The 135056-nt window shown below is 45.3% G+C and overlaps 1 protein-coding gene across 1 annotated transcript; it reads left to right on the forward strand.

Annotated features, from left to right (window-relative positions):
* Positions 1–5228: 5228 nt before the first annotated feature.
* pde6a (phosphodiesterase 6A, cGMP-specific, rod, alpha) lies at positions 5229–99439 on the forward strand. The gene is made up of 22 exons (XM_070877272.1): positions 5229–5696; positions 14326–14478; positions 18578–18667; positions 19962–20102; positions 20213–20287; positions 20372–20436; positions 27270–27336; positions 27500–27547; positions 27703–27852; positions 27933–28076; positions 28192–28257; positions 28972–29118; positions 31247–31354; positions 47098–47207; positions 47311–47398; positions 76504–76604; positions 76749–76856; positions 77321–77384; positions 82537–82611; positions 82859–82942; positions 97577–97733; positions 99381–99439. The coding sequence occupies exons 1-22, from the start codon at positions 5229–5231 to the stop codon at positions 99437–99439; spliced, it is 2568 nt and encodes an 855-aa protein (XP_070733373.1).
* Positions 99440–135056: the final 35617 nt, after the last annotated feature.

Genomic DNA, 135056 nt, shown 5'->3' on the forward strand with positions numbered 1-135056 from the left:
TTTCTGACATAACTTCCTCATCCTCAATCTGTATTACAAATTCAACCATATTGTGATCACTCATTCCGAGAGGATCTTTTACGAGGAGATCGTTTATTTTTCCTGTCTCGTTACACAGGACCAGATCCAAAATGGCTTGCTCCCTTGTAGGCAAATACACCACATCCACTGGTTCCCCCTTATCCACCCTCCACCTTAAAGAACTCCAGCAAATTTGTCAAACATGATTTCCCTTTCATAAAACCATGCTGGCTCTGCTTGATTGAATTATGCTTTTCTAAATGTCCTGCTACTGCTTCCTTAATAATGGACTCCAGCATTTTCCCAACCACAGATTTTAGGCTAACTGGTGCATAGTTTCCTGCTATCTGTCTGCCTCCTTTTTGAAATAGGGGCATTACATTTGCGGTTTTCCAATCCACTGGGACCATCCCAGAATCCAGGGAATTTTGGTAGATTACAACCAATGTATCCACTACCTCTGCAGTCATTTGTTTTAAGACCCTAGAATGCAGGCCATTACATCCAGGGGGCTTGTCCGCCTTTGGTCCAGTTATTCTGGTTGTTTATTTTCTCAGCTAAGAATTGGGTAGCCGGCAGTGGAAAGTCTCTCTATCAGTCTCCCCCATCCATTTTCAGCATTGAAAAAAAGTCTTGATCGGTGGATTCATGACCAACACGTACAGTGTTGATGCAATGCCAGTGAATGCTACTAGTAGGAGTAAGAGTGAGAAAGAGATTGAAACGAGTTTAACTAATCATCAGACAAAGATAGAGAACTAGTCCTAGTCATGGCCATGGTGCCCAGTTCTGTGCAATCATTGAGGCAGTGGATAACAATCAAGGCAAATATGCTGATGGATCTTTTTGTTGGAATGAATACTTTGGCCTAGAAATTCAGGAGCGCCCCGTTTGGGGCCGGTAACACTCGCGAGACATTGCGCGAGGTGCAGAAGTCTCACCTCTCGCGATAAATTGGAGTTACCGTCCCTGAAAGGAAGTGGAATCAAGCACTCCACTTCCTTTCTGGCGTGGTAGTGGGGCACACGGCTCAGGAGCGCTACACACTGGGCTGCATAGTGCTGCCCCGTAGGAGGAGCTCTTCTCTTAATTAAAGGGAAGGGCCCAAGCTGCATACCCTGCAGAATAAAAATGTTCCTTTCTGGACTACCGGGGAGAGGGGATGCCGCGCAATCAGCCCAGCACTCAAGCAGAGCGCCGGGCTGAGTGATTGCGGCATGGACCCCGAGTCCAAAGCGGCGGACAAGAAAAGTGGACATTTTTTTTTTAGGTACAGCCAGTCACCTCCCCATTAAAATTAGCCCCGCTAGCAGCCGGCTGCCTAGTACGCGTCCCCTGAAGCAGTCGTTGTTATCGCCCGGTACAGCTTCAAGGGGCGATACCCTCTGTCAGGTGGGACAGAGAGTCATTGAGGGAAGGGATGGGTGGGACTGGTTTGCCGCATGCTCTTTCCGCTGCCTGCACTTGATTTCTGCATGCACTCGGCGATGAGACTCGAGGTGCTCAGTGCCCTCCCAGATGCACTTCCTCCACTTAGGGCGGTCTTTGGCCACGGACTCCCAGGTGTCAGTGGGGATGTTGCACTTTGCTGATGGCTACATAGGTGCAGTATATTGTGTCCTGGCCAAAATGGAAACCATCCACTGCTGTAAATCCCAGAGCTCTTTCATTCTGGCTGTTGCCATCCATTGGAAATTTAATGTACTGGTTTGTTTTGGCAAGGAGGGCATTGGTGACCTGTTTGATGAGCTGTTTACTGCAGAATGATAGATGTGAATTATGTCCCTTGTAGCAGCCTGGGAGGACCCAGTGATGAAAATGTGGTGATGACTTTGACAACCACTGGCAAAGCATACCTCCTGGTTCATCAGGCAGCAGATCCTGCTGCAACAGGATGCAAAGATCAGCAACTTATGCCTCATGAAGCACAGCCTCTTCATGCACTGCTCCTCAGAGATATCGAAAAAAACTGATGCTTGGCTTATAGGGCTAGACTTTCCCTAAAGCCCCTCAACGCCCAATTTCCCACTGAGAAGAACCGCTAACGTTCGGTGAGTAAAGCTGGCGAGAATTTCCATTTTTATGTTTAAAGTAATTAAAAATAATCGCCCGGCGAAAAAATGGGCGTTGCACACTCATTGACGGCGGTTTTCTCGGTGGTTAAGTGGAAAGTTAGTAACATGGGCGGTCGTTATCGGAATGGAAAATAAGTACTAAAATTTAGTCTGAGGCTGCGGTTGGGCCTAGGGAGGGGGGAAAACTTAAAAATAAATTTCAATTAAAAAAAAATTTAAATGCACATAGCATTCTCAGGACCTAACCTCCATTTTAAAATTTAAAAAAAATAAATGAAGAACCTTTAACTTACCTTTCTTTGCAGGGTATTCACCTCCCGCCCAGTTTAAGCAGCTTTTACAGGGCGATTCTCTCGGCGATCTGGACGTCAGCGATTGAGGCCAAACTTTAGTTGTTTTCAGCATTGCAACATGGGTGATTTGGTCCCGGTGGGAGTCTTCAGATGTGGGTGATACCATGAAGAAACTTAAGTGGAAACTTTCGCTGGGTGGAAAACAGCTGTACCACCAAGAAAATCGCCAACAATGAAGCGAAGCTGAAAGTCTAGCCCATAGACCCTTTGGGCTGGGCAAGAAAGAAAGAAAGATTTACATTTATATAGTGCCTTTCACGACCACCGGACATCCCAAAGTGCTTTACAGCCAATTTAGTACTTTTTGAAGTGTAGTCACTGTTATAATGTAGGAAACGCAGCAGCCAATTTGCGCACAGCAAACCCCTCAAACAGTAATGTGATAATGACCAGATTAATCTGTTTTTAGTGATGTTGATTGAGGGATAAATATTGGCCAGGACATTGGGGATAACTCGCCTGCTCTTCTTCAAAATAGTCCCATGGGATCTTTTACTTCCACCTGAGAGAGCCGATGGGGCTTCGGTTTAACGTCGCATGTGAAAGATGGCACCTCTGACAGTGCAGCACTCCCTCTGAACTGCACTGGAGTGTCAGCCTAGATTTATTTGCTCATGTTCCTGGTGCTCAAGGACTTCTGTAAGCTGCACCATTTGCCAACCCACCGCCCCCCGCCCCATCCTCATCTGGTGTCTTCTAACTTGTCTGGATTGTTGAGGCTGCTGTTGATACTTCTGCTCCTCTTCAAAAGGAAAGAAGGAAAACAACACCATGATAATCAGTGAGAGGTAGAGTTTCTGCTAGTTTACACCAGTAATATTAGCGCAATCCAGGTGGAAATGGCCAAACCAGTGCATAAGATCAGGGAATTTTAAACGTTAGTGAGTTACTCCCAAAACTATTTACATTCGTGTTTTCTGCAATCTTTTATGCTGGTTTAAAATTCCATTTGCCACGCCCACAAAACTGGCCACAGCCAAGGTGAACATTTTGAAATTCCGTCAATTGACTGGTTCGGGAAAGCTGTTGAAATTGCACTCATTCTTTTTAGGCACACTGCCACTAGTAGCCACAATTTAAAAGTTTTCATGTCAAAAAATATTTAATGTACTAAGAATCTGACTATTAAACTTTTAAATTGTACAGTATAGTTTCTTAATGTAATTTTCAGTGATTTTAATCAGGTTACGCACAGGTGGGGGCCCAGATACTCTTTTTAAAAATGCTTATCTTTGGTGATAAACCCATTTTCAACTGTATTAGTAAAACTGCACCAAGTTACCACTTTTCCCAATTGTGCCCAAAGTAGAAACGCTACCGTTGAGCATTTAATCAGGATAAGTAAGGGGGGAAAAATCAGAAGGAAGCAAATTGGAAGATTGGAAGTGCAATGGATATCTACTATTCACAATAGCATCCAGATCCTAATGACTTTAATGCCTGCAGGTGAATGCCCCTTTAAATCCCGCTTCCAGTCATGTCAGTTTGTGAAGCCAATCCTGCTTGGTTTTTACTCAGCGGGTTTTCCACTGGGCGGGCCTTCTGACCCTTTAAGCGGGGTAGAAATTTAAATCCTGTAGCAGCATACGATTTCCTGCCATTAATAGGCAAGCATCCAAATGTGGAACTCACCTATCGTATTAAAATGAGGCAGAATGCCGACTTGCAGGGCCAGTGCACCATTAGGCTATTTTGGGACTTTGTGCTGCTGACATGGACCCTCGATGGCTGAGTGCACAAATTTGAGCATGTGCGTTGCATAATTTTATGATCATTACATTTTAAATAGTTGGGAAATCATACAGCGTGATCCTGAATTTCTACTATGCCCACCAAATGGACAAGAGTCACCATTAGCCACATTGTAAATGAACCCCTTAAGTGTTTAGCATGTGTGATGCTCATTTATGCCCGATGAAATAATCCACTCGGTGGTGCTTGAAATTGTAGCTTTAATAGCTTACATTGTTGTGTTGTGAATTAGTGCTAGTGATGTGAATTATTTCAAAATACATTTATAAATTATTATGCAAGCACACAATAGTTTAGATTTTTACACTGTTGCCATTATAGGAGTAACCTTGTCCCTATAAGGCTTATCTACAAACTTAATCCTCAGATAAAGATGTCTTCATCCCATTATAAGTATTTAAATCAACAAGGGATGACAGGAGGATTTTCAATCCAAACCCAATCTAAATACCTGCTATTCTTTGTTTGGTAGATAATGATTCAGGTTTTAATTCAAGTAAAGGAAAGCAGAATTTGAAAATCAATCCCTACCCTGGATAATGTAACATGTTCTGTAGGAATGTAAATTGCTGAGCTTGTTCCAATTTAAACAGTGTTCATTGATAGGTCTACATGAGATTACACCTTATTAATTGAGTGAGCTTTACTCTGAGATTTAACAAGTTTACATACAATTGTTGTCAATTCAGTAGTATAACTAAATAGAAATTGGGGGTTAGCACTTAATATTCGATCTATTCATCTCTTAAATTGGAATTCAGCGCTGTATATTTTGATTAGCAACAGGCTTAATCAATGTCATGTGATCATAAATCGTAATCCTACTTTCACCTTCAACATCACTGAGCAAATGCAATTGAAAGCTGTTTAGTGGCACAGGTAGCCTTAGATCTGAGCAGGTGTTATTAAATCTACGGTTTCCATGAAACATCATTATTCCATAAACTCTGGAATGGTCTTATATTATTAGTTTATTTTAGAAAATTTATTCCATTATTGTTGTGGAAAAGGAAACGTATATTCTAAAATGACTTTGACAAACGAAGATGTGGAAAAGTTCCTGGACAGTAATCCTGCCATTGCCAAGGAATACTATGACACAAGACTACGACCTGTACAAATTGCCAGCTTGCTGGGAGCTCAACAATCAAATCTAGACTTTAGCACTTTCCGAGACGTGAACTGTGTGGAGGAAAGTGAGATCATTTTTGAACTGATTCGAGACATGCAGGATAGTAATATGGAAAAGACATTGTTTAATATACTCAGGAGGATTACATTTCTCATTCACGCAGATCGCATGAGTTTGTTCCTGTTAAGATCCAGGAATGGTACTCCTGAACTTGCCACCAGGCTGTTCAATATTCAGAAAGATTCTATTTTTGAGGACTGCTTCGTTGCGCCAGAATGTGAAATCGTTTTTCCTCTTGACATTGGGATCGTTGGTTATGTGGCTCAATCTAAGAAAACAATAAATATCCATGGTAAAACGAAGGTACTGGAAGTATTTTTTAGTTTCAATAATGCCCTAGCCTAATGAAGAGTATTTAAAATAATGACTATATATATATATTATATATAATATATAATATATAATATATATATCTTTGCATTACAGTTTAAAATGTTGATAGAGAGAGACCCTGTTGCCAAATGAGGGCAGGTGAATTTACCGTATATTTATTTTTCAAGATGTTTATTCCCCTCAGAGCCACTGTATGTCAGTTAAGCAATGAAGCAACATGTATAGAAGGCATACAGAGGAAGTGGGAGAGAAAGAGATGATAGAAAACAGAAGATAAAAAGAGATTTGTAGAAGGAAAGAGAGGATAACAGAGAGAGAAAGGATAAGACATAAAGTTAGAGCAGAGCCATACAAAAATTATGACCAGGAAAAGCCTGTGAAGGCAAATGGAGAATGAGTAAATGAGTGAGACAGATTGGAAATCGACAAGAAAAGAAAAGAAAGTGAGAGAATTTTCTGATTATAAAATGTAAAATATTATTTTTGATTAAATATGGATTGTGAAAGAAACAAAGACATTTGCAGGAAAGAGAGACACTAAAAGTGTCAGTGAACTAGGAGATCAACTAGTACTGATTAAAATGTAAGTTAACAGTTTATTTTTTTCAGATAAAGGTAAATGCGTTTGCTTTGTAGTTAAGAAACAATGAAATTGAAAGGGAAATGTTTTTTTAAATTGAAATCTTTGTTACAGTACATTTATCACAAATGAATAGGTAGTACTCTATATCAATAGATATTCTTAATGCTTGAATACAAATGTTATCTATAATGGAGCTTCTGCTGGGACCAAACAAAAAGTCTGTTATACAAAAGCTTTTTTTATAGCATAATTTGTAATAATGAAGTGTCAATATGTATATGTATATTAAGATCTCATTAAACTATCAGCATATTTTGTAGGATAAAAAGTACAAAGTCACGTCTTTTAGATTATGAGGAGCACTGAATAAATATAAATCTGAATAGAGCTATATAAAGGCCTATTAGCAATAGATAACGCATTAATTACATGAACACTGTATTAAAGACTCAAATACGGAAAATGCAGAATATTCTTAAATACGTACCAACAAAAAGCTTACTTCTTTCTGAACTTAATTCTATAGAGAAACTACTTCATGCATTATATATTCCCATATTCTATACCTGTAGTTATGTAAATAAATTTAAAATATCTGTAATGATTTCTAGTTTAGCACATTTACAAAGGACAACAATTTTTACTTGTAACTACAGATGATCCAAAACAAATACCAAACTGGTTTCCATGCAGGTACTGTATGTAACAATAATAAACCTGTTCCAGTAACAATGAGGACATACAGAGCTGCGATTGACCAGTGGAACTGTACCTGTGAGCTAGATATTTTAGCTTAGTATAATTATACATTTTAGTGTAGGTTCAACTCCACATGTAAAAGGAATATACAGGATAATGCATCACAAAGAGTGCTATTAAGAAAGCAGAATGAAAATATGTTCTTTACATGACTTCACACAATTGATAAAGTGAAACCTGACATATATCTTGAAAAGAGTTTGTTGCACTTAATGCCAGAGAAGCATAAGCACAGAGATGATGCAGCTGGTAAGCTCATTTCTCTAATTATAGCTGCAGATTATGTATAACTGATGCAGTACATTTGGTTGAGCAATGTAATTAGAAGAGATACTATAGAAGATTACTGAAATGTGAACAAAGTTTGTTACTTGAGACACATTTGGAAATGTTGTAGCCCAATCTTGTGATCAAGTTTTAGGCTTTTGAGTTATGATTGATTAGATGTTTTATGCTCCCTTTATCATGTTATATTTCAGAATTTAGATACAGCTAGTAGATAAAATATTAAAATAATGTCATATTTGTATTACTGTAATTTAAAATGTATTTTACTAGTACTGTAAGGAGCTATATTTTAACAAAAGGGCAAGTTTGAATCTCACTGACAGCGATTTCCATTTTCACTACTGGTCTGTAACAATTTTTTGTTAGAAAGGAAAAATGATGATGCAAGTAGAGATCTTAAAAATGTCAGCAGTCCTGAAAGATTAAACCAGTTAATTAGTAACAGTAATAATTAACATATTAGTTATGGAACAAAAAGTGTTGGAAAAACCCAGCAGGTCAGTCAGAAATTTTAAAGAAATAAGGCAAATTATTGTGGACTAGTGTTTGGGGGAGAGTTATTTATTAATGAGGACATATTTGCATATTGCACAAGGTTACATTGTTTTGATAATTGTTACGTGAAGAATTAAGTATTAATATGAAATCACCATACAAACTAATCTTGTCACATTTATAACTGCACGGATTACCATGTAGGTCATGTCCTGCAGGATGATTTAATGGAACTTCTTTGTCAGCACTTTCATTGGTTGTACGTTATATTGTTTTAATAACATTTTGCATTTTATAATCAGAAAATTAAGCTACATTTGTCCAGAGGGTACTTTTCAATTTATTCATTTTAAAATAAACTTTCGAACTAAAAGAACAATGCAGTTGAAACCCATTGCACTTTTATGGCTTCAAATCTAATGCTGTACATACATCCCATAAATATACATTTTTTTTCATAGTGTATTATTATTATTGATATCCAACTTGTTTCAATGAGAGATCAGTATCTCATCATTGAATCATAAAATTTTACAACACAGAACAACTCATTTTGTCCAACAAGTCTGTGCCAGTATTTCTCTCCACAAGAACCACCTCATCTAATGACACTGCTGCTTGCTCCCTATACCCTTTAATAGTTATATTTTCTGAAATATCAGGAGATAGTCATTATATTTTGGGATAGTTAGGAATATTTATTAATATTTTCTGTTATAAGTAGGGATATTTACTGATTTTTTTCTGGTATAGTGGAGGATATACACTTATGTTTTCTTATACTTGAGGATCATCAATAATATTTTCTGATATAGTTGGAAGTATTTACAATCATTTTCTTGTATATTCACTTATCATATTTTTTGTTTCAGTTAGGGATATTTGTTACCATATTTTCCAGTTTAGTTCTGTTTGTGTATGTGGATATTTACAACTGTTTATTCCAATGCAATTGTGTATGTGTGTGGGGGAGGCATGGGAGATCATTTCTGCATTATTTGGGGTGTGTTTGCTGTATTTCTAGGGTACAGTTGTGTTTTAGGATGAGGTTTACAGCATTTTGTAGGATGTAGATATGTTTGGGCTGATATTTACTGTATTTATGGGGTAGAAATTTGATGGTAAAATTTACCATATTTCTGGGGTTTAGAAGGTGGGGGGGAGTCTGTGACAGCAGTGGCCCAAACTCCGGATTGCAATTTTGATCATACTTTTATGTCAAGAAATGAGGACATAAATCCCTGAATAAAAGTATATGTGGTGCTACTTGATGCCCAGAGACATTGCATAAAACAGATGTGACAGGATACTTTAGTATCTAACAACATGCCATTGATAATGTTGTATGTCTGATCCTATTGTTAAGCATTGTTACTCTATTGTAGCAGATGAGAGCATCCAATGGAATACCTGCCAAATGATTTAGAATTGCTTAATATTTTGTGCAACCATTTTATAACATAACCAGAACCTGTGATGAGAAACAGTGGAGCAAGGAAAATATTTTGAGATTATCCTGTCATGTCATAACCCACACTTAACATCATTACCAATGGGTTATGTAATTGGATTACATTCCGTAATATTTTCCACAGTCTAATTATTTTCTTCAGTGGGGAGGTACTTTCACAGCAATATAATTAATGAAAAATCTTTTTACTTGCTTGGAAATGACATTCTAGCATTTTGACCCTCCACCTCAAGCAGGCCTGACACTTTAGGGATAATTTTAATTCTCCTTGCCTGGCAGAAACCCGGTAGAGCGTGAATTTAAACTCTAAGCAATGGACTTATTGCTCTTTTCCCACCCTGCAGCCATTTTAATGCCACTGATACTTGGGCATTTGAGGTGCCGGCCTGATTCAGGTGGCACCCTCATGAATAAATGTGTATATGGGGGCTCTATAATTTCAATAGGACCATCAATTCAATTTTAAATGCCTGCTGAGTGGGTGTTCATCACAGATGTTTTGCTCAGTAAATTTTGGGGGACACCAAGCAAAGGCCCTATCAGGTAAGGTTAGCACTCCTGGCCCCACAAAGAAAGTTTTGACCACTGCCATCCCGCGCTCCCACCGCCCATGTCATAACCATCCTGAACATCTCCCCCTCTCCCCCACCACATGACTTATCAGACTCCCGTCCCGTGGTCTCTGTGCATTTCCATCTTCGCAAGCTCAAAGTTGGGATGCTGTCTCTAGATGCCCACTTTGGTCGGGCAGCCAGCATGTAGAATTTTAAGAGGTCCAGCCGTAAAAATGGACTGGGCCTCGCACTAAATCTCCTGGGCAGAAGGCCCAATGTGCCCTGTCCGCTTTCCGCCCTGGAGTTCAAATTCCTCCTTTTGCAATTAGTGGAAGCTCAGGTACACACTCAGGTGACTTCAACAGTTTAGTCCATTCACTCAAAGGAAATTTAATGCCCATTCAAAGCTTTTCAGGTATTAAGTAGTTCAGTATACCTGTGTAATTCTATGTACGCAGCAACCCAACTCGGGAGCAGCAAAGCAGCAATATAGATGGCTAAAGGCGAAGGTCCAACAAAAAACCTGGGACCTAAAGAACATGTGGTGGATGGAGAAAGCACAGGAGATACAGCAGCTGGCTGACAGCCATGATGTGCGAGGAATCTTCACCGCAGTCAAGGCCACATATGGACCAAACTCCAAAGGCTCCACCCCACTGCTGGCCAAGAACAGGGAAACACTCATCAAGGACACCGAGGCAGTCAGGGCTCGCTGGAAGGAACACTTCAAAGATCTCCTCAACTGAGACTCTGCCTTTGACTCGAGTGTTCTCGACTCCATCCTGCAGCATGCTACCCGCCACCACCTCAGTGAGACCCCAACACTGCATGAGGTAGAAAAGGCCATAAGACAGCTAAAAGACAACCAAGCTACGGGAGCAGATGGATCCCTGCTGAGGCACTGAAGTATGATGGAGAGGCACTACTGGCACGAATACACGACCTCATCTCTCTCATCTAGAGGCAGGAGAGCATGCCGGGAGATCTTAGAGATGCAGTGATCGTGACCATCTTTAACAAAGGGGACAAGTCCGACTGCGGCAACTATAGAGGAATCTGCCTGTTATCAATCACTGGGAAAGTCGTCGCTAGAGTCTTCCTCAACTGTCTTCTCCCCATGGCCGAGAAGCTTCTCCCGGAATCACAGTGCGGATTTCGTCTCCTCTGGGGCACAACCGACATGATCTTTGCAGCACAACAGCTGCAGGAAAAATGCAGGGAACAGCACCAGCCCTTATACATGGCCTTCTTTGACCTTACAAAAGCCTTCAACACTTTCAACCGCGAGGCTCTATGGAGCGTCCTCCTTTGTTTCGGATGCCCCAAAAGTACGTCACCATACTCCGCGTGCTCCACGACGACATGCAAGCCATGATCCTTACCAACGGATCCATCACCAACCCAATTCATGTCCGGACTGGGGTCAAGCAGGGTTGCGTCATCACCCCAACCCTCTTCTCAATCTTTCTCGCTGCCATGCTCCACCTCACAGTTGATAAGCTCCCCGCTGGAGTGGAGCTAAACTACAGAACCAGTGGGAAGCTGTTCAACCTTCGCCATCTCCAGGCCAGGTCCAAGACCACCCCAACCTCTGTCGTCGAGCTACAGTACGCGGATGAAGCCTGCGTCTGTGCACACACAGAGGCTGAACTCCAGGACATGGTCGACGTATTTACCGAGGCATACGAAAGCATGGGCCTTACGCTAAACATTAGTAAGACAAAGGTCCTCCACCAACCTGTCCTCGCCGCACAGCACTGCCCCCCCAAACATCAAGATCCACGGTGTGGACCACTTCCCCTATCTCGGGAGCCTCCTATCAACAAGAGCAGGCATTGATGATGAGATCCCACACTGCCTCCAGTGCACCAGTGCAGCCTTCGGCCGCCTGAGGAAAAGAATGTTTGAAGATCAGTTCCTCAAAACTGTCACCAAGCTCATGGTCTACAAGGCAGTAGTAATACCTGCCCTCCTGTATGGCTCAGAGATGTGGACCATGTACAGTAGACACCTCAAGTCGCTGGAGAAATACCTACAGCGATGTCTCCGCAGGATCCTGCAATTCCCCTGAGGAGGACAGATGCACAAACATTAGCGTTCTCGTCCAGGCCAACATCCCCAGCATTGAAGCACTGACCACACTTGATCAGCTCCGCTGGGCAGGCCACATAGTCGCATGCCAGTCACGAGACTCCCAAAGCAAGCACTCTACTCTGAACTTGTCCACGGCAAACAAGCCAAAGGCGGGCAGAGGAAACGTTACAAGGACACCCTCAAAGCCTCCCTGATAAAGTGCGACATCCTCACTGACACCTGGGAGTCCTTGGCCATAGACCGCCCTAAGTGGAGGAAGTGCATTCGGGAGCGTGCTGAGCTCCTTGAGTAACGTCACCAAGAGCATGCAGAAATCAAGCGCATACAGCATGAGGAGCGTGCGGCAAACCAGGCTCCCTGCCCACCTTTTCCCTCAATGACTATCTGTCCGACCTGTGACAGAGACTGTGGTTCTCGTATTGGACTGTACAGCCACCTAAGAACTCATGTTAAGAGTGGAAGCAAGTCTTCCTCGATTCTGAGGGACTGCCTATGATGATGGTACCTGTGTAATTTTATGTACGCAGTGTTACTGAGCTATTTAATGATAGGTTTGAATTAGCTTCAATAAAGAAAAGGATGCCAATGCCCATTGGTAACAGCTGATGAAATAATTAATTCTCCCAACCGGAGGGATTTATTAAAGACTTATTAGTAGTTCAATAATGCTTATAATACAGCCCTGAAGTCATTTGTGGCCCACTTCCATTCACCTGTGTCCTTCGCCAGACTTGCTATTCTGTTTATCTCTGGCATCCATTCATAGCCTGCCATGGAAAATTGCCCAAACTTCAATTCAATTCAAAATTCAATTCCAACTTTTCAGTAAAAGAACACAAGGGATTTAGGAGGCAGGACTGTCCCAGTTTTCACACAAGTGAAAGAGCCTTATTAATTGAGAATTATTGGTGCTATAAACCTAAAAATGACTTGACTATTTTTAGAGGATGAGCACTTTGCATGTCCGTCGTTCCACTCTTTTAATGCAGGCTTTACTCCATTTATTTTAAATGCTAAAGTAGTGGACAGAGGATTGTCGTGCAAATATATTAAGCATTTGCCTGGTAACATTGCCAAAAGTAATTTCTGGGCATTTATCTTGTCGAAAAAAGCTTACCTTCCACTGGCAACTTTCCTTGATGGCTTTACTGAAGTCAATAGCTCACTATGTAGGGAAACACAGGCACAGACCACATTACTGCAATTTGCAGCATTCTTGAGCATGGCCCTCAACCAAGACACTGGTTGGAGTGATAGCTTTTGAGAAAAGTTAATGAATAGCATTGCTATTGAGCATCTGGCCCTGATAATATGAGACATTTCAGAATTTGTATCCATTATGGAAACATTTGACTAATGGTTGCACTATATTTTATATAATCATGCCAAATGTTCTAGTGGCTTAATATTGAACAATATTTGAGCCACTTGTCAATTATGCTTTGCTTAGAAAAGCAGAAACATGACTTGCAAAATAAAAGACCAATGAAGTGTTTGTAATTTAGAGATTCATTGCACTTAATTTTATAGTTTTTCAAATTAAGTAAATATGGATCTTCACTCAAAGTGCTGCAAATAATTACGTACGTGGGAAATATTGGGTAGTTTAAAAAAAAATGTTTTTATTATTTGTTCTTGGTTGTGGGCAAGGTCAATGTATTGCCCATCCCTAGTTGCCCTGAGACGATAGTAGTGAGCCTTTGCCTTGAACTGCTGAAGTCCTTGCAGTAATGGTGCTTTCACAATGACGTTAGGCACGGAATTTCAGGATCCTGGCCAAACAACAATGCAGAAATGCCGATGCATGTTCAAGCTTGGAGGGTGTTCCCACAACATTGTTGAACTTATTTTTCTTAGTGGTAGAGGTATTTTAATACATTGAAGTGGGCAGTTCTCTTTAAAGTTTAGGACCTGATATAGGATTAAAAAAAATTAATTTCACAGGATGTGGGCATCTCTGGCAAGGCCGGCATTTATTGCACATCCTTAATTGCCCTTGAGAAGGTGGTGGTAAGCCGCCGCCTTGAACCACTGCAGTCCGTGTGTTGAAGGTATTCCCACAGTGCTGTTAGGGAGGGAGTTCCAGGGTTTTGACTCGGCAATGATGAAGGAGCGGCGATATATTTCCATATCAGGGAGGAATGTGACTTGGTGGGGAACTTGGAGTTGGTGGTGTATTTTCTGGAGGTTTCAGTAATAGATTTTGTGATGTGTTTTGATAGTTTCCAAATTGCTGTAACTTTCATATTTGGTTATTCAGCTTATCACAATTGGATTAACTATTATCAACAGAATGGGTTATGATCCTTGAAATATTTTACATAGTTATACTGACTAACTGCTTTCTGTTTTTAGGATGGCTATTTCAGTGATTTTGTGGACACTCTTACAGAGTATGAAACAAAAAGTGTTCTGGGAACTCCAATAATGAATGGAAAAGATGTAGTAGCTGTTGTAATGGCTCTAAACAAAGTAAACGAACCAAGTTTTACCGCAAAAGATGAAGAAGTAAGAACTTTACTGCTTTTTGTACACATATAATGGATATTGTGAAAATTAAGGTCTTGAAATTCAACATAATTTCCAGCACTTCTTTAGGCACTGCAATGACTATTTTCTTTTTTGTGAACTAAAAATTGAGTGAATGAAAATTCTGCTGGCTTTCTGCCCCATAATGGCTGTGGCCCAGTTTCCATTGCTGTCTGGGGCTTTTCCACGATGCACATACTAATGTTGTTGGAGAGTCATTTAAATATCGTAAGATTCCAAGTTAGTGACCCCCCTTAACCACAGCACAGTGTGAAGGATTGCTTGTACAGTGTGAAGGATTGCTTGTACAGCTGGGTGAACATTGTTTTGGTGCCCATGGTACCTAAGGAGGAAAAAGGAAAATAGCCAGTCTGTTACTGTGCTCGCCCTCTTCAGGTCACTGAACTTCTTCCCGCACTGGTCTGCAGTCCTGGGGGCGAAAGGCATGACACTCAATGGCCCTGCTACCTCCCTCCACGTGGCACCAAAGAGGTTTCCTCCCCTAAGAACCAACAGTTTTTCTCCGCTTTGCTGCATTTAGGGACATAGGAATATAGGAACAGGAGTAGTAACAGGAGTAGACCATTCAGCCCATCTAGCCTGTTCTGCACATTCAATTAGATCATAACTGATTTGCACCTCAACTCCATTTGCCCAACTTTGTCCCATTTCCCTTGATATTCTTACCCAACAAAAATCTATTGATCTCAGTGTTGAATATTTCAATTGATCCAGTATCCACAGCCGTTTACTATGCTGTACACAGCTTTGCGTTTTCACTCCTAAATGGCATAGCTCTAATTTTAAGATTACACCCATTTGTTCTCAATTTTCCCATCAGAGGTAATAGTTGCTCTGTATCTAGTCTATCAAAACCAGTTATCATTTTACTGATAGCTAACCCCTCAACTTTCTAAACTCAAGGGAATATAAGCCAAGTTTATGCAACCTGTTCTCATAATTGAACCTTTTGAACCTGCCCTATTATTCTGGTAAATCTGAATTTCATCCAGGAATATCTGAAGATCAGGCTCATGAAAAATGTTGGTTCTTCTACCTCTTTTCAATACCCTGCTCTCTTCTTTAGGTGCCTCTGCCAGATCCTCCAATGCAAGATGGTCTTTAAAACTGGCACAAAAACTCAGATGAGACATCCATTACAGCTAGCTGACAATCAGCTTACTATGCCAAACATTTTACAACTTACCTGCTACTCCCCCAGCCTACTGCTGCAATCTTCAGTGATTCTTGATAAAGGATATACTCCAAATGTTTAACTCCCATCCCACACATTACTTTCATGTTACATGGGTGTTGCGCTATTGAAATGCCAATAAATATGAGAATAATCTGATCCTACATTTTACTTCAGAGTTAGTGCTAATTAACATTGGAGGATGGAACATTTGACTTAGCAGCATAGGTCCCAAGTTTCCACATGATTTGCTCCTGATTTTTAGGAGCAACTGGTGTAGAACGGAGTATCTTAGAAATCGGAATTCTCCACATTTAGTTTGCTCCAGTTCTAGTCAGTTAGAACAGTTTCACTTTGGAACAGAATTTTTTTTTCAAAAGGGGGCGTGTCCGGCCACTTACGCCTGATTTCAAAGTTTCGTGAGTGAAAACTTACTCCAAACTAACTTAGAATGGAGTAAGTGAAGATTTTTATACGCTCGAAAAAACCTTGTCTACACTTTAGAAAATCAGGCGTAGGTTACAAATCAGGCATAGGGAATGGTGGCGGGGGGGGAGGGGGGGGTGTTTAAAGGGAAGTTTACAAACATTAAACACTTCAGTTTTACAAATAAAGAGTCATAATCAATAATAAATGATAAATACATCAATAAATCAACCAATAAATCAATTAAAAAAAATTAATAAGAAATATATATTTTTTTTAAATCAATAAATAAAACATTTCTACTTACCGACTGCAGCACCGGGAGCCCTCCAACAACGTGCTGGGATGCCCCCCTCAGTGTGTCTCTGTCAGTGTCGCTATCTATCTGTGTGTCTCTCATTCTCTGTCTGTCAGTGTCTGTGTTTCTGACAGCGAAGGGAGGGGGAGGAGGGGGGTAGAGGGAGAGAGGGAGGGAGCAGAGGGAGAGAGGGAGGGAGCAGAGGGAGAGAGGGAGGGAGCAGAGGGAGGGAGCAGAGGGAGGGAGCAGAGGGAGGGAGGGAGGGAGCAGAGGGAGGGAGCAGAGGGAGAGAGGGAGGGAGCGGAGGGAGCAGGGGGAGGGATGGGGAAGAAGGGGGAGGGATGGGGGAGAAGAGGGAGGGATGGGGGAGAAGGGGGAGGGATGGGGGAGAAGGGGGAGGGATGGTGGGAGAAGGGGGAGAAGGGGGAGGAATGGGGGAGAAGGGGGGAGAAGGGGGAGAAAGGAGATTGGGGGGTGGGGAGAAGGAGATTGGGGGGGAGAAGGAGATTGGGGGGGGAGAAGGAGATTGGGAGGGGGAGAAGGAGATTGGGGGGGAGAAGGAGATTGGGGGGGGAGAAGGAGATTGGGGGGAGAGAAGGAGATTTGGGGGGAGAAGGAGATTGGGGGGGTAGAAGGAGATTGGGGGGGTAGAAGGAGATTGGGGGGAGAAGGAGATTGGGGGGGGAAGGAGAATTGGGGGGTGGAAGGAGAATTGGGGGGGTGGGGGGAGGGGAAGGAGATTGTGGGGGGGTGGGGGGGAAGGAGAAGGGGGAGGGAGGCTGAATGGGCCGGGCCCGAGACTTCGGGCAGGGCTCGTCCCTAGCACCAGATTTACAGGTAGGTGGCGTTGGGTCGGGTCGGGGGGGTGGTGGGAGGGAGGTCGGTTCGGTTCGGGTTGGGGGGAGGGAGGGAGAGGGAGATCAGGTCGGGGGGAGGGAGGTCAGGTCGGATCCAGTCCGGAGGCGGGGGTGGAGCGGGTGTCGGGTCCGGTCCGGGGGCTGGGGGGGGGGGGGGGGGGGGTTGGGGAGGAGCGGGTGTCGGGTCCGGTCTGGGGAGCGGGGGGCGGTGGGGAGCGGGTATCGGGTCCGGTCCGGGGGTGGGGGGCGGTGATGAGCGAATGTCGGGTCCGGTCCGGGGGCGGGGGGCGGGAAGCGGGAGGAAGCAGGAGCTGGCCGTGGGAGGAGTCTTATTCACGCAGTCCCAGTGAGGCCATTCGGCCAGGGCTAGGGGCTGCGTGCTTCGGGCCCCTCCCACACAGTTTCGGGCACCTGTAGCGCGCATGTGCAGAGGTCCCGGCACTGTTTTCGGCGCAGGGACCTGGCTCCGCCCCCTACAGCTCCTGCTGCGCTGCGCCGAGGGCCAAAGGACCTGCAGGGAGGTGGAGAATACGGAGGGTTTTTTTAGGCGCACTTTGTGGCGCGAAAAACGGGCGTCCAGGTCGGGACTGCGCCGTTCTAGGCGCGGCTCGAAACCTGGGCCCATTATGTCAGGGCAAATGGAACTGTGGAGTTTTGGGGCCTAAGTTTCTGAGTTTTAGGGCTAGAAATTCATTTTTTGGCAAAAACGGTATTTTTTTCACCAAAATTACCACTTTCGCTCTGCTACTGCTATGAGGCCTAAAATTCAAGCATCATTTTGCGCAGCGGTAAAAATCGGCGTTGCACGAGGATTCGTGGCACAAACCGCGAATTATCTGTAACTTTACTCCGAGGCCGACACAACTGTGAGAGAGGCCTTGGGAGGGGGGGGAAAGCACCCCACAAAAATTGAAAAAAAAACAAAAAATAAAAACATCACAAAACATTCACAAGACACTTAACTATCGAATTGCTGAAAAATAATTCTAAAATAAAAACTTTAACTTACTTTTTTTGCAGGTCTTCATACTTAACACAGCTTTTTACCTGCCAGTATTTTTCGCGCTAAATACGGGTGCGCACTGAGCCAAATTTTTGGTGAAAGCGATATTTCGAGTCTTGCGCGGCGGCGGTCCATTCCCCAGTGGTACTTAAAAACCGCCACCGCAAGATGTTTCTGAATTTCCCGCAGACCATTTCTTTGCGAAAAATGGCGAAACATCACCAAAAAAACGGTCGCAAAGTCAGCGAATTTTTAACCCATTGTCTATTATATTGAAAATGATTTGTTTTTAATTACAGATTTTGTTGAAGTATCTTAATTTTCTCAATTTAACACTCAAGATCTACTATCTGAATTATCTCCATAGCTGTGAAACCCGGAAAGGGCAGGTAAAGTTAAACAAGGCTTTCATTTAAACAAAGGATTGGAAATCGCTATGGAAATTTCCTATCGAATGCAGGATTTAACATATTTTATGGTTGAGAGTAAAGATCTAGTACAAGTTTGGACTATTATAGGGCTGTTTTCTATCAATATCTTTTGACAATAATTAAATTAATTCCAAAATAATGACTTAACGCATATATAAACAAGTTGGGTGAAGATTTTTTATTGTTTGCAATGAAATTGTAAATATGTTGTCAGGGATTTCTGCATGTCCACTCGCCAGTCCATGATTTTTCCAACATCCATTTTAATCTAGTGGACAATTTGAGGCTGGCAAGCAGAAGCAGAAATCTCCAGCCACTGTCTGTACACATATCTACAATAGTGTTACACTTAGCAATCAGAGGAAACCATCCCCCAAGTGTCTAATGCCATATTATAGTAAGGATTGTCAATCAGCACCATTGCCTGACTGTTTCTTGCCAGAAGAAAGCTGTTCCCTGTGTTACAATTAGCATATGTCTTACAAGTAGAATCTGATGAACTTTCAGTCTTGAATATCACAGAAAATATGTTAACATTTGTTGGGGTAAAAAGAAGACTTCTCTTCCTCAAGGTGGACTCCCTGATATAAGGAATCGACACCTGCCCGTTTTGTATAGTGACCACGGAATCATGCAGGCGAAACCTTGGTTAACCGGTTTTATTCGAACATTGCTTGGGAAATGTTCCGATGAACACTACAAAGTACAAGAGTTCTATAAGCGTAGTTATACAATTTTTTGATTTGTGCGACCCTCCTACAAAACCACCGATTGGCCTACTACTCAGACTGGCTCGGAGTGGTTCCCCTCACCTGTCACCCTTCTGGAATGTGTTCAACTTTGCCTCAGTTTCTCATGACATGTTGATTGACCTTGCTCCCCAGGGTATGCTAACTTTCTAGGCCGTTGATTCTCCACTGCCCTTGTTATTCAGTACTGAGTGTATGTTTTCATCTTCTATCAGTCTGTGCTAAGGGTCAATGCAGTGTTGGCTACTTATGATGGTTCATTAACCATCAGGCATTGCTGCCTCCCTCTTCTTAACCCAATGTAAATGAGTGCATAAGCGTGCTTTATATACATAAGTGAGTTTTACATAATCGGTCAATATTACAATCCATATCGTAAGAGAGGGGAACTCCCGATTCCTCAGAACCTCCTAATTCCCTTATGCTTCTTACTCAAGTGTACTTTTTACCCCCTTACAACATTTCTGTATATACACTAAAATCAATATTCATTTATTCTATAGATTCTTTTATGGTCTGCAAGCAAAGTATTTGAAGAACTTACTGATATTGAGCGACAGTTTCACAAAGCCCTTTACACTGTGCGAGGATATTTGAACTGCGATAGATACTCGGTTGCACTCCTAGACATGACAAAAGAAAAGGTTTTGTATTTTCTACATGAATGTACTGCAGATATCAAGTAATTGACATGACTATGTAATATGTACATATAACTTCCTTTTTATTTTGTTTTTATTCATTTTAACTGCAGGAATTTTTTGATCTCTGGCCAGTACAAATGGGTGAAGTACCACCATATGATGGTCCAAAAACCGCAGATGGAAGGGTATGCTTTACTATTCGATTCATTCAAATTTTACTGTTGTCATTTCCACATTTTCATTCTTATATGTTTTGTTTTTATCTATAGGAAATAAACTTCTACAAAATAATTGATTACATCCTTCATGGAAAAGAGGAAATTAAAGTCATCCCGTAAGTCTGTGTTTAAAAAAAGGTTGAGAAGTGATGCATTTCTTTGAGTCAATGCAATTTACTTCGCAGGCCCACATGTGGAATCGCAGAAAAAGAAAGGGAAGAAATGGAATGGAAAAAAAGGGGTTTGGTTGCATAGATATTTAGAATGGAATCTTGTTTAGGAATTTCCTCCAATTTGTGGGATACGAGTGCCCCACCTAGTACATAAGCTGCATTCTTTAAGTATGAAACAGGGATAAAGAACAAGCCCACTTGTCAACATATGGATTGTGTAATGTATGCACCTGTGAGGATGCTCACAGGTTTGTGAAGCTGTCGATTTGTGAGTGGCTTAGTCAGTCATGTGATGTTCACAAGACTCAATAAAACCTCAGCCAGTTGAGTATAGAGGATCCACGACGAGGCATGCAGTTGTGAACCTAGTGGATGAACTGGTAATGTGTAGTGTGATTGTTAAATCTTTGTTAATAAACCAACTAGTTCTTAATAGCAAAGAACCCATGAAGCAAAAACATTACAGGCGACTAGATGTTTTGGGAGTTCAATGAATGGTTTAATTGGTGTATTTATAGGGCAGGAATTCAAACAAATTATACGGACCCAGAATATGCGGTCAGCGGTGCAGCAAAGGCGCTGGTCCTGAAGTAAGCTTCCCACAAAGGTCTCACAATCTCTGTGTTGAGAAGTTCGGGTTTTCTGAAATTTAGTTCAACAACAACAACAACTTTTATTTATATCACCATATCACCTTTAATGTAGTAAAATGTCCCAAGTCGCTTCGTGGGAGTGTTATGAGACAAAGAATTTGAAGCAAGGCCACAGAAGCAGATGACGAAAACCTCTTAAAGGAAAGAGAGGTAGAGATTGGTTTAGGGAGGAAATTCCAGAGCTCAGGGCTGAAGACACGGCCATCAATGGTTGAGCGATTAAAATCAAGAGTGCAGAATTAGAGGAGCACAGCTATCTCGTGGGGGGAGGGGGTGGGGAGGGGGGCGGTGGGTGAGGGGCTGTGGAGCTGAAGGAGAGACCATAAAGGGATTTAAAATCGAGGCATTGCTTAACTGGAAGCCAATGTAGGTCAGTGAGCACAGGGGCGATGGATGAGCGGTACTTGGTACGAGTTAGGACACGGGCAGCCGAGTTTTGCATGACCTCAAGTTTATGTAGGACAGAAGGTGGGAGGCCAGCCAGAAGTGCATTAGAATAGTCAAGTTTAGAGTTAACAAGGGCATGGAGGAGGGTGAGCTGAGGCAGGGGTGGAGACAGGAGATGTTAGAGGTGGAAATAGGCGGTCCTAGCTATGGCGTGGATATGTGGTTGATAGCTCATTTCCGGGTCAAATATGACACCAAGTGTGAAATATTCCAGGGGGTCAGTGGGCACGATCAGTGGCGGGTCTGGTGGGAAAGTGCTTTTTTTTGACAGCGGGTCGGGACCCGGCTGTCAACTGCCCCATGTGCCTTTACCAAATGTCGGGTCTGCCAGCGCTGAGTAGACCTGACACGCGGCGGCGGAGTAGGCAATTAAAATCATTAGTGGTTTGTTTATAACCACTGAACAATGCTTTTTTCCAGCTTTTTAAAATTGACAGGTCGCCCACCGGTTTCCCGCTGTGCCTAGACCTCACCTATGAAGTTGAGGAGGGAGGTCACTTGCCAATATCTCAGCAGATGTGCTGACAGCTTCAAATATCAGGTCAAATCACCCAGCTGATTCAAATATCTTTATTTAGCCTCTAGCTTCTCTAAACTGTATTTCCACTACAGATTCACCGTGATGCAAGTCTTTACACAAATCTCCATCCAGTCTGACCTCATTGACGGATCACTTCTGTCATCTCTACTTCACCTGCCATCTATTCCATCAGCATCGGTGCTATTGTGTTCCTAACATAGATGAGACTGTACACAGGGAGGTTAAAGTAACAGTGACCTCAGTCTTTATTAAGACACTCCAGAGTGAGGAACAGGCCATGGGGGCCGGCTTATATACAGTGCTCCCAAGGGATGTTGGGATCCCTTGGGACTTCAGGGGATGCGCTCCCTGGTGACGGAACATGGGAGTGCATGCTTTACAGATACACAGCATCACACCCCCGCTAAAGTCAAAGTGAAAACTATTTACAAGGTGAGGCGGTCGGGAGACTTTCTTTCTCTGGTGGACCGCCTCGGTACAAATGTCTGTTCTGGTGTTTTGGCTGTGCCCTCGCTTGTCTGGCATGTTGTTGGCCCTGCAGGGCTGCTGGAACAATCGGGCTGGCCCACTCGCTGTATTCCACGGGGGAGATGATGCCCTCGCATTGCAGCCTGTCCAGCTCGATTTCCACTCTCTCCCTCATCATGTGAGGTACCGCTCGCGCCTTGTGGTGAATGGGTCGTGCCTCTGGGACCAAGTGGATCCGCAACTTCGCCCAGGAAAAGTTTCCAATGCCTGGCTCAAAAAGGGAAGGAAATTTGTTAATAACCTGGGTACATGAGGCCTCATCGACATGTGATAGCGCTCGGATGTCATCCCAGTTCCAGCAAATTTTGCCCAGCCAGCTCCTTCCAAGCAGTGTGGGGCCATCGCTCGGGACAATCCAGAGTGGCATTCGTGCACCGTGCCCTTGTATGTGACCTTGATCATGGTGCTGCCTAGGATAGTGATGAGCTCTGTGGTGTACGTTCTCAGTTTCATGTGGATGGGGCTCGGGCTGGTCTGAGTGCCTTGTTGCACCACAGTCTCTCAAACATCTTTTTACTCATGATGGATTGGCTAGCGCCAGTGTCCAGTTCCATGGCTATGGGTAAGCCATTCAATTTTACATTTCGCATTATAGGTAGACATTTCGTCAAAAATGCGTGCACCCCGTGTACTTCAGTATCTGCCTCCTCTCTGAGGCTCTAAATTGCTTTGATCCACCCTTGGACTGATCTTCCTCTGCCATGTGGTGGTTAGCAGGCTTTGCAGAGCTTGCAGCTCATCTGTATGCTCGTTGGAGGTGCCCCATTGTTCCACAGCTCTTGCAAACATACCTTTGAAGCGGCATGAATAGGCTGATTGCAAGCCTCCACAATGCCAACAAGGTGTGAATTGCCTTGCTTTCATCCATTGTTGCGGACTCTGAGTCATCTGGGTCACCTGAGGCATACTGGGAGTTGCAGACTCGTGGTTTCTGCCCTGTACATTTCTGCTCGCAAACACACTTTGTTAATTTATGAAGATTGCTAGCACTTGAGTGTTGAGAGATTTGTTTGGTGTTATCACTGGTGGACATAAATGCCTGTGCTATCGCAATGGCCTTACTGAGGGTCGGTGTCTCTAGAGTCTATCGTAGGATGATCTCGTGGCCAATGTCCAGCACAAAAAAGTCTCTGAGCATCTGCTCCAGGTAGCCATCATTCTCACATTGTCCTGCAAGTCGCCTTAGCTCAGTGACGTAGCTCGCCACTTCCTGACCTTCAGATCGCTGACACGTGTAGAACCGATATCTCGCCATCAGCACGCTCTCCCTCGGGTTAAGATGCTCCCGAACCAGTGGACACAGCTCCACATACGACTTATCTGTGGGTTTCACCGGAGCCAGAAGATTCTTCATGAGGCTGTAGGTCGGTGCCCCGCAGACCATGAGGAGGACCGCTCTCCTTTTTGCAGCGCTTCCTTCTCCGTCCAGCTGGTTGGCTATAAAGTACTGGTCTAGCCGTTCGACATAGGCTTCCCAGTCCTCACCCTCCGAGAACTTCTCCAGGATGCCCACAGTTTGCTGCATCTTTGCGTTGGATTTGTATACTCGTCGCTAGTTATTGTGTTTCTAACACAGGTGAGACTGCACACAGGGAGGTTAAAGTAACAGTGACCTCAGAGTGGTCTTTATTAAGACACTCCAGAGTGAGGAACAGGCCTTAGGGACTGGCTTATATACAGTGCTCCCAAGGGATGCTGGGATCTCTTGGGGCTTCAGGGGATGCGCTACCTGGTGACGAAATATGGGGGTGCATGCTTTACAGATATACAACAACCTTGGTCCTCAGAATCGGACTACGATGAGCCGCAACAGGAGCAGCAACAACACTAACCAATATTCTCCTCAATCACCTGATGTTGCACAGGACAGAAGGCACCCGAGCATATTGCTGCATGGGAGGATAGGGATGGCCTCATCATGGCCAGATTTCATTAACTTTATGCTGTACACCCATTTGGCTGCCACTTGATGTGCCAGGTTGGCACCACCCCACACTAACACCATAAAGCATCTCTACAATGACCAAGCCATTCCTTTTACACTCATCACCATTTTAAAGTTGGGGCACGCGGGAGGGTACCCTTATGTCTCACCATTCACTGCAACTCACTAAGCCACTTCCAAAGGTGCACACAAATCTGTCCAAGACCGGAACATTTTAAAAAATATGGGCTGGATTTTCCACTTCCTTGTACCTCTGGTCGTGCCCTGGAGGGGTGATAAAGATGGTTTTTAGGCATAACGGTGGGTGTCTAACTTTTACCACCCGGTCTGTAAATTCAGCTCAGTGTTTGCGGCGGCGCAAAAACTTCCCGCCCCACCCTCTAGTTTCACTGAGATCACGATGTCAATCGTCGTGCAACACTCCACTAGCACCCCGGATGCAAAATTAGGCCCTAACCCCCCATTATATGCCCACCCCAGGAAACGCATGAAAAAACAGGCGTGCCCACAGTCCAGTAGGCAGTATTTGCGGCATATGTAATTTGACGGAGGAGGCTCCTACATCGCAGGCCACATTGACTGCAACGTTTGCGCACAGCACGCTGCGTGAAGCTCTGCCTTGAAGGTGGCAGTGTTATCTATCATTACATCTTCACTGAAAGAATTTAATGGGGGCATGGTAAGCAGTGTCAGGATACAACAAGGACTCTTGGCCATGTCGGGCCAAGGATGAGGAGAGGCCGAAGGCATCTGGGGAAGAGGGCTTACCCCCCACGGGTTTACAGGCACCAATGCTCATATCTCAAACTCTCTGAGGAGCAGTGTGTGAGAAGGTTGTGTTTCCGAAAGAGATATGTCATCTCCAAAAGGCAGACCGATGTCTGGACTGCTCTCGAGACAGCCTTCAATACTGCCCTGAACAGGTATCCAAATTCATTGTGGTGTGCTGCATGTTGCACAACTTGGCCATCATGAGGGGCCAGGCATTGCCAATGGGGATTGCAGGCCCACCTAAGGAAGAGGAGGAGGATGACAAAGAGGAGCCTGGCGAGGCCTCCATTGGATAGTCACAGGATCCACGGAGAGGCAGCATGAAAAATGCTGCTAAATTATTTTGCACAACTACAAAGACATTCTCAACACAAATTATAAATTGAACATAAGCAAGTTATTTTCCTCTTTTGTTATGCGCACGTGATGTCAGTAGTGGCACACTTGCCTTGAGTCAGAAGGTTGTGGGTTCAAGTTTCATTCCAGGGAGTTGCAACATTGAAGGAGTGCTACATTGTCAGATGTGCTGTCTTTGAAATGAAATGTTAAATCAAGATCCCATCTACCCTCCTCAGGTGACATAAAAGATCCTATGACACTATTTTAAAGAGAGTAGGGGAGTTCTTGTAGTATCCTGGGCAACACTTATTCCTCTATCAACATAACTAAAGCAAACTATCTGGTCATGTTTCTAACATTGTAGCAGGGACTGTGTTATGTGCAAATTAGCTGTCATGTTTGTCCATATTATAACCGTGATTACACTTCAAAAGTACCTAATTGTCTATGAAGCACTTTGGGATGTCCTGAGGTTGTGAAAAATTGTTGTGTAAATGTTCAGTTCTTTATTTTCTTTTATTTCATCTCTTCTTCATTACTTTCCATTTCCTCCCTTCTCTTTCACTTTTAAAATAGAGCAGCAGTTGAGAATATTGATATTTATCCAAGTCCAAACTAAATAAAATGTTGATCTGTGTAAGTTTCCCCTTCTCCTTCATTTCAATCATTTCCCATGTTCCTATCCCCTTTATTACAATCTATATCTCCCTTCCTTCTCACAGGAAGAGTCCATTTTTGGTTGCCTTGGAGGCATGTGTGGTGCAGGAATGGAATTTGATTATAGCTGAAGCTGGGCAAGGCTCCATAAGGGAACTGTTTGTAATGCAAAAGGAAACATCATTAACTCAATTTACTTAGGCTTGCTGCCTACCTGGAAAATTGGTCGGACACTAATTATGGTGCCATTGTTGGCACTGGGTGTGCATTCAATGCACCTTAGTCCTTGACACCAATGTCGCTATCTATAGCAAATACAATTGAAATGATCTAAATCATTTGAATAGTCTTATTGCTTTTTAATTAATAAATTAAACAATTTATTTGAAACAATTTTAAAAATAAGAATGGCATGTTGAAAATAGCAACAACAAAAAGGAAAAAGAAGCCTGAGATCCTAATTTCAAAATCACCTTGGGTAGAGCAAATGTTTTGTCAATTATTTCTCGAACAAACTTCCTCCTAAGTTGAATGGGGCTGGAAGGTGGCCCATGACTGTAGTGTAGGGCTGCACTTCTCTCCAATGTTCTTTCTCCTCACAGCACCATTTCTGATACCAGCAACTCTGTATAGTAAAGGATGAAATTATATCCTATATTAATATTTATGTGTGTTTTTTTAAATTTGAGATGGGATTTACAATTGTTGAGGTACTATCTAGCAAATAATGACTTTTCATTATAGATGCTGTTTTTTTCAGATTTCCAGCAATCACAGTTTTTTTTTGTTAAATATTGGACATGTTTGGCATTACTTGTAAATATAAAGAAAATAATTTAAATTACCATTTTAAGCTATACCTTCTTGTCTAATTTGGATGCTTTATTTTCTTCAGGAACCCCCCTGCAGACCATTGGGCCCTAATTAGTGGATTGCCAACATATGTTGCAGAAACCAGTCTTGTAAGTGCTGCAATCCTAGAGCATGTACAATCATACGTTGCTATGCTTTGGCGCTATATAAATGCAAGTTGTTGTTACAATGCAAGTTTTCTACTATTAACATAATGTCAAATGAATTGGGATTAAGGGGAAAATATCTATATTTCCTGTGTTGTTTTCCCAGATATGCAACATTATGAATGCAGCTGCAGATGATTTCTTTAACTTTCAGGTAGGAAACTCTATCTTTATCAATATATTCATGCTTAGGCATATTAATAATAGACCTATCCAAAATTGAAGTACACAGATAAGTTCCTTAGATATATTGTATTAGCCACAAATACAATTTGTGTCTTTTAATCAAATTCTGTATCACATTTGCAGAAAGAGCCACTTGATAATAAAGGATGGACAATTAAGAATGTGCTGTCAATGCCAATAGTAAACAAGAAAGAGGAAATTGTTGGAGTTGCCACGTTTTATAACAGGAAGGATGGAAAGCCATTTGATGACATGGATGAAACTCTGATGGAAGTAAGGTTCAATGAGGTACCTTTTCGAATCCCAACCAATCTACAGAAAGCTACATATTGAGAGCTCTTTATCTTTTACAGGCCTTGACACAGTTTCTTGGGTGGTCTGTTTTGAACACTGATACATATGACAAAATGAACAAGCTAGAAAACAGGAAAGACATTGCCCAAGACATGGTGAACTATCATGTTAAATGCTCTAAAGAAGATATACAAGACATCCTGGTATGTTGGAACAATATTGAAGACCTATTTTTTTACAAATATTAGGTAATATTGAAATTACATTTCCTTCAATTTTATGATGTTGATAATGACACCTTGTCACTAAACTCATCAGAAAACCAGGGAATTCTTTGATAAAGAACCAAATGAATGTGATGAAGAAGAACTTTTCGAACTATTGGTGAGTAGAGTTGCAGCTAAGATTGTACAACTATTTTGTATTCCTGTTTTATTTAAGATGACAGACACATTTTTTTTTTGAATACATAAAACTACACTGAAAAAAATGGAGCTTTAAGAATAGTTGCAATGATTATTCAAAATAATGGGCTCCAGTGATTGTCTCTCTACATTTTTAAATAAATCTATTTTCTCCTATCCTCTTCTGAGAGCCTGCCTCCACCCCTTGCCACAGACATTCCCATAAAAGGATGAACAGGTAGGCAGCCTGCTCTCAGATTCCACCATTGCTGCTCTGAGGTTGCCACTTGTAGGTGTACAATAGAGCTGGCGGTGACCTGTCCCTCTGATTGGCCCCTCTCCCTTCCTTAGAGAAGTGCTTGAACATTACGTGATGTCCCCTCAGCACACAGGAGACTGCAGTCATCAACCTATGTTTCATGTAACTGCGATGCAGCATGTCAAGGCTTCCATATGTTTCTCTCTTTCCATCTATTTAGCTATACCTGCCTGCAATTCTGGGGGACCCCTGCCCTTTCGCTATAATTTTGGTAGTAAATCAACAGAAACCCTTCAGAAATGGTGTAAGTGGCCGTTTATGTCATTTCCCCAGGGTTTCCGCAGAAGTAATGGTGGGAGATCGGGACAAACCCTGCAGAAATTCCACCCCATAGTCTATTATTATTCATCCTTTTTATTTTATTTTATTTTTAAGGAACAAGAACTTCCAGATGCTGTAGAAGCAGAACTCTATGAATTTCACTTTTGTGATTTTGAGTGGTCTCCACTGGAACTTGTGAAATGTGGCATACAGATGTACTATGAACTTGGTGTGGTTGATAAGTTCCACATACCACAGGAGGTAAGTAATTTTATTTGCCTACTCTATATACCAAATAAACTTATGTCACATCTTTACAGTTATTTATCTGATAAAATAGGATGCAGCAATCTATTATTGTGAGATACAAAAATCATCCTGTTGAAAAATATCACCCCTAATATGTACATTATGGATTTTATTTTGAGTGCAAACAGCAAGTGCATTTTGTAAAAATATGCATCTTAGCAAATTATAATTATAACCATTTACTTCAGTAAGGATTACGCTATATACTAGTTGAAATACCATCAATTTATTTTTAATCTTTGTAATGTGAGAAGAAATGGTTAAATTTCGCTATTGACTGTTCTCCAGTTAATGGGTTGTAATTTGCGGCCCCTATGGCTACGTATGAGGTGCGCACGTGTCCGTAAGGGCCATGCAAGTTTCATATGAAAACCCGGAGCTTGCAATCTGTCAAGAATTCTCTTGACAGATCCAACACATCCCTGGGAAAAAGACATTCGTGGGTAGCGATTTGGGCTATTTGCCCAGCGAATGCCCATGTAATTCTTTTGCCTGGTAAAAGGCATAAGGCCTGCTTTTGCCAGTGTAAGAGTTTAAAAAACATAAAAATAAAATGTTAGCAATCAATTATACATTTAAAAACCCTGTGCAATTTTTAGCCCTGTTAAAGCATGTAAATTTATTTTTCACATTATTTTTGTTTTGATTAAATGCCATTTTAAATATGTAATTTTTTTTCATTTATTTGAAGTGTAGATGTATTTTTGGGGGTATTCCCATTCATGCTTATGGGGATTCCATACATACGGAATCCGCTTAAGCATGAATGGGAATCCCCATCTTTTATTGGTTGGGCCGACCCACGTGATCCCAAGGGCGCTTGCAGACCATGTGCACCCCTGAGATATATGAGCCTTTACCCACGGGTACCCGGAGAGGCCCAGGACCGTGAATTGCCGTACCTCCTAGGTCACCAAGCTCATGGGTATTTTATTTGCGGATTGGAGGCGTTTGCTGCGAGAAGCGTCCAACCACAGATTCAGGGCCAATGTCATTGGATGTTGTCTCCATGCCGAGGTTAGTTGGAGCACACTACAAATGCCTAGATTAATTATGTAGAAATGGCTTCAAAATAACTATAGTTTTCATATAATTCAGGTTGTGGTACTTCACTCTGCATACTTCATACACTTTTAATTTTTACGGCAATGAAATGTCATTTTTGCATTTCTGCAAAAGATTTCTGGTAAGTTCAAGTATGGGCCTGTATTTTCCTCTGTTATTCTCCGGCCCAAATCAGGTAAGAGATTGGGGGGAACAACAGGGAAAACCAGGCACTGAGGTCTACTGCTGCCCCCAAATCCCAAACTTGATTTCCCTCACTCCTCCCCAAGCTGGGACCGCTCTTGACAGTTCCTTTACTGACTACCACAGGCAAATCCTGGAAAATGCGTGGCCCAGATTCCCAGTTCATTTTCCTCCTGTCCACCCAGCTCATTACTGCTCCCTAGGACTGATTGCTGAAGGTGGTAGTAGACCTGGGTAGTGACCGTAATGGTCACAAATGTTAAAATTAGAGGGAAAGGGCCTAGCAGAGGAATCCTCTTTCTCTTCCTGACCCATTATGTGCTGAAGACCTCAATCTCAATGATAGATGTATGAGGGCTCCTTTAATATTTCCTTGCACCTCTTCTGGTGCTGCAGAAATGGCCCTGCCTCTGTCGCACCTTGATTTTCTTGGGAACTAGCGAGAACTGATTGGGAGCCCACCATGATGATATAATGGCCCCTAACTCAGGAAACTTGGCAGGGTTAGAGCACAGTTAGGCAGTAGACAGAAGTCTTGCTAAGACCCTGTAAGAAACAACTTGCATTTAAAGGGCACATTTCTTGCCCTCAGGCCGTCCCAAAGTGCTTCACAGCCAATGAAATTCTTTTGACTTGGAGTCACTGTTGTAATGTAGGGATGGATTAAAGGAAATCCAGCCTATACAATTCAATAGGAAATAGCTTGTAATTTTGGAAAAATGATCACAAGTTACGGAAAACAGCCAGCTGGTGTGAATTTGAATATCAACATATCTCAAAACTAATGCTTTATTAAGAATAAAGTAGTGACAAAACCTTTGCTATGCTGCAGGTATTGGTCCGTTTCATGTATTCTCTGAGTAAAGGGTACAGAAAAATCACCTATCACAACTGGCGCCATGGGTTCAATGTTGGACACACCATGTTCACGCTGCTAATGGTAAGTATTTGGCTTGCTGATTTTCCAGGTGAAATCAGTTTTTTTTAAAATCTATCTAACTTGAATTAAATCATTCAGTCTGTGAAATGCAAGCAAAAACATGGACCCCGATTATTGTCAGGGGCAGGTGTTCTGAGTCGCGGGTAGCAGGGTGAAGTTTCGGTCGGGACCGCATGCTGTGGAGCTCATAGAAACATAGAAAATAGGTGCAGGAGTAGGCCATTCAGCCCTTCTAGCCTGCACCGCCATTCAATGAGTTCATGGCTGAACATGAAACTTCAGTACCCCCTTCCTGCTTTCTCGCCATAACCCTTGATCCCCCGAGTAGTAAGGACTTCATCTAACTCCCTTTTGAATATATTTAGTGAATTGAATATATTTAGTGAATATATTCCCGCCATCTTTCTTTTTAAACCGGATCCCCTCCAGAATCCAACCTGATTGACAGGCTTGGCTCCCAGCCGGGTGGGGAGCACTCCACAGGAGAACAGAGCTGCTGTATTCGTGGAGCGTTGGAGGGCGGCGACAGTCCGATCAGCGACCCCGGGTGGAGGGGGTGTCGAATGCTTGATCCGGGAGGGGGGTCCGATTCCTGTCCTTGGAGTGGTGTGGTCCGATCCCCGACCCGATGTGGGGTCTTTGGATGGGGTGGTCCGATGAGGGTGGGGCTGTGATGCCAGGGAAAAAGTTAGCTTGGGAGGCTAGGGGGAAGCACTCCTGCTCCTCCTGGCCCATAAGAAGTTCTGTAAACATAGAAACATAGAAAATAGGTGCAGGAACAGGCTATTCGGCCCTTCGAGCCTGCACCACCATTCAATAGGATCATGGCTGATTATGAAACTTCAGTACCCCATTCCTGCTTTCTCTCCATACCCCTTGATCCGTTTAGCCATAAGGGCCACATCTAGCTCCCTTTTGAATATATCTAACGAACTGGCCTCAGCAACTTTCTGTGGTAGAGAATTCCACAGGTTCACAATTCTCTGAGTGAAGAAGTTTCTCCTCATCTCGGTCCTAAATGGCTTACCCCTTATCCTTAGATTGTGACCTCTGGTTCTGGACTTCCCCAACATCGGGAACATTCTTCCTGCATCTAACCTGTCCAGTCATGTCAGAATTTGATATGCTTCTATGAGATCCCCTCTCATTCTTCTTAATTCCAGTGAATATAAGTCTATTTGATCCAATCTTTCTTCATATGTCAGTCCTGCCATCCCGGGAATCAGTCTGATGAACCTTCGCTGCACTCCCTCAATAGCAAGAATGTCCTTCCTTAGGAGACCAAAACTATACACAATATTCAAGTTGTGGCCTCACCAAGGTATTGTACAACTGCAGTAAGACCTCCCTGCTCCTATACTCAATCCTCTCGCTATGAAGGCCAACATGCCATTTGACTTCTTCATGGCCTGCTGTACCTGCATGCCAACTTTCAATGAATGATGTACCATGACACCCAGGCCTCGTTGCACCTCCTCTTTTCCTAATCTGTCACCATTCAGATAATATTCTGCCACCTTGTTTTTGCTACCAAAGTGGATAACCTCACATTTATCTACATTATACTGCATCTGCCATGCATTTGCCCACTCACCTAACCTGTCCAAGTCACCCTGCAGCCCCCTAGCATCCTCCTCACAGCTCACACTGCCACCCAGCTTGGTGTCATCTGCAAAGTTGGAGATATTACATTCAATTCCTTCGTCCAAATCATGAATGTTTTTTGTAAATAGCTGGGGTCCCAGCATTTAACTTTTCCCTAAGCTGTCCTCGCCTCCCTTAAGCTTCCGGAAAGCCGGCTGGGGTTAAACCTCTCAAACAGGCTCCCAGCCACATTATAATATTTAAATGGCTAACCCACCTCCTAGAAGCAGATTGGGTGCCCGCCCCCATCCCGCCTCCGTTAAAGCCAGAAGTGGGCGAGTTGGAGGCAAGTTGAGTTCAGGTTTGAGATTTTAAAAATCATTGCAGTTGGTGATTTTCATAAAGTTTTCAGTAGCTTTCCAATCATCAGTGTTCCTATTTGTATATGGGCATTTCAGTATTCAGTTTATAGTCATTATTCATTGAAACCTCACATCATTATAATTTAGCATTCTAATTCAAACTCCAGTTCCCTGCCATTATTAAGTATTGTAAGTCGGCAATGTAATGGAGCATCATATTCTTATAAAACTTATTCATTGCATAATGTTGCACTGGTAACCCAACTAGCTCCCAATCTATGCAAGGTAATCTGGGAGAGGCACATCAACAATCAATTCATGAAATTCTCATGTGACTTCTAAATATTGATTTCAGAATAGTGCTGCCAATGTATGAGAACCTCATACCTTTTGACTGAGAATAAAATCACAAAAAATTGGGGAAAATTGGCAACAAAAGGGGCAGCAGGAAATAAATTATTTAAAGCAGTATGGGTTATCGATGAGATTCATGTGGCTGACTGCATAATGGAACTTTAAATTAGGCAGAAATCTATTTTGCCTGAATCTGAATTTCGGCACGGGTGGATTTCCTGGTTGGCTCTGGTGCTAGCAGTGTAAACTCCTATTTGAAGCAGATGGAATATTTGATTATTAAGAAGTGGATAGAAACATTCTAAATGCAATGTCTTGGTATGTAGGCATGTGTATGCACACTTAGTTATCCAATAGACAGCTCTTGCAGGAGGAATCATCGAAACGGTAAAGTAAGAATTTCTAGGCTATTACTGGACTAGTTTTGTTATTGTCCTCTTTATTTTTCACCAAGACCACCCACTTCCACCTCCGTAATATCATCCATTTACACCCCACCTCAGCTCATCTGCTGCTGAAACCCTCATCCTTGCCTTTGTTATCTCTAGACTTGACTATTCTAATGCTCTCCTGACTGGTCTCCCATCTTCTACGCTCCATAAACTTGAACTCATCCTAAACCCAGCTGCCCGTATGCTAACTCTCACCAAGTCTCGTTCACCCATCAGCCCTGTGCTTGCTGATCTACATGGGCTCCTGGCTGAGCAACACCTCGATTTTAAAATTCTCATCATTTTTTCAAATCCCTCCATGACCTTGCTCCTCCCTATCTCTGTAACCTCCTCCAGCCCTACAATCATCCAAGATTTTGGCATTCCTCCAAATCTGGCCTCTTGAGCATTCCCGATTTTAATCGCTCCACTCATGGCGGTGTGGCTTTAGCTTCCTGGGTCCTAAGCTCTTGAAGTCCCCCCTAAGCCTCACCGCCTCTCTTTCTTTCTCTCTCTCTCACTCTCTCTCTCCTCCTTTAAGACGATACTTAAAATCTACTTGGACCAAGCTGTTGGCCTCCTGTCTTGGTATCTCTTTATGTAGCTTGGTGCCAAATTTTGTTTGGTAACGCTCCTATAAAGCGCCTTCGGATAGTTCACTACATTAAAGGTGCTATATAAATGGAAGTTGTTATTGTCTGCCTATCGACCCACAACTCAAGGAAGTTAACCCCTTTTAGGCACGTCTGCTTAAAAAAAAACACATCTTAAGATATCTCTCATGTTCAAGTCTTTTCCATGAAAAACATAGTCAGAGAATCCTCAACTATGGCAGAGGTGGATATGGAGGTGAATCATATCTCTAGCATTGCTTCAGGATGTGCATGAATAATGCCTTCATTACCTTGGACAATCTTATGAGATCAGCAAATATTTGTGCCACTGTTCTTTCACAACACATTGATTACAGCTTTCCAAGTTATAGTGGGGTTCAGGCCCTAAGGGAGAGATCAGCTGTTACTCCTGTCCAGAAGGATATCATGGAGACCTTTCACTATATAAAGCCAACAATTATGGGTAAGTTTTGCAAGGTTTTGCATCACGAGTGGGGCCTCACATACAGTCAGCATATAATCAGAAAATTCTTCTCTCAGGAAAAATGTATCACGCATATCATCAATACAGATAGAAATGGTACTCTCAATAGTATCAGAAAAGACATTTCTTGAAATTTAAAACAAGCCTGTAGACAATAGCTGCATTAACAACTTTTTTTTATCGCAACATCAGCTTTAGTCCTAGTTTGGTAATGGAATATGCATCCACTGTAATTTGTAATGTAGGCATCATAAAACGTTCTAATAGGGCAAAATTTACTTGCTAAAGTCAAATTGATCTACTCCCTAACAACTGTCTAAATAGATGTCTTTACTACACTAGAAATGTAATTACAAGATAATTCAGAATTACATTAGCAAAAGCAAGTTTACTACCTAAAATGCAAAATTCAAATTGGTAGTTATTTGTTCATCAGCACCTGTTCAAAGGATGTACATTACAATGTCCCAGATTTTGTTATGGTAATGATGGCAAACATGCCCTCTGAAACTGACTGTAACTTCAGGATTTAGTGCATGTGCTTCTAAATGTGGAAATCCTTAAGTTGCGGTCAGTCATTCAATGCTCTGCCACAGGTGGTGCTGTGGACCTCCCCATAGCCGGCAATCAGTTGACAAAAACATAAGTTTTTCAGACGTAATTACCCCATTAAAAGTTCAGCCTTGTTGGAATAGGTGTAATTTGGGTTTTAACGCCGTATTCACTGCGGAACAACCATTCTGGCTGTGAAAAATGCATTTTATGTTTGTGGAATGTCAAATTTTTCCATTATGATAGAAAATTACTAGATTTTTAAAATAATAAAACATTATCTTTTTCATTCTTTAAAAAAAAATTGTTTAATTTTCAGCTTCTACCTGAAACCAATGTGTATGTCCCAATCTTTATTTAACTCACAAAATGTAAAAAAGGGAATTGAATCAGTGCTTTTTATTTCCTGGTTTGCTGTCTGTGAGAATTCTTCAATGTGATTGGCTGCTTAGTCAGTTTGATGACGTTACTACTGCATTGCACTGTGGAGCCGCTATTGACAAAATTACAATCAAATTAAAATCAAAAAAGCTTCTCCACAGAGATTGTAAGACTTCTTTGGACAGCTTTCTTCATGGTCAGTGGTCACTTCTCCACTGACCACAAATTCCAGGCCAATATATTTTTCACTTCCAGCTAAATTTAAAAAAAATTGTATTGGTAATATTGCTGCAGTTGCTATCAGGTGTAACGTTTTTATTTCCATGTTGCTTGGATGGTATGTAAACAATATATATATTTAATGATGTCAGAACACCTTGGGCCAGATTTGCTAGGAAAATAACAGTGAGTTTAATACATACACCATTATAGATATATATATCGATTGTCCAGTAATCTGTGGTGTGGAAAGAGATACCCAATGAGCTGCAAACCACCACAAATTGCCAGACGATTTACGCTATTCTATTATTAGCCTCACGAAAACAATAGCTCGTCATCAACGTCTCGGTGAGTTTCAAGAAATTGCTGCATTTGCGCAGTAAATACAAATTAAACTTACCGCAGAAAGTTAGTGCTGGTACTTAGCAGCGTAAGGACCCTTTTAATTATGAAATTAATGTTCTTGCAATGCCACTCAATCTCTCCGGCCCAGATTGGGAACCAATAAAACTTGTTCCTTCCGGTAGTAAATTGTTCTTGGAAGTTTTGAACATTTTAAATGTTAATTTTTTTCTTCTAGTCACTTTTTCACTCTCTCTCTCTCTCTTAATTCAGTCCTTCTTTCCCTCTCTTTATGTTTCTTTCTGTACATAATTTGACCTTAATTCAGCATATCTCCTTCTCCATCATTCTTCTGTTTCTTTCTCTCTCCTTACATCTTGTTGGTTAAGGAGATAGACTGTTTATCCCATTGTTCACCAAGGTCCCTGGTACCCTTTTGCCTATTATAAGAACATAAGAAATAAGAGCAGGAGTAGGCCACTTGGTCCCTCGAGCCTGCTCCGCCATTCAATTAGATCATGGCTGATCTGATCTTGGCCTCAACTCCACTTCCCTGCCCGCTTCCCATGGGCCCAATTTTGGCCATGACTTGCTCCAATTTCTTTGGAGTAAGTTGTTTTTTCTGGCTTAAGTTAAAAAATGTCATTTTCCCCAATAAACTTGCTCCAGAGTAACTCAGTTATGTATGATTTTTTTTAGTTGTGTTTTTTTTTCAAAAGAGGTCATTCCCAGCCACTTACGCCAGTTTTGGCCATTTATGCCACTTTGGCCACCAAAAACTTACTCCAAATCGACTTAGGTCAATGTCTTTTTTGGGTCCAAAGTGGATAATCTCAGCCAGGGGAAACAACCTTTCAACATCTATTTAATCAACTTAGCTTATAGTTTTTAAGTCATTACTTGACCTAGTTTAAGTTATAAGTAGATTATATGAAATATTTAAATATGTAACATGAACCACTACAAGTATTGAAGCCAAAAAACAGAACCTCCTTCCCTTCTCTGCACCGAATTCCCACTTACCAAATGCCCAACTTTTGCACTCCATTTCTGACAACTCTGAGCAACCCTGAATAAATACTGTAGGATATTCCCCACTCACCAGTGGAACATTGGGCCATCCCTTCGGCCAGGGATAGGATGCGATGAACATCAGGGCGTCCCTTCGGCCAGGGATAGGGGCTGCGAGCATCGGGTCCTGCTCACAGCCTGCAGGACACGTTGAGAGGGCGAGGAGCATACGCGCAGACTCCACTGTGCATGCCGGCAGTGTTTTCTGCACTGAGCTGTTGCTCCGCCCCCCCACTGCACTATGTACGCCGTGCTAGGACACGGGAGACTTGGCAGAGCGGGCAGGATGAGGCCACATTTTATTAGTGCCATTTCCAGCGCGCAAAGTCGGCGCATTTAGGGTAAGTGCGGCGAAAAAAGGGGTTGGGGAAAATTGGGCCCCATAACCCTTCAGTGCTTTATCGCTCAAAAATCTGTCTATCTCCATCTTAAATATATTCAATGACCCAGCCTCCACAGCTCTCTGGGGCAGAGAAGTTCACAGATTTACAACCCTCAGAGAAGAAATTCCTCCTCATCTCAGTTTTAAATGGGTGACTGCTTATTCTGAAACTATGCCCCCTAGTTCTCGATTCCTCCACGAGGGGAAACATCCTCTCTGCATCTATCTTGTCGAGCCCCCTCAATATCTTGTGTGTTTCAATAAGATCACCTCGCATTCTTCTAAACTCCAATGAGTATAGGTCCAACCTGCTCAACCTTTCTTCATAAGTCAACACCATCATCTCAGTGAACCTAGTGAAACTTCCCTGAACTGCCTCCAATGCAAGTATATCCCTCCTTAAATATGGAAACCAAATCTGCAGGCAGTACTCTAGGTGTGGCCTCACCAATACCCTGCACAGTTGTAGCAGGACTTCTCTGCTTTTGTACTCCATCCTCTTTGCAATATAGGTCAACATTCCATTTGCCTTCCTGATTACTTGCTGTACCTGCATACTAACATTTTGTGTTTCATGCACAAGGATGCCCAGGTCCCTCTGTACTGCAGTATTTTGTAATTTTATCTCCATTTAAATAATTTTATTTATTTTTTTCTGCCAAAGTGGATAACCTCACACTTTCCAACATTATACTCCATCTGCCAAATTTTTGCCCACTCATTTAGCCTTTGCAGATTTTTTGTGTCCTCCTCAGAACTAGCTTTCCCACCTAGCTTTATATCATCAGCAAACTTGTCTACATTACACTCGGTCCCTTCATCCAAATCATTAATATAGATTATAAATAATTGAGGCCCCAGCACCGATCCCTGTGGCACCCCACTGGTTACCGTTTGCCAACCGGAAAATGACCCATTTATTCTGACTCTCTGTTTTCTGTTCGTTACCCAATTCTCTATCCATGCTAATATATTACCCCCAATCCCGTGAATTTTTATCTTGTGCAGTAACCTTTTATGTGGCACCTTATTGAATGCCTTCTGGAAATCCAAATACACCACATCCACTGGTTTCCGTTATCCACCCTACTCGTTGCATCCTCAAAGAACTCCAGCAAATTGACAAACATAATTTCCCTTTCATAAAAAAATGCTGGCTCTGCTTGACTCTGTTATGCTTTTCCAAATGTCCTGCTAATGCTTCCTTAATAATGGACTCCAGCATTTTCCTAACGACAGATGTCCGGCTAATTGCTCTATAGTTTCCTGCTTTCTGTCTGCCTCCTTTTTTAAATAAGGGTGTTAAATTTGCGGTTTTCCAAATCGCTGGGACCTCACCAGAATCCAGGGAATTTTGGTAGATTGCAACCAAAGCATTCACTATCTCTGCAGCCACTTATTTTAAGACCCTAGGATGCAAGCCATCAGGTCCAGGGGACTTGTCCGCCTTTAGTCCCATTATTTTACCGAGTACTTTATCTTTAGTGATAGTGATTGTTTTAAGTTCCTCCCTCCCTATAGCCCCTTGATTATCCATTATTGGGATGTTTTTAGTGTCTTCTACCATGAAGACCGATACAAAATATTTGTTCAAAATCTCTGCCATTTCCCTATTTTCCTTTAATAATTCCGCAGTCTCATCCTCTAAGTGACCAATGTTTACTTTAGCTACTCTCTTCCTTTTTATATACTTGTAGAAACTCTTACTATCTGTTTTTATATTTCTTGCTGCTTTACTTTCATAATCTATCTTCCCTCTTTTTATTATTTTTTTAGTCGTCCTTTGCTGGTTTTTAAAAGTTTCCCAATCCTCTGGCCTCCTTCTAATCTTGGCCACTTTGTATGTCCTTGTTGTCAATTTGATACCATCCTTTACTTCCTTAGTTAGCCATGGATGGTTCTCACTTCTCTTAAGGTCTTTCTTTCTCACTGGAATATATTTTTGTTGAGAGTTATGAAATATTTCCTTAAATATCTGCTACTGCTCGTCAACCATCTTACACTTTAATCTATTTTCCCAGTCCATTTTAGTCAACTCTGCCTTCTTTATTTAAGATCAGGACAGTGGTTTAAGATCCAACTTTCTCGCCCTCCAACTGAATTTGAAATTCTTTACTAGGAGATCATTTATTAATCCTGTCTCATTGCACAGCACCAGATCTAAGATAGCCTGCTCCCTGTTTGGTTCTGTAACAAACTGTTCAAGGAAACAATCCCGGATATACTCTACGAACTCTTCTTCAAGGCTACTTTGGCCAATTTGATTTGTCCAATCAATATGAAGATTAAAATCGGCCATAATTATTGCCATTCCTTTCTTACAAGCCTCCATTATTTCTTGATTTATACTCTGTGCAACAGTCTAGCTATTGTTAGGGGGCCTATAGACTGCACCCACTAGTGACTTCTTCCCCTTATTATTTCTTATCTCCTCCCAAACTGATTCTACATCTTGATCTTCTGAACCAGTATCATTCCTCACTACTGCCCTGATCTCATCCTTTATTGACAGAGCTAACCCACCTCCTTTTACTTTCTGTCTGTCCTTCTGAATTGTCAAATACCCCTGAATATTCAGTTCCCAATCTTAGTCACCTTGCAACCACGTCTCTGTAATGGCTATCAGATCATATCGATTTATATCTATTTGTGCCGTCAACTCATCTATCTTGTTGTGAATGCTGCACGCATTCAGATAGAGAGCTTTTAATTTTGTTTTTTTTCACCATTTTTCCCTGCTTTGACCCCACTTTCTGAAGCACTCTCATTTTTATACATTCTGTCTCTTCCTGTCACACTCTGGTCATCCACTGCTACCTCGCTCTATTGCCTTCTCTTTGTTCTTTGACTTTTTAAATTTCTGCTCGCCTGAACCCTCCCCCCCGCCCCTCCCACCCCCCACTATTTAGCTTAAAGCTCTCTCTACAGCCCTAGTTATTGGATTCACCAGTACACTAGTCCTAGCATGGTTCAAGTGAAGCCCGTCCCAACAGAACAGCTCCCTCTTATCCCAGTACTGGTGCCAGTGCCTCATGAATCGAAACCCATTTCTCCTACACCAGTATGTGAGCCTCGTGTTCACCTCTCTGATTTTATTTACCCTATGCAAATTTGCTCGTGGCTCCGATAGTAATCCAGAGATTATTACCTTTGTGATTCTGCTTTTTAATTTAGTTCCTAGCTGCTCATACTCCATCAGCAGAACCTCTTTCTTTGTTCTACCCATGTTGTTGGTACCTATGTAGACCATGACAACTGGATTGGTCCCCTCCCACTCCAAGAGGCCAAGTTTCGGCCTGAATCGCTCCTGTTTTTTTGGAGCAACTGGTTAAGAATGGAGTATCTTAAAAATTGCAATTCTCGGCATTTAGTTTGCTCCAGTTCTAGTCAGTTCGAACAGTTTCACTTTGGAACAGAATTTTTTTTTCAAAAGGGGGCGTGTCCGGCCACTTACGCTTGTTTTGAAAGTTTAGGCAGTGAAAACTTACTCCAAACTAACTTAGAATGGAGTAAGTGAAGATTTTTATACGCTCGAAAAAACCTTGCCAACACTTAGAAAATCAGGCGTAGGTTACAAATTAGGCGTAGGGAACGAGGTGGGGGGAGAGAGGGAGGGGAAGGGAAATCATTCAATTCTACAATCATTCAGCAGTCATACTTATACAAATAAAGATCCAACCTGAATAAAAATTTATAAGCAAAAAAAAGATTTAAAAATAATCCATGTTCCTACCAGTGTGAAACAGCAGCAGCCTCGAGCTGCTGTGCTTCAGGCAGGCCTTTCATGTTGGAGACAGGCAGGGGTGGCGTCAGTGTCTCGACGGCAGCTCCAAAAGCAGCAGCAAGCAGCCTTCGAGCTGCGGTGCTTCAGGCAGGCCTTCCTTCCGTCAGTGGCTGGCCGGCAGCCGAAGAAGCAACACGCACGCAGTTTTCGAAGGGGGTTGAGCCATTTCGGCCATGCGATAGGGGCGGCGCCAGTGGCTGGCTGGCAGCCGAAGAAGCAACACGCACGCAGCTTTCGAGCTGTGAGGGGGACTGAGGCCATTTGGCCACGGGATAGGGATATGGTCAGTGGCTGGACGGCAGGCAAAGACACAGCAATCAAGCAGCCTTCGGGAGCTGTGAGGGGGTCTGAGGCTATTTGGCCATGGGATAGGGGTATCGTCAGTGACTGGACGGCAGGCAAAGACAGAGCAATCAAGCAGCCTTCGAGCTGTGAGGGGGACTGAGGCCATTTGGCAAGGGACAGGGAGAGGCAGCTACATAGACAGTTTTAAACTTAAATTTGCAGAATGGGTACTGCATTGTCAACACCACGTATTATGCAATGGTTCGCCATCAATTCACTGCATAGGAGAGAATTGATTAGAGCTCACCGCACCAGGAATGTCGTAGCCCATAGGTTGATGGGCAGGAGACCTTACCCTCGTCGACAATATCGAGCCAGGCGCTCATACCTGGACATGAGCAAGGCTGATTGTGTCAAAAGGCTGCATTTCCGCAGAGAAGTTGTCGCTGAGATCTGTGATATACTGAGAGCAAATTTGCAGCCCAGAAGCAGAACGCCAACTGCCTTGTCTGTTGCAGTGAAGGTAACAGCTGCACTTTCTTTCTATGCCTCGGTATCGTTTCAGGCTACAACTGGAGATGCGTGTGCCATCTCTCAACGTGCAATACATGCCTGCATTTACCAGGTCACGGCTGCACTGTATGCGCGAAGGAATGACTTCATCAATTTCCCAATGACCGCACAAGCGATCCATGAGAGGGCTGTGGGCTTCTTCAGGATTGCCGGCTTCCCAAAGGCTGCATTGATTGTACCCACATAGCCTTGCGAGCACCTGTGGAGGATTCTGAGCAGTACCAAAATAGGAAAGGTTTCCACTCTATCAATGTGCAGCTTGTGTGTGACGACAAGCAGCGCATCATGTCAGTCGATGCGAGATACCCTGGCAGCACCCACGATGCGTTCATCCTACACGACAGCGTTATATCTGACATGTTTGAACAGCAGCCAGGCTGGCTACAGGGAGACAAAGGGTACGGCCTGACCACCTGACTCATGACGCCACTGCATGTGACACAGACAGAAGCTGACCGGCAATACAACATGGCGCACATTGCGACGCGCAGCATCATTGAGAGGACCATTGGCATATTGAAACAGCGATTCCGACGCCTGGACCATTCTGGAGGACAGTTGCAATACTCTCCTCAGATTGTTGGTCACTTCACTGTTGTGTGCTGCATGCTTTATAACTTAGCCATCATGAGGCAGCAGGAGCTGGTAGTGGAACCAGAAGACCTACGTGAGGGTCCAGTGCATGATGATAATATTACGGAACAGCAGGATGTGGATGATGACGATGATCAGGAAAGCATGCAAGTGACTGATGCCGGAGCACGAGGTCGGAGGAGGGCCATCCATCATGCTGCTTTAACAATTGTTCGAGCCTTGTGCCAGCAGCTCATCCATGAACGCTTCAACTACTGATGCCTGAGGGTTCTGCGACCACTGTTGCGCATGGACATGTTTATTCTTTGCAGTTATTCCTACGTTGTGTTGTGTTAATGGAACATGAAACAGTTTTAATGAAAAAATATTTTATTGAAAAGTTAACATCACTGAAATAAAATATTTGTTGTATCAAACTATATTTTTTTAAATGACTCTTGAAGATCATTTAAAAACTTTAAGATCACTTATAAACTTGTAAAGTTACAAAAGTTACAAAACAATCTCAATGTGAAAAATCTTACACTCTTAAGATCACTTAAACTTCAAGATCACTTTTTAGATGCAAAATTAAATAATTTACAGAATGTGAGAGCATTTACTCTATAAGATCACTTGAAAACCCTGAGATCACTTATAAGTTGTAAAATTACAAAACTTACAAAACAATTTCAATTTGAAAAACGCAACTACAGCCACATCAAGAACAAGAACAAAAGCAGCAAAGAAAGGCTGCAACCATGTCTCATCCACATCTCCGTGAATGTTCACTTCTTCATGGGGGTATCATTTGATTGGCCGGGCTGTCTGCCCTTATTGCAACAGCTACCTCAACCAGGCCCTCCCTGACGGCCTGTGCCGACACTTGCATGCCCTTCCTGACGGCCTGTCCCGTCAATTGCACTCCCTCGGACATTCCCTCCCTAAGTTCCCATGTCATTGCTATTTCTCCCGTCAGGACCGTCACTTCTTCACCCACTGCACTGACGTTACCGATGAGTGATCGGGTAAGCTCATTGGTCTCCATACCCAATGCCACCACCTGAGCCGCATCTGTTGCACGCTGCATCTCAGGAGAGCGTGTCTCCAATCTCCTTCTCCTCTGCCTGGGTCTGCCTCGTGGCACCACTACACAGGCACAGGCACGGACGGTGGGACGCTTGGTGTTGCAAGCGCACCATTACACAGGGAGGCGCAGGCTGGGACTGTGGGACGCTCTGTGTTGCAGACGGCAGAACTAGAGGGAGAGGCTCGGGCTGGAACGGTGGGACGCTCTGTGTTGCAGACGGCAGTAATAGAGAGAGGGGCTCGGGCTGGGATGGTGAGACGCTCGGTGTTCCAGCCGACAGCACTCGAGTGCGAGCCGTGGGCTGGGATGTTGGACGAATGGGTGTAAACTGCTCTATGATATCAGCAGCAGCACTGGGACCCGCAGCGTCGGAATGAAAACCATAGTAGGTGGAACCAGAACCTATGCAAGAGGGAGGCGCAGTCTTGGACGGTAGTGCACTTACTGTAGAATGCTGCATTATACCAGCAGCACCACTGGGACCCGCAACATCGGAATCTAAACCATGGCAGGTATAACCAAGACCTATGCTAGGGGTTGAAACTTTGATGCCCCTTGATGGGGGCTCATAAACATAAACATTTCAGTCATCGCTGCCATCATCCAGTCTGGTTCGTCCGTAGCTGGTTGTACTGGTTCTTGTTCTGTACCCTCAGGATCCTCAGGGTTGGCAGCAGCAGCAGCAGCAGCATCATCAACATCATCATCATGTTCTGCAAAATACACCAGAACAGTCAAATGTTTAACAGCAAGGGAGCGGGCAGGATGGGTGGCATGAGTACTCTCACACATAGCAGGCCAGGCAGCAGGTTGATTTAAAGGGTCACGATGCATTTTCAGGACTCACCCCCTTCCTCGCGTGCGGGCCCAGCTTGTGCTGTACTGATTGCTTTTCTCCATGTACGACTTATCATAGCAGCTACCCTCTGTTCCAAGGGTGTCAGTGGGTGCAGATTGGGTGTGCCTCCTCCTGTCTGAGTTGCCTCCCTTTTGTTGTGGGCCAATTTCTTCTGCAAAGAGTAAAATATAACTTTTTGCAGAGTGTGTCTGCAAGGTGGGACATACAGATAGCCAGGTTACAATTACAATTAAATTAAAAATGGAAAATATTACTTACACTAACTACTCGACCAAGGCCGTGCCATTTCTTTTTACACTGGCTTCCAGATCTCATGGTATGCACCACTGCGCAGTAATCTTCTGCAACTTGGTTCCAGCGTTTCTTCATTTCTTTAGGTGGCACTTTTATGCGACCTCTGTTGCTGGTATCTAGCTCCTGCCATCTCTGCTCAATTACGTTGACTAATATCTCCACTTCCTCATGCAGGAAATTCTTTGTTCTTGGTGGACGTTGATCCATTGTAAAGTTGAATTGGCACTCTTAATTTTCAAAACACACAGTCCTTAATTTGCATGCACCAATGCAGCACCGGTTCTGTAAGTTTAGCAGTGAAAAGCTGAACTCACTGATTTCAGCAGGTGATTTATTCAACAGTGCTGCTAAAAGCACTCCTTCACACACAAAAATATCACTAAAATTAAATCACAAGCCTTTCCAGAGACAAATCTTCACTTTTCCTCCAGTCCCTTTAAAAATGGCCAAGTGCCAATGTTTGTTTCACACTGCGCGTGCGCGCACGCTCCAACACACACGCGCAGGATTGCCGGCATGACGTTGCCTCATTTGAATTAGACCCACCCCCCCACTGCTTACAGAATCGGTGCGAGTGTCTGGCCCCGCTCCCTGCTGTGATTTGCGCACCGCGCGATAAGCTGGCTTAGAGCTCCGAGGAGCCGGAGAATCTCGCAGATTTTTCCTGCGCACTTTTGGGCGCGAAGAACAGGCGTCCAGCTCAGAGCTGCGCCGTTCTCGGCGCGGCCCGAAACTTCGGCCCAATGTTTCTCTCCAGCACAGAGGAGAGGTCCTGAACCCTCACACCGGACAAGCAACACAGCCTTCGGGACTCACGCTCTCAGCTGCAGAGAACAGTATTTATCCCCCTAATTATACTGTCCCCTACCATTACCACATTTCTTTTTACTCCCCCCCACTCCCACCACCCACTTGAATGGCCTCCTGTACCACGGTGCTGTGGTCAGTTTGCTCATCCTCCCTGCAGTCCCTGCCCTCATCTAAACAGGGAGCAAGAATCTCGTACCTGTTGGACAAGAGCAAGGGCTGAGGCTCCTCCATCACTACCTCCTGGGTCCCCATACCTTCCTCATTTGTAGTCACTCCCTCCTGTCCCTGACCACGGACCAAATTTGAATTCATTAATCTTAAGGGGTGTGACTGCCTCCTGGAATACAGCGTCCAGCTAACTCTCCCCCTCCCTGATGTGTCGCAGTGTCTGCAGCTTGGACTCCAGCTCATCAACACAGAGCCGAAGTTCCTCGAGCTGCAGACACTTACAGCAGATGTGGTCGCCGTGGACCTCAATGGGGGTTAGCCAGCTCCACATCCAACACCAGAAACACATCACCTGCCCTGCCATCTCTAATGTATTTAATATCAGTTCCTATTTTCAGCAATTTGCGGTGCAAACGTTTTTAAAGCTGGAGGATGAGGGAAAAAAATCTAAATAATTGGGCATGTCACGAGATGCCGCACTCCTGAAAATTATGGACCATTAACACTGCCCTATGAACTTCTTTTTAGACTGGACAATTAAAGTGCTATTACTCAGATCTGGAGACATTCGCTATGGTGACAGCTGCATTTTGCCATGACATTGATCATAGAGGAACAAACAACCTCTATCAGATGAAGTGAGTAAACATTACTGGAGGCTGTTATCATGTGTTATTTCACTTATTGTGACAAGCTGTTATAAGATATACTCTTATTAATTACATTTCATTAATCCAATAGATCACAGGATCCATTGGCAAGACTTCATGGTTCATCCATTATGGAGAGACATCACTTGGAGTTTAGTAAAACCCTGCTCCAAGATGAGGTATGTCATAACTGTGCTAATCCCCACCCTTCCTAGGAAAACAGAAGGATAGTTTACAGATTTAAAATATTTTATTTATGTTAAGTGATTATTATAGTGAAAATGTAAAAAGACAATACTCAGAGTGTAAGATTGCATATAATATTATATAAGGAATATTGGGAAAAAATGGCAAGATTGATGGTGCTTTTAGATAACTGGTATATCTATGGTTATTTTCAATAAAATGCACTATTAACCAGTGGCTTGCATAAGAATAGAGGGAGATTCTTTATTTTGCTTATAATTAAATCATCAATTCCACATTTAATGCAGTCATAACGCTTTTTTGCATTGATATCACATTATTTTCATTGCTTGGTGCCAAGCCTAATTTTTACAGTTTTGATATAAGCAAGACTACCTGCAAAACCTGATTGTGCGTTGGTAAAATATAAGCTCCTCCTGCGTTATTTTTCTACTTCCTATTGGTGAGTAACTTTCTCACCATTTTTGGCACAGTTATTCGTCGTAATTGTTCAGGATTTGTTTTGATGACAAGAGCTGCCAACACATCAGGGGATAGAAATTGCCCTCCGCCAGAAACGGGGCGCACCGACCCTTTTTGGAGTGTTCTGGTCATTGCAATGGATGCGGAGGCCTATCCGGTGAAATTCAGCTCTGTCATGTATTCAACCATCATTGTAACCCATGTATAAACTGACCTAAGTTGTATACTGTGAGAACAATGACCACTAGGTGGAGAACTGTGGGAGACACTCCTAACCTGGACTTTCAGGTATGAAAGGGGAAGCTCCACCCACCTTCATCACTTGAGTGTGAGCTAATAAAGGTTACTGGTCACAGAGTGACCTTCTCTCAAGTATGGGCCTCGTGTGCATTTATACTGCATAGTAAGGACATATTATTGGCGACAAGAAACTGGGATTTAAACCACGCGAGCATGGCCACTAGCAGCACAGATGAGAGGTACTGTGTTGGGGATGATTGGGACGATTTTATTGAGAGACTACAGCAAAGTTTCGTCACTAAGGAATGCTTGGGACAGGAGTCGGCCGACAAACGCAGGGCTCATCTCCTGACGTTTTGTGGATCCAGGACGTAAAAGATGAAGGATCTTTTAGCGCCAGAGAAGCCGGCAGACAAGACGTTTGAAGAGCTCAGTACATTAATCGAGGAACACCTTAAACCGGCGAACAGCATGCATATGGCGAGACACCGGTTTTATACGCACCGGCGGCGAGAAAGGCAAAGCATTCCAGACTTCGTGGCAGATCTCCGGCGCCTGGCGAGCCTGTGTAAGTTCCCAGATGCATGCAGAGCGGAGATGCTGTGAGACTTTTTTATTGAGGGCATCGGGCACGTTAGGGTTTTCAGGAAACTGATTGAGACCTAAGACCTGACCCTGGAAACAGCGGCCTTGATGGCCCAGACTTTTATCTCAGGGGAGGAAGAAACCAGAATGATGTTTGACAAAAATCTGGGCTCAAATGCAGCAAATGGACAGGGAGTCAACATTGTTAAAGTGGCACACAGTTCTCCAGGCAGACAAGGGCAATCAGACATGCCCCAACATGTAATCGAACCCAGAGGGGGAATTCAACAGAGACAATGGCTAGCTGAACGGCGATTCACGCCATCGCAAGGGACAATGCAGACAGTAATGGGGCCATCAACACCTGTTAATGGTGCACTTAAGGACAGCAACAGAGACAGTCAGAGGAGATCGACTGGTATTGGACCTTTTGTTTCCAACAACGGCTCATGTTGGAGGTGTGGAGGCACACACCCAGCCAGAGTTTGCAGGTATCAACAATATACCTGCAGAAATTGCAACGTCAGCGGACACTTGGCGCGTATTTGCAGGAAGCCTGCAGCCAGGCTGATGTACAAGGAGGATGGGACCGATGTAAGCCCTACAAGGCCAAATGAACACTGGGGGAAATTGCTGGAAGCTGAAGTTCAGCGAGTTCATGTGGAGCACATATACAGTTCATACACCGATAATGATGAAAGTGCTCCTCAATGGCATCCCAGTATTAATGGAGCTAGACATGGGGGCCAGCTAGTCCCTGATGAGTATCAAACAGTTTGAAAAGTTGTGGCCGTCCAAGGCCAGGAGGCCAAAATTATCGCCGATTGACGCACAGCTATGGACATGCACAAAGGAGATCATACCGGTGCTAGACAGCGCCACGGTAGTCGTGACCCACAAAGATTCGGAGAACAGGTTGCCACTCTGGATTGTCCCGGAGGACGGTCCCGCACTACTGGGGAGGAGTTGGCTTGCTGTCATGAACTGAAAATGGGGCGATGTCAATGCAATTTCTTCTGTGGAGTGAGTATCATGCTCACAGATCCTGGACAAATTTGACTCACTATTTCAACCCGGCATTGGCACTTTCATGGGGGCCAAGGTAGTCATTCACATAAACCCAGATGCCAGGCCAGTACACCATAAGGCCAGAACGGTGCCGTACGTGATGCGGGAAAAGATAGAAGGCGAATTGGACTGCCTGCTGAGGGAAGGCATCATTTCGCCAGTCGAATTCAGTGACTGGCCGAGCCCGATTATGCTGGTGCTCAAGGCGGATGGGTCGGTCAGGATATGTGGTGATTACACGGCCACCATCAATCGGGTGTCACTCCAAGACCAGTACCCGCTACCGAGAGTGGAGGACCTCTTTGCACGCTATCAGGTGGCAAACATTTTTCAAAACTGGACCTGACCTCAGCTTACATGACCCAGGAGCTGGCGAGTGAGTCGAAGAAGCTGACCACCATCACGACACACAAGGGTTTTTTGAGTACAACAGATGCCCATTCGGGATTCGCCGCGGTCTTTCAACGAAATATGGAAAGCCTCCTCAAGTCGATTCCAGGGACTGTGGTTTTTCAAGACGACATCCTCATCACGGGTCGCAACACTGAATAACATCTCCGCAACCTGGAGGAGGTGCTACGCAGACTGGACCGGGTAGGGCTGTGACTAAAAAAGGCGAAGAGCGTCTTCCTAGCTCCAGAGGTAGAATTCCTTGGGATGAGGGTAGCAGCAGACGGGATCAGACCTATTGCGTCCAAGATGGAAGCGATCCAGAGAGCACCCAGACCCCATAACATGACGGAGCTGCGTTCGTTCCTGGGGCTCCTGAACTATTTTGGTAACTTTCTTCTCAAATTGAGCATGCTGTTAGAGCCGCTACATGTGCTCCTATGCAAGGGTCACGAATGGGTCTGGGGGGACAGCCAGGAAAGGGCTTTTGATTGAGCACGCAATTTGTTATGCTCCAATAATCTGTTAACGCGATATGACCCATGTAAGAAACTTGTTTTAACATGCGATGCGTCGTCCTATGGTGTTGGGAATGTGTTGCAGCATGTTAATGCCAAAGATCAGTTACAGCCGGTAGCTTATGCCTCCAGAAGTCTGTCCCAGGCAGAAAGGGGCTACGGGATGGTAGAAAAGGAGGCGCTTGATGTGTATATGCAGTAAAGAAAATGCACCAGTACCTGTTTGGCGGGAAATTTGAGCTGGAGACAGATCACAAACCCCTAATGTCCCTTTTGGCCGACAACAAGGCCATAAATACAATCGCATCGGCCCGCATACAGAGGTGGGCACTCATGTTAGCTGCCTATGACTCTGTACAATTCGGCACAGACCGGGCACCGAAAACTGCACCAATGCACTCAGCAGGCTTCCACTAGCCACCACTGAGGGGGCTACCGAGCATGCTGCTGAGATAGTCATGGCTGTTGAAGCTTTCGAAAGCGAAGGCTCACCCGTGACAGCGCGTCAGATGAAAGTCTGGACAAATAGATACCCGCTACTGTCTTTAGTTAAGAAATGTGGACTGGGCAGCCACGTATGGGGCATGCCCTGAGGAATTTAAACCATTTCACAGGCGCAGGGATGAACTCTTGATTCAGGCCGATTGCCTACTGTGGGGAAACCGTGCAGTCATGCCCCAGATGGGCAGAGAGGTGTTCATCAGAGAACTCCACAATGAGCACCCGGACGTTGTCATGATGAAGGCAATTGCCAGGTCACACGGTTGGTGGCCAGAGATAGATGCAGACCTGGAACTTTGTATTCACAGGTGCAACACATCTGCCCAGCTGGGCAATGCGCCGAGGGAAGCCTCTCTTAGCCCCTGGTCCTGACCCGCCAAGCCATGGTCACACATCCATGTGGACTACGCAGGTCCTTTCATGGGAAAAATGTTTCTGGTTGTAGTAGACGCCTACTCCAAATGGATCGAGTGTGTCATTTTAAATTCAAGCACATCCTCTGCCATGGTAGAAAGTCTACGGGCAATGTTCGCCGCCCATGGTCTACCGGATGTCTTGGTCAGTGACAATGGCCCGTGCTTCACAAGCACTGAATTCCAGGACTTCATGGCAGGCAATGGAATTAACCATGTCAGAACGGCTCCATTCAAACCGGCCTCAAACGGCCAGGCGGGACGAGCAGTGCAGATAATCAAAAGGGATGCTCAGAATCCAAGGGGGTTCCCTACAAAGCCGCTTATCATGCCTCCTGTTGGCCTACAGATCCCGACCACACTCGCTCACAGGGGTTCCAACCGCAGAGCTGCTAATGAAAAGGACGCTCAAAACCAGGTTATCCCTTATACACCCCACCATGAAAGAAATTGTCGAGAGCAGGCGTCAGTCACAATGTGACTACCATGACAGGAATGCGAGGGCGCGAGGTATCGATGTCAATGACCTGTCTTTGTCCTCAACTACGCTGCAGGGCCCAAATGGCTCGCAGGCACTGCGATTGCCAAAGAGGGAAATAGGATTCTGGTAGTTAAACTTACCAATGGACAAATCTGCCGCAAACACGTGGATCAAACAAAAAGGAGGTTCAGCAACCCCGTAGAAGAAGCAGAGGAAGAACACGATGTAGAGTTCACTCCACCACAGATGACCGAACATCGTAACCAAGTGGAGGAGAGCTTAGTCACTGTGGGCAGTCCAGACAGGCCTGAGGCACCGCAAACAGCAGACACTCAGGCCAGCGCCCAACAACCGGAGCCCCAACTCAGGCACTCTACAAGGGAGCGGAAACCACCAGAGAGACTCAACCTGTGATCCCAATAAGACTTTGGGGGGGAGGTGATGTCATGTATTCAACCATCATTGTAACCCATGTATAAACTGATCTAAGTTGTGCACTGTGAGAACAATGACCACTAGGTGGTGAACTTGTGGGAGACACTCCTAGCCTGGACTTTCAGGTATAAAAGGGGAAGCTCCACCCACCTTCATCACTTGAGTGCTAGCTAATAAAGGTTACTGGTCACAGACTGACCTTCTCAAGTATGGGCCTCGTGTGCATTTATGCTGTATAGTAAGGACATATTAAGCTCCTCCTTTTTTTTCCAGCGGGGCGGAAGTTGATCATCATGGGGGCGGAAGTGGGAGCTATTATGTTCCTAACACAAATGAGACTGCACACAGGGAGGTTAAAGTAACAGTGACCTCAGTCTTTATCAAGACTCTCCAGAGTGAGGAACAGGCATTCGGGGCGGGCTCATATACAGTGCTCCCAAGGAATGCTGGGATCCGTTGGGACCTCAGGGGATGCGCTCCCTGGTGGTGGAACATGGGAGTGCATGCTTTACAGATACACAACATCACTCCCCCACCCCCCAAAGTCAAAGTGAAAACTATTTACATGGTGAGGCGGTCGGGAGCCTTTCTTTCCCTGGTGGACCGCCTCGGTACAAATGTCTTTTCTGGTGTGTTGGCTGTGCCCTCGCTGGGCTGGCATGTTGTTGGCTCTGCAGGGCTGCTGGGTGAGCCTGGCCTTGCTGGACAGTTGAGCATGATGGGTTCTGTAATGTCTGTAAGCTTGTAATATTTGTAGCTCCCCACTGTGGATGTGGACGTATTTTGTACTGCAACTGCAGTGTTAATGATTAAACAGAACCAGGCAGATTCCGGAGGCTTTTCCCACAGAGCTGCTTGCCATGTTAGAAGCTGTGTGTGCGTGTGCTCTGTGAAGATATCACATTTGGCGATGAGATGGGATTTTTCAGAAGATTTAAAGCTTAAATTTTGTTGGTGAAGAAGCCAACCGACAGAGAGACTTTTGAAGTTTCTGTCTTTGGAAAAAGCTACAAAAAATCTGAGGTAAAATACAGCACACTGTGTGAACAGCTAGAGATTAAAATGGCAGCACCCGCAGGTGTAATCGGACATTTGGGAGAATATAGACTCGACCGAGAATGTTTTAAAGTGTATGTGGATCGGCTAGAAATGTATTTCACTGCAAATAACACAATCGAAGTTCCAGATAATGCAGTCCAGAACCGGGCTGTGTTGGAACGTAAGAAAGCGATCTTCTTATTGGAGGCAGGTCCGGCATTGTACAAAACCCTTGTAAATCTGCTTGTGCCTGATGAGCCAAAGGATACAATGCTTAAAAAGATTCTAAGGAAGCTGGAGCAGCACTATAACCCCAAACCGTTAGAAATTGCTGAAAGCTATCGTTTTGGGATTCGGAATCAAAAGGCTGATGAAAGTATCAGTGATTACATCGTAGCATTAAAAAAGCTATCGATGCACTGTAATTTTGGAAACTTTCAAAACCGAGCATTATGGGATCATTTTGTTTGTGGGGTGAAAAATGATGTGATCAGAAGGAAGTTATTGACGACGGATGACTTGACATTTGAGATTGCTTGTCAGACAGCGAGGTCGATGGGCATGGCCGAACAATATTCCCAAGAATTAAATAATAATTACGGTCATCAGTCAACCGAGGTAAATCACCTGCACGTTCAAAGTAAAAGATGGTGGGGGCCCAAAGTCTCAGAAACTGGAAATTCTAACCGAGTGTCGAAGTCGTGCTATAGATGCTTGGGACAACACATTGCTCAAAGTTGTCCATACATGAAGGCAGAGTGTTTCTTCTGCAGAAAGTCTGGGCATCTTGCAAAGGCATGCCAACTGAAGGATAAAACAGCTTTCAAAGCTATGAGTCTAGCGTTCAAAGCTATGAGTAGAAATCCCAAGAGACTACATAGCATGGAAGAACAATAACAGGACAAGGAGATGTTAGAGTTATACGTCATTAGGAGCACGAGGTTAATGGACAGTGATTCGGAAGGCAGAAAAATCCACATAGATGTTGCGGGATTCAAGATACCCATGGAAATTGACACGGGTGCATCCGTGAGTGTAGTACCGGAGTCACTATACCGCGACAAATTGAGCAATTTTCAACTGGAGAAATCCAAGATAGAGCTGCAAGGCTACTCGGGAGAGAAAATTCCTGTGGTAGGTCGTATCACCATACCGGTGAAATATAAAGATCAATTTCAGAATTTGCCTCTAATAGTAGTGAAAGGAGACAAGTCTGCCTTACTAGGAATAAATTGGTTGAGCTCACTGAAGCTGGATTGGAGTAAGATTTTCTGTGTGGAAGCGAGATTTTCATCAAAGGATGAGGTTATCGAGAAGTATCCAAAGGTGTTCTGCGAAACGGGCAGTCCGATCCAAGGCTTCAAGGTCAGGGGACAGAAGGACGCTAGATCGGTTTGCTACAAGCCACGTTCCATACCATATGCATTCAAGGAGAAAGTTGAGCAAGAACTCAAAAGGCTAGAGACTGAGAACATTATTCGTAAGATAGATCGCTGTAATTGGGCTACACCCATTGTTGTTGTACCCAAGTCCGATGGTAAGGTAAGATTGTGTGGTGATTGTAAAGTAACCGTAAACCAGGTTCTAGAGGGTAATGTCCCCAATACATTGCCAAATATAGAAGATTTGTTCAGAACACTGTCAGGTGGTCAGATCTTCTCAAAACTGGATCTTACGAATGCCTACTAACAGCTTGAACTAGATGAGGAGTCCAAGTCATGTTTGACTATAAATATTCATCTAGGCTGATATCAATTTAATAGGCTACCATTTGGAGTGTCTTCCGCCCCTGCCATATTCCAAGAGTTGATGAACCAGATTTTGCAAGGTATTGAAGGGGTAGTATGTTATTTGGATGACATACTAATTTCAGCACCAAATAGGCAAATTCATAATAACATATTGAATGAAGTCCTCAAACGGCTAGAGAAGACAGAGTACGAGTGTCTGTTCATAAGTGTGAGTTATTTCAAAGCTCAGTGGAGTATTTAGGATACAGAGTAGACAAAGATGGTTTACATCCGACCAAGAAAAAACTGGATGCAATTAGAAATGCGCCCACTCCCAGGAATGTCACTGAACTTCTTTCATTCTTGGGTCATTTTAACTATTATGGGAAGTTCCTACCAAATTTGGCTAAGTATTACATCCACTGAATGAACTTTTGAAAAAACAGGTCCATTGGAAGTGGTCAAAAGAATGCGATACAGCATTCAAGGAATGTAAAAGCAAATTGCTAGAGAGCACCATGTTAGTTCACTATGACATATCTAAGGAGATTAAGCTAGCACGTGATGCCCCTCCATATGGAGTTGGGGCAGTGATCTCTCATGTATCACGTAGTGGGGAGGAGAGACCAATTGCTTTTGCTTCATGCACTCTCAGTGCCAGTGAGAGTAATTATGCGCAAATTGAAAGGGAAGCTTTGGTCTTAAATTTTGGGGTCAATAAGTTTCACAAATACTTGTATGGTTGTAAGTTTACCATCGTTACAGACCATAAGCCCCTAACAGCAATCCTCCATCCAAAGTCCCCAGTTCCAACATTAGCTGCAGCCCGAATGCAGAGATGGGCTTTGATTTTGTCAGCATATACATATGATATTGAATACAGACGATCAGCTGATCACAGTAATACTGATGCAATGTCTAGATTGCCTTCCCCATCACAAGTTACACCCGATAGGGAAGAAGTGTTTTATTTTTCATACATTGATGAACTGCCAGTCACTGTTGAAGAGATTGGTAGAGCAACCAAACGTGACCCAGTGATGTCAAAGGTGTATGAGTATATTGCAAATGGATGGCCAAACCAGGTAACAGACAAAGATACACATCCATTCTTCATTTGTAGGAATGAATTATCAGTCGATAAAGATTGTATCATGTTGGGTGCAAGAGTGGTTATACCAAATAAATTCAGGTCCAAATTATTAGGAGACCTCCATGACCAGCACCTGGGAATGTGCTTGATCAAGTGTTTTGCATACAGTTATTTATGGTGGCCAGGTCTTGATAAAGATATAGAGTACATCATGAGTCAGTGTACAACATGTCAATCGGTAAGCAAGCAACCACCACCAGTACCATTACAGCCATGGAAATGGCCTCCCAGGGTGTGGCAAAGGCTACATATTGATTTTGCTGAGTTAGAAGGACAACAATTGTTCATTGTGATTGATAGCCATTCGAAGTGGGTTGAGGTGTTTCCAATGTGGAAAATAACAAATAAAACATTGGACATTTTATGAAAATTATTTTCTCCCTAAAGAGATTGTTTTGGATAATGGACCACAATTTCGTTCAGAAGAATTTTCACAATTCACAAGCATAAATGGTGTGAAACATACCAAGGTTCCACCATACCATCCTGCTTCAAATGGTGCAGCAGAGCGCACTGTACAAATTGTAAAACGCGCCCTTATAAAACAAATGTTAGATCCAAATCCAAGGAAATGACAGTTGTCATTGGATCACAAATTGGCTAATTTTTTGATTACATATCAAAATACTCCTCATACAACTACTGGTAGAACACCAGCAGAGTTGTTTCTCAAACGACAACCATGAACCAGATTCTCGTTGTTAAAGCCAAATTTGGCACAGTCCATAGAAGAGACACAATTAAGACAGAAAGAGAATCATGATAGAGGTAGAGTAAAAGAGAGAAGTGTGAAATTAAACCAGAAGATGAGAGTGATGAACCATCACCATAACTGGTGAAAGTGGTTACCTGGAAGAGTGGTGAAGATATGTGATCCTCGCACATATTTGGTAAAGATGTTTGATAATGAACAGGTTAGGTTTGTTCATATTGATCATATTTTACCGACAGACATGGAAGGAGTTGAAATTGGGAATGATTCAATTATTTCTGACTCATCAGATAGTTTTGATACACCAGTAGCAAATCCTAAATCCAATGTACAGGATACAAATCCAGGAGAGAATCAGAATGAAAGTCTGAGTCCGAGTCAGGATAAAAAAGAGCCTGAAGTTAGAGTGAGTTCAAATGAAAATCAAGGAAATTCCGTGGAGGAAAACGTTCCTCAGGATGAGCCTCGAATGAGTTTAGATTCGACATTATGTTTGGAAGGTTCTGTTCGAGAGTGAAGGTATCCTCTTCGAAACAGAAAACAAGTGGTAAAGTTAAATTTGTAAATATGGGAAAAAAATAAGTTTATATCCTGTGTTATGTATAAACATGAAAGTTATATATGATGGTTGTTATAATAACTTTTTCATTCAGGAGGGAGAAGTGTAATGTCTGTAAGCTTGTAATGTTTGTAGCTCCACACCGTGGATGTGGATGTATAGTGTACTGCAACTGCAGAGTTAATGATTAAACAGAACCAGGCAGATTCCAGAGGAGTCCGACAGAGCTGCCTGCCATGTTAGAAGCTGTGTGTGCTTGTGCTCTGTGAAGATATCCCAGGTTCAATTTCCTGGTCCGAGGTGGTGTCGTTGATCCTTTGGGTGTGTGTTGTAGGCTCGAAAAAGGTGGTGTCTGCTGTGGGTTGTTCAGGGCAGTCTGTGAACCGCAGCCTCGTTTGGTCCAGGTGCTTTCTGCAAATTTGTCCATTGTCTAGTTTGACTACAAACACCCTACTCCCATCTTTAGCTATCACTGTGCCCGCGATCCACTTGAGACCATGTCCATAGTTAAGCACATACACAGGGTCATTCAGATCAATTTCCCGTGACACAGTGGCGCGACCATCGTTTACATTTTGTTGCTGCTGCCTGCTCTCTACCTGATCATGCAGGTTGGGGTGAACCAGCGAGAGTCTGGTTTTAAGTGTACTTTTCATGAGTAGCTCAGCCGGGGGCACCCCTGTGAGTAAGTGGGTCTCGTGCGGTAGCTGAGCAGTACTCTGGACAGGCGGGTTTGGAGTGAGCATTCTGTGAGTCGTTTGAGGCTCTGTTTGATTTTTTGTACTGCCCGCTCTGCCTGCCCATTGGAGGCTGGTTTAAACGGGGCCGAGGTGACATGTTTGATCCCATTGCGGGCCATGAATCCTTTAAATTCGGCACTGGTGAAACATGGCCCGTTGTCACTGACCAGTATGTCAGGCAGGCCTTGGGTGGCAAACATGGCCCTCAGGCTTTCAATGGTGGCGGTGGCGGTGTTTCCTGATATTATTTCACATTCAATTCATTTTGAAAAAGCATCCACCACCACGAGGAACATTTTACCGAGAAACAGGCCAACATAGTTGACGTGGATCTTCGACCATGGTCTGGAGGGCCAGGACCACAAACTTAGTGGTGCCTCTCTGGGCGTGTTGCTCAACTGAGCACACACGCTGCATTGCCGTACACAGGACTCTAAGTCAGAGTCGATACCGGGCCACCACACGTGGGATCTGGTTATCGCTTTCATCATTACTATACCCGGGTGTGTGCTGTGGAGATCCGAGATGAACGTCTCCTTGCCCTTTTTGGGTAGCACTACACAGTTACCCCACAACAGGCAGTCTGCCTGAAACTCTTTTGGAGTCAACAGAAGTGTCTGTTGTATCACGACACGCTGCTGATGGTTGGGACGGCAACAGTGATGTGAGCTTGCAAGCTTGTTTAGGAACATCAGTGCAATTTCAAGCACCCCAAATACAATTTTGTCAGCTCGTCCTTTCGCAGCTGGAATGGCTTGATTAGCTCTTGCATTTCAATGGGGATGCTGGCCCAGCTCCCATGCAGTACACTGTTTTTTTACTAAGGACAGCAGAGGATCTTAGCTGGTTCAAGTCCTAATCTGGCGGGCCGTGACAGGTGATTTATCATTTTCAAATGCTTCCATGACCATTAACAAGCCTGCAGGCTGCGCCACCATCAACAAGTTTGCAGGCTGCGTCATTCCCACCCCCGTGGTCGGCAATGGTAGCCGACTGAGAGCATCCGCACAGTTCTCGGTGCCTGGCCTGTGGCGGATGGTATAGTTATATGCTGATAGCACGAGTGCCCACCTTTGTATGAGGGCTGAGGCATAAGTATTTATCCCCTTGTTTTCAGCGAACAGGGATATGAGGGGCTTGTGATCGGTTTCCAGCTCAAATTTGAGGCCAACAGGTACTGATGCATTTTCTTTACTCCGAACACACACGCTAATGCCTCTTTCTCAATCATACTAAAGGCCCCCTTGGCCTTAGACAAGCTCCTGGAGGCATAGGCGACAGGTTGCAACTTCCCCGCAACGTTAGCTTGTTGTAATACACACCCGACTCCGTACGACGATGCATCACATGCTAGCACAAGTCTTTTACACGGGTTATACAATACAAGCAGCTTGTTGGAGCATAAAATGTTTCTGGCTTTCTCAAAAGCAATTACTTGTTTTTTTTTCCCATACCCAGTTCTCACCTTTACGCAATAACACATGTAGGGGCTCTAAAAGGGTGCTTAACCCCGGTAGGAAGTTACCAAAATAGTTGAGTCCAAGGAACGACCGCAGCTCCGTGATGTTCTGTGGCCTGGACGCGTTCCTGATAGCCTCTGTCTTGGCGTCTGTGGGCCGAATGCCGTCCGCCGTGATCTTTCTCCCCAAAAACTCCACTTCTGTTGCCATGAAGACGCATTTCGACCTCTTCAGCTGCAGCCCTATGTGATCCAGTCGCTGGAGGACCTCCTCCAGGTTTTGTAGGTGCTTGACGGTGTCCTGACCCGTGACCAATATGTCGTCCTGAAAAACCACCATGCGTGGTACCGATTTGAGTAGGCTCTCCATGTTTCTCTGGAAGATCGCTGCAGCCGACCAAATTCCAAATGGGCATGTGTTGTAGATGAACAGTCCCTTGTGCGTGTTGATGAGGGTGAGGCCCTTCGAAGACTCCTCCAGCTCCTGCGTCATGTAGGCCAAAGTCAGGTCGAGCTTGGTGAACATCTTGCCTCCTGCCAACGTCGCAAATAGGTCGTCTGCCTTAGGTAGCGGGTATTGGTCCCGTAGCAAGAAACGATTAATAGTTACTTTATAATCGCCGCAAATCCTGACCATGCCATCACTTTTGAGGACTGGAACAATCGGGCTGGCCCGCTCGCTGAATTCCACTGGGGAGATGATGCCCTCGCATTGCACCCTGTCCAGCTCAATTTCTACTCTCTCCCTCATCATGTGAGGTACCGCTCGCGCCTTGTGGTAAATGGGTCGTGCCTCTGGGACCAAGTGGGGTCCGCACCTTCGCCCTGGAAAAGTTTCCAATGCCTGGCTGAAAAAGGGAAGGAAATTTGTTAAGAACCTGGGTACATGAGGCCTCATCGACATGTGATAGCGCTCGGATGTCATCCCAATTCCAGCAGATTTTGCCCAGCCAGCTCCTTCCAAGCAGTGTGGGGCCATCGCCCGGGACAATCCAGAGTGGCAGTTCGTGCACCGTGCCCTCGTAGGTGACCTTGACCATGGCGCTGCCCAGGACAGTGATGAGATCTTTGGTGTACGTTCTCAGTTTTGTGTGGATGGGTTGCACCACAGTCTCTCAAACATCTTTTTACTCATGATCGATTGGTTAGCGCCAGTGTCTAGTTCCATGGCTATGGGTAAGCCATTCAATTTTACATTTAGCATTACAGGTGGACATTTTGTCTCAAATGTGTGCACCCCGTGTACTTCAGCATCTGCCTCCTCTCTCTGAGGCGCAAATCACCATGAACCGATCTTCCTCTGCCACGTGGTGGTTAGCAGGTTTTGCAGAGCTTGCAGCTCGTCTGCAAGCTCGTTGGATGTGCCCCATTGCTCCACAGCTCTTGCAAGCATATCCTTTGAAGCAGCATGAATAGGCTGAATGGAAGCCTCCACAACGCCAACAAGGTGTGAATTGCCTTGCATTCATCCTTTGTTGGGGACTCCAAGTCTTCTGGGTCACCTGAGGTCTACTGGCAGTTGCAGACTCGTGATTTCTGCCCTGTACATTTCTGCTCGCAAACACAGTTCCAGTTAATTTATGAACATTGGTAGCACTTGTGTGCTGAGAGATTTATTTGGTGTTATCAGTGGTGGACATAAACACCTGTGCTATCACAATGGCCTTACTGAGGGTCGGTGTCTCTACAGCCAAAGGTTTTGTAGGATGGTCTCATGGCCAATGCCCAGTAAAAAAAGTCTCTGAGCATCTGTTCCAGGTAGCCATCAAACTCACTCTGGAGTGTCTTAATAACATCGCCTTAGCTCGGCGATGTAGCTCGTCACTTCCTGACCTTCAGATCGCTGGCACATGTCGATTCGATGCCTCGCCATCAGCATGCTCTCCCTCGGGTTAAGATGCTCCCGAACCAGTCTACACAGCTCCACATATGACTTATCTGTGAGTTTCACCGGAGCCAGAAGATTCTTCATGAGGCTGTAGGTCGGTGCCCCGCAGACCGTGAGGAGGACTGCTCTCCTTTTGGCAGCGCTTCCTTCTCCGTCCAGCTCCTTGGCTACAAAGTACTGGTCTAGCTGTTCGACATAGGCTTCCCAGTCCTCACCCTCCGAGAACTTTTCTAGGATGCCCTCAGTTTGCTGCATCTTTGCATTGGATTCGTATACTCGTCGCCAGTTATTGTGTTCCTAATACAGATGAGACTGCACACAGGGAGGTTAAAGTAACAGTGACCTCAGTCTTTATTAAGACATTCCAGAGTGAGGAACAGGCCTTAGGGACCGGCTTATATACAGTGCTCCCAATAGATGCTGGGATCCCTTGGGACTTCAGGGGATGCGCTCCCTGGTGGAAAAATATGGGAGTGCATGCTTTACAGATACACAACAGGAGCGGAGCACAGCAGCCGTAACTGGCGAGGCAGAAGTGGGGGTGGGATGGGGTGTCCACTGCTGTCAGTCACCAGTGCCGCGCTGATGACGCCATCACGTTGGCGCGTCACAATGTCTCCCCCTTCAGTTAAAGGGGAGGGCCGCTGCGAACTCTGCAAATATTTTAGTTAGCTTCACTGGGCCACCAGGGAGGGTTTCGGTCGGGCCTGCGGCCTGGCACCTAAGAGGGGTTGCCAGGCTGCCTGTTGGTGGTCCGTTGAACCCGGGAGCATAATTGTCGGGATGACTGGGCAGTTGGCCGACAAAAAACAATAACATGGTGTCCACAGCAGTGCACCTTTCCCTTTAAGAGCAGCCGTGCCTCCATTTCCCAGAGAGCACCGACAGCAAAAGCTGTCCGGGACACCGGCCAGCGGCATGGCCTTTCCCATGGGGTAATTTCGGGTAAGGGGTAATTTCGCGAGGGGGTCCCTGCCAGTTGGTAAGAGGTTGACGGTTGCACGCCACGGCGGGAAAACGGGCAGAGCAGTCTCGGACGCCGCTGTGCTCCTGAGGTAGGGCAATTTATAAAATGGCGGCCCTTCTACAGAGAGTCGGCGGCCATTCCGCACTGTCCTGTGGTCGCCAGAAGCCTTATCGGGAGGTGCAATTTTGGCCCAAGTTGTTTTTATCAGCACCATGTAAGTGTACCCTTTCTTATATGATTCCAACCTCCATCAGTGACAACCACCATGTCCGTGCACATTTCCACCAGAAGTACTTATAGATGTGCTTTTTTATGTTCTTGCGATCTTAATTTCATTATGTATTTATTTTTGCCTGTCTAACCAGTTTCTTAACAGCCATCACCCTATCCTTATACACATAGAAACATAGAAACATAGAAAATAGGTGCAGGAGTAGGCCATTCGGTCTTCTAACCTGCACCACCATTCAATGAGTTCATGGCTGAACATGCAACTTCAGTACCCCATTCCTGCTTTCTTGCCATACCCCTTGATCCCCCTAGTAGTAAGGACTACATCTAACTCCTTTTTGAATATATTTAGTGAATTGGCCTCAACAACTTTCTGTGGTAGAGAATTCCACAGGTTCACCACTCTCTGGGTGAAGAAGTTTCTCCTCATCTCGGTCCTAAATGGCTTACCCCTTATCCTTAAACTGTTGGACTTCCCCAACATTGGGAACATTCTTCCTGCATCTAACCTGTCTAAACTCGTCAGAATTTTAAATGTTTCTATGAGGTCCCCTCTCACTCTTCTGAACTCCAGTGAATACAAGCCCAGTTGATTCAGTCTTTCTTGATATGTCAGTCCCGCCATCCCGGGAATCAGTCTGGTGAACCTTCGCTGCACTCCCTCAATAGCAAAAATGTCCCTCCTCAAGTTAGGAGACCAAAACTGTACACAATACTCCAGGTGTGGCCTCACCAAGGCCCTGAACAACTGTAGTAACACCTCCCTGCCCCTGTACTCACATCCCCTCGCTATGAAGGCCAACATGCCATTTGCTTTCTTAACCGCCTGCTGTACCTGCATGCCAACCTTCAATGACTGATGTACCATGACACCCAGGTCTCATTGCACCTCCCCTTTTCCTAATCTGTCACCATTCAGATAATAGTCTGTCTCTCTGTTTTTACAACCAAAGTGGATAACCTCACATTTATCCACATTATACTTCATCTGCCATGCATTTGCCCACTCACCTAACCTATCCAAGTCACTCTGCAGCCTCATAGCATCCTCCTCGCAGCTCACACTGCCACCCAACTTAGTGTCATCCGCAAATTTGGAGATACTTCATTCAATCCCCTCGTCTAAATCATTAATGTACAGTGTAAACAGCTGGGGCCCCAGCACAGAACCTTGCAGTACCCCACCAGTCACTGCCTGCCATTCTGAAAAGTACCCATTTACTCCTACTCTTTGCTTCCTGTCTGACAACCAGTTCTCAATCCATGTCAGCACACTACCCCCAATTCCATGTGCTTTAACTTTGCACATTAATCTCTTGTGTGGGACCTTGTTGAAAGCCTTCTGAAAGTCCAAATATACCACATCAACTGGTTCTCCCTTGTCCACTCTACTGGAAACATCCTCAAAAAATTCCAGAAGATTTGTCAAGCATGATTTCCCTTTCACAAATCCATGCTGACTTGGACCTATCATGTCACCTCTTTCCAAATGCACTGCTATGACATCCTTAATAATTGATTCCATCATTTTACCCACAACTGAGGTCAGGCTGACCAGTCTATAATTCCCTGTTTTCTCTCTCCCTCCTTTTTTAAAAAGTGGGGTTACATTGGCTACCCTCCACTCGATAGGAACTGATCCAGAGTCAATGGAATGTTGGAAAATGACTGTCAATGCATCCACTATTTCCAAGGCCACCTCCTTCAGTACTCTGGGATGCAGTCCATCAGACCCTGGGGATTTATCGGCCTTCAATCCCATCAATTTCCCCAACACAATTTCCTGACTAATAAGGATTTCCCTCAGTTCCTCCTCCTTACTAGACCCTCTGACCCCTTTTATATCCGGAAGGTTGTTTGTGTCCTCCTTAGTGAATACCGAACCAAAGTACTTGTTCAATTGGTCTGCCATTTCTTTGTTCCCCGTTATGACTTCCCCTGATTCTGACTGCAGGGGACCTACGTTTGTCCTTACTAACCTTTTTCTCTTTACATATCTATAGAAACTTTTGCAATCCGTCTTAATGTTCCCTGCAAGCTTCTTCTCGTACTCCATTTTCCCTGCCCTAATCAAACCCTTTGTCCTCCTCTGCTGAGTTCTAAATTTCTCCCAGTCCCTGGGTTCGCTGCTATTTCTGGCCAATTTGTATGCCACTTCCTTGGCATTAATACTATCCCTGATTTCCCTTGATAGCCACGGTTGAGCCACCTTCCCTTTTTTATTTTTACGCCAGACAGGAATGTACAATTGTTGTAGTTCATCCATGCGGTCTCTAAATGTCTGCCATTGCCCATCCACAGTCAACCCCTTAAGTATCATTCGCCAATCTATCCTAGCCAATTCACACTTCATACCTTCAAAGTTACCCTTCTTTAAGTTCTGGACCATGGTCTCTGAATTAACTGTTTCATTCTCCATCCTAATGCAGAATTCCACCATATTATGGTCACTCTTCCCCAAGGGGCCTCGCACAACGAGATTGCTAATTAATCCTCTCTCATTACACAACACCCAGTCTAAGACGGCCTCCCCCCTAGTTGGTTCCTCGACATATTGGTCTAGAAAACCATCCCTTATGCACTCCAGGAAATCCTCCTCCACCGTATTGCTTCCAGTTTGGTTAGCCCAATCTATGTGCATATTAAAGTCACCCATTATAATTGCTGCATCTTTATTGCATGCACCCCTCATTTCCTGTTTGATGCCCTCCCCAACATCGCTACTACTGTTTGGAGGTCTGTACACAACTCTCACTAACGTTTTTTGCCCTTTGGTGTTCTGCAGCTCTACCCATATAGATTCTATATCATCCAAGCTAATGTCCTTCCTAACTATTGCATTAATCTCCTCGTTAACCAGCAATGCTACCCCACCTCCTTTTCCTTTTATTCTATCCTTCCTGAATGTTGAATACCCCTGGATGTTGAGTTCCCAGCCCTGATCATCCTGGAGCCACGTCTCTGTAATCCCAATCACATCATATTTGTTAACATCTATTTGCACGGTTAATTCATCCACTTTATTACGGATACTCCTTGCATTAAGACACAAAGCCTTCAGGCTTGTTTTTTTAACACCCTTTGTCCTTTTAGAATTTTGCTGTACAGTGGCCCTTTTTGTTCTATGCCTTGTGTTTCTCTGTCCTCCACTTTTCCTCATCTCCTTTCTGTATTTTGCTTTATGTCTCCTTTTTGTTTCCCTCTGTCTCCCTGCATTGGTTCCCATCCCCCTGCCATATTAGTTTTAACTCCTCCCCAACAGCACTAGCAAACACTCCCCCTCGGACATTGGTTCCGGTCCTGCCCGTGCACCACTGTCTGTGCACCACTGAACGTAAAGATCTACATTTGAATAACGCCCTCTTCTCCTGTGAAATGCTACTGCTGAGCTAAGGATTCAGCCCTGGCTGAATTGTTGCACTCTATCCTCTGAGTCAGATAGTTGGTGGGTTCATGCGCAACGCTTGGACCTAAAAATTCAGCTCTGTAGCGCCCGATTTTGCGGTGCTATAAATGAAGTTTTGTGTCCAAAATGGTGTCCAAGAAGTGCACGCACAAGCACAATTCTAGTGCGGGCCGCGCCAGACGCCATTTTGGTGAGGTTGTTTGCGTCGGCTAAGGGACCATGTGCTGGAAGTATGCAGAGTAAGCAGATAAGGACATCAATCAGCGCACAGTGCTGACTTGACGCCAGCGCTGTCATTTTTTTAGCTTAATGCTGAAGCTAACGTCCTCTCTTAACCTCCCACAGTAGTAGGTATGAACCACCACTAAATCTATTTAAAGGGATCATCACCTGCGATCAGGTTAGTTGCTGATTAATTTCTACTGGCATTTGGTGAGTTTGTAGAGGTATTTCTTGGTTAGTGACTTATTTGAAGTTGCTGAAGTCTCAAGGGAGTGGTCTGGCAGGTTACTTCAAAGCTTCTGTTCAGACCAATTGTTCCCAGACATGTGTGCTGTAGTTTGTATCCTCCTTGGCCTGCAGTATGATCGGAGCATTCTCTTCTTTGCTTAGGCAGTCCCTCGGAGTTGAGGATGACTTGCTTCCACACTAATATGAGTTCTCAAGTGACTGATGATTCCAATGCGGGATCTACAGTCTCTGTCACAGGTGGGGCAGACAGGTGGGTAGGGTGCCTGGGTTATCATGCGCTCCTTCCGCTGTTTGCGCTTGGTTTCCGCTTGCTTCCGGCGAAGAGACTCGGTGTTCAGTCTCCTCCACTTTGAACGGTCTTGGGCTAGGGATTCCCTGGTGTCGGTGGGGATGTTGCACTTTTTCAAGGAGGTTTAAAGGTGTCCTTGAAGTATTTCCTCTGCCCACCTGGGATTCGCTTGCCATGTTGGAGCTCTGAGTATAGCGCGTGTTTTGGGAGCCTATTACCGGGCATGCGGACGATGTGGCCCATCCAGCATTGCTGATCGAGCGTTGGGGATGTTGGCCTGAGCGAGAACACTGATGTTGGTACACCTATCCTGCCAATGGATTTGAAGGATCTTGCGGAGGCAGTGTTGGTGGTATTTCTCCAGTACTTGTTTTACATGGCCCTTGTCTCTGATGCATATAGGAGGGCAGGTATCACTACTGCTCTGTAGACCATGAGCTTGTTGCAGGGTTTGTGGTCCTGGTCTTCAAACACTCTCTTCCTCAGGCGACCGAAGGCTGCACTGGCACACTGAAGGTGATGTTGAACTTCGTCATCGACATCTGCCCTTGTGCTCTAGAACTAGCTGCGCCTCTCGCCAAGCTGAATTCCAGAGATGAGAGTAACTGCCCTTGACATCAAGGCAGCATTTGACCAAGTATGGCATCAAGGAGCCCGAGTAAATTTGAAGTCATGGGAATCGGGGGCAAATTCTCCACTGGCTGGAGTCATACCTAGCATAAAGTAAGATGGTTATGGTTGTTGGAGGTAAATTATCTCAGCCCCGGGACATTGCTGCAAGAGTTCCTCAGAGTGTCCTAGGCCCAACCATCTTCAGATGCTTCATCAATGATCTTCCCTCCATCATAAAGCCAGAAGTGAGGATGTTTGCTGATGATTGCACAGTGTTCAGTTCCATTTGCAACTCCTCAGAAAATTCAGCAGTCCATTATATATTAAGAGTAAGAGGGTAACTAAAGAAAGGGTAGGGCCTATTAGAGACCATAAAGGTAATGTTTGTGTGGAGGCGAAAGATGTTGGTAGGGTTCTTAATGAATACTTTGCATCTTTTTCAGAAAGAAAAAGGGCAATGCAGATACTGCTATCGAAGAGGAATGTGATATTCTGGATGAAATAAATATAGTGAGAGAGGAAGTATTTAGCAGCTTTGAAAATAGATAAGTCCCCAAGCCCAGATGAAATGTATCCCAGGCTGTTGAGTGAAGTAAAAGAGGAAATAGCAGAGGCCTTGACCATCATTTTCCAGTCCTCTTTGGATCTGGCCATAGTGCCGGAGGATTGGAGGACTGCTAATGTAGTACCCTTGTTTAAGAAGGGAGAAAGGGATAGGCCAAGTAATTATAGGCCTGTTAGCCTAACCTAAGTGGTGGGAAAATGATTGGAAAAAATCCTGAAAGACAAGATAAATCTACATTTGGAAAGACAAGGATTAATTCGGGACAGTTAGCACTTTAAGGGAAGATCGTGTTTGACTAAACTGATTGAATTTTTTGAGGCGGTAACCACGAGAGTCGATGAGGATACTGCATACGATGTAGTATATAGGGACTTTAGCAAGGCTTTTGATAAGGTCCCACATGGTAGACTGGTCATGAAGATTAAAGCCCATGGGATACAGGGCAAAGTGGCAAGTTGGACCCAAAATTGACTTGGAGGTAGGAAGCAAAGAGTAATGATTGATGGATGTTTTTGTGACTGGAAGGATGTTTCCAGTGGGGTTCCGCAAGGCTCAGTACTGGGTCCCTTGCTTTTTGTGGTATATATCAACGATTTAGATTTGAATAAAGGGAGTATGATTAAGAAGTTTGCAGACAACACTAACATTGGCTGTGTGGTTGATAATGAAGTGGAAAGTCATGGGCTGCAGAAGGATATCAATCTACTGGTCAGGTGGGCAGAGCAGTGGCAAATAGAATTTAATTCAGAGAAGTGTGAGGTGATGCACTTTGGGAGGGCTAATAAGGAAAGGGTATACACATTAAGCGGTAGGCCACTTAATAGTGTAGATGAACAAAGGGACCTTGGAGTGCTTGTCCACAGATCCCTGAAAGTAGCAGGCCAGGTGGATAAGGTAGTTAAGAAGGCATATGGAATGCTTGCACTTATTGGCTGAGGCTTAGAATGTAAGTGCAGGGAGGTTATGCATAAATTGTATAATACTTTGGTTAGGCCACAGCTGGAGTACTGCATGCAGTTCTGGTCGCCGTATTATAGGAAGGATGTGATTGCACTAGAGAGGGTGCAGGGGAGATTTACTAGGATGCTGCCTGGAATGGAGAACTTCGTTATGAGGACAGATTGGATAGGCTGGGTTTGTTTTCATTGGAACAGAGGAGGTTGAGAGGAGACTTCAATGAGGTGCACAAAATATTGAGGGGCCTGGACATAGTGGATAGTAAGGGACTATTTCTATTGGTGGAGGGGTCTATTACGAGGGGGCATAGTTTTAAGGTGGTTGATGGAAGGTTTAGATGGGATTTGGGGGCGGGGCTTCTTTACGCAGAGGGTTGTGTGGATCTGGAACTTGCTGCCTGGAAGAGTGGTGGATGCAGAAACCCTCACCACTTTTAAGAGATGGTTGGATGGGCACTTAAAGTGTAGTAGCCTGCAGGGTTATGGACCTAGAGCTGGTAATTGGGATTAGACTGGATGACCTTTTGTTGGACGGTGCAGATATAATGGTAAGTACTGCAGGGAATAGAATATGGCCAGGGTGATTTACTGGACTAGTTTCGATCGCCTGGATGGGTCGGAGAGGAATTTTCCCAGATTTTCTCTCCCTAAATTGGCCTGGGTTTTTATCCTTTCCCAGGAGATCATATGGCTCCGGTTGGGGTGGAGTGTCGAATGTTTCAGTGTAAAGGGTGTCGCAGTTGTGTGAGGCAGACTGATTGGGCTTTTTGCCTTTGCGTCATTGTTCACAGGTTTATATGTAACCTTTAGGGCTGCTGACCAAGGGCCGTGTGGCTCTTTGTCAGCCGGCGCGAACACGATGGGCCGAAATGGCCTCCTTCTGCGCTGAAAATTTCTGTTTCTATGCCCGCATGCAACAAGACCTGGATGACATTCAGGCTTGGGCTGATAAGTGGCAAATCACATTCACGCAACACAAGTGCTAGACAATGACCATCTTCAACAAGCGAGAGTCTAACCATCTCCCCTTGCTATTCAATGGCTTTACCATCGCCAAATCCCCCACCATCATAATTGACCAGAAATGTAACTGTACTAGCCAGATAAATACTATGGCAACAAGAGCGGGTCAGAGTCTCGGTATTCTGTGGTGAGTCTCTCATCTTCTGACTCCCCAAAGCCTTTCCACCATCTACAAGGCACAACTCAAAAGTATGATGGAATACTCTCCACTTGCTTGGATGATTGCAGCTCCAACAACACTCAAGAAGGTCGACACCATCCAGGACAAAGCAGCTCGTTTGATTGGCACCCCATCCATCACCTTCAACATTCACTCCCTCCACCACCGGCACACCGTGGCTGCAGTGTGTACCATATATAAGATGCACTTCAGCAACTTGCCAAGGCTTCTCCAGCAGCACCTCCCAAACCCTTGACCTCGACCACCTAGAAGAACAAGGGCAGCAAGCACAAGGGAACACCACCACCTCCAAGTTACACATCATCCTGACTTTGAAATATATCATGGTTCCTTCATCATCGCTAGGTGAAAATCTTGGAACTCCCTCCCTAACAGCACTGTGGGAGAACCTTCGCCACACGGACTGCAACGGTTTAAGAAGGCAGCTCACCACCACCTTCTCAAGGGCAATTAGGGATGGGCAATAAATGCTGGCCTTGCCAGTGACGTCCACATCCCAAAACAAATTTTTTAAGAAAGGGAGACATAGAGGAGGACAAGCTGTTCGAAAAGTGAGGATCAGCAGGTGGCCATATCCATGCAGGGTCTTCAGAGAGGACTTCTCCTACCTCAACCGCAGCGAGGAAGAGTGTATGCAATGTCTCCACTTCACTAAGTAGGTGCTCACTGAAATCTGCCGCTTCAGAGCAGGGCGAGGGCAGCATTGCCAGTGGCTGTGAAGGTGAGGATGGCCTTGAGTTTGCGTCGGGCTCCTGCCAGGCTGGAGCAGCCGACATTTGCAACAGCTCACAGTTCGCCGTTCACCATTGCATAAGGGAGGTCATGGAGGCTCTGTACGTACAGGGAGGTGAATACATTTCATTCTCTCTTGCCAGAAAGAAGCAGGCAGAGTGAGCACATGGCTTTGCCAGGATAGCAGGCTTCCCCATCATGCAGGGTGCCAGTGACTGCGGAGATAGTCAATGTGAATTCATGTGAATTCGGAGATAGACCGCAACTGAATGTTCCACTCTATCAATGTCCAGCTGGTGTGCGACCATATTGAGTGTATCATGCAAGTCAATGCTTGGTATCCTGGCAGCAGTCATGATGCCTTCATTCTGCGGCAGTCGGCTTTACCTTCCGCCTTTTAGTCACAACAAACCAGAGGGTGGCTACTGGATGACAAGGGCTGTCCGCTGACCATCTGGCCCCTGACTCCAACTGCAGTGCCAGTGAATGCAACCCCAATTCCCCATTCACCCACAGTCCCACACCTTATCTCCCTTTCTGTTACGCAACATCACAGCATCCTCTTGGCCTCAATGCTACAATAAAAGCCACCACAAAGCAAACATTCAATTCAACTTTATCCATCAATCCATCCAATATTATATAACATTCCCTTAGTGCCTGTCTTCCATGTACCGTGTACCTTTGCCTGTCCTAGTGTTCCTACAAAGCACTACCCCAGAGGCCGCAGCATAATTGCTGGAAGACTGGCGACTTTCAGTGGGGGAGATGGCCTCGCAGGACAACCTCAAGCAACTCTGGACCTCAAAGGTTCGGCTTTAGACTGCAGCACCTGGGCATGGGCAGCAGCAATCTGTGCTTACATGGCAAGCAAGCTGAGCTTCCACGACGGCTATCTGCTCCCATTGCCTTTTGCAAATTTGCCTGGAGGGCTTCCTGGCCCCCCGTGCAAACAGGACCTCTCTTCTCCTGTCCATCTCCTGTACCAAGGCCTCCGCTGCTGCATCTGAGAACCTTAGAGCATGCTCTCTCCCCTGTTGTGCTATTAGTATTTCTTCTTCCTGATCACACTCTGCTCCCCAGCCAGTTGAATCATCTGCTGCAGCCAGGATGCACCTCCCCGTTAAGGGTAGCAGACTGGCTTGAAGAAGTGCAGACGAGCTTTAACTGGTGTAAGCCTCGCACAAACCTGGACCCCCAGCTGAGCATACAGCCACTCAGCACACACGGTCAGCGCTGGGCTGAATGCCACAATCGTTCTAATTAACAGGCAACATGAAGTTTGCGTGCTGCTTGCCTTACTTTGAACAGGCGCGGTTTGATCCCGCATCGCGATCTCCGTGCCTGTTTTCGGGGGAATCTGATTTTTAGCCCTAGATGCTTGAGATCCTCTTTGGAATTCTCTGCCCAAGAGAGCTGTGGAGGCTGAGCCTTTGAGTATATTCAAGGCTAAGATAGTTTTTTTAGGGGCTGAAATTGCCCCTTCATGTTACCATCGGAAATCGGTGGCCATGCTGCAGAGTGCAATGGCTGCCGATTTCTTGTGTAATAGCCGCCATTTTAAAAATTCTGCTCCTGCGGTAACCCGGCTGTGACCCGCAACCCTATCCACTGCTCCGCTGCCGCCGATCCGTCCTAATTATGTCATAAGAGCGCGCATTGTTGATGTTGCCCCCCGATGGTGAAATTCCACCGACGAAATCTTGCTCCCGCTGCGCAGTACCAAAAGCTGCTTTTTACTGCCGGTGCAGTGAGGCTGTAGTCCATGTAAAATAGTCCATTAAAGGGGAGGACCTACTGCAGCTGCCACCATGCATTTTTTTTTGTTGGCCGACTGCCATGTCAGGCCGACAATTATGCCCCCCCCAATTATGCCAACAGGCAGCCTGGCATCCCCTCTTGGGTACCAGGCTGCTGACCTGGCCAAAACACTCCCTGGTGGCCCAGTGGACCAAACTTAAACAATCGCACAGGCTCTCCCCTTTAAGTGAAGGTGAGAGCCGTGGTGACACGGCACTGTGATGACATCATCTGCGCTACGCTGATGACTGACAGCAGTGGACATTCTGCTCGCCCAACTTCTGCCGCTCTAGAGTGCAAACTTCTGCTCACCGCCACATATCCGCCCCATGATGACTGACATCCGATCCAACGAAAAAACATCAAAGAGCAGAATTTCACTCAAGGCCACCACATCCACCCAGCCAGTAAAAACACGAGAAACCGGGTAGGGCGTCCCATTTCCAGCAGTGGGCAATCCCGGCCCCTTGGACATTAGGGGTATCGAGGGATATGGAGATCGGGTGGGAAAGTGGAATTGAGGTCGATGATAAGCTTATTGAATGGCAGAGCAGGTTCAAAGGGCCATAAGGTCTACTCCTGCTCCTATTTCTTATGTTCTCACAGCCAGGGAAGGGGCACCCAGGATCTCTCATGCAGCACCCCAGCTTTGTGCAGGGCTTAACACTCAAGAGGTTGTCTACTCACAAGGGCCAGGAGGACCTCCAGAAAGAAGGATGTGGGACCAAATCACCAAGGCCGTTGTTGCCAGCAGTATCGCCCCCACCATGCCCTTACAGCTCAACTGCCTTCTGGAATAAAAAACATTAAAAAGAATTCCCAAATGGGAGTCTTCAGCTCTTAGAGTTGAATTCCCTTCCACATCTTAAAAAAATGGGAGAAGTTCTTCAGCACTAACCCAAATGACTCAGCGAGCCAGGGAAGGGGCACCCAGGATCTCTCATGCAGCACCCCAGCTTTGTGCAGGGCTTAACACTCAAGAGGTTGTCTACTCACAAGGGCCAGGAGGACCTCCAGAAAGAAGGATGTGGGACCAAATCACCAAGGCCGTTGTTGCCAGCAGTATCGCCCCCACCATGCTGGCTCCAGTGCACAAGGAAGCTTCATGACCTCAGTCCACTGGTCAAGGTCAATGAATGCTTCTTCAAAATCCGTCTCCTACCAACTGCACCACTAGTTCCACACACTGCTCAGTGTACAACTGACCACACCCTCCATATCAATCATCCAACAACAATCTTTACCAATCATGTGGCACATCTTCCATTCCTAGCTTTACATCACCCCTTTGGAGGAGACGGTATAGGCCAGTGGTGGGGCTGAGAGGATACAAAATGCTGGTATCCTCATATGTCATCCTTCTTCTCACATGCATTTCTTGCTTTCCCACCCTCCCTTCACCACAACTCCACCTTTGTGCCTTCCTCATTTCACACATCCAAGAAATGCAGCCTGCCCAGCTAGTGGGTCATCAAGGAGAGTGAAGAAGATAAAGAAGAAACAATGCCGGCACTCGATTTCACACTCCCAGCCACCAGCTCCCCAAGACCAACCTGCAAGACTATCTGTAGTCTTCCGCAGTGAAAGTCAGCAGCTCTCCACCAGCCATGCTGTAGCCACTGGGATGGCACTACGTGACATCAGAAGAATAGCCAAAAGGCACACACAAGAGAGTCACCAACAGAATGCATAAGGGTAATCCGTTAATTTCTTAATGCCATATTGGCTGGATAGATGTATAAAGTTGGATTGGAAAGTTTGCTTTGTGGTGGCTTTTATTTCAGCATTGTGGCCAAGAGGAAGCTGCGATGGTCAATACCAGAGGGAAGGTAAGGTGTGGGACTAATGTTGAAAGGGAATTGGGTTGTGGTCACTGGGAGCACAGACAGATGATTCCATCCCGGCCAGAAAGGGGCTGCCTAGGTTGCTTCCTTCCTTCTGCTTCCTCATCTTCAGCATCTTCCTCTTCTGCCTCTTCTTCCCTCTGAGAGCAGATGTTGTAAATCTGAAATAAAAGCATAAAATACTGGAAATGCTCAGCAGGTCAGGCAGCATCTTGACCTAAGACGTGCACTTTTTTTCTCTCCATGGATGCTGCCTGACCTGCTGTGTATCTCCAATATTTTTTGTTTTCTCAGAGGCCTTTTACCATCTGAGGCCTTGCAAGTGTCCAGCAGCACTCCCTGCATGCTTAAAAAAAACTTTCAAAATCTATTGCAGCATGCCACTACTTCAATTAAAAATGTTTTAAATCAGTCTGAAACTTAATTGCAAACTTACTTGAAAGATGTGTGTGTCCCTTTTAAGAATTGCTGACAACGAACACTGAGCTCAGCGCTAATGTCAAAGTTCGCAGATGTGGCATCAAGTAGCTGTTTCACACCAACTGATGTCACGCTCTCTTAATTTATGCCAGCAAAACCCTCACCAAAATGGCAACCGCCGAGTCCTCCGCCAGAGAAGGGCGTTAGAGTGGCGGCTGCCATTTTCAGCAGGATAGCGGCGCAAATGGGTGGCATTAGATAGCCTAATTTATGGGCCTATGACTTTAACAGGGCTCGTATTTTGGTCTCATAGTTGTTGTTCTGGGTACTGGAAGAGTTTGAGGGAGAAGAATGGAATGATTGGTGTTGGAAATTATAACATTGGGGATAATTTTAATCTAACCCGCCTGGCAGGAAATGGATGGGTTGCGATTGGCTGTCTATTTTACATCTCGCCTGATTTTACTTTCCACAATGGCAAATAAAGGGCAGGGTGTAAAATGATCAAATCCCGTAAGTTTACCACCGGGAGAGTTAAGTTAAAATGAACCCCACCATTACTGATTGAGTAATTGGTAGTCATCTGTTGCTGAAGTTCAGGCACAATTTTAGGGCATCTAACCCATATACTACACCTAATCTGGGAGTGCTTAATGTTACCACCACACTCGGAAGATTTACAGCATTGACATTTTTCAACTTGATGAACACTAAAAATAATTTCTTTTTTAAAAGGACATCATCGTCAAGTGGTACAGTTCTTTGTAATACCAATGCACAGCCTGACTGATTGACAGAACACAGGTTTAATCGTCCACCCGGAATTGTTCCCAATCTCTGTCACATTGCTATGGTAGGCAGTGAGCAGAGAGAAAAGACTTTGTGTAGGAAGGTAGGGAAAATCAAAGAGTGCATGTCACCAGAGTAATCCTACATGCTTCTTAACAGCTGGTTTAAGACTGACTTTCCCTCAGCACAGAATCAAGTCATTCTCCCATTCTGTTGTGATAGGAAACATATGACTGGAGATACCAAAGGAAAGAATAATTAGGGAAAAAATTAGGATGGTATATTGGAGTGAATTTTGAAAAGAGTTAATAATGTGCTCTGCAATATTTTTCTTTTACATATAATTTTTTCTGTAATGTAGTAGATGGTGATGATTCTGGCTCATGTTTTACTTAGTCGTGTTATTTGATTTTTAACAGGATTTAAATATCTTCCAAAATCTCAGCAGAAGACAGTATGAACATGTATTCCATCTGATGGACATTGCCATCATTGCTACAGACTTGGCACTTTATTTCAAGTACATTTTTCAAATATCGTATTAAAAAAATCACAGATTTGGATTTTATGTAATTTTCATTAGAAATAATTAAATGCAAACTCTACTGATTTAAAATGCAATAATCAATTAATTTTTAGTTTTAATATTTCTATTACATGACAGAAAAAGAACAATGTTTCAAAAGATAGTAGACCTGTCTGAAACATATGAAAACAATGAAGAATGGGTGCAGTTTATGATACTACAAACAACCAGAAAAGAGATTATCATGTAAGCCAATTTTTTTTATGGAATCTCTTTGGAATTCCAAACCTACAATTAGACTTTAAAATTTGGTGAAAACAACATAGCTTTAATTATACTTATACAATTCAGAAAGGTCTTGGCTTGAGAATTTTCAAGTTAACGTTACTTATGGTATGTTTCCATCCAAGATGCTTGCTGTGGTTATGATATTACGGGTTACTTGCAATGTTTCATTTAAGCTGCACACATACGTAGCCGTACAATAATTTGCAAGGTCCCATGCAGGCTGCTCACAAGCTTTTACATTGGAAATACCACGCATGCGCAGAAATTTAAAGGGACCGTGCATTGAAACAAACAGGCCACGCAGAACATACAGCAACCCAGGGAACATTTGTTATTTGTAATGATGGTACTTATTATTATTGTGATTATAGTACTGAGTTTAATTTCTTATCTATATGTCATCCCGTGCATCATTCATTTAGGGCCATGATGATGACAGCATGTGACTTATCTGCCATCACAAAACCTTGGGAAGTGCAGAGCAAGGTAAAACATATATATTTCTAGTTCTTTTCCTGCTTTCGTGTTCTTTCTTTAAATTTAGATGGATAATTTACTAAGGAGTTGATTAAACTGTTATGAATTAGAATTGTCACAACAGCTCCACATGTAATTTACTGAAGCTATTTTTAATGATCTGCCTTATTTAATAATGGGCACAAAGGCAGTGATTGGAGTTCACTGTGTACTAATTATAGGCACTCACTCGATGATGCAGCATGTTGCAATAATCCAGAATGGCTTCAAGTAAGATAGAGGTTGGAGTTGAGGCTCTGATCACAATCTTTCAAGCATCCTTACATATGGAAATTATGCCAATGGACTGGAGAGTTGCCAAGTTAACAGCTCTTCAGCAAGAGAGAAAGGGATAAACCAGTTAACTCAAGACCATTCACTCTTGGTAAGCTTTTAGGGCTAGAAATTGGCCTCCTATATGTCCCCCCAATAGCGCCTCCGGCGGGGGGGTGGGGGGCGATAATGGGGCGCTACTAGCTTTGCGGCAAGAGTACTGACACCCGCGTAATTGCCATCAAGGATTGTGGTGGCGGTAAACCCTAGTGCCATGATCTCCTGCGTCTGGAGATTTTGACGTCATCTGGCTGCGCAGCGCTCCAGATCCCAAATTCGGTTCTGGCCCCTGCAGCATCTCCAGGCAACAACACTGACAGCTGTAGGAGGCATTGTTAGGGAGGCCGGGCACTTGGGGAGTGCTATTTAAAGGTGATGATGGTGGGGTAAGTGAATCATTTCTTTTCAGCCCTTAGGTTATTTTTCTTACAATCTGATCTGTTGCAATTGATCAGCCCTATACTCTGTTAGAGTGCTTGGGGCTGATCGTCGTGAATCGCGGCTACCATCAGCGATGAGAGACATCAATAAAATGCAGAGCCTGCAGCAATGACCTTTAAGGGAGGGAAGCAGCCTCCGTTCCCAGCAATGCTGCCCTTGACATTGTGCAGCGCTGCACTGCTACCGCCCCTCCTGCTGGCTTTAATGCTCCAAGGGAAGTGGTAGCACTAGATTTAGTGCTCCACTTCCTTCCTGGAACACTAAATCGGAAGTTCGCGTCGGAGTCCCTTTCGTAGTGCTTGCCGATACTTTTGTGCTCCTGCAAAAGTTAACGCCCCAAACGGGACACTACGCAATTTCTCCCCTTGGAGTCCATAAAATAGGATAAAATTAATACTAATTTGGAAAGATGTGGGTTAATTAAGGACAGCCAGCATGGATTTGCAAAAGACAAATTGTGCCTGACAAGTTTAATAGAGTTTCTAAAAGCATTTGTTTTTTCCTTGTGTCATTTATGCACTGCATCCTGCATCCTCTCCTCTTTGTCAGATACCACACCAAAGCCAGCAGAAGTAAGGAAGAAAAGAAATGGCAGGGGGAAAAAAAATGCAAAAAAACTGAAGGTCTAACTGTGCAACCAAATGCAACGTGCAAAATGCAGCCAAGGTTACATAAAATTTCAGAAAAATGGTCCAGCTAGGAGGTAGAGACAGAAAGCACATGAAAAATATTTATGGGGCTAGAACCTGCACTTTTTTTGCATTTTGCATTTTGCATTTTATCGCCCATTTTATCGCTGAAATGATGTAATAACGCCCATTTAGCCACAAAATCGAAACAGACGCCCATTTTTAGGAAACTGATCGCCGAGCGTTACTTTCCCCATGTGCTTAACACCGGGAAAAAATATTACCGCCTCACCCACTTTTTTTGGGTGGAATCAGCAGAATGGGCAAAATCAGTGCCCATAATATTGCCCAGCGTTAATTTCCACACTGATTTAATGCCGAGATTCACAAAAGTGGAGGTTCTAGCCCACGTTGTTCCTGTTCTTCTCTGAATAGCACAACAAACAAAAAATCCTCCAGTGGAAAATTTTCCAATCAGAAAAGCCAAAGGCTGCAGCATTTAAACATCCATCTCTCCTATCCCCATGGAAATCATTATTGTGGTGTCCCTGCACCTTACTACAAATTCACACGAGGCATGTATTGCAGACACAATCACTCTGTGACCTTAACCTTTATTCCCAGGACCAAGAAGTGCTGACCCTGGGTGGGACCTCCCCTTTTATACCTGGAAACCCAGGTGAGGAGTGTCTCCCACAAGTTCACCCCCTGTGGTCAGGGTGTGCATTTCTAGGGTATAAGTACAGTGTACAGAAGTTGCATGAAGATTACCATTGCATGATGGTTACATACATGACAATTATCCTAAAAATGTAAAGGCTGGAAATGTAACCAGCATGATTCACTACCTCAAATTGCTCTTTAATTGATGTCTATTACATTACTGGAGACATAGTTCCCATTCCCTATGTTTGCCATACATCCATGGTAATCATCAACGAGCATGGCCAGACACTTCCCTGGATGATTGGATGAAGTGAAATCAGTCAGTTACCACCTCCAGTGACTCCATCATTGCAATAATAGCCAGCCATTAAATAGATGAACTGAACATTTCTTGCAGGTTGTCAATATGCGTTACAATTTTGGGGAGCCCTTTATTCCTTCATTAAAATTGATGGCAGCAAATTCTGTGCTGTTACGCTGGGGATCATTTAAACTTTTGGACCCATCGGGAGTGAGGTGGGGGGTGGCGATAATGCAAGGGCCAGGTTTCCCCACATACTGTGGAGTTTTAACTCGCACTGTTCTTCTCTGAATAGCACGGCAGCAAATAAACCTCCCATGGAAATTTTCCATATCAGAAAAGCCATTATCCTAAAACAATAAAGGGTGGGAATCTAACCAGCATGATTCATTACCCTAATTGCTCTCAGTGACAGTTGGGCGGGGAGCTCATGAGAAGAGGCCACAGCCCTGAACCCCTGATCCAAACCCGGAGAGAGGGAGGTGGTCTGATCCCCAACATCGAGGGAGCATCCGATCCTTGATCCCGGGTGTCTGATCCCTGAGGAGAGGAGTTTGGATGGGGAGGGAGACTGATGATGGGGGAGCTTTCAAGGTGGAAGGCTGGGAGGAAGCACTCCTACTCCTCCCGGCCCACAAAGAGTGCTCCCCGAGGCTGTCCTCGCCTCGTCACAGGATCCCTGGCTGGCTGCAGTTAAACCTGTAAAACAGGTTAAATCCGAGGCTTATAGGTATATAAAAAGGAAAAGAATGGCTAAAATAAATGTTGGTCCCTTAGAAGATGAGTCCGGGGAATTAGTGATGGGGAAAATGGAGATGGCAGAAACTCTGAACAAATATTTTGAATCAGTCTTTATAGTAGAAGAAACTAACTATATTCCAACAGTGGATAGTCAAGGGTCTATAGGGGGGGGAGGGACTTAACACAATCACAATCACTAAGGAGGTGGTACTCAATAAGATAATGGGACTAAAGGCAGATAAATCCCCTAGACAAGATGGCTTGCATCCTTGGGTCTTAAGAAAAGTAGTGGCAGGGATTGTGGATGCATGTAATTTACTAAAATTCCCTGGATTCTGGGACGGTCCCAGCATATTGGAAAACTGCAAATGTAGCCCCTATTTAAAAAAGGAGGCAGACAAAAAGCAGGAAACTATAGACTAGTTAGCCTAACATCTGTGGTTGGGAAAATGTTGGAATCCATTATTAAAGAAGCAGTAGCAGGACATTTGGAAAAACAAAATTTGGTCAGGCAGAGTCAGCATGGATTGATGAAGGGAAGACATATTTGACAAATTTGCTGGAGTTCTTTGAGGATGTAACGAACAGGGTGGATAAAGGGGAACCAGTAGATGTGGTGTATTTGGACTTCCAGAAGACATTTGACAAGGTGCCACATAAAAGATTACTGCACAAGATAAAAGTTCATGGCATTGGGGGTAATATATTAGCATGGATAGAGGATTGGCTAACTAACAGAAAACAGAGAGATAAATGGTTCATTCTCTGCTTGGCAACCAGTAACTAGTGGGGTGCCACAGGATTCAGTGCTGGGACCCCAACTATTTGCAATCTATATTAACGACTTGGAAGGAACTGAGTGTAACGTAGCCAAGTTTACTGATGATACAAAGATGGGAGAAAAAGCAGTGTGTGAGGAGGACACAAAAAATCTGCAAAAGGCATAGACAGGCTAAGTGAGTGGGCAAAAATGTGGCTGTTGGAAAGTGTGAGGTCATGCATTTTGGCAGAAAAAAATCAAAGAGCAAGTTATTATTTAAATGGAGAAAGATTGCAAAGTGCTGCAGTACAGTGAGACCTGGGGGTACTTGTGCATGAAACACAAACGGATAGTATGCAGGTACAGCAAGTGATCAGGAAGGCAAATAGAATCTTGGCCTTTATTGCGAAGGGGATGGAGTATAAAAGCAGGGAAGTCTTGCTACAGCTATACAAGGTATTAGTGAGGCCACACCTGGAATACTGCGTGCAGTTTTGGTTTCCATATTTACGAAAGAATATACTTGCTTTGGAGGCAGTTCAGAGAAGGTTCACTAGGTTGATTCTGGGGATGAAGGGGTTGACTTATGAGGAAAGGTTGAGTAGGTTGGGCCTCTACTCATTGGAATTCAGAAGAATGAGAGGTGATCTTATTGAAACATATAAAATTATGAGGGGACTTGACAAGGTGGATGCAGGGAGGATGTTTCCACTGATGGGGGAGACTAGAACTAGGGGGCATAATCTTAGAATAAGGGGCCACCCATTTAAATCTGAGATGAGGAGAAAATTCTTCTCTGAGGGTTGTAAATCTGTGGAATTCGCTGCCTCAGAGAGCTGTGGAAGCTAGGACATTGAATAAATTTAAGACAGAAATAGGCAGTTTCTTAAAAGATAAGGGGATAAGGGGTTGTGGGGAGTGGGCGGGGAAGTAGAGCTGAGTCCATGATCAGATCAGCCATGATCTAATTGAATGGCGGATCAGGCTCGAGGGACCATATGGCCTACTCCTGTTCCTATTTCTTATGTTCTTATATTTAAATATCATATTTAAAGTGCCGACCCGCCTCCCGGCATCCTGCCCACATCCTTCCTCCATTAAAACTGGAAGAGGATGGGTTGGAGGGGGTTTGGGGGTCTGGATTTAGATTTTTACTCTTTTTAGCTTCCCACCCGACCCAAACCCGCCTTTTTTGGGGTTAAAATTCCCCCCACTGTGTCCCAGATCTGACATCCTTCTCTTCTATTCAAGGTAGCTCTTTCTGTAGCAGCTGAATTCTGGGAACAAGGCGACTTGGAACGAACTGTATTAGAACAGCAACCTATTGTAAGTACTGATATGGATGGTTGAATGATTTGAAGCACAGCAATTTTAAAACAAAACGATAAGTTCAAGATATTTTCTAAAAATGACAGTTTCTTTGTGACAGGTATTTTGTAGTTTGCAATTCAATAAGTAATTTTAAAATGTATTCAAAAATTTAACTTGAGAAAAATGACAGTCAAATGTCAGAATTAACATTTTGAACTGTACAGTATTTCTGGTTCTTTAAATATTACTTATAACTTTTTAGCCTATGATGGACAGAAACAAGGCTGCAGAACTTCCAAAACTTCAAGTTGGTTTCATTGACTTTGTGTGCACATTTGTATACAAGGTAAGAATAAGCAGTAAAATACTTAGACAGCTTTTCTATAATGCACTATTATTGAAATATTATTTAAACATATGAATTTAATATACAAATGTAAGTGTGAAAATTCCCTCAGAACAAGAGGCTTTTGTGACCTATTTTCCTAATCCACCAGAACCCAAAGAGATGTTCAATATTAAGCTCCATAATAAGTCAAATTGCATTCAAGTTTAAAGTGAATGCATAGTTAAAATATAACTTCTTCACACAAAGGGCCCAAGTTTCCACATGATTTGCTCCTGATTTTTAGGAGCAACTGGTGGAGAACGGAGTATCTTAGAAATCGCAATTCTCCACATTTAAGTTTTCTGCAGTTCTAGTCATTTAGAACAGTTTCACTTTTGAACAGAATTTTTTTTTCAAAAGGGGGCGTGTCCGGCCACTGACGCCTGATTTGAAAGTTTCCACAGTGAAAACGTACTCCAAACTAACTTAGAATGGAGCAAGTGAAGATTTTTGTAGGCCTGAAAAAACCTTGTCTGCACATTAAAAAATCAGGCGCAGGTTACAAATTAGGCGTCCGGAACGAGGTGGGGGGTGGGGGGGGAGGGGGGGAAGAGAAGTAATTACATTCTACAATAAATCCGTAGTTATACTTATACAAATATTATACAAATAATTCCAACCTGAATAAACATTTATAAGCAAAGAAAAGATTAAATAAACCATGTTCCTACCTGTGTGAAAGTGCTTCAGCCAGGGAGAATGCTGCAGGAAGCCTCACAAGTTGAGGCAGCCGTTCCCGACGGCAGCGGGGGGGCGGGAGGAAACGCAGTGAGGGCCCGACCGACCGACGGCAGCAGCCGTTCCTGACGGCAGGGGGGGGGGAAGGCTGCAGGAAGCCTCAGAAGTTGAGGCAGCCATTCCCGATGGCAGTGGGGGGGAGGCCCCCCTGCCGTCGGTCGGGCCCGTCGGGAAATGGCTGCCTCAACTTCTGAGGCTTCCTGCAGCCTTCTCACTGCTGCAAGAAGCCTCAGTGCTGATCATGGAAGGGCAATGTGGTTTTATTAAAAAATGATAAAAAATGAACAGCTGCAAAGAACTACAAAAATGGCCGAGTGCCAATGTTTCCTTCACTCTGCGCGTGCGCGAACGCTCCAACGCGCACGCGCAGGGTTGCCGGCATGAAAAAAACTCATTTAAATGGTACCCGCCCCCTCCTACTTACAAAATCGGGGCGAGTGGTAGGCTCCGCCCCCTGGGCGCCGCGCCAAGCTGACATCGAGCTGCAAAGCGCTCGAGAATAGCGCGTTTTTTTTCAGGCGCCGTTTTCGGCGCGAAAAACGGGCGCCCAGCTCGGAGGGGCGCATGTTTTGCCACGTGTGGAAACTTGGAGCCAAAGGGTGGTGATTATATGATTAGGTGGGATACCCTACTAAAGAAGGCAGTAGAAATGAAGGATGATATAAATTTCAGGAGGATTATGGAGAAAGTTTTGTTGGTAAAGATAATCAAATGTTATGAGAAATAGGGTTTGAAAAGAAGTCTGAGGTATTTGGGACTCCTTTGATGGATAGAAATGATCTTTTCCAGTCCTCCACAGGCGAATTACATTTCCAGGAGCTTGAGGAGAGGGAGAAGAGAAAGGGATAGTTAAGGATGTCCAGTGATGCGTCATGTTTCCTGGAGCATGCTTAATTGCTTTAGGGAGTTGCAGAGGAATTTTCCTGAAATTGGCCACAAGCTTTTTGTTTTCTGTTTTTTTGCCTCCCCCAGGAGATAGCATTACTAATAACTGGGCTGCGTGGTGCATGAGACTACACCTTTTAACACTTAGCACGATACTGATTACCTGATCGTCTTTTCTGACCCTTCTTTTTGTGTACTTGTATGTGTAATTTGACCGATTTGTGTTACTGGTTAAATTTTTGGAGTTTTCTTACTAGTACAGATGCTGACCTAGATTGAAATCTACAATTTTGCATCCCAAATTGCTCTGCAGCTATATTTCAGTGCAGAAAAACACAGCCAATATTCCCACAATTGAACACAACCTTTATAAGTACTGGAATTCTGTTTGCGTTGAATACCAGCATCAATTTTCAGAACCAAGAATGTTGCAATTCTGCACAGTTTTAATGGCAGTCAAAGACAGCTTGTTGGGTATGTCACAAAAAATCTTTCTGGCTGGAAAATCCAAAGTGGTAAAGTTTGCAGAAGATTACTTCTTCAATAGTAAACAGGAAAATATTTCCTCCAAAGGAGATGACACTTCAAATAATCTTTTTTAGCATCTAATACATTAATTGAAAGTACTTACCCTCCAAAGAAATATTTAATTGTAACCCTTACGCAACACAGAAGCGTTTACTTGTAATGATAGACCCATCGACCCTGCTTCAGATTATATGAATCACTAAATGATAGTCTAAATTAAACTATAGGTATATTTTGCAATGCTAGCCACTGTAGGTGGGAGCTCGTACAGAGCCAGCACATATTGGATAATCGCAAATACATGTCTGGATAATTCAGTATGTTCTAGCTGCTAATAAGGCTCTGTTGATGGTGTGGAGTTTCACAAAATTTGCCCTTAAACAAATGCTTTCAGTAAGAATTTATAGCTTGCCAACATTGTGACAATTGTATAATAATTTCTGGGAATATTGGCTGTGTTTTTCTGTATGAAGGAAGAAGTAGATTAGACAAAATTGTCCATAGCACTTAAAAGGCAGATCAGAAAAGCCGGTTTTCAGCGCATGCGCATTGCATGCCCACCGTCGGCAGAGCCTTACTTCTTCTTGAAGACATGTAAATTGCTTAGCAGAATTCTGAGAGGCCTTTTGAAATGTAATTTAGATTAATAGTTCTGTTTACCTGTGAAGGTACCTTGGGCTAGAATTTCGGCACATCATAGCCCATTTAGCACCCATATCAGAACTGAGATGCAGGCTATTGCCCATATTTGCTAAAAAGTGAAAACTAGTGCCTAATTATCACCCATTTATCACCTGCCCAACTTTTGGCACATATGAATGTGCTACATCGCCCAGCCTAATTTTTTTAAAACTATGACGTCATCCACGTGCAAGGCCGAGAGTAATGCTGAAAATGGAAACTTGCGTCCAATTATCACCAACCACTACTTTCGTCATTTTGCCCACAATTCGCTGAAATAATCGCTGGCCGAAAAAGTTGCTGAAAAAAAACTGCACTCACCTGACCTTAACTCGGCACTACTTGTGAGTACTTGGCACTACGGACGCCATTTTCTAACTCGGTGGATCTGTAGTAAAAGGTTGCTTCAAGTGCTTGTGAGGACAATCAATTTGTGAGTGATTTTAAGGGCCTTTTTGACTCTTGCCAATCATCTAATCACCTTTGTATCTGTTGAGGACAAATTAAGGGCATTTATAGCAATTCATAGTGATGGGGCCTTCAATTTCTCAGCCAATATTGATCACTAATCACATGCTGCAGAATAGAGATGGGAGAAGGTATATTGAAGGGCATTATGTGCCCAATCAAAGAGGTGGCAGACTGCTGCGGAGGAGAAGACGCCACACCCAACGCATTTACAGGGATAAGCAATCATACCTCAACTTGTCCAATTTGTGCATTAGGAGGCTGCACTTCCGAAAAGAGGTCATCAGTGAGATATGCCAGCTAATTTAGGGAGATCTGCAGCCTACCAGCACCATCAGGACCGCACTGCCCGTTGAGGTTAAGGTTACTGCGGCACTTTCTTTCTATGCATCGGGTTCCTTTCAGGCTTCAGCTGGCAACATTTGCAGTATCTCTCAGCACGCCACACATTGCTGCATTCAACAGGTGACTGAAGCCCTTTACACTTCCCAATGACTAGGGAGGCACAGACTGAGGGCTTTGGGTTTCTTACGAATAGCAAACTTTCCCAAGGTGCAGGGAGCAATAGACTGTATGCACATCACCCTGCGGGCACCTTTACAGGATGCAGAGGTGTTTCAGAACCGAAAGGGATTCCACTCCGAATTTGTAGCTCGTTGTCGACCACAAGCAAATAATCATGGCAGTAAATGCAAATTGTCCAGGCTGCATCCATGATGTACACATGTTGCATGAGAGCACTGTCTCTGACCTCTAAGAGTCAGCTACAAGGTCACAGTTGGATGCTGGGAGATTAAGATATGGCCTTGCCAGCTGGCTTATGACCCCACTGCGTAAGCCCCCTGATAGAATCCGAGAAGTGCTACAATGAAAGCCAGATAGCTACACGAAATATCGTCGAAAAAACAATTGAAGTGCTTAAGCAGCGCTTCAGATGCCTGGACCACTCAGGAGGCAACCTACAATACCACCCTCAGCAGATCACTGAGTTTATTGTGGTAGTTACACAGCTGCAAATCTCTTGTGTCAGCAGCTCATAAATGAACGCTTCGCATGAAGTTACATTGGTGACAGTTACAGTTGCATTACGTTTCATCCTTGCCTGGCCATGGCCATTGTTTCCAACCATTGTATTGATGTTTTACTGTACATTATTTGAAGACACTTCACGACAATTGTAAAGTTATATAAAAAAGTTTAATAATTAAAGACAAATTTGAAAATTTTTAGAACAAACATATATAACACCCCCGCACCCCACCATCCCCCCCGCAACCCTGAACAGTCAACAACATTTTTAACACAACAATAACATAACAACACCCTCCCACCATCAGTGAACATTTAACAAAAACATTTTTTGACAAGAACTAAGAACTATATACAGCAACCCCTCTGCCCCCAACTTGCGGCCATACTTCCTTCATGAACCTTGACCCCTCGCTTGTAGTAAACCCCCGTTAAACTCGCCGAATAATGGGACCAAGACGCCTTGCATCAGGGGACCTCAAGTCCTGCTGCTGTGGGAGGAAGGCGTCGGCAGAATCTCCTCAATGGCTGGAGGAGAAGTCGTCTCCGAAGAAATGTCTTCTGAGTCAGAAGGATGATCTTCCTCCTGTCTTGCATCTGTCCTGGTGCTTGGTCGGACAGCACCTTGGGGTGCAGTGCTGTCTCCCGACACTATCACAAGCCGCAAGGCATGGACAGTGTCGGTCGTTTGCCCAATTGCCACAACTATCCGATCCATGTCCTCTGTTATTTGTATGGACATTGTGTCAATGCTTCCGGTCAACCCAACAAGTGCCTGGAGGAGCTCTCGACCTATGTTGATGTTTGCCCCTGACAGTGAGACCATGTCCTTGTTTGGATCTGCCCATCGCAACGCGTGCCTATCTCGCCGACTCAACCTCCATGGGGTCGGAGTGGGCACTGGATGCCTTGGAGTGGCCTGCTGCAAGCCACTTGGCCCCGCTACTTCATCTGTCGATGAAGACGTGGCCGCAGGTACTACAGATAACAGGTGCTCATCTTTCTCCTCCTCAGTTGTTTCCTCTTCTGGACCCGTGGTGATGACCGGCTGCAGCTGCAAAGGGGTTATTGCAGGGGCCTCCCTTTGTGCCTTGGGAGTCTTGGTAGCTGCAAAACGTAATTGAGGTTATTAGAGGATAAGGGTAGACATAAGAATGCTTGCGCTGTGCTGTCATATGTATGAGGAGCAACACTACTGCAATAAATGTGAACGAGAGACGTTGCATATGATTAAATCATATGGTTGTACATCTATGGCATTCTCTGCTCTAGAGAGCTGTGAAGGCTGGGTTATTGAATATATTTAAGGCAGAGATAGACATATTTTTAGCGATAAGGGAGTAAAGGGTTATGGGGAACGGGCAGGGAAGTGGAGCTGAGTCCATGATCAGATCAGCCATGATCTTATTGAATGGCGGAGCAGGCTCGAGGGGCCAAATGGCTTACTCCTGCCCCTATTTCTTATGTTCTTATGTTCTTAACCGGAGAGTAGTACAGAAGCTGCATGCATAACATGACATCATTCATATATTATAATGAAATGCCGTTAAATTACTTTAAATTATCACTGGTTTACCACTGCTTTATACCTTAATCACGTGGCACAACAATGGGATCTGCACCACCACGGGTGGCAGATTGACTGTGGCTGTCCACTAGTGCTGCAGCAAGTTCCTCCAAGTCAGTGAGCAGTTGTAGTTCAGCAGGGCCTCCTCCGGTGCGCTTCTGCTCCGCCCGATTCTTAGATATCTTCCTCTGCAAAACGTGACAAGAGCATGGCATAAGCTAATTCATTAGGTACTATTACAGAAAGACAACAGATTCTAATGTTATGTGCTAATACGGTTTGTATCCACAATGGATGCATGGTTATAACATCTATGTTCAGAGAAAATACTTAATAAGATTGTGTTTAGGAACTAATGCTTGACACCAAACATCTCTCATACAATCTTCAGGAAGGGCCCAATCCACGGGCCATGCTATTCGATGCCTGAGGGGGGTAGGCGGTTTATTTGACTCGATGGAGGTTCCCCGGGATGTGGGGGTGGGTGGTTATCAGGACCGCTGGTGAGCTTGGCAATGACAGAAGTGTAATGGGATGGGGCACCGTATACATGGGCTGTGCTCGGAGACTTCCGTGTGGCCGGAGCAAACGTCCCAAAGTGTCCCAGGGCAGACAGTGAACCAGGGCAACTCTCCCCCAGTCCAGGCTGGGTCACTGTGTGAGTGACAGCAGCCAGAGAGACTCACACAGTCTGGGTAAAGGTGATCGGACCCCTTAGTGCTCAGTCGTGCCCCATCCACCAACATAACCAAAAAGGAGACAGTGCCCAAATTAGACTTAAAGGGCGCAGGTTCCGACCGCAGTCCAAATCTTAGCAGGGAAGCTATGCAAGATTACCCAACTTAATTACAATCCGGCAGATTTAAATTCTAATTAATTCAGTGGTTCATTACAATTAAAATTTCATAATTTGATACTTACTCTTGCCGAAGCAGCCAGACTCTTGCGGCACTGGTCTGACTCACGCCTATCATGGGACACTGATGAAACAATAGCGGCGATCTCGCCTCATATTTTTTGATAAATCCGGGGTGGAGGTTTCCCATGCCCACCCTGGGTTAATTGGCCCCACCGAGTCTCGACCTCGTTCACTAAGGCCTCATTAGCCTCGTCTGAGAAGGCTTTCGCCCTCCTTCCCCCTGCAACCTCCTGCAGACACTCTCTCGAATCGTCCTGGGACATCTCCATCATTTTAAGTTCAGCACTCCTTGAAAATGCATCCTCATTCAAAAGCTTCCTTCGCTCTCTCCCTCCCATTGCCTGCTGAGCATGCACAGATGACCCCTGACCTCCCAACTTACGTGAAAAGTTCTTTGCTAAAAAAAAACGCTCATGCGCAGAACGGCCGTGCTATAGACGCCAGCCTTGCACGACTGAATACATCGCTAAGGCCCATTCCACATCACAAAGGCCCATTTCACGTTGCTAAGGCTATCGCCCAAAATAAAAAGCCGAAACTAGCGGTCAAAAAAATGGGCAATATTCCAGCAACCCTGAAAACTAAAAAATCACTAAGGCCGGAAATATCGACCATTTTTGGACGATAGCGATCATAGTGGGAAGTCTATCCCCTTATATCTTCTTTTGTATCAGTTCAGCATCAAAAGGCAATGGATGCATATAAACTAGCAGTGTCCCATGCTCATAGCTCCCTTGTAAGTGTATCATTATAATAAGGGGTCGCCCATTTAAAACAGAAATGAGGAAGAATTTATTCTCTGAGGGTTGTGAATCTTTGGAATTCTCTACCCAAGCGAGCTGTGTATATATATTGAATATATTTAATATGAAGATAGACAGATTTTTGAATGATAAGGGAGTCAAGATTTATGGGGAGCAGGTGGGGAAGTGGAGTTGAGGCCAGGATCAGATCAGCCATGGTCTTATTGAATGGTGGAGCAGGCTCGAGGAGCCAAATGGCCTACTCCTGCTCCTATTTCTTATGTTCTTATTAGTCCAGTGGCAAGCTGACAAATCTATGGATTATCTTTCTCAGTTAAAAGCTATTTTTAATAATAGATGGCCCAAGATTACAAGGATTATTTCAGCTTCTGGACTTTCATCAATCTGCAACGATTTTAAAGTGCCAATGGGAATAGCTAGTATTATTATTTGACTAATTAATTCATTTAATTTCGGTGACATAGCATGCAGTCAGACCATACAATACAAGTTAAAATTACAAATGTTTTAAGAGCCAGAAAACGGACAAAGCAAAGTGGGTTCATTGGTAATTTTTAGTCTGCATCATATTATCTGTCAGCATGTTATTTTCAATCAGTTTCAGTAAGATCTGAAGTGGATGGCGGTACCTGTATTACTTCCAAAGTCCACCTCAACAATAACAGGTTCAGTGCTTGTTAATCAAAAGCTGCTGGTTCCACCTACCATATAATGTGTTTCTTGGCAGTTTCTATCCTGTGGCAAGATTTCAGCAGGAGGGCGTGTAGCTCTCCTCCTCAGTGGAATGTTTCACTAACACAAAGGCTAATTCTATTATAATAATAGCTCAGTATACTACCTGTTATGTATTTGAACCCTTGTAACCTGCATCACACCTGACCACCAGAGGGCCTACCTGTTGGAGTCCCAAGGGATCCCAGCATCCCTTGGGAACACACTATATAAGCAGGCCACCCACGAGGTACATGCACTCTGGAACTTTAATAAAGGAGCCACGGTCACTCTTGCTCATTATACACAGTACTCAGTCTGACCATTTCTTATGAGTATAACAATTGGTGACGAGGTAACGAACAACTGCGCGAAAATGCAAAGACCAGTCGGCATCCTGGAGAAGCTCTCAGAGGGGGACGATTGGGAGGCCTTTGTGGAGGGACTCGACCAATAGTTCGTGGCCAACGAGCTGGAAGGGGACGAGAACGTGACCAAACGAAGGGCGATCCTCCTAACTGTCTGTGGGGCAACAACCTATGGCCTCATGAAGAATCTCCTTGGCCCCAGCAAAACCAACAGAGAAATCCTATGAAGAACTGTATACGCTGATCCGGGAGCACCTAAATCCTAAGGAAAGCATTTTGATGGTGAGATATCAGTTCTACATGTGTCAACGATCGGAGGGCCAGGAAGTGGCGAGCTATGTTGCCGAACTAAGGCGCTTTGCAGGACATTATGAGTTTGAGGGATTCCTAGAACAAATGCTCAGAGACTTTTTCATACTGGGCATCGGACATGAGACAATCCTTCGCAAACTGTTGAATGTAGAAACTCCAAATCTGAGTAAAGCCATAACGATAGCCCAGGCATTTATGTCCACACCAGGGCGACAACACCAAGCAGATTTCGCAGAACAAAGAAGTTTTGGCCAGTACTGAGCATAAAGTAACGTCGGTTTTGAGCAGAAATGTACATGGCAGAATGTACACGCCGGCTGCTGTGGCCCGACCTCAATTGACCCAGAGTCTGCCATCATCTGTTAATGCGAGGCAGTTAACACTCTGTTGGCACTGAAGAGGTGATCATCGGCCCCATCAATGCCACTTTAAGCACTATGCATGCAATGGCTGCAGAACAATGGGACACCTCTAACGAATGTGCAGGCGAGCTGCAAAGCCTGCAAACCACCATGTTGCAGAGGAAGATCGATCCACAGTGGATCAGATGGAATTGGAAACTCGTACGGAGGAGGCAGAGGTGTACGGGGTACACACGTTCATGACAAAATGCCCGCCGATAATATTGAAAGTTGAACTAAACGGTATTCCAGTGTCTATGGAGCTGAACACGGGGGGGCAAGTCAGTCCATAATGAGTAAAACGGCCTTCGACAGGCTGTGGGGAAAGAAGGCACACAGGCCCAAGCTCAGCCCGATTCAAACCAAACGAAGGACTTTCACAAAGTAGCTAATCCCTGTAATTGGCAGTGCTGAAGTCAAAGTCTCCTACGATGGAGCAGTACACGAACTCCCACTGTGGATTGTGCTAGGGGATGGCCCCACATTGTTTGGCAGAAGCTGGCTGGGGAAAATCCGCTGGAACTGGGACGACATCTGAGCGCTTTCGTCCGTCGACGACACCGCATGTACCCAGGTTCTAAGCAAATTCCCTTCGTTATTTGAAGCTTCTCATGGGCGAAAGTGCAGATCCATTTGTTTCCCGGTACACGACCCATCCACCACAAGGCTCGGGCGGTACCGTACATGATGCGTGAAAAAGCCGCAACGTGAAGGCATCATCGCACCAGTGGAATTCAATGACTGGGCCAGTCCGATTGTTTCGGTACTCAAGGAGGACAGTACGGTTAGAATTTACGGGATTATAAAGTAACGATTAACCGTTTTTCGCTGCAGGACCAGTACCCGCTACCAAAGGCAGATGACCTATTCGCAACCCTGGCTGGAAGGAAGACGTTCACCAAGTTGGACCTGACCTCGGCCCCTACATGACGCAGGAGCTGGAGGAGTCTTTGAAAGGCCACACCTGCATCAACACGCACAAAGGTCTGTTTATCTACAACTGGTGCCCGTTCAGGATTCGGTCGGCCGCAGCAATTTTCAAGCGGAACAGGGAGAGCCTGCTAAAGTCGGGTCCTTGCACAGTGGTCTTCCAGGATGACATATTGGTTACAGGGCGGGACACAATGGAGCACTTGAAGAACTTGGAGGAGGTTCTTAGTCGGCTGGATCGCGTGGGACTCAGGTTGAAATGCTCGGTGTGTTTTCCTGGCACAGGACGTTGAATTCTTAGGAAGGAGACTTGCAGCAGACGGCATCAGATCCACTGACGCCAAGACGGAGGCCATCAAGAGCGCGCCGCGACCATAGAACGTGACGGAGCTGTGGTCGTTCCTGGGACTCCTTAACTACTTCGGTAATTTACTACCTGAGTTAAGCAACCTGCTAGAATCCCTACATGCGCTACTGCGCAAGGGAGACGACTGGGTATAGGGGAATTCACAAGAGGCTGCCTTTAAAAAAGCCAGAAACTTATTGTGTTCTAACAAACTGCTTGTCCTGTATAATCCATGTAAACGATTGGTGTTAGCTTGTGATGCGTCGTCATACGGGGCCGGGTGTGTGTTACAACAGGCTAGTGAATCATGAATTTTGCAACCAGTTGAATATGCATCCAGGAGTTTGTCCAAGGCCGAAAGGGCCTACAATATGGTTGAAAAAGAGGCCCTGGCGTGCGTTCACGGGTAAAAAAAATGCACCAGTACTTATTTGGCCTAAAGTTCAAGCTTGAAACTGACCACAAGTCGCTCATATCTCTATTCTCAGAGAGCAAAGGGATTAATACCAATGCCTCTGCCCGCATCCAAAGATGGGCGTTCACGCTGTCTGCATACAACTATTTAATCTGCCACAGACCGGGCACAGAGAACTACGCAAATACTCTCAGTCGGCTACCATTGCCCACCACCGGGGTGAAAATGGCACAGTCAGCACACTTGCTCATGGTCATGGAGGCATTTGAAAATGAGAAATCCCCAGTTACGGCCCGTCAGATCAGGACCTGGACCAGCCAGGATAGAAACATAGAAAATAGGTGCCGGAGTAGGCCATTCGGCCCTTCGAGCCTGCACCACCATTCAATAAGATAATGGCTGATCATTCACCTCAGTACCCCTTTCTTGCTTTCTCTCCATACCCCTTGATCCCTTTAGCCATAAGGGCCATATCTAACTCCCTCTTGAATATATCCAATGAACTGGCATCAACAACTCTCTGCGGTAGGGAATTCCACAGATTAATAACTCTCTGAGTGAAGAAGTTTCTCCTCATCTCAGTCCTAAATGGCTTACCCCTTATCCTTAGACTATGTCCCCTGGTTCTGGACTTTGCCAACATCAGGAACATTCTTCCCGCATCTAACCTGTCCAGTCCTGTCAGAATTTTATATGTTTCTATGAGATCCCCTCTCATCCTTCTAAACTCCAGTGAATACAGGCCCAGTCAATCCAGTCTCTCCTCATATGTCAGTTCTGCCATCCCGGGAATCAGTCTGGTGAACCTTCGCTGCATTCCCTCAATAGCAAGAACGTCCTTCCTCAGATTAGAAGACCAAAACTGAACACAATATTCCAGGTGAGGCCTCACTAAGGCCCTGCACAACTGCAGTAAGACCTCCCTGCTCCTATACTCAAATCCCCTAGCTATGAAGGCCAAATCCTTTACTGTCCCTGGTAAAAAAAAATCTGTGTCCTCCATGGGAGCTGATCCAGTGGAGATGCAGGAAGCGCTTAAGCCGTTCCACAGGCATAAAGATGAACTGTCCCAGCAGGCGGACTGTCTTTTGTGGGGCAGAGACACATTTATTTGCAAACTGCACAACGCCCTCCCAGGTATCGTATTGATGAAAGCCATAGCCAGATCCCATGTGTGGTGTCCTGGCATCGACTCAGATTTAGAGTCATGTGTGCGCCAGTGCAACACTTGCTTTCAATTGAGCAATGCACCCAGTTTGTGGTTCTGGCCATTCAAACCGTGGTCAAGGATCCATGTAGACTATGCGGGTCCATTCCGAGGCAAAATGTTTTTGGTTGTCGTGGATGCTTACTCAAAGTGGATTGAATGTACAATAATGTCTATAAGCACATCCACGGCCACCATTGAAAGTCTACGAGCTATGTTTGCCACGCACGGCTTGCCTGATGTCCTAGTCAGTGACAATGGGCCGTGCTTCACCAGTGCTGAATTCAAAGAATTCATACCCGCAATGGGATCAAACATGTCACATCTGCCCCGTTCAAGCCCGCATCCAACAGCCAGGCAGAACGGGCAGTTTAGACCATCAAGCACAGCTTGAAATGCGTGTCTGAAGGCTCCCTGCAGACCTGGTTGTCCCGAGTACTGCTACTGCACCAGACCCCACTCACTCACCAGGATTCCCCCAGTGAGCTGCACATGAAAAGGGCGCTTAAAACAAGGCTCTCTCTGGTCCACCCTGATCTACATGATCATGTGGAGGACAAGCGGCATCAGCAAAGTATGTACCACGACCACACAAATTTGTCACGTGATATTGAGATCAATGATCCTGTGTTTGTGCTCAATTATGGACATGGTCCAAAATGGCTCGCTGGCATGGTCACAGCCAAAGAGGGGAGTAGGGTATTTCAGGTCAAACTGACCAATGGACAAACGCACAGAAAACACTTGGACCAAATCAAATTGCGGTTCTCCAACAGCTACGGACAACCTGAAGAGGACACCAACAACTTTGACCTTCCAACACACACACAAGTGGCAACTGATCTTACAGTTGACCACGAAACCGAACTCATCATCCCCAGCAGCTCGGCAAGGCCAGCTGTCCAACAGCCCGGTGAAGAACTGACCAACCCGCCCACACCAGCATTTGTACCGAGACGATCGACAAGGGAGCGCAAAGCCCCAGATCATCTCACCTTGTAAATAAATGAACTTTTGACTTCACGGGGGAGTGATGTTATGTATTTGACCCCTTGTAACCTGCATCACACCTGACCACCAGAGGGCCTATCTTTTGGAGTCCCAAGGGATCCCAGCATCCCTTTGGAGCACAGTATATAAGCAGGCCACCCACGAGGTAGCTGCACTCTGGAACTACAATAAAGGAGCTAAGGTCACACTTGCTCATTACACACAGTACTCGGTCTGACCATTTATTATGAGTATAACGCTACCTACTGTAATGGTAATAGAGATGTTTCTCATTTCAGAAATATTCTCACCACCCTCAGATATTTAGAAATGCTGAGCCATTTTTAAAAACTTAAAAAATCTTTTCTCAGGGTTATTTTGTCCATTGTATTCATCTTAAGTAAAATAAAGCAAAATTACATAGTATTATGTCATATTTACAGCACAGAAATGTGGACCATTCCACTGTTTATGCTCCACACAAGCTTCCTCCCAGTTTTATTCATCCAACCCTATCAACATATCCTTCTATTCCTTTCTCCCTCGTGAGTTTATCTAGCTTCCCCTTAAATGCATCTAAGCTAGCCACCTCAACTACTCCTTGTGGTAGCAAGTAAAAACATTTCTCCTGAATTCCCTATTGGATTTATTCGTATCTATTTCATATTTTTGGCTGCTAGTTCTGGTCTCTCCCGCAAGTGGCAACATCTTCTCTATGTGTATCCTATATTCTTATATTCTTAAAGATCTCTATCAGGTCATCCCTCAGTGTACTATTTTCTAGAGAAAAGAGCCCCAGTCTTTTCAATCTTTCCTGATTAGAATAAGCCCTGATTATTTTAATAAATCTTTTTTGCACCTTCTCCCGTGCCTCTATATCCTTTTTTAATACGGAGTCCAGAACTATTCGCATTACTCCAAGCGTGGTCTAACCATGGTTTTATCCAAATTTAGCACAACTTCTCTGCTTTTCAATTCTATCCCTTCAGAAATGAACCCCACTGCTTTGTTTATGGCCTTATTAACCTGCATTACTACCAATGGTCCCTTTCATTTTTGTTGGGTGTGTGGCCCCTTTAAGGCCCATTCAAAATGCAGCCCAGGCACGTTTTTTCCCATTTAAAAGCCAGTGAGTTGGCTTTGCGGGAGCTCCAGAGTGCTCCTCTACCCCATTTAGACACTTATCTTCCAAGGAGTATATGCCCTCCTTACCCTTCCTACCAATATATACCACCTCATGTTTTTCTACATTTATAAAATTTGAATATTGTGAATGTGTAATTAGTTAGTAAATATGTGCTTGCACTAATAATATTATTTCTGGTTATATTAGGAATTCACTCGATTTCATTCTGAAATTCAGCCTATGCTCAGTGGCATACTCAACAACAGAAAGGAGTGGAAAGCACGGGCTGATGAGCACGAGGCAAAAATGAAAGCTATTGAGGAAGCGAAAGCGCAAAAGGAAGAAGCACTTGCAGCAAAACAAGGTTAGACATCTGAAGATGAATCACAAAATAGAAGGATATGCTGAATGGGTTAGGTCAATTCGGGTGGGAGGAGGTTTGTATGGAGCATAAAGACTGGTGTACACCAGTTGGCCTGAATGATCTGTTTCTGTGCTATAAATTCTAGTAAATACAGTAGTACAAATACAGCCCAGTGCATCTTGTAAAATGTCTTAAATTAGACATGTAGGGGTGGATGTCCCCCAGAGCTATATCTGGCCAGCTGGCCAGCAGGCCACGGCCAGAATCCGAGTGCATTGGAGCAGCCCGTAACTGCTGCAATATTGGCTCAGAGGAAGATTGGTTCCTGGTGGGGACGAGACTGTTTTGCGGACAGGGAGGGAGTTGGAGCAGCAGATGTCCAGACTGGGTTTCTGGGGCCGGGAAGAGCACTCTCAAATAAAAATAAGGAGGAACACACCTGCCGGGTCCTCTTTGGCTGGACATGCACAGCACATGCTCAGACCAGATCAGCCCAAAAATGGCAATCGGGTCCTATTGACATCATAGGACCCCAATTTCCATTTTAAATGGACCTACCGCTTGACTCCGGGGGGGCAGTACAGCTGCCCAGCGGTAGGCCCCCTGTGAATATTGCCACGACAATGGAATTGTAGGTCATTGCTCACCATTTTCACGGCCTCATACCATCAGTTGAAAGGGCTGAAAATTTATCCCATATTATGTTAAAAAGATGAGTAAATTGAAAGAGAGAAACAACCATTTAGATTGTTTGGGCTTCTGACAAAAGCTGATGGGGCTGAAATTCAGGCACAGCAGAAAGCTGGTGCTCCCACGATATTTTACCTGTTTTTACCACCGGGTGCGATGAGGTGGCCTTCCAATCGATTTTCTACCCTTTGGGACAGAAGTTGGGGCTCAGCGGCGAAGGGATGATGACGTCACTGTGCGTGTGCGTCACCACATCTCTTCCCTCATTTAAAGGGGAGAGAATTGGCGAATCTGTAGGTTCGGCCACTGGGCCACCAGGGAGGGTTTCGGCCAGGCCAGCAGCCTGGCACCAAGAGGGGGTGCCAGGCTGCCTGTTGGAGGCCCGGCTAAACATGGGCCAATAATTGGCCGGCCGATCGGGAAGTTGACCGGCAAAAATAAAAACATGGCCGCTGCGGCAGGGTGCCCTCCCTTTGATGGGCGGCCATGCTGCCGTGGCTCACAGACAAGAAACCAGGTGCACCGACAGAAAAAGTTGTCGGGGGCAATGCGCAGTGCTCAACGATTTTTCCAAGTAAATTTGGGGTGGAGTATGCTGGAGGTGCGGGAGAGTGCCGGTGTGTGCTTTGATGACGTGCTTGCGGCAGTCAGCAGCAGCGAGGCGGAAGTGGGGAGAGGCTGAAAAATCCCTGAGCTGAATTTGTGTTGTGGTGGCCAATGGACTGCAACACGGCAGCCTCTCGATTCCGCCGCATGGCCGCCGCAAAATGGCGGTAACGGGCCTTATCCGGACCCTGAATTTCGGCCACGATGTATCTATACATAAATTGTGTTTGTGGTTGGAGTAATTTGTAACTATAATTTTAAACATTATAGAACTACCAATCTAATTTGTATCACAGAAACAAAACTGAATTCATTTAACGTACATTTTTTTCTCTCGATTTCAAATTGCAGGTGCTAACACATCAGAAAAGGCACAAAGTTCTCAGTCTAAGACTTGTTCTCTCTTGTAAACAACAGCAAGAAGAAATCGATAACAACAATTTTGAAGTCTTCACCAGCACTATTAACTAGAAATATGGAGAAAAATAGTCAGCTATTTCAAAATTAATTGTACCCTTAAATTTGTGAGTTCAAGAATAGCAAGCATGCCAATTGAAGTAAAACCTTTATTAAGCTTTCTTAGTTACATGGGCCACATTTCATATCAGAGAAAAGGATTTCAAAAAATCAGGCCACTATAAAGGAATTATTCATTTACCTTATGAAATATGGTATAAAAATAAAAGTATGAGATACAGCAAATTAAAATATCTGTTTTAGAGCTAGACTAAGAATTTTTTTTTGGACCTGATATTGAGGTGGAAAGAGATTATGTATCAATTTGTGAGAAGTATTTGGAGTTTCCGACTGTAGTGATACAATTGGCCTTTGAATCGCCCTGACATTCCTATGTGCACGAATGAGTCCAAAAGTCCATTCTTACAGTTTACGATTTTGGTAAAGAGCATCTTACTCCAGGTAAGACCTGGAGTTATTAATGCAGTGAAAGATTTGGAATTATCACCATAGCATTGAAAGAAGTGAATAGTGCAGAGGAATTTTCTGCCCAGCAGCACAGTTATATATTACGGTGCCCAATTTTTAATCAACTTGGAGAACTTTTTTTCAATTACTTTTAATCAACTCTTAATTTATTTATTAAACCTTCAATCAACCTGTGTAACTTTTTTTTTAAATAATTTGGAAATACTTTTAAACTCTTAAACTTTTAAAACAACTTGGAAACCTCTGGGGAAATTTTTAACCTTGGAAGAAACTTTCCAAACATCCCTTGGAACCCCAGCGGGCAGCTAACTTTCCCAATGCCTGCCCCCCAACCAAGCCTCAGGCCATCTACCATCAATGGCGCAACTCTGCACTGAGCTTGCAGCCAACATCTTGCCGTAGGCAATTAGGCTTATACAGCAGTGCCTGGTCTCCAGTCGTCTTGGACCCCCTTGCTACTGGACCAAGACCTTGCTCAGCTAAGCCCATGTAGTTGCCGGTATGCAGCAGCCACCCCACGTTAAAAGAATTCGCGCACAGGCATCTTTCACTTCGCTATTATGAAGTTCGGGACCTGGAATGTTAGGACCCTCGTGGACAATTCCAACAACAACAGGCCGGAATGCCGCACCACCATAGTTGCCTGCCACCACCTTCAGTGAAACCCCAACGCTGCAAGAGGTAGGCAAAGCCATAAAACAGCTCAAGAATAACAAGGCTACGGGTGCAGATGGAATACTTGCTGAGGCACTAAAGTATGGCGGAGAGGCGCTGTTGGTGAGGATACATGACCTCATCTCTCTCATCTGGAGGGAGGAGAGCATGCCAGGAGATCTCAGAGATGTAGTGATCGTGACCATCTTTAAAAAGGGGCAAGTCCGACTGTGGCAACTACAGGGGAATCTCCGTGTTATCAGCCACTGGGAAGGTTGTCGCTAGAGTTCTCCTCAACCGTCTTCTCCCTGTGGCCGAGAAGTTCCTCCTGGAATCACAGTGCGGATTTTGTCCCCCACGGGGCACAATAGACATGATCTTTTCAGCGTGACAGCTGCAGGAAAACTGCAGGGAGCAACACTGGCCCTTATACATGGCTTTTTTTGATCTTACAAAGGCCTTTGACACTGTCAACCGTGAGGGCTTATGGAGCGTCCTCCTCCGTTTTGGATGCCCCCAAAAGTTTGTCAACATCCTTCTCCTGCTCCACGACGACATGCAGGCCGTGATCCTTACCAGCCGATCCATTACAGACCCAATCCACGTCCGGACCAGGGTCAAACAGGGCTGCGTCATCGTTCCAACCCTCTTCTCAATCTTCCTCGCTTCATGCTCCACCTCACAGTCAACAAGCTCCCCGTTGGAGTGGAACTAAACTACAGAACCAGTGGGAAGCTGTTTAACCTACGCTGCCTCCAGGCCATGTCCAAGATCACCCCAACCTCTGTCATTGAGCTGCAGTACGCGGACGACACCTGTGCACATTCTGGGGCTAAACTCCAGGATATCATCGATGTATTCATCGAGGCATATGAAAGCATGGGCCTTAGGCTTAACATTCGTAAGACAAAGGTCCTCCACCAGCCTGTCCTCACTGCACAGCACTGCCCCCCAGTCATTAAGATCCATGGCGCGGTCCTCGACAACGTGGACCATTTTCCATACCTCGGGAGCCTTTTATCAACAAAGGCAGACATTGATGCGGAGATTCAACATTGCCTCCAGTGCACCAGTGCAGCCTTCGGCCGCCTGAGGAAAAGAGTGTTTGAAGACCAGGCCCTCAAATCTACCACCAAGCTCATGGCCTACAGGGCTGTAGTAATACCCGCCCTCCTGTATGGATCAGAGACATGGACGATGTACAGAAGGCACCTCATGTCGCTGGAGATATATCATCAACGATGTCTCCGCAAGTTCCTGCAAATCCTCTGGGAGGACAGACGCACCAACATCATTGTCGTCGCCCAGGCTAACATCCCCAGCATTGAAGCACTGACCACACTCAATCAGCTTCGTTGGGCAGGCCATATAGTTCGCATGCCAGACACGAGACTCCCGAAGCAATTGCTCTATGCGGAGCTCCTTCACGGCAAATAAGCCAAAAGGCAGCGGAAACATTACAAGGACACCCTCAAAGCCTCTCTGGTAAAGTGCAACATCACCACTGACACCTGGGAGTCCCTGGCCAAATACCACCCGAGATGGAGAAAGTGCATCCGGGAGGGCGTTGAGCTCTTCGAATCTCAATGCCGTGAGCGTGAAGAGATCAGGCGCAGGCAGCGGAAGGAGTGTGCGGCAAATCAGTCCCACCACCCACCCCCCCCTCTTCCCCCAATGAATATTTGTCCCACCTGTGACAGGATCTGTGGCTCACGCATTGGACTGTTCAGCCACCAAAGGACTCATTTTAGGAGTGGAAGCAAGTCTTCCTCGATTCCGAGGGACTGCCTATGATGATGATGCCCAATAGCATTGTGGGCATGTCTCAGTGGAACAGGAGAATCGGATGTCTTGTGTGCACAGAGCACATAGGCAACCCACAAATTGCAAAATCTACAACCTACGCAGGTCAACTGCAACCGAGTCAGCTATCTGTGCATGGCAGAGGAGCGTAGTGTGAGGTGGCTCAGGCTCACTGTGAATGTTATGACTGAGATATGTCATGTGATTCACAAAGATCAGTATCAGAATCAATCATTTGTCAGGCAATACCATTTTATGAGAGTCTTTCCAGGTACCTACAGAGGAAATGTCAGGAGTCAGCAGATTTCTCTAGATTTTGACTACTTAACATTTATTTTCCACTCAATGAAATAACGAGGGACTGAGTTATATTAAAAATGAATTAATTTTGTTCAACTGTGCTGTTTAATTGTGCATGGGGGAGACATTCTGTGGGGGTTCTTCCAATCGTCCACTGTAACTTTGGTGGTAAACTCTTCCACACCAGCCCTCTGTGCCTCACCCTGTGCTTTATCATCAACATCATTAGCTACATTTGTGTAGTGTGTGTATTAGTGTGTGCATGTTCCAGGTGGGGTGGTAATGATTGATGTAACTGGTTGTCCACTTGATTTTCCTCATTCAGGAGGTAGTATTATGAGACCAATATTCACGTACATGTCTAAGTCACTTCTAAATGGTTTGGAACTGGTGTTCAAGAGCAAATAACCGTTAATTCTTCAGATTAAGCTAATTTGAGTAGTTATTCACAAATCGTGATCCAACCTCTGATGGGGGTGATTTTGGTTCGGTACTTTAGGTGGTAAAGAGGTGGCCAAGATGGGGTCTTAAGCTACAATGCTGATTTAAGCCCACGTTTAGTGCAAGACGTCATGTAAAGGGGTTGAAGCCAGAACTAGTAATGGCCGCCTGGAGGATCATTAAGGGGTTGATTGGTAATTAAATTGCCTGCTAGCGCTCATTAAAGTGGCTTCACGTCATTTTTGTGGATCATTATTCATTTAGCAACATCTTCTTACAGCGCCCAGCTGAATAGGAGTAAACAAGTCATTGCTCAGAATTTAAGCACTACTTAAAAGTATATCAGTGGCTAAATTTGATAATGCCTGAAAATGGGCGCAAGATCATGATGCGCGATCTGCCCATGCTCATTGAAAGTAACGCAAGCAGCACATAAAATTCGTACTGCCAGCAAACTAACATGATTGAAGCACTGAGCCCATGCTGTTGGGCTCAGCGCATAACAGGGTGCCCAATTTCAAATTTAAAGGTAGCCTGCAGTGTGAAATGCAGTCTGCACTTCTTAAAGGGGAGTTGCTTTCTGAAAGAAGCACCTCATTGTTAATGCATCAAAGGAAAGGGGAAAGTAGTTACGGCTCAACAGGATAGAGAAAGGGCACCTTACTTCTCGGATGTAGCATTGGAGTCAGATGAGGACTTTGATGAGATGGCCTTCAGAAGAAGGGTGATGGGCATGCACAATAAAATGATTGGTGCTTTGGCAGGTCTGCCAGAGAGCCTGTTGTCACTGTCAAGGTGCATGGAGGAGTCTGGCTCTAAACTTGCACAGAGCTTTGTGCAGAGCTTGCGTTTCATTATTTCCAGGATGGAAGTGATGGGCAACTCCATTAGAGCACTTGTGGATACAACCAGGCTGCAGGATCTGATGGCCGGTATCTCAACTTCCATTGCAGTACAAGCATAAGCCACCCAACATCTGAGTGCTGCATTGGAAGCCCAGACTTCTGACAACTTGCTGCCATGCAAGCTCAGACTGCTGCCATCGTGGCTGGGTTTACAAGTGGTGGGAAGAGACTCGCAGGGTCTCACAGTAGTTCAGCAATCTGTCCTCCAATAGATTACTGGTATTGCTGAGGGGCCTCCCTGAGGGAGTGGCAGTGGGTCTGTGGAGCAGGAACCTGCTGTCCTCTCTCAGGATGACCGCATTTGTACTTCCATCACTGCCACTCTGCCAGTGCCCTTGCTGTTGCCTATCAGCCAGAAAGCCCAAATGCTGCCACCCATGCTGAGGTGGTGCACTCTATAACTGGGCCCTTTAGGCCCATAGCTGCTAGAGGTCATCCTGCATGGCCATCTACACTCACACCCACTGAAAGTCAGCAGCCTTCCAACAACCAAGGAGCACTAGTATAGAAAAAGGCATGCAACAGACAGGCACTAAGGGAATGCACAGGGTGATAGTTTTGAAATTCTTAATGTATAAATTGTTTTGTGGTGGCTTTCAATTCAGCATTGTGGCCAAGAGGGCACTTTAATGTTCCATGACAGATTGATGGTAAGGTGGGGAAGTGTTGAACAATGGGGATCTGGAGTTTCATTCGGGGGAATCGGAGTCTGATGATGTGCTTATGGACAGCCCATCCGGAATGGGGATTTGCAGAATGCCTCCTCCCTTTCTCCTACTCCTCATCCTCTTCGGCCTCCTCTTCCTTCTCCTGAGGTGGCAAGGGTTGTGCCATCATGATCAAGTTGTAGAGTCCGTCATGAATTGGGACACCTGCTCTGATGAGTACTGGAGAGTTCTTCCTGAGTGGTCAAGGCAGCGGAACCGTTGCTTGACACCCCGATGGTCTGCTTGATGACATTTCTTGCGGCAGCATGACTGTCATTATATGATTGTTGGCCATGAGTGGTGGGGTTGTGAAGGGGACTCATCAGCCATCAGTGTAGAGCGGATAGTCCTTGTCACCTAGCAGCCACTCTCGGGTTTGATGTTGTGGCTGGAAGATTGCTGGCACAGCAGACTGGCGCAGGATGAAGGCATTATGACTGCTGCCACGATACCAAGCATTCACCATCATGATGTGCATCCCTTTAAATTGCACTGGTGGGGTGTCCCTCGTGCAGAAGAACGCACATGTTTAGGAGAGGGTGCTGAATGGAGTGGTGATGTCCAAAATGGCAGGTTGTGCGTCAAATCAATGTTACACGCTGGCCGATGCCATGATCTGCCTACTCTGCTTACTGCCGGTGCACAATAGCTGCCGCAATCATCACCCTCACCAAAACGGTGACCAGCGCAGGCCACACCGGGAGTGGTGCAGCCGCCATTTTATCCTGAAACCGCCCTTAAGCTACTGATACTGAGGTGCCGAATTTTGCGGCCATCACCTTTTACTGTGCTTGAGGTTTGAAGAGGACTTTTGAAACACATCGGGACACTTTCTGGGACACTTTGTCAAGACTTCACCAACACATTACCAACATTTATTCAATAAATTCACTGAGGACTTCATCTAAAAAGGGTGACTTTATTGGTCGTGTTACAGGAGAAAGGGTGTGCTTAGTCACTGGCATCTTGTTAGAGGTCCCCCTTTGTCTGCAGGCCGAATGGGAGGAGGAGATGAGGCCAGGCAGAGCAGCACCAACTGCTGTCGGAGAGAGGGACAGGTGGACGGCAAACCCCGGTGGGTACAGGATGTCCCTTCTCCTCTGGACCAACTCCACCAGGACATCCAGTGCCATGCTAAGAACCTATGCGCCCTCTTTCTCGGTCACTGAGCCATCCTGAAATATGCCGCTGTGTGTCAGCCAGCCCACTCCACACCTTCCATGGAAGTGGGTTCATGAAGCTCGACAAAAGTTGCATCTAATCAGCACTTCAGTGCTAAACCTACAGGTGCCTGATTTAGCACCTTCAGGAAAATTCAAATTATGGCAAGCAGCAATTAGGACCAAAATTGCATGCTAAAACCATATTTTCAAAAAGGCATGGCTTATTAGCACAGCATCCATTTCGCGCAATGGAACTGAATATCAGGCGCTGCATATAACCTGCAGCTAATCCGATACCACCCATTTTGCGCCACTGCCTGAGAAGAATTTCTAGGCCATACATTCTAAAAGAAAACTTTCTAAAAGAAAATTTAGTTCATGTAAACTGACAGATATTTATATAGATGTTTTAAATATTATTGCTGTGTTGTTGAGTTTGACTTTATTTTAACTCCTTAGCTACAGGTGCTGTATGTATTGGTTTCATACATGCTTGAAAAAGTACAACAAACAGTTGTAGGATTTCTCCCCTCTCTTGTCAGAATACAAAAGGTCGAGGATCAAGCGAGGCACTAATTATTTTCTAATTTTAAAGAATTTAATTTGACGTACAGACACGATAGTTTGTACCCGAAAGAAAGTAGTAGTTTCTTGTACAAACTTTTTCTAGTGAGTACAACTCAAGACCGAAGGAGTGATCAAGTCCTTTCTGTCTTGGGATAATAACAACAATAACAATAACTTGTATTAGATAGCGCCTTTAATGTAGTAAAACGTCCCAAGGCGCTTCACAGAAGCATCATCAAACAAAATTTGATATTGAGCCATATAAGGAGGTATTAGGGCAGATGACCAAGAGGTAGGTTTTAAGGAGCGTCTTAAAGAGTTGAGAGGTGAGGGAATTCTAGCGCTGAAAGCCTTGGCAGTTGAAGACACAGCTGCCAATGTGGAGTGATAAAATCAGAAATGCTCAAGAGACCAGAATTGGAGGAATGCAGCTGTCTGAGAGCTGCAGGGCTGTAGATTGCAGAGGTTCCTCCCCTATGCCACCTTGTTCTCATGTGGCATATGGTTCCCCTGAGAACTCTTGCAGCATGGGCTGTTTTATATGTTTTCCTTCAAATCTGTTGCTGAATATATCATATTTGTGTTGATTTCAATTCTAGCACGAATGAATATTTTATCAGTTCCTCAGGCCTTGTAACTTACCAAGGCCAGTCTTGCTGATGGGGTTTGATAGGATAGAGAAGATGTTTCCACTTTTGGGGAGTCCAATACTAGGGCCAGAAATAAAAGATAGTCACTAATATATCCAATAAAGAATTCAGGAGAAACGACTTTACCAAGAATATGGTTAGAATGTGGAACTTGCTTCTACAGTTGAGGCGAAAAGCATTGATACATTTAACGGGAAGCTAGATAAGTACATGAGGGAGAAAGGAATAGAAGTATATGCAGATAGGGTTAGATGAAGTAGGATAGGAGGAGGCTTGTGTGCAGCATAAACACTAGCATAGACCTGTTGGTCTGAATGACGTGTTTCTGTGCTGTAGATTCTATGTATTCCTGCCTACTGTCTCAGCAAAACTGCATCCTTCCAGTAAGTAGTAAATAAAATACTTCATCCTTTTCAGGACAAAGACCTAATTTCCTAGGATTCTGTTTTTGCTTAAATTGGCAGTTCTGTGTTATTTTACCAATTCATTAACGATTTCATAGTCCATTATTTTAGTCTTTCTTAAAAACAGATGTTAAAAGTCCATATTGTAAAGTGCAAAATCCCTCATAGCATTTCCTCCAGAGTCGAGGTACTCTGCACTCTGCTGACTAGTAACTTGACTGCAAGTAATGTTATAAGATACACATTCCTGCTCTCCTCATTTACTGCCCCACCTCGCGCAGCTTTCTATAAGATGCCAATTGGAAAAATGGAGGACCATCTCTGCACATGCACATAGTGGCCCCAAGTTTCATGCCGCGGCGAAAACGGCGCACCTCCGAGCTGGGCGCCTGTTTTTCGCGCCGAAAACTGCGCCTAAAAAAAAGTCCGATATTCTCGTGCTCCTTGGAGCTCGATGTCTGCTTGGCGCGGCGCGCTCTTCGCAGCAGGAGGCAGAGCCTAACACTCGCGTCGATTTTCTAAGCAGCAGGGGGCGGGTACAATTTAAATTAGCCTTCGTGGTGCCGGCAACCCTGCGCGTGCGCATTGGAGCGTGCGCGCACGCGCAGCCTCACACAAACATTGGCACTCGGCCATTTTTAAAAATACTGCAGAAAAAGTGAAGATTTGTTTCTTGGACCCTTGCAAAGGCTTGTAATTTAATTTTTTTTGATATTTCTGTGTGTGAGGGAGTGCTTTTAGCAGCACTGCTGAATAAATCACCTGCTGAAATCAGTGAGTTCAGCTTTTATCTGCTAAACTTGCAGAACCGGTGCTGCATTGGTGCATGCAAATTAAGGACTGTGTGTTTGGAGAAATAAGAGTGCCAATTCAACTTTGCAATAATACGTGGTGTTGACAATGCAGCACCCATTCTGCAAATTTAAATATAAAACTGTCGATGTGGCTGCCTCTCCCTGTCCAAATGGCCTCAGTCCCCCTCACAGCTCGAAGGCTGCTGCTGTATCTTTGGCTGCCGGCCAGCCACTGATGCCGCCCTAAAGCATGGCCGAATGGCCTCAAGAACCTTAATGAGCTGCGTGTGTCCTGCGTTGATTCTTCGGCTGCCGGCCAGCCACTGACGCCGCTGCTATCTCATGGCCGAATGGCCTCACATCGGTCCGCTGATTCATCGGCTGCCGGCCAGCCACTGACGCCGCAGATATCTCATGGCCGAATGGCCTCGGGTCCGTCCGGTGCTGCTTCTTCGCGGCCAGCCACGAAGAGAATGAAGGCCTGCCTCAAGCACTGCAGCTCAGCTCGAAGCTTGCTGCCGCTGCCGTCGAGACACTGACGCCACACCGCTGCCTGTCTCCAACATGAAAGGCCTGCCTGAAGCACTTTCACACAGGTAGGAACATGGTTTATTTAATCTTTTCTTTGCTTATAAATTTTTATTCAGGTTGGATTTATTTGTATAATATTTGTATAAGTATAACTAAGGATTGATTGTAGAATTTAATGACTTCCCTCCCCCCCCAACATTCCCTACGCCGAATTTGTAACCTACGCCTGATTTTCTAAAGTGTAGACAAGGTTTTTTCGAGCGTACAAAAATCTTCACTTACTCCATTCTAAGTTAGTTTGGAGTAAGTTTTCACTTACGAAACTTTGAAATCAGGCTTAAGTGGCCGGACATGCCCCCTTTTGAAAAAAAATTCTGTTCCAAAGTGAAACTGTTCTACCTGACTAGAACTGGAGCAAACTAAATGTGGAGAATTCCGATTTCTAAGATACTCCGTTCTACACCAGTTGCTCCTAAAAATCAGGAGCAAATCATGTGGAAACTTGGGGCCTCAGTAATAACATCATTAAAAGCCTTCATTTCAGCCTGAGTATCTTCATTGGCCAGTTTCAGCAAGCTGACATTAGTACCCTGCCAGGGAATTTAGTGGGCTGCAAACAGAGCCGCTGAATCTGACAGTGATTTACAAAACCTACAGAAAAGCATACTGTATCTCTGCTGCACTTGCCATTGGCTGCACTCGGGTAATGGAAAAGCATTTGTATACAAAAGCAGCAGGAGAGTGCTCATCAGATATTGGAGACAATTTCCACTTTCCGTTCCCAGGTCGTAAACTGGCAGAGCAATCACTTACCCGTGTTAAAATCCACCCAATTGTCAGAAACTCACTGCTATAAAAGGCAGGCGATCCTTTCTGTCAGTTTACTGCCCAGATGGTGAATGCTAAAATTGCTACTGTTGTCTTTTTAAACCACCACCCACGATTGAGCCACTTGTTGAGTCTGGTGGGGTAGGAATCATTTCCAAAATGAGTTATTTAACATAGCTCGGACCTAAAGTAATTTCAAGTGACAACCTACCCTGCAAAAATACCTTGGGGCCGAAATTGACCTCCACCCCAAATGGGGCACACCTACCATTATGTAAGCATTCTGTCCACCCCAATGCATGTGGCGGACAATCCGGCGAAATTCAGCTGTTTGTTCCTTTTACTTGGAGTGGGGTGGAAGTGAGGTCGGGAATGAGGCAGAAGTGAAATGGCTGTTGTCTTTTTAAACCACCACCCACGATTGAGCCACTTGTTGAGTCTGGTGGGGTAGGAATCATTTCCAAAACGAGTTATTTAACATACCGGGCGGGTTGAAACGGGTGTGGCTCCAAGTCATCAGCGTCGCGCTGATGATGTCAGTGCGATGCAGACGTACCGCCACACGCTGACACGTCACAACGTCCCTCCACTTCAGTTAAAGGGGAGGGCTGCTGTGAACTCTGCAAAGTTTTTTAGTTGGCTGACAATAAAAAATAAAATGGAATTGCTGGCAAAGCGACCTCCCCTTGAAGGGCGGACGCACCGCCCAGCCACAGACAGCTCCCTGCTGGGGAAAGCTGTCAATGGCACCGACCGACAGGGGCACCGCTCCCACGGGGCAATTCTAAACGGAGCAATTTCCTGTGGGGCAATTTCCCACAGGGCTCGGAAAGCGGGTTGCCATCCGACACAATGGGATAATGGGCGGGACAGCCCCGTACAGCCCTCCAAAAATAAAGGAGGGCAATTTACAAAATGGTGGCCCCTCTGCACCGACCGAGCGGTGAGTCCTTATCGGCCACCTCTTTGACTGTCATGGTTCTTATAGAAAGGGGCAATTTTGGCCACCTCTTGTCTGTGCCCCAGGCTTCAATGTGCGAGAGGAACATAGGAACGGGAGTAGGCCATTCAACCCCTCGAGCCTATTTCCACCATTCAATTAGATCATGACGCCATTTAACCACCTTGGTTCCGTAACCCTTATTACCCTTACCTAACAAATATCTATCAATCTCAGTTTTCAAATTTTCAATTAATCTTGCCTCAACAGCTTTTTGAGAGAGAGAGAGAGTTCTAGATTTCCACTACGCTTTGTGCAAAGAAGTGCTTCCTGACATCTCCCCTGAACAGCCTAGCTCTAATTTTGAGCTTATGCCCCCTTGTTCTGGATTCCCACACCAGACAAAATAGTTTATCTCTATCTACCCTATCAAATAATTCCATCATCTTTAACACTTTAACACCTCAATTAGATCACTTAGTCTTTTGTACTCAAGGGAATACAAGCCTAGTCTATGCAGCAAGGGGAATGGAAAATACAGGCAAAGAAAGAGACATTTGACTGGGAGACCTGTTAAAATACTTGGTCTAACATTCAAATTCTGTTGATTTGATAGGCCCAGGCTTTAAACGACTTGGTTTGAATTTTGTTGGCGATGGAAAATTCGGTGGATGGAGTGATTACACCCCTTCCTACCTCCTTTTCATAGGGCTCCTTCTGGAAACATAACTGCCCTGCCCTTCTCAAAGAAGCATCGGGAAATCCTGCAGCAATGTTTCTTTTTCCTCAGCTCTGTGCCTGGGAACTCAACACGCCCAGTGCAAATAAAAAGGAAAAGTAGGCTCTAAAGTTTATTAATTTCTGTTAACAATGCAATTATCTTTAAACTTATTTCCCTACAGTTCTAAAAAATACTTTGGATTCCACAATTGTTAACTGAAATGAAGGTGAACACATTTGCACAGAAAACCTTACCCTGTACTGTGTTGTTCTGATGCATTTTCTAATTATCAGGTAGCTTTAATCATAATTTTTCACTATTAATTACTTTAAATGTTAAATATCATTGACCCATTAGGATTTTGTATTCCAATTAAAGTAATTATGAATGTATATCATTTGTTTATCAGAGATCTGAAAATATTGAATAATGTTCTACTCATTTTGGTAATTTAAAGCTTAATAAATGAACTAACAAATGTGATTAATATACATTCAGAGTTAGTGTTTAATTTTGTTCCCTTTTGTGATATTAAATAAAGTTTAGACAAAACATATAAGATGTGGACTATTTATTGATAGTTATTGTCTTCAAATGATTTTGGAGATTGTCAACCTCCTTGGAAAGGTAAGGAGCTGAAGCGTTATATTAACGTTGTGCTGTGCCATATCTATTCAATGTGCTCCTAAACTGAACTCATCATAGTCTTTTCAATAACACTTAAAGGGAGTACCTTTACTCAGGAGTTGCACCCCTGAGCCAGAACTTCCACCTGTCGGTGTTCTTCAGCGCTGACCTCACTGTAAACTGCAGGCTAGCTTCTTTAAATATCCATTTGTAATTTAGTAACATTCGTTCTATGTAAATCGGGAATCGTGCATGGTGTGGCTTGGAAATTAGGAGTGCAGCCTTTAGAAAGTCAAAATGGTTGAAGATTACAACAGAAGGTTGGGGGAGCAGCAGGTAAGTAGGAAAATACTTGTCACAATGAAGTGACTGTCAGGGTACTGTAATGGATGGCTCATGTGTGATTGCATGCACTTTCACACACTCCAGGGAAGCACCATGTGAGGAAAGAATAGGTTAGTTTATGATCACATTGAGTTCCTTGTAGTAAAGGCAATGTTCATTAATGTTGTGGTTTGTTATTTATAGAGTCTGGGGGTGGAGGGGCGAAGTCTGGAAGCGCCTCATTTGGGGGTGATAGTCCTTGCGAGGCGTGACACCGCCCCTGAGAGAAAGTGGAGCGCAATGTACGGCGATTCAATTCCTCTCGGGAGCGTTAGCCGGGCGAATGACGGAATGCTATGCAGCCTCTCAGCATAGCACTGATGCGTTCCTAGGGCCCTCCCCTTCCATTAAAGGGGCGAGCTGTTGCGAGCTCTGCAGGGCTTTTGATGGCCTCCACTAGACCACTGGGGATGCGGGGTGCCATAGCCGCAGCCTGGCACAGAGGCGGAGTGCCGGGCTGCACGATTGTGGCATGGACCCTGCGAAAATGGATCTCTGATACTGGACCGGTACGTCGGAGGGTGGTGCAAAATGGCGACGTGCACGCCCCCTTTACGTTTTGGTCCGTGAGCCAAGTGCAGCCCGGTTCCCCCCTCGAAGCTGGCGCTGACATCGCTCACAGCAGCCTCATGGGGCGTTGCCCAATTTCTACCGCAGGACAAAATTGGGCTGCCACAGGGTGAAAAGGGGTTACTGCACATGCCAATCATGTCATCACCAGAGTGTTACAAGTTTGAGGGGGGGGGGAGGGGTCGGTGGCGCTACTGGTTTTGTGCTCTTCTAACTTCCACGTGTTATTGATCCCTCTGCTAGGGGAAATAGATCCTTCCTATCCACTCCATTTAGTCCCCTCATAATTTTATACACCTCATTTAGGTCTCCCCTCACCATCGGCCCAGGACGCTACATGCAGGGGTACGGCGCTACTGGTTTCACGTTCTGCTAACTCCCGCGCAAAACATTTTCGTGCCCCGATAGCACCCCCTGGAGGCGCTAATGGGATGCGCACAGCAGGGCAATTTTGCCCCCACACTTTCTTCCAGGTTCACTCATTCATAGCCAGGCATAAATGCAACCACAAAACCATCACGGACAGTAAACACAAGCTCTGTTATAAGTTAACTCTTGGAGCTAGTATTTCAGCGAATGTTCATTCTGTGTCATTTGTAGGCCTGAAAGAGCAGCCTTCCTTTCTCACCAGAAGTCTAGAACAAGAACTGCACACAGCATCCTCTGTTTCCAAACACCAGTATAATTATGCCCATTCCAGAGGATGTTGTTTGTGAGATGGAGAGGAGCACCAGGTAAATCACAGTACTTGGGTGAGGAGGAACAGGAACCTGCTGCCTGGATGGCCCCGCAGACATCATAGAATCATAGAAAACATTGAAACCGAGGCCATTCGGCCCATCGTGTCTGTGCCGGTCGAAAATGTAGTGTATGAACAAAGAGTCTGATCAGATACTGTGAGCTCAAAGTAAAGTGTGACCTTAGTCTTTTATTGCAGGCCTCCAGAGTGCCTCTCCAACCTAACTCCTTAAGTACAGGTGCTCCCAAGGGATTGTAGGATCCCTTGGGACTCCAGGAGATGAGACCTCTGGTGGTTAAACAAGGTATTTACAGGTTTACATATATAACATCACTTCCCCGTCCCCCCATCAAAGTCAATAATGTAATTATTTACAAGGTGAGTCGATTTGGGGCCATTTTTCCCTGGTTGATTGTCTCGTTGCAAATGCTAGCTTTGGTGAGTTGTTTGTTGGGCCCTCGCTGGGCTGCTGTGCCACTGGCCTTGCTGGGCTGCCTCGTGTGGTGAGTCCTGCTGGGCTGCTGCGGGTGATGGGTTCTGTTTCGTGGTCAACCGCTGTGTCGGTTGCCACTGGTGTATCTGTTGGGAGTAGGGTCTAATGTGGGTTGCTCTGGATAGTCCGTGAATCTGAGTTTGATTTGGTCCAAGTGTTTCCTGTAGATGAGTCCATTTGAAAGTTTGATCCGAAACACCCTATTCCCCTCTTTGGCCACGACAGTGCCGGGAAGCCACTTGGAACCTTGTCCATAGTTCAACACAAATACATGATCATTAATCTCAATTTGGCATGACACATTTGCGCGATCATGATATGTACTTCGTTGAAGCCGCCTGCTCTCTACCTGTTCGTGTAGATCAGGGTGGACTAACGAGAGCCTTGTCTTAAGTGCCCTTTTCTTGAGCAGTTCAGCGGGTGGAATCCCAGTGAGCGAGTGGGGTCTCGTGCGGTAACTAATCAGGACTCAGGATAGGTGGGTCTGCAGTGAACCTTCAATTACCCTCTTCAAGCTCTGCTTGAATGTTTGCACTGCTCTCTCTGCCTGACCATTGGATGTTGGTTTGAACGTGGCAGATGTGACATGTTTGATCCCATTGCAGGTCATGAACTCTTTGAACTAGACACTGGTGAAGCACGGCCAGTTGTCACTCACAAGGACATCAGGCAGGCCGTGCGTGGCAAACATGGCCCGCAGGCTTTCAGTGGTGGCAGCGGGTGTGCTTGCTGACATTATCTCACATTCAATCCATTTGGAATACGCATTTACAACCACTCGGAACATTTTTCCCAGGAACAGGCCTGCATATTCGACATGGACCCTAGACCACGGTTTGGAGGGCCAAGACCATAAACTTAGTGGCGCCTCCCTGGGTGCATTACTTAACTGTGAACATGTGTTACATTTGTGCACGCAGGACTCCAAGTCCGCATCGATATCGGGCCACCACACGTGGGATCTGTCTTTCGCTTTCATCATTACAATGCCTGGGTGGGTATTGTGGAGATCACTAATGAAAGTGTCCCTGTCCTTTTTAGGTACCACTACCCGATTACCCCACAGAGCCAGTCTGCCTGTATAGACATTTCATCTTTGCGCCGCTGGTACGGCTTTATTTCTTCCTGCATTTCCACTGGGACACTGGACCAGCTCTCGTGCAGCACACAGTTTTTTTACTAAGGACAGTAAGGTGTCCTGGCTCATCCAGGTTCTAATCTGTCGGGCGGTAACAGGTGATTGCTCACTCTCGAATGTTTCCATTACAATAACTAAATCTGCGGGCTGTGCCATTTCCACCCTCGTGGTGGGCAATGGCAGCCTACTAAGAGCATCGGCACAGTTTTCTGTGCCTGGCCTGTGGCGGATGCGTAGTTGTATGCGGACAACGTGAGTGCCGATCTCTGAATGCGGGCCGATGCATTCGTATTTATCCCCTTACTTTCAGAAAAGAGGGATATCAGTGGCTTATGGTCAGTTTCCAATTCAAACTTGAGCCCAAACAGATATTAATGCATTTTCTTTACCTCATAAACACACGCTAATGTTTCTTTTTCAATCATGCTGTAGACACTCTCAGCCTAAGACCAAGATACCTGGATGCATAAGCAACCGGTTGCAATTTTTCAGATTCATTAGCTTGTTGTAATACACACCCGACACCGTATGACGACGCATCACATTCTAGTACCAAACGCTTACATGGATCATACAACACAAGCAATTTGTTTGAGCATAACAGTTTTCTAGCTTTTACAAAGGCATTTTCTTGGCTTTTACCCCACACCCATTCATCTCCTTTACGCAGTAAAGCGTGCAGTTGTTCTAACAGTGTGCTGAGACCCGGTAAGAAGTTACCAAAATAGTTCAGGAGTCATAGAAACGACCGCAGCTCCGTCATGTTCTGTGGCCTCAGTGCGTTCTCGATTGCCTCTGTCTTCGAATCAGTGGGCCTGATGCCCTCCGCCGCTATTCTTCTCCCCAGGAACTCAACTTCAGGCGCCAGGAAAATGCACTTCGAGTGTTTTAACCTGAGCCCCACGTGATTAAGCCGACTAAGAACCTCCTCCTGGTTCTGCAGAAGCTCGACTGTGTCCCGACCTGTAACCAAGATATCGTCCTGGAAGACCACGGTGCGCGGGACCGACTTCAGTAAGCTTTCCATGTTTCTCTGGAATATCGCCGCAGCTAATTGAATCCCAAACGGGTATCTGTTGTAAATGAAGAGACCTTTGTGCATGTTGATGCAGGTGAGGCCCTTCGATGATTCCTCCAGCTCCTGTATCATGTAGGCCGAGGTTAAGTCCAGCTTCATGAACGTCTTTCCTCCCGCCAGCATCGCAAAAAGGTCGTCTGCCTTTGGTAGTGGGTATTGATCCTGCAGGGTGAAACGATTGGTAATTTGAATTCACCACAGATTCTGACGGTGCCATCTCCCTTGAGGACTGGAACAATTAGACTGGCCCACTCGTTGAATTCGATCGGCGAAATGATGCCTTCTCCTTGCAGCCGGTCCAGCTCAATCTCCACCCTCTCTCTCATCCTGTACGGTACTGCTCTCGCCTTGTGATGGATGAGTCGCGCCCCCGGAATTAGGTGGATCTGCACTTCTGCTCCTTGGAACTTCCTGATGCCTGGTTCGAACAGCGAGGGGAACTTGTTCAGGACCTGGGCACATGAAGTGTCGTTGACGGGCAAGAGCACTCGGATGTCATCTCAGTTCCAGCATATGTTCCCCAGCCAGCTCTTGCCGAGCAGCATGGGACCATTGCCCGGTATCACCCAGAGTGGTAACGGTAGCACTGCCAATTACGGGAATCAGTTCTTTGCGTAAGTTCTCAGTTTAGTGCGAATGGGAGTCAGGATTGGCCTGGAGGCCCTGCTGCACCACAATTTATCGAAAGTCTTTTTGCTCATAATGGACTGGCTCATGCCCATGTCCAGCTCCATTGACACCGGGAGTCCATTTAATTCAACCTTCAGCATTATAAGGGGACACTTTGTGGTAAATGTGTGCACCCCATATACCTCTGCCTCCTCGATCTGAGGCTCTGGTTCATCGTGATCTGCCGTGGATCTGTCCTCCTCTGCAACATGGTGGTTTGCAGGATTAGCAGGGTTTGCAGCTCATCTGCACATACGTTGGAGATGTCCCATTGTTCTGCAGCCCTTGCAAACGTACCCTTTGAAACGGCATGAATGGAAACAATGATCACCCCCCCACCCCCCCAGTACCAACAAGGTGTTAATGGCCTTGCATTCATTATCCTTGATGGTGGACTCTGAGACATCTGCAGACGTGCAGCTGCAGGCATGTGAGGCCTGCCTTGTACGTTACGATTTGAAAACAACATTACTTTGTTCGCAGTACTTGTAGCAGTACTTGTGTGCTGAGAGCTTTGCTTGGTATTGTCACTGGTGGCAATGAACGCCTGGGCTATCGCTATGGCATTACTCAAGGTTGGGATCTCTACAGTCAAAAGTTTGCGAAGTACTACTTCATGGCCAATGCCAAGTAAAAAGAAGTCTCTGAGCATGTGCTCCAAATGTCCTTCAAATTCGCAATGTCCTGAAAGGCGTCTTAGCTCGGCGTCATAACTCGGCACTTCCTGGCCTTCAGACCTCTTGCACGTGTAGAACCTGTACCTCTCCATTAGAGGTACAGGTTAAGATGCTCCCGGACCAGTGTGCACAAATCATCATACGATTTCTCTGTGGGTTTCGCTGGAGCAAGCAGATTTTTCATGAGGCCATACATTGGTGCCCCACAAATGGTGAGGAGAATCGCCCTTCGTTTGGCAACTTTCGCTTCTCCTTCCAGCTCGTTGGCTATGAATTATTGGTCGAGTCGCTCCACGAAGGTTTCCCAATCATCTCCCTCCTAAAATTTCTCCAGGTTGCCCATTGTTCTCTGCATCGTTGCAGAGGGGTTCGTCATCTGTATCTCGTCGCTAGTTGTAGTGTATGAACAAAGAGTCTGACCAATACTGTGAGCTCAAAGTTAAGTGTGACCGTAGTCTTTTATTGCAGGTCTCCAATGTGCCTCTCCAGCCTGTGAGGCCATCTTAAGTACAGGTGCTCCCAAAGGATTGTGGGATCCCTTGGGACTCCAGGGGATGAGCCCTCTGGTGGATAAACAAGGTATTTACAGGTTTACATATATAACAAAAAAAGATTAACCTAACCTAATTCCACCTTACAACAGTAGGTCCGTAGCTCTGTAGGTTACAGCTCTTTAAGTGCACATCCGAGTGCCTTTTCAATGTGATGGGGGGTTCTGCCTCTATCACCCTGTCAGGCAGTGAGTTCCAGGCTCCCACCACCCTCTGGGTGAAAAAATGTTTCCTCATCTCCCATCTAATCCTTCCACCAACTACTTTAAGGGACCAAAATTGTCTCCAGGCCCGAAGCGGCGGGAACGGGTTTCCGCTCCGCCCGTGTTTCCACTGCGTTGGGCACGTGCCGACTCTTTACCGACCGGTGCGACCCCTTTCTGCCCTTCATGTGGTGTTGCCCCGCAGGAATGCCACTGCCACTGGTTGGTGCCACTGACAGCTTTCCGTGTCGGGAAGCTGTCTGTGGCTGAGCGGCGCGTCCGCCCTTAAAGGGGAGGTCGCGTTGCCAGCAGCTCCATTTTCTTTTTTATTGTCGGCCTACTGCCAGGTCGGACCGATCATCATGCCCACATGTTCGGCCAGGCCGGCTGAAACCCACCCTGGTGGCCCAGTGTTTGCTACTAAAGTAGCTGCAGAGTTCGCAGCGGCCCTCCCCTTTAACTGAAGGGGAGGGACGTTCTGACATTTCAGAGCGACTTGGAGTGACGGTCGCTCTGACCCGCCTGCACTTCCGCACCTCTCCCGACACCAACACCGCTCTGACCGGAAACAAGAAACAAAATGCTGAAAATCAACGGATTGTCTGCCCCATGCATTGGGGCAGACGAAACAGTTAAAAATCGGTAGGCGTGCCCAGTTTCGGGCAGATGGCAATTTTGGCCACTAAATCTATGCTCCCTGGTTATTGACCCCTCTGCTAAGGGAAATAGGTCCTTCCTATCCATTCTATCTAGGCCCCTCATAATTTTATATACCTCTATAAAGTCTCCCCTCAACCTCCTCTGTTCCAAGGAAAATAACCCTAGCCTATCCAATCCTTTCCTCATAGCTAAAATTTTCCAGTCCTGGTAACATCATCAGTGAACTGCTATGCTTTAGAAAATCCAACAGTGCAGTAAAATTGTACAGAACTCTGTAGGAGGCGGGAGCTCGGAGCAGCGCGAGTCCGGGGTCGGCGAGAGGCCTATAAAGGCCAGCGGGAGCTCGGAGCAGTCAGTCGAGGAGGCGGGAGCTCGGAGCAGCGCGAGTCCGGGGTCGGCGAGAGGCCTATAAAGGCCAGCGGGAGCTCGGAGCAGTCAGTCGAGGAGGCGGGAGCTCGGAGCAGCGCGAGTCCGGGGTCGGCGAGAGGCCTATAAAGGCCAGCGGGAGCTCGGAGCAGTCAGTCGAGGAGGCGGGAGCTCGGAGCAGCGCGAGTCCGGGGTCGGCGAGAGGCCTATAAAGGCCAGCGGGAGCTCGGAGCAGTCAGTCGAGGAGGCGGGAGCTCGGAGCAGCGCGAGTCCGGGGTCGGCGAGAGGCCTATAAAGGCCAGCGGGAGCTCGGAGCAGCGCGAGTCCGGGGTCGGCAAGAGGCCTATAAAGGCCAGCGGGAGCTCGGAGCAGCGCGAGTCCGGGGTCGGCGAGAGGCGTACCGGTGCAGCTACAGGGAGAAGGCAAAAAAACAAAGGTGACGTCACAGCCTAGGGGGTAAGTGATTGGCTGGTGATTGGTGAGTAGTTTTTCTTTTTCTTCTTATATTGGTCAGTAACTTTTAACATTGTTATTACCAGTTTAAGTGTATCTAAGGGTTAAGACATGGCAGGAGAGCTCGGTCGGGTGTTGTGCTCCTCCTGTACCATGTGGGAACTCAGGGACGCTTCCGGTGTCCCTGACGACTATGTGTGCGGGAAGTGTATCCGCCTCCAGCTCCTGACGGTCCGCGTTACGGAATTGGAGCTGAAGGTGGATTCACTCTGGAGCATCCACGATGCTGAGAATGACGTGAGTATCACGTGTAGTGAGTTGGTCTTACCGCAGGGAAAGGGTCCACAGCCAGATAGGGAATGGAAGACCAGCAGGAAGAGTAGAGCAAGGAAGGTAGTGCAGGGGTCCCCTGCGGTCATCCCCCTGCAAAACAGATACACCGCTTTGGGTACTGTTGAGGGGAATGACTCATCAGGGGAGGGCAGCAGCAGCCAAGTTCATGGCACCGTGGCTGGCTCTGCTGCACAGGAGGGCAAGAAAAAGAGTGGGAGAGCGATAGTGATAGGGGATTCAATTGTGAGGGGAATAGATAGGCGTTTCTGCGGCCGCAACCGAGACTCCAGGATGGTATGTTGCCTCCCTGGTGCAAGGGTCAAGGATGTCTCGGAGCGGGTGCAGGACATTCTGAAATGGGAGGGAGAACAGCCAGTTGTCGTGGTGCACATTGGTACCAACGACATAGGCAAAAAAAGGGATGAGGTCCTACGAAACGAATTTAAGGAGCTAGGAGCTAAATTAAAAAGTAGGACCTCAAAAGTAGTAATCTCGGGATTGCTACCAGTGCCACGTGATAGTCAGAGTAGGAATCGCAGGATAGCGCAGATGAATACGTGGCTTGAGCAGTGGTGCAGCAGGGAGGGATTCAAATTCCTGGGGCATTGGGACCGGTTCTGGGGGAGGTGGGACCAGTACAAACCGGACGGTCTGCACCTGGGCAGGACTGGAACCAATGTCCTCGGGGGAGTGTTTGCTAGTGCTGTTGGGGAGGATTTAAACTAATATGGCAGGGGGATGGGAACCAATGCAGGGAGACAGAGGGAAACAAAAAGGAGCCAAAAGCAAAAGACAGAAAGGAGATGAGGAAAAGTGTAGGGCAGAGAAACCCAAGGCAAAGAACAAAAAGGGCCACTGTACAGCAAAATTCTAAAAGGACAAAGGGTGTTAATAAAACAAGCCTGAAGGCTTTGTGTCTTAATGCAAGGAGTATCCGCAATAAGGTGGATGAATTAATTGTGCAAATAGATGTTAACAAATATGATGTGATTGGGATTACGGAGACGTGGCTCCAGGATGATCAGGGCTGGGAACTCAACATTCAGGGGTATTCAACATTCAGGAAGGATAGAATAAAAGGAAAAGGAGGTGGGGTAGCATTGCTGGTTAAAGAGGAGATTAATGCAATAGTTAGGAAAGACATTAGCTTGGATGATGTGGAATCTATATGGGTAGAGCTGCAGAACACCAAAGGGCAAAAAACGTTAGTAGGAGTTGTGTACAGACCTCCAAACAGTAATAGGGATGTTGGGGAGGGCATCAAACAGGAAATTAGGGGTGCATGCAATAAAGGTGTAGCAGTTATAATGGGTGACTTTAATATGCACATAGATTGGGCTAGCCAAACTGGAAGCAATACGGTGGAGGAGGATTTCCTGGAGTGCATAAGGGATGGTTTTCTAGACCAATATGTTGAGGAACCAACTAGGGGGGAGGCCATCTTAGACTGGGTGTTGTGTAATGAGAGAGGATTAATTAGCAATCTCATTGTGCGAGGCCCCTTGGGGAAGAGTGACCATAATATGGTGGAATTCTGCATTAGGATGGAGAATGAAACAGTAAATTCAGAGACCATGGTCCAGAACTTAAAGAAGGGTAACTTTGAAGGTATGAGGCGAGAATTGGCTAGGATAGATTGGCGAATGATACTTAGGGGGTTGACTGTGGATGGGCAATGGCAGACATTTAGAGACCGCATGGATGAAGTACAACAATTGTACATTCCTGTCTGGCGTAAAAATAAAAAGGGGAAGGTGGCTCAACCGTGGCTATCTAGGGAAATCAGGGATAGTATTAAAGCCAAGGAAGTGGCATACAAATTGGCCAGAAATAGCAGCGAACCTGGGGACTGGGAGAAATTTAGAACTCAGCAGAGGAGGACAAAGGGTTTGATTAGGACAGGGAAAATGGAGTACGAGAAGAAGCTTGCAGGGAACATTAAGGCGGATTGCAAAAGTTTCTATAGGTATGTAAAGAGAAAAAGGTTGGTGAAGACAAACGTAGGTCCCCTGCAGTCAGAATCAGGGGAAGTCATAACGGGGAACAAAGAAATGGCGGATCAATTGAACAAGTACTTTGGTTCGGTATTCACTAAGGAGGATACAAACAACCTTCCGGATATAAAAGGGGTCAGAGGGTCTAGTAAGGAAGAGGAACTGAGGGAAATCTTTATTAGTCGGGAAATTGTGTTGGGGAAATTGATGGGATTGAAGGCCGATAAATCCCCAGGGCCTGATGGCCTGCATCCTAGAGTACTTAAGGAGGTGGCCTTGGAAATAGCGGATGCATTGACAGTCATTTTCCAACATTCCATTGACTCTGGATCAGTTCCTATGGAGTGGAGGGTAGCCAATGTAACCCCACTTTTTAAAAAAGGAGGGAGAGAGAAAACAGGGAATTATAGACCGGTCAGCCTGACCTCAGTAGTGGGTAAAATGATGGAATCAATTATTAAGGATGTCATAGCAGTGCATCTGGAAAATGGTGACATGATAGGTCGAAGTCAGCATGGATTTGTGAAAGGGAAATCATGCTTGACAAATCTTCTGGAATTTTTTGAGGATGTTTCCAGTAAAGTGGACAAAGGAGAACCAGTTGATGTGGTATATTTGGACTTTCAGAAGGCTTTCGACAAGGTCCCACACAAGAGATTAATGTGCAAAGTTAAAGCACATGGGATTGGGGGTAGTGTGCTGACGTGGATTGAGAACTGGTTGTCAGACAGGAAGCAAAGAGTAGGAGTAAACGGGTACTTTTCAGAATGGCAGGCAGTGACTAGTGGAGTGCCGCAAGGTTCTGTGCTGGGGCCCCAGCTGTTTACATTGTACATTAATGATTTAGACGAGGGGATTAAATGCAGTATCTCCAAATTTGCGGATGATACTAAGTTGGGTGGCAGTGTGAGCTGCGAGGAGGATGCTATTAGGCTGCAGAGTGACTTGGATAGGTTAGGTGAGTGGGCAAATGCATGGCAGATGAAGTATAATGTGGATAAATGTGAGGTTATCCACTTTGGTGGTAAAAACAGAGAGACAGACTATTATCTGAATGGTGACAGATTAGGAAAAGGGAAGGTGCAACGAGACCTGGGTGTCATGGTACATCAGTCATTGAAGGTTGGCATGCAGGTACAGCAGGCGGTTAAGAAAGCAAATGGCATGTTGGCCTTCATAGCGAGGGGATTTGAATACAGGGGCAGGGAGGTGTTGCTACAGTTGTACAGGGCCTTGGTGAGGCCACACCTGGAGTATTGTGTACAGTTTTGGTCTCCTAACTTGAGGAAGGACATTCTTGCTATTGAGGGAGTGCAGCGAAGGTTCACCAGACTGATTCCCGGGATGGCGGGACTGACCTATCAAGAAAGATTGGATCAATTGGGCTTGTATTCACTGGAGTTCAGAAGAATGAGAGGGGACCTCATAGAAACGTTTAAAATTCTGACGGGTTTAGACAGGTTAGATGCAGAAAGAATGTTCCCAATGTTGGGGAAGTCCAGAACCAGGGGTCACAGTCTGAGGATAAGGGGTAAGCCATTTAGGACCGAGATGAGGAGAAACTTCTTCACCCAGAGAGTGGTGAACCTGTGGAATTCTCTACCACAGAAAGTAGTTGAGGCCAATTCACTAAATATATTCAAAAGGGAGTTAGATGAAGTCCTTACTACTCGGGGGATCAAGGGTTATGGCGAGAAAGCAGGAAGGGGGTACTGAAGTTTCATGTTCAGCCATGAACTCATTGAATGGCGGTGCAGGCTAGAAGGGCTGAATGGCCTGCTCCTGCACCTATTTTCTATGTTTCTATGTTTCAGTTATATGCCTAGTTGTTCCCTGGCTTGGAGTAAAAGTTTGCATTCTAAGATTCACTTTGTAGATCTCCACTTCTGATAAGATCTCCTAGTTTTGTTGAACTCTAACAAATGCTTTATTTGCCACTCTGATTTTAGAGACAATAGAGGAGGTTTTCCTGGATCTGTGCCTAAGCACACTGGATTGCCTGGGCCCAGTGAATATAAGAAAATTAGGCACATGCTTATCAAGGAACTCACTCGAATTTCCTCCATCTATTTAAATGGAAGGAAAATCATGCCTCTTCATGTATCGACATGCTCTGTTCCACCCAATTATCCTATTGTTGACACACCCAACCACTCCAGTGCACTTTGGTGCAGACCCAGGCAAATCTTCCCAATGATTTTCTGATAACAGAAGCGTTTTCTACATATTCCTATTATAAAGTATACACTCCCTCAATAATAAATGCTTAATTCTCAAAATGTTCCTGTAAAATGCCCAAAAAAACAAGAAGCAGCAATCTGTCCCTTTTCAGTATGCCCTTCTGCATATAGCTTACCTTAAAAGCCATTAAGAATGGACAGATCTAACAGTGGGCAGGGCTTCTGCCTGAAGATCAAGAAATCTTGAGCGCAAAATATGGATTTGTAGCGTCCATTTTTTGAGTGCTATGAGTGCCTTTAGAGGGCCAAAATAGCGCATGTGCACACTTGTGATGTGAGTCACGCTGGAAGACACATTGGTGAGGGCTTCAATGTGAGCATCTGCCGGAAGTATGCAGAGTGACGTCAATCAACCTGCAACGCTGGTTTGGTGCCAGCGTTGACGTTTTAGTGCTCAACACTCCAGCTAACACCCTCTATTAACCTTGTACAGCAGAACATGCATTCAGCAGTGGAAGAACCCCTCTTCACCACCAGTGCTATTTAAAGGGGTCATCACCTACTTACAGGTTAGTTGCTGATTGATTTCTACTGACTGTTGCTACAATTCTACAATTCTATAGTAGATTAAAGTTGCTGAAGTCTACAGGAAATGGTGTAGCACCTGTTGAAGGACTTTTTCCCAACTTCAAGGCTTCCGCACAGACCACTTGCTGACAGACATGACTGCGGTAGTAGGCATTCCCCTTGGAGTGCAGCATGACTTGGGAAATGAGCAGATACCAAACAGAGCAAGATAACCTGCTGGAAGAGGGGGGAGGAGAATGGAGGGAAAGGGGCTCTCAGCAGGAGGCCATATCCTCCCAGAGTGTTAAGGGAGCAAATCTTTTACCTAAACCTCAATATGGAGCAATGCGTGAGACATTTGCACTTCAGTAAGTAGATCCTCACTGAAATCTGCCAACTGCTGCAGCCACATCTACAACCTCCGAGCAGGGCAAGAACCACATTGCCAGTGGCTGTGAAGGTGACCATGATAATGAAGATTTATGCGTCAGGCTCCTTCCAGGCTGGAACTGGAGATATTGCTATCCAATCTTGTGTAAGGGAGGTCACTGAGGCTCTGTATTAAAAGAGAGCTGACTACATTTCATTCTTTCTTGCTAAAAAAAAAAGCAGGTGAAGTGAGCACAGAGCTTTGCTGGTACTGTAGGCTTCCTCAAGGTGCAAGGTGCCATTGAATGCAGGTGCCGCATGTAAACTCTGACATGCAGCGCAACCAAAAGGGATTCCACTCCCTCAACATCCAGCTGGTGTACGACCATAGGGGGAGAATCATGCAGATCAATGCCCAGTATCCTGACAGCACTCATGATGTCTAATTCTGTGGCAGTCCACAATGCTGTCTGCATTTGAGCCACCACTCCAAACCAAAGGTTGGCTACTGGGCGACAGGGTTATCTGCTGACGTCATGACTCATGACTCCGGTGTGCAACCCATGCACATGTGGACAACATGCATACAATGAAAGCCATGCTGCCACACAAAATATAATAGCAGACTATTGGCATGCTAAAATAATGGTTCCACTGCCTGGACCACACTGCAGTACTCGGCAGAGCAGCTATCAATATTCATGGTGGTCTGCTGGTGCTGCATAACCTTGCCATCATGAGGGCACGGCACTTGCCACCAGCTATATGGCATCCAGCTGAGGAGCAGGAGCACAAGGAGGAGGAAGAGAAAGAGGAATAGGAGGAGGAGGAAGGAAGGAGGCAAATTAGACAGCTCCTTTCTGGTTGAACTGTCCATGAAGAATTTATCCGCATGTGATACCAGTAAACGCAACCCCAATTCCTCATTCACCAGCAATCCCACACCTTGCCTTCGCTCTGTCACTGACCATCACAGTATCCACACTGCCACAATGCAAAAATAAAAGCTGATACAAAATAAACATTCCAAATAAAATGTATAAACAAAATATTGCCATATTGCATACAAACGTCAACTAATCACCCTTATACATTCCCTTAGTGCCTTCTGTCATATGTCTTTGCCTGTCCTAGTGCTCCTACGCAGTGCTACCTCAATGGCTGCACCTTGGCTGGTGGAAGGCTGCTGACTTTCAGTGGAGACTACACATAGCCTTAGAGGACAATCTCCAGCAGCTTTGGGTCTAGAAGGCCCAGTTATAGACTGCACCATCTCAGCATGGGTGGCAGCAGTCTGGGCTGGCTGGGTGACAGGCAACAGCAAGGGCACTGACAGAGTGGCAGGGGTGGGAGGACAAGAGCTGTCATCCTGAGAGGGGTCAGCAGGTTCATGCTCCACGCAATCACTGCCATTCCTCCGGGATATGAAATTGTGCTTTAGGCACCACAGGTAAAGGGAAAATTAAAAGATATATCATTAAACCAGGAGGGCAAAATAAGAAACATGTGAGTAAAATATTAGAGCTGAAGGACCGGTTAGGGTGTGTGGCCCAAATAAGCGTTCTTTATAAAAACGCACAGGGCAAATTGAATGAACTGCAGTCATGAATTCAAATTGGAGGGTATGACATGGTAGCCATTACTGAGACATGGCTGCAAGATGGTCAGGACTGGGAACTAAATATACCAGGTTATAAGGTCTACAGGAAAGGTAGGGAAAATGGCAGAGGGGAAGGAGTAGTCATAGTGATTAAGGATGAAAACACTTCAATGACGAGAGGATATAAAGAGAGATAAGCAGGCAGTGGACACTTAATGGGTAGAATTAAGAAATAGGAAATGATTTATGACTGTAGTGGGTTTTTTTCTTTCAGGACAACATGTAGTTTTACTTGGAGTTGGTGTACTTGGTCACCGCCTTTGTCCCTTCTGACACGGCATGCTTGGCCAGCTCCCCAGGCAGCAGCAGGCGCACGGTGGTCTGGATCTCCCGGGAGCTGATGGTGAGGCGCTTGTTGTAATGGGCCAGTCGGGATGCGCTCGAGTTCATGATGCCCATGGTCTTGAAGGAGATGCCGGTGTCAGGGTGAACCTGCTTCATCACTTTGTAGATGTGGATGGAGTAACTCTCCTTTCTTGACTTTCTGCGCTTCTTGCCGCCCTTCGGTGGTGTTTTCTTAATTATTTTCTTGGCGCCTTTCTTGGCAGTAACTGTTTTCTTTTAGTCACCCATCGTCTGGTTCAGTAGTGGTAGTTGTATATAGACCCCCGGTAGCAGCGCCGAAGTGCTAGATTGTGTAAATGTCAAGATTAGGCAAGTGTGTAGCAAAGACAGAGTGATTTTAATCCGGGACTTTAACTTTCATTTAGATTGGAATAAGCAGACGAGCACCTGGCAGAAAGGTAGTGAATTTCTTGAGTGTGTCGAGATAGTTTACTACAACAATATGTCCTAGAGACAACAAAAGGGAAAGCCATATTAGATTTAGTAATGATCAATGAGCCAGATTTAGTTAATAGCCTAATGGTGCGTGAACATTTATCTAATAGCGATCACAACATGATCGAGTTTAACGTAGCGTTTGAAAGGGAGAAACACGAAAAAGATGCAATGATTTTAGATTTAGCTAAGGTCGCCTTCAACAGGATGAGGCTGAGACTGTCGACAGTAAACTGCAAATTTGTTCATGGGTAAAATGACAGAAGATCAACGGGAGATGTTTAAAAAAGAATTTAAGGTGATGGAGAACCAATTTATATCCCTGAAGGGCAAGAACTCTACTTGCCAAAAAAAAGTCATGGATGACTAAAACAAAAAGAAAAAGCATACAAACATGCAAAAAATAGCACAGATCCTGGCAAATGGGAAAGATACAATGAATAGCAAAGGGACACAAAACAGATAGTATGAGCTACAAAAAGGGAGCATGAAAAGAGACTTGCAAGGTATATCAAAATCATTACAAAGAATTTTTACAATTATATTAGGAAAAAGAGGGTGGTCAGGAGCAATGTTGACCCCTTAAAACTGAAAGTGGTGATATTGTCAATGTTAATAAGGAAATGGTGGACATGTGGAATAACTAATTTGCATTAGTAGTTACAGTTGAAGAGGATAGCATGCCGGAAATCCCAAGGAAACTAATATTAAATCGGGGACAGGGACTCAATAAAATTAATGTAAAATAACAGTAATGAACAAAAATGTGGCAAATAGATTTCAATACAGGTGTGACGTCCAAAATCCGGAATCCTCGGGACCGAGAACATTCTGTATTCTGCGTATTTCCGGATTTCGGAACGCCTTTGCCTGGGCCGAGGAAGGTAGGTGGAGGGCGGGTGGGGGGGGGGGGCTCAGTCGGGCCACTGGGGTTCTGGGGGTCGGTTGGGCCAGGAGGGAGTGGTCGGTCGGGCCGCCGAAGGTCGGGGGTGTCGGTCGGGCTGAGGCTGCGAGAGGTCGGTCGGCCAGAGGTTGGGGGGAGGTCGGGCCGAGGCCGGAGGAGGTCGGTCAGGCGGCCAGAGGTCGGGGGAGCTCAGGCCGAGGCCGGGGGAGGTCGGGCCAAGGCGGGGGGGAGGCCGGGCGGCTGGAGGTCAGACCAAGGCTGGGGGAGGTCGGGCTAAGGTGAGGACGTGTGGCCGGAGGTCAGGCCGAGGCCGGGGTGAGGTTGGTCGGGCCGCTGGAGACCGGGGGTGTCGGTCGGGCTGAGGCTGGGTGAGGTCGGTCGGCCGGCCAGAGGTTGGGGGGAAGGTCGGGCCAAGGCCGGAGGAGGTCGGGTCAGGCAGCCAGAGGTCGGGTGAAGGTCAGGCCGAGGCGGGGGAAGGCCGGGCGGCTGGAGGTCAGACCAAGGCTGGGGGAGGTCGGGCCAAGGCGAGTCCATGTGGCCGGAGGTCGGGCCGAGGCCAGGGGAGATTGGGCCAAGGCGTGGCTGGAGGTCGGGCCTAGGCAGGAGAGTCTGAATTTCAGAACATTTTCCGGTTTCCGGACAACCCCACTCTGGATTTGGAACATTCGGATTCTGGAACTCCGGATTTTGGACGTCGCACCTGTATAAGCAAATGTGAGGTCATCTATATTGGACCTCAAAAGGAGTACTGTGAGCAGTTCTGGGCACCACACCTTCGGAAGGATATATTGGCTTTGGAGAGAGTGCGGCATTGGTTTACCAAAATGATATCCGGACCTCAAGGATTAAGTTACAAGGAGAGATTGCAAAAATTAGGGTTGTATTCCTTAGAATTTAGAAGGTTAAGGGGTGATCTGATCAAAGTTTTCAAGATATTAAGGGGAATAGATAGGGTAGATAGAGAGAAACTATTTCCATTGGTTGGGGATTCTAGAACTTAGGAGCATAGTTGAAAAATTAGAGCCAGGGACATCGGCCATATGATGCTGCATCATGGTTGTGTCCGCAAGTCACCACTTCCATGTTGGACAGCATGGGTTCCAAGCTCTGCGCAAAGCCCTATACCAAGTTGGTGCTGGACTCCTCCATGCTCCTTGATATTGCGGCTTTCTGGCAGGCTTCCCAATGCACCAAGTATTTCATTGTGCAACTATCAGCCTTATTCTATAGCCTACACACCCTTACTCACACCCCTCACACTCACCCTCATCCTAGTGCAATCATACCAACTAACAACACACAAGGGTAACCATTTGAGTGCTTTATCCATTGTTTATATAAAGTTTCTGTTAAAATGACTTGGATAGGTTAGGTGAGTGGGCAAATGCATGGCAGATGAAGTATAATGTGGATAAATGTGAGGTTATCCACTTTGGTGGTAAAAACAGAGAGACAGACTATTATCTGAATGGTGACAGATTAGGAAAAGGGAAGGTGCAACGAGACCTGGGTGTCATGGTACATCAGTCATTGAAGGTTGGCATGCAGGTACAGCAGGCGGTTAAGAAAGCAAATGGCATGTTGGCCTTCATAGCGAGGGGATTTGAATACAGGGGCAGGGAGGTGTTGCTACAGTTGTACAGGGCCTTGGTGAGGCCACACCTGGAGTATTGTGTACAGTTTTGGTCTCCTAACTTGAGGAAGGACATTCTTGCTATTGAGGGAGTGCAGCGAAGGTTCACCAGACTGATTCCCGGGATGGCGGGACTGACCTATCAAGAAAGATTGGATCAATTGGGCTTGTATTCACTGGAGTTCAGAAGAATGAGAGGGGACCTCATAGAAACGTTTAAAATTCTGACGGGTTTAGACAGGTTAGATGCAGAAAGAATGTTCCCAATGTTGGGGAAGTCCATAACCAGGGGTCACAGTCTGAGGATAAGGGGTAAGCCATTTAGGACCGAGATGAGGAGAAACTTCTTCACCCAGAGAGTGGTGAACCTGTGGAATTCTCTACCACAGAAAGTAGTTGAGGCCAATTCACTAAATATATTCAAAAGGGAGTTAGATGAAGTCCTTACTACTCGGGGGATCAAGGGTTATGGCGAGAAAGCAGGAAGGGGGTACTGAAGTTTCATGTTCAGCCATGAACTCATTGAATGGCGGTGCAGGCTAGAAGGGCTGAATGGCCTGCTCCTGCACCTATTTTCTATGTTTCTATGTTTCTAAACCACTTTAAAGTCTTGGACAGATTTGTGTACGCCATTGGAAGTGGCTTAGTGAGTTGCAGTGAATGGTGAGATATAATGGTACACCCCCTCCCCAAATGGTGTTGAGTGGAAAAGAAATGGCTTCATTATTAAGGGATGCTTTATGGTGTTGGGGTGAGGTTGTGCCAACCTGGCACATCAGGTGGCAGCCAGGGTGCACAATGTCAAGTAAAGTTAACCAAGTCTGGCCATGATGAGGCCATCCCTGGCCTCCTGGGCAGCAATGAGCTCAGGTGCATCGGATGATTATGGAGAAGGTTGGTGTTGATATTGGTGTTGCTGGTATGCCTGGTGCTGCTGATGTTGGGGCTCCTCGTGGTCTGATTCTGACAACCAGGGGACCAAAGTGAGACAGTGTAAAGGACACCATGCTGATCTAACAAATGGCAGGTAAAGTAGAGACGACAGAAGTAGTCTGTCAATGGTGAGAGTGGTAATGAGGTGAGACTGGATGGAGACTTGTGTAAAGAACGGTGAATCTGTTGTGGAAATGCAGTGAGGAAGAGCTTGTGGCTGAGGGATGATATCTCTGTAAGGTGGGAGCTTTTACTGTACATTTGAAGCTCTCAACTCAACAGCTGATTCAAAAGCCACTGAACTCCCTCAGTTTGACAGACGTGGCCCACGACCAGCGTGGACCCGACATTGGGAAAGGCATGTGGCGCCGGGTTGATGTGAGTAAGGATGTGCAGGAGTAGGGTAGGGAAGCCAGAATGATGGGAATGTGATGAGAGGCAAAGCAGCATAAGTGTTTGCAGTAACATTTCGATATCTACTGAAATCATTGAAAGGTTTGCGGCACTGCAACCAGATCCTCCTGACAACATCCCTGCTTGTGCCCTCCTCTGCAATGTACAACCAGGCTGTGTTGATCTCCTGAGGAGGTCTCTTCTGCACATGAGAAGGGAAGGCAACCTCCCTGGATGTTGTGACTCACTCCAGAAGCATATGGAGGGAGTGATGGGAGAGCCTGTGTGTAGCCGTGCACCTTTGTGGAGTGATTGCAAGTATTTGCAGCACCTCAATGTTGTAGAACACTGACAGCACAGCTGTCAAAATGAATGTGGGCATGGTCCCTTTAAGGAAACCGGCTACTGACGCGCCATCAAATGACGTCACCAGACCCGCTTCCTCTAATTGGCCGGGAAATGTGCTGGGCGGGCTTAACAAGCCACATCAATGGAAATTCATTTCACAGAGCAGAATAGAGACAGCAGTGGGGTTGATACCCACTTCCGACTTCGCCCGTCAAGGACCGACCGAGGTCAGCAGAATTGAGGCCTAAGTATTCAAATTAAGCTCCTGTGTATTTTATACAGAAGCTTCCAAACAATTCAGCCACCAGAAATGTAAGTGATGCACAAAGTGGTAGGAAATCCAATGTAACAGATCTCAGCCTCATTTTCCTATCCATAACGGCTACTTTAACTGGCTTTAAAATCTAGGCAAAGAATGGATGACACAGTGGTAGTTTCCCAGCAAGATTACGGTTATGATGCATTGTTGCCACAGAATAGTTGAGGATTTACTCTTTACCTGGTGCAGTGTGCAAATATGTTATAATTAGTACCCCTCAATCTTCAACACAAACCGTACACCCCCTCTCCCCGCAAAATGAAAACATTACTACCAGACATGTAACTACAGGTTGAGCATCCAAAATCCGAAAACCACGGGATCTAGGCCATTCCAGATTTCGGGTATTTCCGGATTTCGGAACGTCTTTCCGACGTCCCAAATCCGGAAACACCTGGGCCAAGGTAAGGGCAGGAGGAAGGGCGTCCGGGGGGGGAGAGGGGAAAGGGGGGTCTTGGGGTGGGGGGTTAAGCGGGGTCCGACGGCAGAGCCCGAGGAGTCCGGTGGCGGAGCAGTGGGGGGGGGGTTGACAGTTCTGGGTTCGGCAACCTGTATCATGTATAGAATTTCAAAATAAAAACTGAGCATAGTCCAAAGGGAACTATAATATGTGCCATTGGATACATATTTCACAAATAAAATGCTTACAATATTATATATATGAAAAAAACTCATGGCAGGCCATGAAACTAGCAAGATAGCGAATAGAGAATGAATTGTCCTCCATTTTCTAGGCTGGCCAGGGATGTTATTGAACACAGTACTTGACATGAAACCTGACTAATGGTCTGTGCTGGCCTCTAGTGGTGACTTTTAAAATCATCACACCAGGGCCAAAATCTTAATCAACCTTGCGAGTGCAAGTTTGGAGGCCCGCTGTCAAAATGGCCGTGGTTGACAGTGGGGCGGAAGTCCGCTCTGAACCCGCCTCCTGGCACTAAGCAGCATGTCAGGCAAATGAGATAGTTAAGAAGCTGTTTAAAGCTATTAATGCAGCATTTTTCCAGGTCCTAACCATTTTACCAAGTTTTTTATGAGGCTTCCTTCGCCCAGGGATCACGTCAGGTCAGTGTATCGGGTTCTCAACAACTCTAGATTGGTTTGACTAATTGGCAGCTGCAGAAGTGGTATAAAAGCTACCATTTCACAGCTGTTCAATTTTCAATCCTAGAAGCTGGAGCCTTCATGATTTGGAATACACTTTTCAGCTTTATGGAGGTTTGAATTGTTTGCTGTGATCTCTCTATCCAGTGTCACCTCCTTGGAGCAACCTATCTCACTAATGAGAGATCACTTCTGTTATCTCAACCTCACCTGCCATCTATTCCATCATCATCATTGCCCTTGAAAAAATCTCACCTTGGTCCCCAGAATCCCACCACGATCAGCCTCAACACCAACATCACCAGGCATATCAGCAACACCAACAACAACCTTCTCCGCAATCACCTGATGCTGCACAGGACACAGGGCATCAGCACTCGACCACATTGCTGCCCGGGATGCCAGGGATGGCATCACCATGGCCAGATTTGCTACACTTGACGCTGTACACCCGGGCTGTCATGTGATGCACCAGGTTGGCACCACCCCACACCAACACCATAATGCCTCCCTACAATGACCAAGCCATTCATTTCACACTCATCACCATTGTAAGGGATGGGGGGTACCATTATGTCTCACCATTCACTGAAACTCACTAAGCCCCTTCCTAAGGTGCACATAGATCTGTACAAGAAGGCAATGTGTTGAAAATAACGATTTCAATGTTTGACAACACATTAGCAGAAACTTTACATCAGCATTGGTGGTAACACCCAAGTGCCTACCCTTGTGTGTTGTTAGTTGGTATGATTGGACAAGGATAAGGGTGAGTGTGAAGGATGGTTAGCGAAATGACAATGTGATAATGTAGATAGAGACAGAGGGATGGGTGGAGGTGCAAGGTAAGTTGGTGTGAGTAAGGATGTGCAAGAGTAGGATAGGGAAGGCAGAGTGATGGGATGTTATAAGTGACACAGCAGGATGAGGTTGAGTGTGGCTTTGCAGTTTTGTGATCTACTGAGATAATTGAAAGGTTTGCACCACCACAGCCAGTCCTCCTGACGATATTTCTGCTTGTGCCCTCCTGTACAATATGCAACCAGGCTGCTTTGGTATCTTGGGGAGGTCGCGTCCACTCATGAGAATGGAAGAGCAACTCATTGCATGCTGTGACTCCCTCCATAAGCATCAGAACCCAGGTGCATCAGTTTTCAGCACCTCAATGCTGTAGAGCAATGACAGCCCAACTGTCAAAATGTATGTGGGCATGGTCCCTTTAAGAAAACCAGCTGATGACATATCATCAGATGATGTCATCAGACCCGCTTCCTTTTAATTGGTCGGGAACCTCGCAGGTTGGGCTTAAGGGAAAGCCCTGGGGGAAGCTGACATGGAGCCAGGAGCACGGTTATCCCCACCTTGGACGTCGCCCGCCTCTCTCTCCCACCTTGGTAAGAAAAATTGAGCCCTAAGTGTGTGGGGAATGTTGCCCAGTTGGAGGGAGTGAGATATGATTGTTTGATGCATTTCATTCACTCCAGCCAAGTATAAATAAGAATAGCATAAAGTAATACCTTAAAACAAAATGAAAAGAACAGACTCCAGC

Source organism: Pristiophorus japonicus, chromosome 4, assembly GCF_044704955.1.
Source record: "Pristiophorus japonicus isolate sPriJap1 chromosome 4, sPriJap1.hap1, whole genome shotgun sequence".
In the NCBI taxonomy this organism is placed as follows: Eukaryota; Metazoa; Chordata; class Chondrichthyes; family Pristiophoridae; genus Pristiophorus; species Pristiophorus japonicus.

What these genes read in the sequence shown, in the direction of transcription:
- pde6a (XM_070877272.1), top strand. Translation starts at nt 5,229, where the DNA reads ATGACTTTGACAAACGAAGATGTGGAAAAGTTCCTGGACAGTAATCCT. An exon ending in AGTTCCACATACCACAGGAG is followed by an intron (nt 29,119 to 31,246) that starts GTAAGTAATTTT and finishes GCTATGCTGCAG; the next exon opens with GTATTGGTCCGTTTCATGTA. An exon ending in GACTTGGCACTTTATTTCAA is followed by an intron (nt 76,605 to 76,748) that starts GTACATTTTTCA and finishes ATTACATGACAG; the next exon opens with AAAAAGAACAATGTTTCAAA.